General features: G+C 54.5%; 41 protein-coding genes across 41 annotated transcripts; 27 read left to right on the forward strand and 14 right to left on the reverse strand.

Annotated features, from left to right (window-relative positions):
* Positions 1–472: 472 nt before the first annotated feature.
* On the forward strand, positions 473–3,996 carry EsH8_I_000895 (uncharacterized protein; the record flags this gene model as incomplete). The annotated part of the gene is made up of 4 exons (XM_083268308.1): positions 473–960; positions 1,019–2,677; positions 2,731–2,873; positions 2,927–3,996. 4 exons carry the CDS (start codon positions 473–475, stop codon positions 3,994–3,996), a joined length of 3,360 nt encoding a protein of 1,119 aa, XP_083118746.1.
* A 1,605-nt stretch (positions 3,997–5,601) lies between these two features.
* On the reverse strand, positions 5,602–7,001 carry EsH8_I_000896 (Alpha/Beta hydrolase protein; the record flags this gene model as incomplete). The annotated part of the gene is made up of 4 exons (XM_083268309.1): positions 5,602–5,779; positions 5,972–6,610; positions 6,689–6,732; positions 6,891–7,001. 4 exons carry the CDS (start codon positions 6,999–7,001, stop codon positions 5,602–5,604), a joined length of 972 nt encoding a protein of 323 aa, XP_083118747.1.
* A 4,932-nt stretch (positions 7,002–11,933) lies between these two features.
* Positions 11,934–13,726, forward strand: EsH8_I_000897 (LYAR-type C2HC zinc finger protein; the record flags this gene model as incomplete). Its single annotated transcript, XM_083268310.1, has 3 exons — positions 11,934–11,954; positions 12,375–12,497; positions 12,581–13,726. 3 exons carry the CDS (start codon positions 11,934–11,936, stop codon positions 13,724–13,726), a joined length of 1,290 nt encoding a protein of 429 aa, XP_083118748.1.
* Positions 13,727–14,591: 865 nt separating this feature from the next.
* Positions 14,592–15,791, reverse strand: EsH8_I_000898 (ubiquitin-protein ligase peroxin 10; the record flags this gene model as incomplete). The annotated part of the gene is made up of 1 exon (XM_083268311.1): positions 14,592–15,791. The coding sequence occupies one exon, from the start codon at positions 15,789–15,791 to the stop codon at positions 14,592–14,594; it is 1,200 nt and encodes a 399-aa protein (XP_083118749.1).
* Positions 15,792–16,760: 969 nt separating this feature from the next.
* Positions 16,761–19,833, forward strand: EsH8_I_000899 (glutamine-dependent NAD(+) synthetase; the record flags this gene model as incomplete). Its single annotated transcript, XM_083268312.1, has 12 exons — positions 16,761–16,814; positions 16,912–16,989; positions 17,140–17,532; positions 17,598–18,107; positions 18,163–18,235; positions 18,298–18,773; positions 18,841–18,863; positions 18,918–18,931; positions 19,089–19,216; positions 19,302–19,545; positions 19,599–19,646; positions 19,706–19,833. The coding sequence occupies 12 exons, from the start codon at positions 16,761–16,763 to the stop codon at positions 19,831–19,833; spliced, it is 2,169 nt and encodes a 722-aa protein (XP_083118750.1).
* Positions 19,834–20,737: 904 nt separating this feature from the next.
* On the forward strand, positions 20,738–21,956 carry EsH8_I_000900 (intradiol ring-cleavage dioxygenase; the record flags this gene model as incomplete). The annotated part of the gene is made up of 2 exons (XM_083268313.1): positions 20,738–21,433; positions 21,501–21,956. 2 exons carry the CDS (start codon positions 20,738–20,740, stop codon positions 21,954–21,956), a joined length of 1,152 nt encoding a protein of 383 aa, XP_083118751.1.
* A 2,677-nt stretch (positions 21,957–24,633) lies between these two features.
* Positions 24,634–25,741, forward strand: EsH8_I_000901 (uncharacterized protein; the record flags this gene model as incomplete). Its single annotated transcript, XM_083268314.1, has 2 exons — positions 24,634–24,947; positions 25,018–25,741. 2 exons carry the CDS (start codon positions 24,634–24,636, stop codon positions 25,739–25,741), a joined length of 1,038 nt encoding a protein of 345 aa, XP_083118752.1.
* Positions 25,742–28,125: 2,384 nt separating this feature from the next.
* On the forward strand, positions 28,126–28,959 carry EsH8_I_000902 (alpha/beta hydrolase; the record flags this gene model as incomplete). Its single annotated transcript, XM_083268315.1, has 2 exons — positions 28,126–28,536; positions 28,615–28,959. 2 exons carry the CDS (start codon positions 28,126–28,128, stop codon positions 28,957–28,959), a joined length of 756 nt encoding a protein of 251 aa, XP_083118753.1.
* Positions 28,960–29,410: 451 nt separating this feature from the next.
* Positions 29,411–30,429, forward strand: EsH8_I_000903 (rRNA-processing protein NSA2; the record flags this gene model as incomplete). Its single annotated transcript, XM_083268316.1, has 5 exons — positions 29,411–29,460; positions 29,526–29,990; positions 30,051–30,271; positions 30,326–30,356; positions 30,414–30,429. The coding sequence occupies 5 exons, from the start codon at positions 29,411–29,413 to the stop codon at positions 30,427–30,429; spliced, it is 783 nt and encodes a 260-aa protein (XP_083118754.1).
* Positions 30,430–33,435: 3,006 nt separating this feature from the next.
* On the forward strand, positions 33,436–33,902 carry EsH8_I_000904 (tubulin binding cofactor A; the record flags this gene model as incomplete). The annotated part of the gene is made up of 2 exons (XM_083268317.1): positions 33,436–33,615; positions 33,705–33,902. The coding sequence occupies 2 exons, from the start codon at positions 33,436–33,438 to the stop codon at positions 33,900–33,902; spliced, it is 378 nt and encodes a 125-aa protein (XP_083118755.1).
* A 162-nt stretch (positions 33,903–34,064) lies between these two features.
* On the reverse strand, positions 34,065–35,120 carry EsH8_I_000905 (Tho complex subunit 7-domain-containing protein; the record flags this gene model as incomplete). Its single annotated transcript, XM_083268318.1, has 1 exon — positions 34,065–35,120. The coding sequence occupies one exon, from the start codon at positions 35,118–35,120 to the stop codon at positions 34,065–34,067; it is 1,056 nt and encodes a 351-aa protein (XP_083118756.1).
* A 589-nt stretch (positions 35,121–35,709) lies between these two features.
* EsH8_I_000906 (uncharacterized protein) lies at positions 35,710–37,338 on the forward strand (the record flags this gene model as incomplete). Its single annotated transcript, XM_083268319.1, has 6 exons — positions 35,710–35,761; positions 35,822–35,896; positions 35,945–36,412; positions 36,467–36,578; positions 36,631–36,760; positions 36,970–37,338. 6 exons carry the CDS (start codon positions 35,710–35,712, stop codon positions 37,336–37,338), a joined length of 1,206 nt encoding a protein of 401 aa, XP_083118757.1.
* Positions 37,339–38,357: 1,019 nt separating this feature from the next.
* EsH8_I_000907 (tetratricopeptide repeat protein) lies at positions 38,358–40,549 on the forward strand (the record flags this gene model as incomplete). The annotated part of the gene is made up of 6 exons (XM_083268320.1): positions 38,358–39,028; positions 39,233–39,446; positions 39,540–39,573; positions 39,660–39,718; positions 40,028–40,092; positions 40,498–40,549. The coding sequence occupies 6 exons, from the start codon at positions 38,358–38,360 to the stop codon at positions 40,547–40,549; spliced, it is 1,095 nt and encodes a 364-aa protein (XP_083118758.1).
* Positions 40,550–45,810: 5,261 nt separating this feature from the next.
* Positions 45,811–47,693, reverse strand: EsH8_I_000908 (bZIP transcription factor; the record flags this gene model as incomplete). The annotated part of the gene is made up of 2 exons (XM_083268321.1): positions 45,811–46,855; positions 46,909–47,693. 2 exons carry the CDS (start codon positions 47,691–47,693, stop codon positions 45,811–45,813), a joined length of 1,830 nt encoding a protein of 609 aa, XP_083118759.1.
* A 10,530-nt stretch (positions 47,694–58,223) lies between these two features.
* On the forward strand, positions 58,224–59,036 carry EsH8_I_000909 (DUF3237 domain-containing protein; the record flags this gene model as incomplete). The annotated part of the gene is made up of 3 exons (XM_083268322.1): positions 58,224–58,268; positions 58,446–58,773; positions 58,897–59,036. The coding sequence occupies 3 exons, from the start codon at positions 58,224–58,226 to the stop codon at positions 59,034–59,036; spliced, it is 513 nt and encodes a 170-aa protein (XP_083118760.1).
* A 471-nt stretch (positions 59,037–59,507) lies between these two features.
* Positions 59,508–62,084, reverse strand: EsH8_I_000910 (Mob1/phocein; the record flags this gene model as incomplete). The annotated part of the gene is made up of 4 exons (XM_083268323.1): positions 59,508–60,051; positions 60,105–60,216; positions 60,271–60,626; positions 62,062–62,084. The coding sequence occupies 4 exons, from the start codon at positions 62,082–62,084 to the stop codon at positions 59,508–59,510; spliced, it is 1,035 nt and encodes a 344-aa protein (XP_083118761.1).
* A 757-nt stretch (positions 62,085–62,841) lies between these two features.
* Positions 62,842–64,114, forward strand: EsH8_I_000911 (Paf1-complex subunit LEO1; the record flags this gene model as incomplete). Its single annotated transcript, XM_083268324.1, has 2 exons — positions 62,842–63,093; positions 63,149–64,114. 2 exons carry the CDS (start codon positions 62,842–62,844, stop codon positions 64,112–64,114), a joined length of 1,218 nt encoding a protein of 405 aa, XP_083118762.1.
* A 1,374-nt stretch (positions 64,115–65,488) lies between these two features.
* On the forward strand, positions 65,489–67,453 carry EsH8_I_000912 (triacylglycerol lipase family protein; the record flags this gene model as incomplete). Its single annotated transcript, XM_083268325.1, has 4 exons — positions 65,489–65,548; positions 65,667–65,797; positions 65,863–66,679; positions 66,734–67,453. 4 exons carry the CDS (start codon positions 65,489–65,491, stop codon positions 67,451–67,453), a joined length of 1,728 nt encoding a protein of 575 aa, XP_083118763.1.
* A 4,675-nt stretch (positions 67,454–72,128) lies between these two features.
* On the forward strand, positions 72,129–72,761 carry EsH8_I_000913 (uncharacterized protein; the record flags this gene model as incomplete). The annotated part of the gene is made up of 1 exon (XM_083268326.1): positions 72,129–72,761. The coding sequence occupies one exon, from the start codon at positions 72,129–72,131 to the stop codon at positions 72,759–72,761; it is 633 nt and encodes a 210-aa protein (XP_083118764.1).
* A 1,043-nt stretch (positions 72,762–73,804) lies between these two features.
* Positions 73,805–74,962, forward strand: EsH8_I_000914 (SGNH/GDSL hydrolase family protein; the record flags this gene model as incomplete). Its single annotated transcript, XM_083268327.1, has 1 exon — positions 73,805–74,962. The coding sequence occupies one exon, from the start codon at positions 73,805–73,807 to the stop codon at positions 74,960–74,962; it is 1,158 nt and encodes a 385-aa protein (XP_083118765.1).
* Positions 74,963–75,593: 631 nt separating this feature from the next.
* Positions 75,594–78,235, reverse strand: EsH8_I_000915 (Indigoidine synthase A like protein-domain-containing protein; the record flags this gene model as incomplete). The annotated part of the gene is made up of 4 exons (XM_083268328.1): positions 75,594–76,569; positions 76,629–76,922; positions 76,979–77,652; positions 77,795–78,235. The coding sequence occupies 4 exons, from the start codon at positions 78,233–78,235 to the stop codon at positions 75,594–75,596; spliced, it is 2,385 nt and encodes a 794-aa protein (XP_083118766.1).
* Positions 78,236–79,301: 1,066 nt separating this feature from the next.
* EsH8_I_000916 (WD40 repeat domain-containing protein) lies at positions 79,302–81,080 on the forward strand (the record flags this gene model as incomplete). Its single annotated transcript, XM_083268329.1, has 1 exon — positions 79,302–81,080. The coding sequence occupies one exon, from the start codon at positions 79,302–79,304 to the stop codon at positions 81,078–81,080; it is 1,779 nt and encodes a 592-aa protein (XP_083118767.1).
* Positions 81,081–81,166: 86 nt separating this feature from the next.
* Positions 81,167–81,652, reverse strand: EsH8_I_000917 (uncharacterized protein; the record flags this gene model as incomplete). The annotated part of the gene is made up of 2 exons (XM_083268330.1): positions 81,167–81,414; positions 81,541–81,652. The coding sequence occupies 2 exons, from the start codon at positions 81,650–81,652 to the stop codon at positions 81,167–81,169; spliced, it is 360 nt and encodes a 119-aa protein (XP_083118768.1).
* Positions 81,653–86,563: 4,911 nt separating this feature from the next.
* Positions 86,564–90,202, forward strand: EsH8_I_000918 (uncharacterized protein; the record flags this gene model as incomplete). Its single annotated transcript, XM_083268331.1, has 1 exon — positions 86,564–90,202. One exon carries the CDS (start codon positions 86,564–86,566, stop codon positions 90,200–90,202), a length of 3,639 nt encoding a protein of 1,212 aa, XP_083118769.1.
* A 936-nt stretch (positions 90,203–91,138) lies between these two features.
* On the reverse strand, positions 91,139–91,960 carry EsH8_I_000919 (DNA replication protein SLD5; the record flags this gene model as incomplete). Its single annotated transcript, XM_083268332.1, has 3 exons — positions 91,139–91,498; positions 91,580–91,760; positions 91,836–91,960. The coding sequence occupies 3 exons, from the start codon at positions 91,958–91,960 to the stop codon at positions 91,139–91,141; spliced, it is 666 nt and encodes a 221-aa protein (XP_083118770.1).
* Positions 91,961–92,700: 740 nt separating this feature from the next.
* Positions 92,701–93,995, forward strand: EsH8_I_000920 (lactate 2-monooxygenase; the record flags this gene model as incomplete). The annotated part of the gene is made up of 2 exons (XM_083268333.1): positions 92,701–93,001; positions 93,058–93,995. The coding sequence occupies 2 exons, from the start codon at positions 92,701–92,703 to the stop codon at positions 93,993–93,995; spliced, it is 1,239 nt and encodes a 412-aa protein (XP_083118771.1).
* A 1,048-nt stretch (positions 93,996–95,043) lies between these two features.
* EsH8_I_000921 (ferritin-like domain-containing protein) lies at positions 95,044–96,152 on the forward strand (the record flags this gene model as incomplete). The annotated part of the gene is made up of 3 exons (XM_083268334.1): positions 95,044–95,304; positions 95,399–95,926; positions 96,021–96,152. The coding sequence occupies 3 exons, from the start codon at positions 95,044–95,046 to the stop codon at positions 96,150–96,152; spliced, it is 921 nt and encodes a 306-aa protein (XP_083118772.1).
* A 648-nt stretch (positions 96,153–96,800) lies between these two features.
* Positions 96,801–99,870, reverse strand: EsH8_I_000922 (Zn(II)2Cys6 transcription factor; the record flags this gene model as incomplete). Its single annotated transcript, XM_083268335.1, has 9 exons — positions 96,801–96,887; positions 96,953–97,884; positions 97,942–98,046; positions 98,099–98,132; positions 98,240–98,267; positions 98,315–98,381; positions 98,439–99,349; positions 99,671–99,724; positions 99,809–99,870. 9 exons carry the CDS (start codon positions 99,868–99,870, stop codon positions 96,801–96,803), a joined length of 2,280 nt encoding a protein of 759 aa, XP_083118773.1.
* Positions 99,871–100,479: 609 nt separating this feature from the next.
* On the reverse strand, positions 100,480–102,735 carry EsH8_I_000923 (WD40 repeat domain-containing peptidylprolyl isomerase; the record flags this gene model as incomplete). The annotated part of the gene is made up of 3 exons (XM_083268336.1): positions 100,480–100,617; positions 100,953–102,613; positions 102,672–102,735. The coding sequence occupies 3 exons, from the start codon at positions 102,733–102,735 to the stop codon at positions 100,480–100,482; spliced, it is 1,863 nt and encodes a 620-aa protein (XP_083118774.1).
* Positions 102,736–103,431: 696 nt separating this feature from the next.
* On the forward strand, positions 103,432–104,183 carry EsH8_I_000924 (FAR-17a/AIG1-like protein; the record flags this gene model as incomplete). Its single annotated transcript, XM_083268337.1, has 2 exons — positions 103,432–103,961; positions 104,009–104,183. The coding sequence occupies 2 exons, from the start codon at positions 103,432–103,434 to the stop codon at positions 104,181–104,183; spliced, it is 705 nt and encodes a 234-aa protein (XP_083118775.1).
* A 680-nt stretch (positions 104,184–104,863) lies between these two features.
* Positions 104,864–106,158, forward strand: EsH8_I_000925 (3-deoxy-7-phosphoheptulonate synthase; the record flags this gene model as incomplete). The annotated part of the gene is made up of 4 exons (XM_083268338.1): positions 104,864–104,869; positions 104,929–104,986; positions 105,042–105,944; positions 105,998–106,158. The coding sequence occupies 4 exons, from the start codon at positions 104,864–104,866 to the stop codon at positions 106,156–106,158; spliced, it is 1,128 nt and encodes a 375-aa protein (XP_083118776.1).
* A 687-nt stretch (positions 106,159–106,845) lies between these two features.
* Positions 106,846–108,145, forward strand: EsH8_I_000926 (ubiquinol--cytochrome-c reductase catalytic subunit CYT1; the record flags this gene model as incomplete). The annotated part of the gene is made up of 4 exons (XM_083268339.1): positions 106,846–106,911; positions 107,050–107,207; positions 107,353–107,415; positions 107,473–108,145. The coding sequence occupies 4 exons, from the start codon at positions 106,846–106,848 to the stop codon at positions 108,143–108,145; spliced, it is 960 nt and encodes a 319-aa protein (XP_083118777.1).
* Positions 108,146–109,410: 1,265 nt separating this feature from the next.
* EsH8_I_000927 (uncharacterized protein) lies at positions 109,411–110,361 on the forward strand (the record flags this gene model as incomplete). Its single annotated transcript, XM_083268340.1, has 1 exon — positions 109,411–110,361. One exon carries the CDS (start codon positions 109,411–109,413, stop codon positions 110,359–110,361), a length of 951 nt encoding a protein of 316 aa, XP_083118778.1.
* A 557-nt stretch (positions 110,362–110,918) lies between these two features.
* EsH8_I_000928 (proteasome regulatory particle base subunit RPT1) lies at positions 110,919–112,401 on the reverse strand (the record flags this gene model as incomplete). The annotated part of the gene is made up of 4 exons (XM_083268341.1): positions 110,919–112,028; positions 112,078–112,192; positions 112,248–112,339; positions 112,399–112,401. 4 exons carry the CDS (start codon positions 112,399–112,401, stop codon positions 110,919–110,921), a joined length of 1,320 nt encoding a protein of 439 aa, XP_083118779.1.
* A 473-nt stretch (positions 112,402–112,874) lies between these two features.
* Positions 112,875–114,642, forward strand: EsH8_I_000929 (chaperonin-containing T-complex subunit CCT4; the record flags this gene model as incomplete). The annotated part of the gene is made up of 4 exons (XM_083268342.1): positions 112,875–112,931; positions 112,989–113,040; positions 113,094–113,749; positions 113,800–114,642. 4 exons carry the CDS (start codon positions 112,875–112,877, stop codon positions 114,640–114,642), a joined length of 1,608 nt encoding a protein of 535 aa, XP_083118780.1.
* Positions 114,643–116,033: 1,391 nt separating this feature from the next.
* On the reverse strand, positions 116,034–117,707 carry EsH8_I_000930 (MARVEL domain-containing protein; the record flags this gene model as incomplete). Its single annotated transcript, XM_083268343.1, has 4 exons — positions 116,034–116,929; positions 116,985–117,177; positions 117,229–117,635; positions 117,695–117,707. The coding sequence occupies 4 exons, from the start codon at positions 117,705–117,707 to the stop codon at positions 116,034–116,036; spliced, it is 1,509 nt and encodes a 502-aa protein (XP_083118781.1).
* A 3,153-nt stretch (positions 117,708–120,860) lies between these two features.
* On the forward strand, positions 120,861–122,511 carry EsH8_I_000931 (translation initiation factor eIF2 subunit gamma; the record flags this gene model as incomplete). Its single annotated transcript, XM_083268344.1, has 3 exons — positions 120,861–121,378; positions 121,439–122,425; positions 122,481–122,511. 3 exons carry the CDS (start codon positions 120,861–120,863, stop codon positions 122,509–122,511), a joined length of 1,536 nt encoding a protein of 511 aa, XP_083118782.1.
* A 315-nt stretch (positions 122,512–122,826) lies between these two features.
* On the reverse strand, positions 122,827–124,444 carry EsH8_I_000932 (DUF5102 domain-containing protein; the record flags this gene model as incomplete). Its single annotated transcript, XM_083268345.1, has 4 exons — positions 122,827–123,522; positions 123,577–123,872; positions 123,935–124,312; positions 124,375–124,444. 4 exons carry the CDS (start codon positions 124,442–124,444, stop codon positions 122,827–122,829), a joined length of 1,440 nt encoding a protein of 479 aa, XP_083118783.1.
* Positions 124,445–125,165: 721 nt separating this feature from the next.
* On the forward strand, positions 125,166–127,520 carry EsH8_I_000933 (Nsp1-like C-terminal region-domain-containing protein; the record flags this gene model as incomplete). Its single annotated transcript, XM_083268346.1, has 2 exons — positions 125,166–127,280; positions 127,332–127,520. The coding sequence occupies 2 exons, from the start codon at positions 125,166–125,168 to the stop codon at positions 127,518–127,520; spliced, it is 2,304 nt and encodes a 767-aa protein (XP_083118784.1).
* Positions 127,521–127,847: 327 nt separating this feature from the next.
* On the reverse strand, positions 127,848–128,349 carry EsH8_I_000934 (mitochondrial ATPase inhibitor, IATP-domain-containing protein; the record flags this gene model as incomplete). The annotated part of the gene is made up of 3 exons (XM_083268347.1): positions 127,848–127,887; positions 127,960–128,091; positions 128,222–128,349. 3 exons carry the CDS (start codon positions 128,347–128,349, stop codon positions 127,848–127,850), a joined length of 300 nt encoding a protein of 99 aa, XP_083118785.1.
* A 2,520-nt stretch (positions 128,350–130,869) lies between these two features.
* Positions 130,870–131,901, forward strand: EsH8_I_000935 (14-3-3 domain-containing protein; the record flags this gene model as incomplete). The annotated part of the gene is made up of 5 exons (XM_083268348.1): positions 130,870–130,930; positions 130,987–131,293; positions 131,352–131,593; positions 131,648–131,718; positions 131,770–131,901. 5 exons carry the CDS (start codon positions 130,870–130,872, stop codon positions 131,899–131,901), a joined length of 813 nt encoding a protein of 270 aa, XP_083118786.1.
* Between the last annotated feature and the right edge of the window lie 596 nt (positions 131,902–132,497).

Here is a 132,497-nt window from a genome sequence, read left to right on the forward strand (position 1 = left end):
GGGACGACTGAGCCTCCGCCCCTGCTGGTGACTCATAGTGAGTGGCCTAGGCGCTCCCGGGGTCCCCTCCTGCTTGTTTTGTCAGCCTTACAGCGGGCACTTGCCACAGCTGCCCATGCCCCTGGGGAAAGTTGTACCTCTTTTTTTTTTCTTCCAAATTTTGGTGGGTCCGCCCCCGTCCGAACAATTAAGTCCGGGCCGCCATCAACCGCCCCCAAAAGGAACTTCACCTCAGTCGCCGTCTCCTTAAAGTCGCCTCTTTAGCCCCGGGATCTCAGTGAATGGGAAGCCTTAGGTCTCTGTTCATTTTATTCCTTTCACGTTCGCCTTGTTTTGCGAGAGCGCGAGACCATTAGTACCTTCTTGCCGCCCCATTCTGGCAGCACCAGTACGAAGACGCTGTATTTCAAAAAGCGCAATCACGATTTCATCAACTCACCAGCACACCACCGCATTGGCGACATATTCGGTCATGTCTGAAGCGGGAGTGGCGCAAGCTCAAACCCAGACGGAGACTCAAGCGAGTTCGTCAAACAGAGGGGCCTCTCTGTCAGGCCGGAGAGGCAGGTCAGGAAGGGGAAGGGGGGACAGAGGCAACGGCCATAGTGGTCGCCGCGGCGGTGGCAGGAATGCTGCCGCTCAACCTCAGTCCCAAAGCCAAGGGCAGCCGGCAATTGCCCAGGAGAACGCCTCAGAAAACCCCCCGCCAGAGTCGGCACCGCCCAACTCGGGAAGACGGGGAAGAGGCCGTGGTGGTAATGGCGGCGGCGGCGGCGGTAGCAGCGGTAGCAGAGGCGGCCGACGAGGAGGTGCCGCGACCCGCGGTGGCCCCGTATCTGGAACCCAGCGGACATTCGGCGGCCGCTTGACGACCAACGCAAACACGGACGAGGCAGATGCGCTTAGTTTGAGTGCGGATGCCCCGGATTTCGTTCCCGGACAACCTGTTGTTCAAAGAGGGTATGTTTATATGGTAACCGCCACGCCGTTAGTTTCGCTGTAGCTGACCAAACTTTAGCAAATCCGCCGCCCCTAAGCAAAAGAAGCCCCAATATCCCTTGGGGCCAAAGTCCGCAGCTGCGGATTTGCCCACGCGGATTCATGAGGACATCAACAATGGCCAGTATGAGTGCGTCATCTGCTCGAGTGAGGTGCTGCGGCCATCCCGAGTTTGGTCGTGTGGATTATGCTGGACGGTGCTGCACTTGTCTTGCGTCAAGAAATGGTTTACGAGCCAGCTCAAGAAGGACGACGACACTCGCTCCTGGCGCTGTCCGGGCTGCAACTCTAGTCTGACGGAGGAGCCGACATCGTACCATTGCTGGTGTGGCAAGGACATCAACCCACGGAATGTTCCCGGTCTACCCCCTCACTCTTGCGGACAGTCCTGTTCGAAGCCCAGAGCGACATGTCCGCACCCCTGCTCTCTCGAATGTCACGCAGGCCCGTGTCCTCCTTGTACTCTGATGGGGCCAACGCAATCCTGCTTCTGCGGCAAGCACGAAGTCACGAAGCGTTGTACCGAGACGGACTACGGTAACGGGTGGAGTTGCAAAGAGATCTGCGGAGACTTACTGCCTTGTGGTGAGCATTTCTGCTCTAGCCCATGCCACCCTGGTTTGTGCGGTAGTTGCGAGATCCCCATGCAGTCAAGGTGTTACTGCGGAAAAGAGCACAAGGAGATTCCATGCGACCGACGAGATGATCTCCAGATGTCATTCAACTACGGACAAGTATCCGATTCGGATCTTGAGGACATTACCGACGACAGCTGGTTCGACGGGTCTTTCGACTGCGGTGCCACCTGTGGAAGGAAATACGACTGCGGTCTCCACGACTGCGAGAAGACTTGCCATCCCCAGGATGAGATGTCGGCGCACTGCCCTTTCTCCCCCGACGTTGTTCTGAACTGCCCCTGCGGCAAGACTCCTTTGGACGAACTTCTCGACCAGCCGAGACAGTCATGTGAGGACAAAATCCCACATTGCAAGAAAATGTGCGGGAAAACGCTGCCATGCGGCCACCAGTGCAGCGACACATGCCATATTGGACCCTGCAACCCTTGCTTCCAGAAGATGGATGTTCCGTGCCGTTGTGGTCGTACAGTGAGCTCTTCCCTATGCCACCAGGGCGACATTGCAACACCGATGTGCATGAGGGTCTGCCAGGCCCAGCTCAACTGCGGTCGTCACAAGTGCGGCGATCATTGCTGTCCTGGAGAGAAGAAGGCCATCGAGCGACAGGCCGCGAAGAGGAAGCACAGGCAGCAGCAGGCCGCGGACGAGGTGGAGGCGGAACACATCTGTCTCCGCGTGTGCGGAAGGACGCTGAGGTGTGGGACTCACCAGTGCTCCCAAATCTGCCACTCCGGACAATGCCCAAGCTGCCTTGAGGCCGTTTTCGAAGAAATCAGCTGCGCATGTGGCAGAACTGTGCTCCAGCCGCCTCAGCCCTGCGGGACTAGACCTCCCGAATGCCGTTTCGACTGTACGAGAGCGCCGCCCTGTGGCCATCCTTCGGTCAAGCACAACTGCCATCCCGACGATGTACCCTGCCCGAAGTGCCCGTTCCTCGTGGAGAAGGCCTGTATCTGCGGCAAGCAGAGAATGAAGAACCGACCGTGTTGGTTGGAAGAGGCCCGCTGCGGTCTTCCATGCGGCAAGAAGCTCAAGTGCGGGTGAGTAAACCTGAGAGGACATGTGGAAGGGACACGCACTGACCAAACAATAGCACACACACTTGCAGAAAGGAGTGCCATCGCCTAGGAGAGTGCGAAGATGCCGATATCCCCGGTTCTCATTGCGCCCAGCCCTGCGGCAAGACGCGCAAGTCCTGCGAGCACTCGTGCCAGGACAACTGCCATGCCCCCTATCGTAAGTCACCTTCCATTTAAAATGGAGCCTGCAGTCCTCTGACTCTCTCATAGCATGCAAGGAAGACCGACCGTGCCAGAGCAAGACTTTCATCACCTGCGACTGCCAACACCGCAAGAAGGAAGTCAAGTGCCTCGCCACAAAGGCCAACCCGACGCCGGAACGAGACACGCTCAAGTGCGACGACGAGTGCCTCCGCCTCCAGCGCAACCAGCGCCTCGCCGCCGCCCTCAACGTCGACCCGGACCACGCCGACGACCACATACCCTACTCTGACACAACCCTCAAGCTCTTCCGCGAACTCTCCACGACCTGGGCCCAGAACCAGGAGCGTGAGTTCCGCGTCTTCGCGTCAGAGCCCTCAGAGAAGCGTCTCCGCTTCAAGCCGATGCCTTCGTTCCAGCGTGCCTTCCTGCACGCCCTCGCCGAAGACTTTGGCTTCGACTCGGAGAGCCAGGACCCGGAGCCGCACCGCCACGTCTCAGTCTTCAAGACGCCGCGCTTCGTGTCGGCGCCGAAGAAGACGCTGGCCCAGTGCGTCAAGATCCGGACTGATGCGGCCAAGTCGGCCGCTACGGCAGCGGCAGCATCCGCAGCCACCGCATCGGCGCCGGAGCCCTTCAACTCCCTCCTCCTCTCCGCCCCGCGCTTCGGCCTGATGATAGACGAAGTAGAGTCCGCCCTCGCCAGCCACCTGAAAACCCACAACGCCCTCTCCTTCACAACCTCCTTCCTCCCCTCGGAGGAGATACTCATCCGCGCCGTCCCCGTGACGTCCTGGGGCACCACCCCCTCCGCCATCGAGTCCTCCCTCGCATCCCTGAAACCCCTTGTCACGCGAACAGTCACCAAGGAAGGCATTGCTGCGTCCGTGATAATGGTGCATGCGGACGCAAACCTTAACGTCCTCCGCCGCGAGGGCGCATCAGCCAGCGGCAGCAGCGGCGGGTGGAACGCCGTCGTCGGACGCGCGGCCGCGCAGCGTAGGACGCTCGCATCCAAGCCCGCTGCCGACTCACGCCCCGCCAGCGGCTTCGTCAGCTTCTCCAAGCTGGCGAGGAAGAAGGTCGTCGAGGACTCTGTCGCCGACGATTGGGAGGCCGCCGCCGACAGCGATGAGTGAGGCGGGTATCTGGAGCTATGGCGACATCAGCGCCTCGGCCAAGGAAGGCGATGTCCCTCGTGCTCACAACAAGGAGAAGCCTGGCCCGCATCGCCCTACTTCTCCACCCCCAATTCTCGTGGCGATTAGGAGGAGGGTGGGGGGCGGAAGTGGATGATAAGAAGTGTATCCCGTGGGAGACGAGGCGCATAGATGGAAACGCCCACGCAACAAACAACAAGCCAGCAGTTTTACGATAAGTTCTACATCAAGGGGACCTGGCAGCCGCGGCTAGTTTCTGAGGCTATCACAAGATCAAGAACCAAATTACATAAAATAAAAAAAGTTAGTTTAAAAATTGAGCAAAAGTAAAATAAAAACAGTCTATACATGCATATGAGCCCAAGCCTTCAAGCCCTGGGGGTTTCAAAAAGCCCAATGGCTTTTAGTGCAGAGAAGCTGAGCAGCGCCATCTCGGGACCCCCCCCCTCTTGACGACGACTCGCTCGCAAGGCCGCCTAACACCACCCCTTCCCCCTCCCCCCACGAATGGCGCCGTGTTCTTGCATGCCCAGTATCATGCAGAAAAAGAAGATTTTTTTCCCATTCTCTCTCTCTGGGGTGTGAAGAAGAAGAAACGGAATTTTTTTCTGTGTAAAAGCAACGACGGCAGCATGCCACGTCAGAAGGCCATCACGGGATTGAATCGAAATGCTGGAGACCCTGTCCTGTCCTGTCCCGTCTTGCCCAACACATTGGTCCTTCTTCCCCCCCCCCCAATTCTTTCCTTTCCGTCCTTTCGAGTCTCCTCCCACCCTCGGAGCCGGCGTCGGTTACCCGGGGGGGCAAGGCAATCCCTGGCATCGAAAAAAAAGATACGCCGTCGTGTCGTGGGCAAAAGTCCACCCGCGACCTCCTTCCCCCCCTCGGGCCCCTCTGTTCGTCTTCTGCACACTTTCGAGTCAGGCGGACGCCCCCCCTCCAGAAGGAAAGGGAAAAAAAAAAGGGTTCACTCGAGCTGAATGGCATTGCTCTTTTCGCGTTTACTTACGGCTCCGCCGTGGGGGAAAGCTGAACCGCGTCTCTGGTAGAGTGTCCGCGCGGCATGGTTACCCCCCTGCTCTGCCAGGACCCTGTCTCTTCCTCCGTCGTAGTTCTCACCCCAGCGCCGTCAACGTACGAATACGGTCCCGCCTGCTTCATAGACATCACGACAAGGTAAGCTCCGGTCGTCGTACTCATTGCTTCATTATTTTAAGTATACTGCGTCTAAGATATGCTGTCGTATGTATCCCGGTCCGTCATGGGGAGCAGGGGAGGGGGTATCATTCTTCCGGGGGCCAAAAAAAGGTAGTAATAGGTAGGTGTAGGTAAGGAAAGAGTGCCCCCCGCCATGTACTGTTTTCCGTCCCGTGCTTCTCTTCCTCAACACGCCGCGATGTCTGTCGGGTCCCTCTCGTTTTTTTGGACCTCAACGGGTCCCGGGCTTCAGTCGTCGCCTAGGGCCGGGCTCCGGCAGTGGAACGGCCTCGAGGCGACCAAAAAGACGGAATTCCGGTCCGCCTCTTCTTCCAGTATCTGGGCCACGTGTTTCTCGAATTGCATTTCGGCCAGCAGATGCTCTTCCTATAGGCGCTGCTTTTCTTCCTTGCTTGTCGCGCCAGTGACATTGGCCAGGAAGTCCGAAATCGCCTCGAAATATCCTTCTTCCAGTACGCTCGAATTGTGGTCGCCTGCGGGCAGAGGTTTCCATATTTTTGTGGGCGCGGTAGACAGCTCGTATAGTTGGCGCATGTGACGTGGTCTGAGACTAGTGTTAGTCTCAAAGGGGCAACTTCTAAGACACGGGGAACCAGGCGGTAAAAAAGCATATCAGACTCTTTTGTCGATAATTCAAATCAAGCACCCCGAAGGGCTCATATTTTGTGGGTGGTGACCTTAGATCATCATATGCGTGGGGGGGACAAGCAGATAAGAAAGGGTGCGCGGCACTTACGGGACAATCTCATCCTGCAGACCAGAAAGGAAGAGGATTGGCACTGAGGTGATGTTTGGGATGACCGCTTCGCTCGGCCATACTTGGTGGCATAGAAGAGTCAAATATTTCGCCGGCGGCAGGACGGAGGGGATGAGCTTGCGCATGGAGAGGAAGGTGTTCTCCAGGATGAGGCCCGCGATATCGCCGTCCTTTTGGTTTTTGGCGACCAATTTGACGCTGACGGCCCCGCCCAGGCTTTGTCCGTAGACAATCAGCTTATGATTGCTCGTCTCTGCGCGAGAGCGGAGGTAGTCTAGGGCGGTCTGCGCGTCTAGGAACAGGCCGGACTCGTCCGGCTCCCCCGTCGATAAGCCGTAGCCGCGATACTCGAGCATGAAAACATTGCAGCCGATAAAGTTTATGAGCATGCGGGCGATTGGCAACCGGTGGCCAATGTTGCCGGCATTGCCGTGGAACATCAAGATGGTGACATTGGAGTTGTTTCCGCCACGTGGGCCGCGGATGTAGAAGGCCGACAGCTTCTCGCCGTCGTTTGTAGGTATGACCAGCTCCTCGAAATCCTTGATGCCAAACTGCGAAGGTCTTGGGACGTCGGTTCGTGAGTTTGGGGGCATATGCGAAGGGTAGATCAGGGCCCTGTGGTGGCGCGAGAGCGTGTTAGCTTGCGGGGGTGGGAAAATTGGCGCGTCACATGGACCTTGGGGGCGAACCTACTTTTGCTTGAAGTAGAGGAGGGTGGTCAAGACAGCTGCGATGCCCTAAGCACGAGAGGACGAGTTAGCCTGGGACACTAGCAAGGCGATTGAGCCACGACCTCGGGCGAAGGCCCAAGAGGAGGGGTAGCAGACAGGAAAGTTGAAATATCGGTGAGAGAAGATGGGCAGTCCGTAGGACGAGGAGGCGGGAATGGCCATACCGTCGAGGCTATGGCTGGTAGCCGCATGTACGCGCCAACAGTACTGAGCATAGAGACGGACTGCTCGAGGTAACTGTTGGATGGCGGCGATGCTGGATTGGGAGAAGACATCGTGGAAGGCTGGCAGGCGGAGGGAAAAGGCGGAGGAAAGATTATATTTCGGACTGCTGCTGGACCGTTCGGCAAGCCCTTGACAGGAATGGGCGTTTGATGGGGAAGGTAAGGCCCGAAGCGAGGAGGCAGAGTCCAGGAGAGAGCGGAGCCTCGCGGAGGCGGTGGAGGTCGACGCTAGCTGGATGCAGGTACCTCGGCGCGCACATTGGACGGGGGCCGGTACCGCGGCGGTGTTAGGGAAGCCAGCATGATGCGATTACGGACCTGGACCTAGACATGGCACGCCTGGCTCTAGCCGACTGAGGCGGACTGCAAACGCACCCGAGCAGGGTCGCGCACGGAGCGGAGTGTCCTGGCCGCCAGGCCCTGGATGTAGGTAGGAAACGGTGGCAGTGGTCCCTGATCGGAACGAACCCGAGGGTATCGGGGAGGATTTCACTCGTTGAGGTGTGCGTTGAGTCCACCGACGTCTTTTGTGGGGTATCATGTTTCGGACCGAGACCACTTCGAGTTGCTGGTGACCTCTGGTGCCAAGTATTTGGGAAGCTGGCTGGGTTGTCAATTGACGGTGGCAGAAGGCGGTTTGTCTTCAACAAGGCCGCATGATGCAGGTCACTGAGGTCAGGAGGGAACGGTGCTGGGACGGGATCTAGCCACCGTGCGGCCGGGAGGGATGGCGGACGGCGGTCCATGGCCCATGGGGGAGGGGGGGGAAGATGGTTGCGATGTTCAGTTTTACACTACATTGGGGGCAGTACAGCAGGTTCCGTATCAAATCGTGTGGGACGATGCCGGGGGGGTCAGGACGTTGAGCGGGGCCTCCTGAGGCTTGTCGATGCAGCAGGTGACCTGATTTGGTGGTTGCCGACAGGACAAGCAAGGGGGTTGAAGGGTTCGCCAGATGGGGTCTGCGGGCGAGGGTAATCAAATGGGAGAGCGAGAAGAACCAAGAGATGCGGTGCGATCGGTAATGATTGTCGGCGATGGGGTCGATGGGGGGGGGCGATGGGGGCGAGCAAACGAAACGAGGCATCGGGCCTGAGGTTGCTCAGATTCCCCGAGCTACCTATGATGTGCCCAAGCATTGCGCTAGCACTGGAAAGTTGGAGAGGAACAACAAAAGCAATGTCACCAAAGCTTATGAGACAGAAGGGAGACGGTTGGTTGGCTGACACGGCCTCGCTGCGACGCGTTGGTGGTCAGCAGTGTGTGGTTAATTACATTTTGTTGACAAAACGCGACGAGCACGAAGCAATAAACGGTCAGTTATTCCGAGATGATCTATGATTCATTGACGGGCATAAGCCTTGGCGGGCGAATGCCCGCTGAGCTCATACGTGAGACATCGAGTGTCGATGAAGGAAGCAAGAGCTCGGAAAAGCCCAGGGGAATCAAATGAGGGCGAATGTCACTGGTGCCGAATGAAGGGCTGCCGTGTGACAGGGAAGGGAACAGTAGAGGCATGGCCGGGTGGGGGAAAACCTGCCTCCCAGAACTGCTAATCTCGGGCCCGTATGTGCGCCGTGGGCTGACCTAGCGGGTACCGGTGATTGGGTCAAGTCAAGCCCGGGACAATATAGGGGAACTTGAAGATGACAATATAGCTTCATGAGACGATGCTGGAGTTGGCGGAAACCATCATCCACCACCATCCACACCGGCGGGGTCGCTCATTCCAGTCGTTACCGGAGCTCCCAGCTACCCGACAGGTACCAAGCAAGACAGGACAAGACACCTTGAGCCATCTACGACATGGGGATGGGGGGGCTAATGGTATTGTCTTGGCTCGGTATGAGCTGCGAATGGTGCTACGCTTGGCTTGGCGTCTATCCAGGTAGTAGCTCGCACAGTTGCACTCGCCCGACGGCACGAAGTCAGGGGCGCGGTGCTGTAAATTCTGTTGCCACCAACTGTCCTAACGAAAAGGATATGCCAAGCCCGGCTGCATTGTGCGACTCGACTTTGGCTTTTCTGGCCCCAGCATACCTATTGTTCCCTGCACAGCAATAGATAGCAAGACTGGGCCCGCAAATCAAGACAACTTAGTGTCGGGCCCCCTTCTCTGCCCATTCGCAATCGCATTTCCTCCTGCATCTGTTTGTCGGCCAGGGACGTCGGGGGGCCAAGGCAGAGGAAGGGAGGGTGTGTGCAGGAAGGAGAACAACGCGAGAGGAATAACGAAGGATTTCAAGCAAGATGCACCCGTTCCGGCAAAGACAAGCAAAGCCACCGGCCCAAGCGACGGGATCAGGAACGCCTTGTCTATTCTGGTTGTTCCCCACGCGGCCGTCAGCTCAGCTCGTCACCAACAAGACCGACTGGCCGCTTGTTCGTCAACTTAGACGCGCGCCTTGCTTGGGGGGGAGGGAGGGGGGACGCTGAAGAGTTGGTCTGCAAATTGGCGAAGCACTGCAACTGGGGGCCGTCATGCAGCCCGCTAATCAGCGTTCCAGAAGACGATGTGACGGCCCCCGATAAATAGCAAAACGAAAGGTTGAGTCCAACACGGGCGGCAGCAGCCGTTCCATCCCTCTGGGACGTCGTCGTCATCCCTTTGATTCGCAGCGGCGTCCAAACGTATAGGGGCAGGGACGGCGTTTGGCCTCTGGCCTGGTCCTGCATGATGCCTGCCCCTCCCCTCCCCGTTTTCCCAGAACAGGAAGCGCGCAAAGGAAGACGAATCCGTACCAAGCCCCCGATCATGGAAGAAGAAGCGGAATTTCGCCCCCAGAATAGAAGCAGAAGCAGTCGTCTTTGATTCTTCTACCCCTGAATTCCCGTTTTCCAGCAAGGGGGGGTCATCCCTCTTCCCGTGAAACCGCGGCAAGGACGGGAATGGGGAAGACAGCCCATCTCCGTCAACGTACCGCCCGAGATCAGCCCCGTCAGGTCGGGTCTAATGCTCCCATGTTGGCAATGTCTTCCTTGTCCGTGCGAAGCCGCGCACTCTCTGGCTAAGGATATCGGCCGAACGGTGATGCATGCCGCAGCCGTACCTAGCCCAAGTGTCTGGGTCAGGGCAGCAGCCAAAGCAGCTAGACGTCCGTCTAGCGAAAATGCGGCGGCTGGATGAGTTTGGGAGCCCACAACTCTAGTGTGGCTCTCTGTCTGCATCTTGCCGTTCCCATGTCCGCTTGGCTTCGCCTTGTGAAGAAACGAGCGAAGCGCCGGGGGGGCAGAGAGGGGCGGTCTGCAGCAGCTGCAAAAAATTGCCCTCCGCGGGTCCATAGCAGCGTGGAATCGGGACCTTACGTACATAGTGTATCCTCCGTACACTGCGCTGGAGAGTTTTGAAGGTAGCTGGCTGGGTAGGTACGTTGTGGTAAGGTAAGGGACTGCGCGAGCGTCTCCACATCGCCCACCGTCCGTCTTCCCGCCGGAGTGAGGCGGACCGATGGGTCCACCCCCACCGTCGCACTTTTTCCGGCAATGATTGGGTAGTTGCATATCATCTGCCGTTGTGCAATCTACCAATCAGGCGGGCGTATCAGCCGGGTTTTGGATTCATTGGGCCACTCGAGACCATTGATTGCTGGTTGATGGCCTTCGTTCCCCTAGGATACCGCCTGTCAACGAAAAAGCAACGGCGTGTGTCTATGAACAACATGTCGAGCTGCCCAACTGAGATGCACTCCAGTCCCCCCCAGTCTGTCTCCATGTCCCCACGCGTGGAAAAAGCAGAGGGGAGCGCGAGGCACGACAGAAGGAGAAAAAAAAAAAATCGTTGCGAAAAGTTTCGGCCGATTCCACTTTGTTTGCATAGAATTTGCAGTGCAGCTTCTTCACCACCTTTGCCTCACTCACCTCTGGTTTTTCTTCCTCGAGGATCAGATCAAGCAGCTCGGCACGCAATCCCTCTCGGACAAGAGCAATCTCATCAAAGTCCAATAATTCTCAGCACGGCCGGCCTTTGGTGTACCTTTGGTTCAAGTCTACACGCCATTGCCCCTCGATTAGACACGCCACCAGCTTCTTTCCCAGGTCACCCGCCTCAACACGCTCACGCTGAACACAGCCCAGCTCAGCCCAGCTCAGCTCAAATCCAGCAGCCAGACGCCTCTTCTGCTCAACTGCTGCTTTTTTGGAACGGCCGCTTCCTCCTCGTCCTTCTGGGGCAGACAAAATTGCGCCGCGTTCCTGCCGCCCTCAGCAGCTTCTCTTTTTTTCCAACACAAACCTGAAGCGCGAAACGCAGCTTCGCACCCCTCCATTCCCCTCCCCCCTGCGAACCACCGCGCCCCCCCTAGGACCCCTCCAAATAAGGGATTCCAACATTGGAGATCTACCGCACACCTGCGTTTTTGAGACGCGAAACCAACACGGAGAGAAGCCCCTGACATCTCGAGCTGAACTTTGGGTTTTGCTTTGCTTTCCCCGAGAGAGTTCACCATCTCATCTCCCTCCCCCCTTCTCATCACCAACCCCCGTTCGTCTGGTCGCCGAGAATCCTCCCTCCCTCACTCGCCCGCCCACTCACTCACTCATACACACTCATACACACACCCACACCCTCCCTTTACCTTTGGGCTGTGTCCATCAACCCGCTAAGGTCGTTCTCACACACCCGCTACCGACTGACAACGTCTCAACTCCGCTTCCAGAGCCCCCGAGACTCTCTTGAGTCGTTTCCCCAATTCTGCCCTGGTCCCTCTCCTACAAGGCACGTCCCGGCTTGCATTGAAGTCCACTTCTCGACGATCCCCCGAGCCCGCCAGCCCGGCCAGTTAGGCGTCGCCCTGAATCTGCATTCTGCAAATCCGCAAACCGACATATACTCCAACGGGGCACTCATCGCCTCCCATATCGCCCTCCCCTTCCCTTCCGTTAAATACCGCGACCCAGTCAAAGCCGTTCTCTGCCCAACGCCCGCGCCCAATAGGATCCTATCGTAAGGACAACACATCATCATACAGCGTCGCTCCCTTCGCCATGGTTTCCTTCTCGTGTGAGGTAAGCAGTCGCCCTCTTTCTTCCTTTTCCACCCCCATCTCCCAGTCTCCCCGTCACCCAGGGTCCCTTTACTTCTCCGTGCCTCCCCCCGTCGGCAGCCGCCCCCCCTCGACGATCCCCATGTCGTCTTATTATAAACTCAGAGGGCCTGACATCACATCACATCCTCACACCACATACCACACACCCACCACACCTTAAGCAAGACACCACATACACACACACACCCCCCTCCGGCACCAGAAACAAACCCCCCTCCACTTCCCCTTGGATGCTGTCTTTAATAGCCACTGTCTCGTCCCGTCCCTCCCTTGCCCTCGCAGACCATACAACACCCCTCTTCATACACTGAGAACCCAATTATCTTCCTCGACTACCTCCTGCGTAACATAACTGACCCGTCCCTTCGCTCGCCCACAGTCGTGTGGTGATGTCTTGACCAAGAAGAAGCTCGATCCCCACAGGAACCGTTGTCGAGGTGCTACCTTTACCTGCATCGATTGTATGGTATACTTCCCTGGCACTGAATATCGATTCCATACCGTGAGTCGCACCAATCCTAATCGACTTGCCGTCTGGTCAACTTGATCATTCTTCGAGCCAGTCTTGTGCTAACTTGAGGGCAGAGTTGTATGAGCGAGGCCCAGAAATACCAAGGAGCGCTTTACAAGGAAAAGAACAACAACAAGAAGAACAAGCCAAACAACAACCAGCATCAGCCGGTTCCCAACCACCAACACGACGCCATGACTCAGCACGCATACGTCGAGGACGTCCCCGACGTCGAGTTCGAGACCTACGCCTACGAGGGCAGCGACAACGGAAACTCGCCCGCCGAACCCCTTCCCGAAGCCCCAACACCACCCTCGGCGGAAGACGGCCATGTCAACGTCTTTGACTTCCTCGATGCGTCTGCGACGCCCAATGCGTCCGCCCTAGGGGCCAAGGAGGCGACCGAGGAGACACAGCTGGTGCGCTACGAGTACGATGCCGGCGCCTACCTGGACGACGATGGTGCGATGGTCGACGAGGACCCCCGCGCTCTCGTGCAGTACGGCACCGGGGCGATCCCCTTGGGCTTCGAGACACCCGCCCCGAAGCACGAGCGGAGAAGAAAGGACGGCAGCGAGAAGAAGGACAAGAAGCGCAAGCGCCTCCACGTCGACACCGATCAGATGATGGTCGACGCCCCTCCCACCTTGGCGCACTCCGGCCTCACGGGCGGTCTGAACCGCATGATGCGACCCGTCTTCCCTCCTTCGCCCGACTACTCGGGAGGTGACGTCGCCACCCCCGCCAGCCCGCTCAAGAAGAGCAAGCACTCGAAGAAGAAGGAGAGCAGCATCGGCAACAACCTCCTCGGTCTGCTGAGCATGAACGGCACCAAGACCAAGACCAAGAAGCGCAAGGTTTCTTCGTCCACCAAGAAGCACGCCACCACCTCCCACCGTCACCGGTCCGACGGCGAGAAGGCCACCAAGCTGATCGAGTACCGCCCCGGCTCCCGCGACAGCAAAAAGGGCGAGGATGGCGACGACGAGGGCAACCAGATGGTCGTGTTCCGCCCGCGCGCCGACCTCTTCCTGTCCTTCATCAACAAGGGCCCGGAGAGCGAGCGCGGCTGCAGCATGAACAAGGCCCTCAAGCGCTTCCACCGCGAGCGCAGCTCCTCCGATGACAGTCTCGGCAAGCTCTCCGAGGAGAAGGAGCTCTGGCGCTCGCTGCGCATGAGACGCAACGAGCAAGGCGAAATTGTACTCTTCACCGCCTGATTATGTTGTAAACAAGCCGCTGTTTTCACTAGCGAGGCGAAGAGGCAGTCTTCGTCATGATCCGACGGGGGCAACCGGGGTAAACTCATAAAGGACATGGAGTTTGAGCGTTTCGTGCTGTTTTGTTGTTTTTTTCCCATGCTAGTGTTTGAACGCACTCTGGCACATGATACCTACATGATGGATTAGAGCCATCGAGCCCGGGGGTTGGGAACGGGCCACGGGAGACATCGGAGGACGGGGTCGTCGCGTTCGGATCTTGGGGTTTTCGTCGACACAATATCCTTTTTTATTTTTTCTGCCATTCCGATTCCGAAGCAACCGCCTCTATCCACGTCCACATGCTCCTAGCTGGTCTTCGAGCTTCCCCGAGCCATATGGCGTGGTGCGAGGTGGTGGGAATCGTCTCCTTTTCTTCGCTGTGCTGTGGATTGGGTAGGAAGGTTGAACGGCACTCATCTCTCGTTGCATTTCTTGCTACATGTCCGGAGGGCTCTGGTCAACAGAGTGGTAATTAGGGGGGGAGGAAAGAGAGGATCACTTTTCTTTATGTGTGCCTCTGTTCCATGGTATATATCTTTTGTTTCATACAAATTCGATCGACATCTTTTTTTCCCCCATCGTTCGTTCAGAAACTCCAGCCCTGTGCCGCCCTCCCCCAAACTTTCATAGACTCCCTCGGTATACAAATGCTACCACAACCCCCCTCCCCACTCTACCTGTTCGATAGTAGACGAATGATTATCATAAACATGCATGTATTATGTACAACTCTCAGAGAAGATGAAAAAGAAAGAAAACAAGAAACCCTCAAGTTTGCTACGCCATGTGAAATGCTCGCCCAAACAAACCAAAATCAACCCCCCTATGCGACCCGCAGCGGCAGGATGTGCTGCACCAGGGCCTCGCGCCTGCAGAGCGGACACTCGGGCTTCTCCCGCACCCAGTCCCCGATGCAGGTCCAGCAGAAGACGTGGCCGCACTGCGTCGCCGAGGGGTCCTTGAGCTCCTCGAGGCAGAGCGTGCACTTGCGCTGCGCGGCGCCCGAGATGTAGGCCATGACCTTGTCGTCGCTGAGGTCGAACCTCGCGTCGGCGCCGCCCGAGCCGTCCGCGAGGACGGGCGTGTGCGTGACGGCGGCGATGTCGACGCGGCTCGCGCCCCCCGCGCCGGGGCCGCCGCCGCCGGGCGTACCCGTCTCGGACAGGAGGACGGCCGTGTTGGCGGCGTAGGCGTTGGCGTCGAGGGACACGTCGAGGTGGCCGGCGGCCGAGCTCGCGCGGTCCCGGGCGGTCCTCGCGGCGGATGCCTGCGTGGACAGGTCGGAGATGGTGGAGCGGATGTGCAGGTAGGACTGCACGGCCAGCTGGGCGACCAGCAGGACGCCGAGGACCTCGTAGCCCGCGCGGTCGGGGGTGTCGGGGACGCGGCGGGTGAAGACGTAGCGCAGGCCCAGGGCGCGCTTGGCCAGCTCGTAGTAGGTGCCGGTGAAGTAGAAGACGGCGAGGGTGGCGGCGTGGAGGGGCGCGGCGGAGGTTATGGAGGGGAGGTTCGCGAGGAGGTAGGCGGAGAGGGCGTTGCGGGTGGTGCCGGTTTTGGGACTCGAGAGAGAGGATTCGAGGAGGGCGCGGAGGCGGGCGCGGACCGAGGGGAGGAGGCGGCCGAGGAGGTAGGGGAGGAGGACCGAGGTCGCGATGTAGGATGCGCGGCGGGGGAGGGTCGGCAGGGCGCCGGCGGGGTCGTCGCCGTCGGGGGAGGAGCCGACGTGGAGCTGGACGAGGTCGCAGTACTCCTCGCCGAGCGTGCGGTTCCCGGGGAGGGTCGTGAGGCCGAGGTACAGGGTGTCGGCGAGGAGGCGGTGGAGGGGCGTCGAAGAGTGGGCGGAGCGGGCGCCGAAGAGGAGGCGGTGGAGGGAGTTTAGGGTGTTTGAGAGGTGGCCCTTGTAGTAGGCGTCCTTCTGGTGGGCGCGGATTATGTCGGGGGCGGAGGCGAAGGGATAGGGCGAGGAGGGGAGCGTCGAGGATGAGGGCCGTGGTGACGGCGGCGGTGCTGATTCGGATGCCATTTTGGCGGGTTGCGCATCGCGCGCGGGACGTATGGCGGCGGTGTCGGGTCGAGTCGGCTCCAGGGGGGAGTAGCGACCTCGATTGGTGTATTGCGCGCGAGTTTGCAGATGATGCGGACCGGTGGAATTGTGTTGGATTCGGGTTGGAGAAAGGTCGCACGTCGAGAAGTTGGGGTATTGAAAGTTGAGATGTTTGGTTGTTGGCGGCTGGAGCTTTGGGCCGAGGCGCTTTGGAGTGTCCAGTGCCGGGGGTCACTTAGGAGCTTGGCCGGCAAATGTCAGCAGCATGTGTGGTGGCCCGGCGCCGAAGGGCCGGGGGGGTGTAGCGGGGGTTGTGCAGGGGGGGCTGCGAGGGTGATTGAGTACGTACCGCGCACTTAAATCTGTTCAAGACATTACGATGTTGCCTAGATGTTGTTCAAAGTTGATCAATTGCATCTAACGCTCTTGTTTTCTCTATTTATGATAAATATTTTGGGCTGCTCAATTGTGTACTTTAGTCGTGCCTCAATACGTGACGATAAAGATGACAATCTGGACCAGTTGATAGGCAGTGTTAGACCATGTTAGAGCCGTCTCTTATCATGGCTTGGGGCACTAACATCCGATAGCGCACGAGGGGTACAACAACGCCTACTGTTTTTCGCACTTGTAGCTCCTCTACCTTGCCCGAGACTTCTCCGAGTTGACGGGAGGTTCTCAAAGTCTTTGCGTTTCTCTTCCGCACGTTGGTAGCGGTAGATAGACACCAACGCCCAACAGAGTGGTTCACATCCTCGGGAGTTTTTGACAACCCCGATGTCTGGATGACTCATCTGCCCGTCACCCGCAACGCAAGCTTATCGTCACTCTACGGAAGAGTATCCGAGCCGGCGGTTTCAAAGGTGCGTTGCCGCAGAAAGTCCCTCGTCAACTTTTCCCTCAGTTGTTCTAACTCGGCACTGAAATCAAGACTAGCCAGCCTTCAACATGGGTCATCTCATCACGGTCGCGACTTGTTCGCTGAACCAGTGGGCCTTGGACGTGAGTTTGCAACTCTAGTGCGATTGCGCTTTGCGCCGAGATCCCTCTCAACCCCTCTTGTGTCCGCAAGTAACAACTGCTGACCTGCACGGCTAAGTGGGAAGGAAACGCTGCCCGCATCATTGAGAGTATCCAAAAGGCTAAAGAAGCAGGAGCACGATTGCGTGTTGGCCCTGTGAGTATTCCAAACATCCTCAAGCTCGGGTTTGCAACTGCACTCATTGCAGCCTGAGGGCAACCTTCGCTGGAAGACCCAGCATCCCCCAGACTCACAGACAGGGAATGATTCTGGGTCGAGGTTGAGTTCCGCTGACTCCAAGGCTAGGAATTGGAGATTTGCGGCTATGGATGTCTCGACCATCTCCTCGAGCAGGATCTGTACCTGCACTGCTTCGAGATGCTTCGCCGTATCCTGCTCGATGAGAGCTGCCACGACATTCTCCTCGACATTGGCATGCCGGTGCAGCACCGCAACCAGCGCTTCAACTGCCGTGTTCTTTGCCTCAACGGCAAGATCCTCATGATCAGGCCCAAGATGTGGCTCGCCAACGACGGCAACTACCGCGAGATGCGCCACTTCACCCCCTGGATGCACCCGAGACAGACGGAGCAGTACCACCTCCCGCGGATTCTGCAGGAAATTCAGGGCTCGACCCACGTCATATTCGGAGATGCTGTCGTCTCGACGCCTGACACCTGCTTCGGCGCGGAGACTTGTGTGAGTTGCCAGAGAATGCGGTGCCCTTCTGTGCGAACCTTGGGCCGAAGCTAAACCATTGGCAGGAAGAGCTCTTCACTCCCAATGCTCCCCATATCGCAATGAGTCTCGACGGCGTAGAAATCATCACCAACTCCAGCGGCTCGCACTTTACCCTGCAGAAGCTTGACACCCGTCTCAAGCTCATCACGGAGGCCACCCGCAAGTGCGGAGGCGTCTACTTGTACGCCAACCAACAAGGCTGCGACGGCGACAGACTGTACTACGACGGCTCCGCCATGATTTTGGTCAACGGAGAAGTTGTTGCGCAGGGGTCCCAGTTCAGCCTGAACGACGTCGAGGTCATCACCGCTACTGTGGACCTGGAAGAAGTGAGGGCCTACCGCTCCGCCATTTCCCGCGGGTTCCAGGCTGCGCGGTCCGACGCCAAGTACGAGAGGATTCAGACGCCGTTTGAGCTCAGCCCCGAGGACGAAGATGCCGATATTGAGAAGATACCCTCGCCCCCCATTAAGCCAAAGTTCTACTCTGTCGAGGAGGAGATTGCTCTATGTGCCGGCTGCTACCTCTGGGATGTAAGTGCGATGAGATGTTGATTTCTCCTTCTGAGCTGATGTTCCCCGCCCCTAGTACCTTCGACGGTCTGGAACTGCTGGCTACTTGGTGCCCCTAAGTGGAGGAATCGACTCTTGTGCAACCGCAAGTATGTCCTTGTTCCCCGCCATGCTCCCTGGATTCTTCTCGTCGTCGCTAACGCAGCAAAAGCAATCGTCTTCTCCATGTGCCGCATTGTCATTAAAGCCATCGAGGAGGGCAACGCCCAGGTAATCGAGGACGTGAAGCGCCTCGCCAAGTACGACGGCGAGGGCGTCCTCCCCAAAACGGCCCAGGCCCTCTGCAACCAGATCTTTTCGACAATCTACATGGGCATGAAAACGCAGAGCTCTCGTGAGACGCGCCAGCGCGCCAAGGACCTCGCCGAGGCTATTGGAAGCTACCACATCAACCTCGACATCGACGACGTTTACAACGCCCAGAAGAGCCTGGCCGTCAGTGCCCTCAACTTCGAGCCTAGGTTCAAGGTCGAGGGCGGCACGCAGCAGGAGAACCTGACGCTGCAGTGCATCCAGGCCAGAATCCGCATGGTTACGGCGTACGAGTTCGGGCAGCTTCTTCCTACCGCTCGCGGCAGACCTGGCGGCGGAGGCTTGCTCGTCTTGGGCAGTGCCAATGTTGGAGAGGTTAGTTGACCACACTCGGCCTTGGGCAAATGCCTCTATACTGTTTCCGCAATACTGACTTTGACAGTCCCTGAGAGGCTACTTTACCAAGTAAGTGATGCTAATTGGACGAGACTGAAATGCCCCATGCTGACCCAAGTGCAGATATGATTGTTCCAGTAAGTCTCAGGCTCCATGTTTGGTCACATCCCGCTGCCCGCCTCCTTATGATTTCCGAGGACCACATATAACCACCGGGATCATGATAACATGACGAATGCATCTGCCCTAGGCGATTTATTTTCGAGTGCAATGTAGATCTGACCGAGTCACTAGGCGCGGATATCAACCCCATTGGCTCCATCGACAAGGCCGACCTCAAGCGCTTCATCGCCTGGGCCGAGAAAGACTTCAACATCCCCTGCCTCCACGACTTCCTCACCGCAGTCCCAACCGCCGAACTTGTGCGTTACTCCCCCTGGGCCCCACTTACACGCAAGCCTCCGGACTTTGAAAAGCAAAGCAGCCCACTGACGTGACGGTGTATAGGAACCCATTTCGGAGACCTACGTGCAGAGCGACGAGGTGGACATGGGAATGACCTACCAGGAGCTGACAATCATGGGCCGCCTCCGCAAGGTCAACAAGCTGGGCCCGTACGGAATGTTCCAGCGTCTCGTCCATGAATGGAGTGCGGACCGCAAGCGTGGACCCGAGGACGACGCTCCTGCGTATGAGCCAAGCCAGACGGCGGACAAGGTCAAGAAGTTCTTCCACTTCTACGCCATCAACAGTGAGTCCCTTGGTATCCACACAACTGCCGCGAAGGTCTAACTAGGAGACAAGGGCACAAGATGACGACGCTTACGCCTGCACTTCACTGCAACGACTACTGTACAACTGCAACCCTCCCCTCTTTGGACTACTGACATCCCGGCTGACTGTTATACTAGCACCCGACGACAATAGATTTGACCTGCGCCCCTTCCTGTACCCTCCGTTCTGGAAGAGCTGGAGCTTCAAGAAGATTGACGCGGAGCTTGAGAAGATCGAGAAGCGAAGGACGAAGACCAAGGCGTAGAGTGCTAGAGGCCTCGCGCTCCACAGAGCTAGATAGAAGGAAATTCCAACAAAGAAGGACGTCGGTCTATAAGAATTGTCCGAGCTCCGTGCTGCGGAATTTCTGAATGTTACTAGTACGGCTAGTACGCGCGTATGTGTAAAGCTTCCTCTCATTCGCTCTGTGATACTCTCTAAAGGCTCCCACATCCCGCTTCCGCAGTCTAGCCTACCCACTTCCCCACCGTGCCCGTAAGCAAGGACCAGCATGTATGATTTCAAAGCTTGCTTTCTTTCAGATCCAATCGCGATTTTTGAGTGAGTCTGCTCCCGTGGCCAATCAGTGATTCTTTGATGGTAATACCACGGTGTGGGGGTGGTCCCGGTATACAGTTGCTGAATCCACGGGATGGCACCCTTGTGAAGCCTGCACTCCAAAGGAGGATCCCCGTTTCGTTTATGCTAACCCAACTAATAATGTTGGGTGATTGGTTTCATGCCGTCAAACAGGCAAGGTCTGTGGCAGATCTGGCAGAGAGAGCATTGGCGTAAGCTGCCGAACGCATGGCCAGCTGCGCAGCCGAAAGTCTCTCTTGATGTGGCGGCGTTCATCCAGACCATGAACAATCCCCACCCTTGTGTGGGTGAACACCAAGAGGGTAAAGGGGGGACGATCTTGGTGACGACGACAGATGACGATTATTTTGACAATTGTGAGGCGCAGAGAACGCCTTCAGAGCGAAGTGATGAGAAAGGGGGAGAGGCCCTCGATCATGAGATACACATATAAAGATGCTGAATCGGCCTCGGGAAGACACGACAAACTCATAACCAAGCCCAAGAAGAAGAAGCAAACGAACACTCACTTAAACCATACTTTCTCCTATTATATCAACCTCACTTACAAACACCGCTCTTTTGAATAGATGAAAAGCATCATGCACCCTTCCGTGCTCCTCGCCCTGACCTCCGCCCTCCTGGGCAGCGCCCACCCGGGCCACCACGAGGAAACTCACCCGAACGTCCTGGCAGCCCGCCACGCGCACCACGGTCTCGCCCGCCGAGGCCTCGAGGCCTGCAAGAACACAAAGGTCTACCGCGACCTCCAAGCCCGAGCCATGGTCCGCCGCGCAGACGCCATCGACTACCACCGCGCCCTCCGGAAGCACAAGCGCGCCGTCGACAGCGCCGGCACGGGGCACAACCAGACATCCTCGCGCGTCGGCATCGACGTCTCCACGCCGTCCGCCGACATCTTTGGCTCCAACCACACCTGCATTCTCAACCCGGAGGGCGAGATCGGCCCCTTCTGGGTCAAGGGCGAGTACGTCCGCTCCGACCTCCGCGACGACGAGGTCGGCGTCGACGTCGTTCTCGACGGCCAGTTCATTGACGTCGAGACCTGCGAGCCCATCACGGACCTGTACTGGGACCTGTGGAACTGCAACTCCACGGGCGTCTACTCTGGCGTCCAGGAGTCTTCCAACGGCAACGGGGACGACGCATCCAACCTGAACAGGACGGCCCTGCGCGGCGTCCAGAAGACCGACGCCGACGGCGTCGTGCAATTCCAGACCATCTTCCCTGGCCACTACGGCGGCAGGACCAACCACCACCACATGGTAAGCATAACCCCCTTTTCCGTAGTCCCACCATCTGGCGCACAATACTAAGCCCAGACTCCTCCAGGTTGCCTTCCTTGACGCCACCGTCCTGCCCAATAACACCCTCTCGTCCTCCCACGCCGCGCACGTCGGCCAGCTCTTCTGGGACCAGGACCTCGTCGAGGCCGTCGAGGCCACCTACCCGTACAACACCAACACGATCGAGCAGACGCTCAACGCTGACGACCACGTCGTCTCGGACGAGCTGGGCAGCAACGCCGACTCGGACCCCTTCTTCCAGTACGCGTACCTCGGCGACTCGGTCGAGGACGGCCTGTTCGGCTGGATTACCATCGCCATCAACCGCACCGCGTCGTACGACACCAGCTACAGCTTCGAGCTTACCGAGAGCGGCGGCGTTGCGGTTGAGAACTCGGCGGGTGGCGGCGTCGACGGCGCCCCTAGCGGCGGCATTCCCAGCGGTGTTGCTCCCAGCGGTGCGCCGACTGGTTCGGCCGCTCCGTCATCTGCCGCCGCCTGAAGGACAAAATCGGCCTCTGCGATGGATATTGGCAAATGATTGTGCTTCTTTGGGCTATGTATGACCAAGGATATGTTGTCAACTACCGCCATTCACTTTTGTGTCTTTCTTTTTGTAGAGATGCGTCCGTCCGGGACGAAAATATCACACTCTGCAAGTTTAAAACAACAGCATCTAAATTCAATATGAATTTCGATATATGTCGCTGCATGAAGTATGGAAACGAATGTCAAAGTGAATAAAAATAGTCCTTCTTAGATGTGCATTGGGGAGTCGATGGTACGGTAATAGTGATTACTATCAGAACGTAAGAGTCGACATCGTCCAAAGGAGCGATAACACAGTAAAAAGCTCAACCTTACATCGTCCTTTTATTTCATTCGACCAAGTTATCATGTTGAGTGACCCATACCACTGTCGAGACGGCGAATCCACAGTCCAACCAACTAACAACACCCGGAGAACCAACACACTCCTGCTCGGTCACAACCGCCCACAAAATAGCCATGGCCGAGGCCACCAAAAAAGTTTTGATAGTTTCTGAATGAAAGGTATTAGTGAAGGGCTTATCCCAAGATCCCTCCATGGGAAACCCTGACATCTCGACTAGTGGTCCATGAACAAGTGGCCTAAGGAAGAGAAGTACAATTCCAGGTTCCTTTTCCTCTATGTAACGCTCTTCAACAGATGATCTACTTCTTTATTGCACATATTCTCACATGAAGAGGATGATGGGTACAAGACGCTTGGCCTTTGGTGCCTGCGAACTTTAGCGGCGCCCTTGAGGCTGTGTGCATGGCACTCACACGCGCGTCCTCTATTAGTCCTGCGAGGAGGTCAACATTTTTCTCGTCAATGTCTTTACGGATCTACAAAACAAGAAATACCATGGTTGTTCTAGCGTATGAGTGTTAGTCTGCTCCTTTAACAAATTGGTATTGCTTGTGCTGGCATGGGTACGTAAGCTACTGTGTCGTTGGCCGCAAGCCCGATATTCCAGCCCGCGCTTAGCTGGGCGACATTACCCATTCATTGAGTAGATCAAGCGCCACAAAACACATGTACATGGTTTCCGGATACGATGAAAGCTAGGTGCTGGGTAAGACCTAGCAGTTAGTTGAATCAAGTTACAAGAAAACCGACCATCTTACGAATTGTAAATTGAAGCTAAGAAAGACTTGCGTCGACCATCTACCAGCGATAGCAATGATTTCTCATCGCGAGTCCTAGCCATGTCTGTATGCTTCGTGCGTGGAATGCAACCGCCGATGGCACTCAATTGAGTCCGATTCTTCGACTTGCTAGAATTTTTTTCTTTTTGAATTCCCCCCGATGTAATATCACAAAGTCTCGACTTCAAGGACCTTATGTGGACGCTGCAGTATCCTGGTAATGGAGTCTCAACTGCACTCGTACCCTGCCAGGAGTAATGCACTACGCATATGGTGAGCAAACAGCCGTAGGTGATGCTATGTAGATCTCACTCATGGCCTGTCGTCTTTGGCATGAATATCATACAGCCAGTGGAACTAAGATGAGCGGTGAACGGAACGTCCCAGCCAGTGTCTCAAATTTTTCCCGGCTCAAGAGGGGGAATGGGTTCACCTCATCACTTGGCATCTTCCCATGGTGGAGATCTAAGGTGAAATCCTTATTTCAACTGCCAAAAAATAAGCAGGCAGGCGGCACGGCTTTCTTTTTCTGGGAGAAAAGTGCGTGGCAGTAAGGTGGAACAAGGCCAATGGCTACCATCCTTGGCGAGGCCAGGCAGATAAATTGAGTGCATGCAGTTGGATCAGCGGGGGGGGCTGAGGCGGCACGATGTTGGACGAGAAGCGCGCCAAGGTCTGCCGCGCCGCATAACTTTTGGACTTTGTACAACAAGCAAGCGCAGTCTCCACGGAGGTAGGCAGCCACCCGCCGATTTTTACCCTAGAAGGACGGAGGACGGGGATGAGGTCAATTGCCTCGGTAGCAAAATCCCCCGGAAACACTGCTGACTTGGCAACAAGGGAAAGCTTAAAGGGGGGAGGTCATTTCAAGCATTCGTAAAAGAGGAGAAGATGAGTGAGCCTAGAACAAATATTGGATTGGGAGATGAGAAACAACAGGACCCCGGCTTACCTAACCCAATCTGCCAGGTGCAGTTGCCTAAACCAGGCCCCCGGGGCTCAATCTGCCCTGGAGTCGGACGGTCCAGCGTGGGTGCTGCCCCGGTATGTGCCCACTTTTCGGTGCGGTGCAAGGCCGTCGGAGTTCACTGCCACTTCCTTTCCCCACAGGAATCTGCCAACATCACCTACCGCCGTTTCTAACAATAGACTGTTCCAACCGGACGGGATGCTAGCACGGCCACCACAGTGATGCCAATCCCCGTGGCTCTGGGAAAGGGTAGTTCCAGCCCAACAGGCAAGAAACTCACGATGCTCGGTGGAACATATAAGCGCCGCGGCCAGGACGTCCTGCGAGATGCAGCGAGTTCTGCAGTGTCACCTCGCCTCCGTCTCTCAATGTCTTAGGATCCCGCCGACTAATACAACCCGTCACCCACACCAACACTCATCTTTGCCGCCCTTCATTGAGTGTATTGCAGCTTGACATTTAAGAAAAAACTTGCAACTATTTTGTCACCGGAAGAAGAAGATTTACACGAGAACTCTCGTGTATCACCTTCATCATGGGTTCATCGCCTTGCACGCTCGCGACATGCGACGTATCCGAAAGCCCATACGGGTTCCGTCCTACCGTAACCGCCGCCGCCATCTTCACTGCCGTCTCCTCAATTTGCCTCGTCATTAATGGCGCCGTCGCCGCCCGATCGACACAACGGAATACAACGACGCCCTTTTCTGTCATCATCACGTTGGCCTGCCTACTCGAGATGCTTGGCTGGGTTGATCGCATGGCCGGCTGGAGCGATCCGTGGGCCGTGTACCCTTTCATGCAGAGCAAGGCATTGCTCACCATTGCTCCCGTGTTCATCACCTCAAGGTACGTCTCGTGCATCACGAGCCTCTTGGCTCGGATCTCAAACTCGCCGTGATACTAAGACGTCTTATAGTATCTACGTCTGTCTCGCCCCGATGGTCCGGACACTGGGAACAGAACACTCCTTCATCAAGCCCGAGCTTTACACCATCATCTTACTCCCATTGGACGGCCTCGCCCTTCTCCTCCAAATCGTCGGCCTTGCTATCGGCTTCCAAGACGTCCCCTACACCCTCACCTCGCAAACCCCTTACACTCCGAACCCCGTCGGCGCGAAAATCGTATTAGCCGGCCTAGCAATCCAGCTTGTGACTTTGGTCGCGGCGGGCCTGCTCCTGGCTTCAATACTCCTCCGCGCCGCCAGCTCGTACCGGCAGTACGGCTACACGACCTTCCACCGGGACTTTGGCTACGTGCCCCTGACGGGCCGGTTCAGAGTCTTTGCCGGGGCGGTGCCCTCCGCCATGATCGTTCTCTTCGGCAGGATGTGCTTCAGGATCGCCGAGTACGCCGAGGGTTTCCGCGGCCCCCTGGCGACGGGTGGCGAGGGTCTGTTTGTCGGGTTGGAAGGTTTTCTCGTCGGGTATGCGTTGTTGGCCATCGTGGGTTGCCACCCCGCGCTGTTCTTGAAGGATGGGAAGATGGTTTCGAGGATCGAGTCGGAGCCGTTTGTCGGCGTTGACAATGTTGGAAGCGTCGGTAACGGGGAGCACGAGAGGAATCTGGAGGAGGTCAGCAAGGTGTATAAAAGGCACCACGAGGAGGAGGAGAGGCTGTCGAGGTTTGAGCGTGTTTGAAAAGATGATACCCCTAACTAGCGAGTGCTTCGTTTTTTATTATTACTTTTTGACAAGATATCCATACATTTCAATCTTTAATATAGTTACAACTGCTGATTTTATTATCTTCTCCCCTTGAGCATGATGATATATAAGATTTTGATTATGGTGACTCCTTTGTTATGAGGTTCCCTGCCGGCTCTTTAACAACATCATTTGATGTTCCACAACCTCTTTTTCATATGTCTCACAGGGACGAACAGATTGTACCTCCCTACCCCCATCTTCCCTTCATTGGCGAGAGCTTACGGGGATATCAAGACTCTGCTTCCTCATCTCGTCTTCGATGTATCGTATCAAGCACGTCATTCCCCTTTGGCGCGCTATCTCAATGGTCTTTTCACCTTCATGGCTCTTCTATGTGAAGTCGGCACCGCTTTCAATCAACTTCTTTGCCAATTTGACCAAGAATTGTTCATCCCAATCGGGGAAACGAAACGCTTCATGCAAGGCTCGATGGAGTCCCACCTCTGCGTCCCTGTCCGGGCCAACGACTCTGATCGTGGATCCAAGTTCCAGACTGCGATAGAGGATCTTCTCAAGCCGCTCAAATCTTTTGCTGCCTTGGTCTTGGTAGCGCATCTGCAAGACGACTTTGGACAGATCTGGTGAGCATACGCTGCATCGTCTATAGGCAATCTAACGCTCAAGATGCCCTAGTACGCTATTATAAACTTGGATTGTTCGATTAACATCAAGAACCGAGTCCTTTTTGTGGTGAAGTTGTATAGTTACGGTTCGGCGCCGGTGATACTGTGATCAACTAGACATATAATACATTTTCAACGGAGTTATCCCTCTTATCTCTGATTCTCACGCGGATAGCCACCAGTTACTTAGAGGGGACCGGTGCATAGTAGACATGCATGACTTCTCTGTGATTGGGCGTCGATCAGTGTGCAAGGAGACACAGCGTCGGTGGAGCTGGAGGGGAAGGAATTCGTTCAACGCTTATGGACAATTGGTGGGATAATGGAATGACCATATCAAACATTGCACATATTACAATAATATGAATATAACACTGTCCAGGCCAAATATGGCCATCTTCCACCTAACACTTCGGGCGAGGTTACCCAATGAGGACAGAAAACTGATGGTGCGGAATCCTCACTATAGAGATACACTTGAAGACATCCGGAACATTTTCCTGTCTTAACCACAGGCTCGTTGAAGTTCTCAATGGCATGTGCAACACCTTGGTATGGGAGAATGCAGATTATTGGCTTGCCGATGCACTATCAGTAAGGGGCATCTTGGACTAACTAAAACAGAGCCGTCTGACTGCCAATATGCACTGCAACTCTTACGTCAGACTCCTTTCATGACTTGGCGGTGCCTTCATGAGCTTTCGAAAGATGTCAGTGCCCGTGGTTGGTTCTTGGGCATTCAACAAATGCTATGCAAGGGCGTGGAAGTTGCCCGAATGGTTCGAATAACAGTAACGCACCCTATACCAAGCCTGGCTGTATGATCGCACTTGAGAAGTAAGACCACGTTGTCAGTCGCATGATCTAAACTGCGTTTGACTTTGACTGAAGGGAGACGGGGGCTGCGAAGCTGAAAACCCCCCACCTATCTGATTTTAATCCGACGATCGTCGAGGGCGTGTGTGTGGCTCCTTCTGGGGACCATGAGATATATCTTTCATTGGACTCTTGTGTTTTTGAAGTCAAATCTTACAGTTTCTGTAACGAAATCTAAAGGAGGAAATAATCATGAGGGAGCGTTTTATCTAGATATCTAGTATCTAATGCCTTTGCCTCTGAGATGTGCGGTGAAGCTGCGACGTGAACAATTGAGGTATGACAAGCGCCACCACTACTATAGTGGCCGCCACGATCCCTAGATAAAAGCAAATTCCTGGAAACTACGGCTGAGGTAGAACAGACCACTTAATGGTGAAATTCAAACCTCCTGCAGCCGCCATGGTGGTTTCACCATGGCCGCATCACTGACTTTATCAAATCGCCGGTCAAGTCGTGAGACATTCTCAGATGCCACCTGCTGAGGAGCTTCAGCTCTGATGGTCCAGAACTTTGCCAACCCCAGTGCTTCTAGATCAAAAGTGTTTTTCAAAAGCTTAATGCGGAATGTTTCTTCGAGGGGCCTTCCCAATGCCACTTTATGCCCAAGTTTGGTCAAGCGCTTACAGTTGATGATGGCCAAGTTCCCATTTCTAGGACATCCCCACTTGGTGGCCATACTTGAAGAACTCGTATTTAAATACCAGGTTAGTCGTGCCTTATAGTTTCTCTACCCGGTCCCAGGTCATCTTTGCTTCCTTCGATAATCACTTCCATCCAGGATAGGACAACGGTTAGCACCAACCCAATCCCACAATGACGACTAAGCCTGTTATCGTCTTTGCTGGCGGAGCCTGGCACTTGCCAGAGCACTTCCAAGAGATCCGTGATGAACTACACATGAGAGGATACGAAACCCAGGGCGTGGCGTATCAGTCCGTCGGGGCCGAGCCTCCTACCAAGGGCATGTTCGATGATGCCGCTGCTGTTCGAACCGTGCTCGAAGAGCTTGCCGACCAAGGCAGAGAGATCGTTCTCGTTGTCCACTCCTATGGCGGCCTTGTAGGTGCTGAGGCCGTCAAGGGTTTGGGATATAAACAGAGAGCCAAGGAGAACAAGGTCGGCGGAGTCGCCTTGTTGTTGTACATGGCTGCCTTCGTTGCACCAAAGGGGCAATGCATCTTGAGCTTGACTGGTGATGTGTTTCCCTCTTGGACCAAAGTCGAGGTTAGTTGCTCACGCTTACCACGCTATGTCTGAGACCAATGCGGCATTATCGAGATACTGATGATATGTTACTGATAGGATGGCCGCATATTTGTATTGGACCCTGATGAGGCTTTCTATGAGGACGTATCTGCTGTGGCAAAGGAGAGGGCCATAGGCCTCTTGAAGCACCAGACAGTCGTATCTTTCGAGGAGCGCGTAACGTACGAACCTTGGCACGACATCGACTGCATGTATTTCGGCTGTGAGGACGACAAAGCGATTCCCTTCTTTGCGCAGGAGCAGATGCAAGCGCTGCTGGGACCCACAGCGATCAAGTTGAACAAGAAGACCTCTCACTCGCCATTCCTGTCCGCAGTGTCGGAGACAGCTGATGTGATCGAAACCGCTGCAAACACGGGACATGTAGCCATTGGAGCTTGAAAGCGCCGAGGGTCGGGGGAGGAGGACAATGGTTTTATATATTTATTTACTGAGAATCGACACTTGTGAATGCCCACAAAATTGTTGACAGTAAGAACCCCCCCGGTGAAATCAATTGAGACGTTTGTTGAACCTTGCCGGCTGTCTGCTGTGTACTCGAGACCGTGGTAATTTTCATGGACGAGACACTGTTTCGATGTACAACCGGAGTACCCTGGGGCGCACTAAGGACGTTGAACTGTGGCTGGTGAATGGAGCCAGAGCGGGCCTATGAGAGACGTAACGCACCGGCCCCTCTCGAGTAGCCGGGGTGAGCCCACCCACCCACCTTATCTTATCTGAAATATTATCTAAAGTAGGTGGCGTAGGAAAAAAAAGTACGTGAACACCACACTCGGCAATCGACAACATCCAACGACATCCCAGCGAACCAGCATAACGACTAGCCAAGATGCCTCAGAACGAGTATATGGAAAGATGGCGGAAGCTGCATGGTCGGCGGTATGTTTGCTTTGCTCAGTCCCCGCATCAAATTTTGACCTGACGCTGATTCTATCGACTCACAGGCTGGACACCGAGGAGAGGGCCAGGAAGCGCGCGGCCCGTGAAGGCCATAAGCGATCCGACGATGCGCAGAACCTGAGAGGTCTCAGGGCGAAGTTAATGCAGGAGAAGCGCCGTGTCGAGAAGATCCAGATGAAGAAGCAGATCAGGGCCCTCGAGGAGCGCAACGTCAAGACGAAGGACGACTCTCTGCCCTCCGACCCCGTCCCCGCCTACCTCTTGGACCGTAACGACCCGAACATGGCCAAGGCCCTGTCCTCGTCCATCAAGCAGAGGAGAACCGAGAAGGCGGCGCGTTTTGCGGTGCCGCTGCCCAAGGTCCGCGGTATCTCTGAGGAGGAGATGTTCAACGTCGTCAACACGGGAAAGAAGACACATAAGAAGTCCTGGAAGAGAATGATCACGAAGCCTACCTTCGTGGGTGAGGGCTTCACGAGACAGAACCCCAAGCACGAGCGATTCATCAGGTTAGTTTGACATCAACACCGTCGCGTGAGACCATAACTAATGGTTCCGATCTATTTTAGACCTATGGGACTTCGTCAGAAGACTGCCCACGTTAGCCACCCGACGCTGGGCCTCACCGTCAAGGTGCCGATTCTGGGTGTCAAGAAGAACCCCCAAGAGCCGCTGTATACCCGACTTGGAGTCTTGACGAAGGGCACGATCATCGAAGTCAATGTCAGCGAGTTGGGAATGACGACAGCCTCCGGAAAGGTTGTCTGGGGCAGATTTGCTCAGATCACAAGTTCGTAAAGAGGAGATCTCATTTCAGAGACAGTCTTGCTAACCCTGAACTTAGATAACCCCGAGAACGACGGTTGCGTCAACGCGTAAGATTTCCTTCCCCCGATTTAGAGATTATGCAAGGCAATCTAACATGTGTGCAGGCTTCTCCTCACTTAAAACGGCAGCGAGTAGCTTTCTTCGTGCAAATTACCATACGCCTGAAGGCTTTCTTGCACCACCAATTTTTTTATGTACTGGTAGGGTTGTTGTCAAGGTCAAAAATATGCGATGCTAGGTTCGGAAAACGAAAAGGGAGGAACATAGATTTCTTCAATCAACCCTTTCGGTTGTAATTGACATGAACTCAATAATTCAGTGCATCCGCATCAACCAAGTGTCCCACATGTGCAGCCTGTAAGATGTCCCACCCAGGGAGCAATGCGATCTTCGGGGGTTTGGGTCCATGAACACCGCCCTGGCTCTTCGCCAAATGACCTGTCGGCAAGGTTGTCATATCAGGAACCCTGCCGGCCGTGCCAAGTCAACGCCAGGACTTATAGCCTAGGCTTTTTAAGTGAATCTTTACGGATGGCCTGTGCCTGTAGCCACATCTCACTACGCATCTAGCCGCTTCATCCCCAACCTTTATGGCACTATGAACCCTAACGACACACAAGCTTGCTAAACCATAGACGTGAACAGCAACTCACCAGCCCCATCAAGGTGCTAAAAGACAAGTTTTACACCAACGCCATATCTATTCCTATAAGCAGCCTGATCATCCACAGGGGACCTCTCCCACCACTTCCATCTTCCTTCCAACCATTCCCCGTCGCATCATGACCCAATCTCAACAGTACAGCAACCAACGGGGTTAGTGAAGGACCGCCAGTTCTATCACATCTGCAGCCTCTTGACCAACATGCGGCACACAGCCTGTTGCGTAAGTAGGTGAAGAAGATGGATACAGGAGAACAACCCGACAGCACCAGGGCCCATCGCCACCACAGCTATTCCTCCAGATGTCAATGTCACAAGAGATCTCTTCTTCATCCTACTGGAAACGCCAATAAAGACAATAAAAAGAGGGATAGGTCCGACTTGGAGGGAGTGCAATACCAGGTCAAACAGCAAACCAAAGATTGTAGCCGCCTTACCTTCAAAGCCTGAAGGGGTTAGTGAAGAATCGCCAGGTCCGTTATGCCCAATGCTCTCTCGACCAGCTTGCAGCACGCGGTCAGCTGCTGCGATAGCAGGTGAAGAAGATGGATGAAGAAGAAAAGAAGAGGAGGAAAAGGAGATGCCGGGGGGATGGGCAGACATTTATGTCCTTCCTGGGTAGCCCCCAATCAGCCAGAACATGGAGAGCGAGGCAAAGGCAAGAAGCAGAGCGATGTTTCCACGATGAACCGAACAAGGCAGCACTGACGTCCTGTTAGGAAGCCGCAACCAACTACGGGAGACGGTGGCAGGGTCAAAGGCATGGCGGAGCAAGAATGGCGCACATCGTCAGTTCCCCGACGGCAGGATGGATAACGGACAGAGCAGTGACCAGTTATACGGCTCGCAGAAGGTGATCTGGAATCTGCCTATTCGTAATGGTGTAGGCAGGAAGCGGGCAAGAAACCAACGCTTAGTCCGTCAGGCGTAAGGCCCCCCTTCCCAACATATCCTATATTGATCATGTCTCTAACAAGATATCCAAAGTGGCTGGCATCACGCCCGTCAAACGGCAATACCAATGCTGTAGGATGATGGATTGAGCAACGTCTCAGAGGTGGGAAGGCGTAGGGAGGGGGTAATTAAGCATGATTGATGGCACCAGTGATAGGGAGCAGACACAGAGACACAGGCAAGGCGTAGGTTTCTTTAAGCCATCTCGGCTCTCTACGGGCTCAGAAGGGCATGGGAGAATGAGAGACACCGTATGCTGCTGCTAAGGGGAAAGCAAGCATCTGTTTTCAGCTAGGCCGGTCTAGCAGTCAGGTAACAGCGGTATGTTTATTCTCTCGAAATTTTATTAGCTCCATCCCAACAAAATGATAAAAAGACATACAACACCAGGTATGGTCGTATGTGGTGGAAAAGAGTGTTGGAATTTGCCATGTGCTTATTGAGATCGTGGGTCGGCGGAATGCAGTTGCTTCAACCCCCCCCCCCCTTCTTTTTCTCGACTGAACACACTTCATATACGAACTGTCCGATTCTAATTGGATTAGAAACTGAACTCCCTAGAACTGTTTTCTTACCCAGATAGTCGTATCTTCGTAATTGACCTACAACTCAACAAACTTCTCCCCCGTCTTCTTTCTTGACACTTAGCTCCGATTCGGACAACCTCACGCAGTGCAAGTTAGTGTCATCGATAGGGATTTTTGGGAGCAATGTTTTCTCGTGGCCTGGTTCGTTGTGCTTGAAAAATGGTGTTGGGTCCTCGAATCCTATGCCGTTGGGGTCCACTGCACCCGTGGAACCGAAGTTGTCTTATTTCATTCCGCCAGCTTTGTCATCCGTGCTGCCAATTAGTTCGTCTACGAAAAGGTTCAAGAAGAACCGTTGTTGTCGTATGTGTTTGATGCTCAAGATCTGCGCTTAATGTGGGTGTGGAGAAAAATGTCTTGGGCAGACGAGCTCTCAAGACGTCGACCCCGTGAGGCATGTTTGTTGTTTTTTTCTGTAGTTGTCGGCTATGCTGCGTTATTCAACGCCTATGGGTATCTTCTTTTGGCCTCATTTCTAGGATTGCCATGGTTGTGTCGAAGGTTATTGTTATCGGCATATTGCGATAGTTGTGCTGTGATTCAGTAATTATGCAAACATGTCAAATTCAAGATGTTGAATTTCAATATGAGTGGATGTAGTTCTGAGCTGAGGTAAGATTGCTGGGGTGCACCCCGCCACGAAACCCCCACCAAATAATCGAACTTTCAAGGCACCAGTCTGCGCACCTGACGTAGCCAGCCAAGCAGCTTGAACAGCCGGGATCCCATGTAAACAAAAGCAGGAAACAAACAGGCAAGCGAACCGCAAGGCAGAACTCTGAAATACTTCACGGGCTACTCTCAATCGATACCCGAACGATCCATCTAACCTTCTTTCACTTCAGACGACACCACCACCGTCACCACTTGAATCCCCGCCATCAGAATTAACCCCACCGCAGCCTAGAAAACCCAGGACACCATGGCGCCCCCTTCCCAGCTCACCGTCGCAACCCTTTCTGTCACCCGACTTCTGAAAGAGGAGATCTCCTATGAAAAGGAGCTCATCCAGCAGAGGGGAAAGGTTGCCACGCTCGAGGCCGAGATCAAAGAGGGCAAGCCCGATGAGGACGGAAACCGGGAGTACATGCTCAGACAGCTGGTGAGTTATACACGACCCCGCTAGCTCGGGTATCAATCGTGACGGCTTGGTCCTCTGATTGATGAAGCATCCGACTGACTGTCTGCCAGAAACTCGCAGTGGAGGAGACACAGAAGGTCTTCCCCGCCCTGAGGACTCGCGTCGAGGACGCGACTGCCAAGCTGGAGGAGCAGATTGCCCTCGCCGAGAGCAGCGGTGCGTCACCCGACGAGGTGGCCACGGCGAAGCTCGCGCTCGAAAAGGGAAAGGAGGAGAAGGTCTATGTGACGGACACCGGCTCGTCCTGAAGGACTCGTGTTTCTGTTCTTGTGTGTCAGCAGAATGGGTTAGGGATTGCTTTGTGTTCAACGGAAGGCAAGCGTCATGATCAAGTTGACGGTCTGCTTTAATGGGTATCTCAATTGAGGAATCGTTCCTATGAGCTTTGAAACAGTGTACTATGCTCGATTCTAATTATCAACCTCCATCCTCTCTGGCCCGTCGACCGTGATATGAGGCGTATCTCCTCCAAAAGTACGCTGAGAGTCTTGGTGATCATCCATCTCAACATCCTCCCCTTCCTCAATCTCGTCGTCGTCGTGTTGGGGATGAGGCGTGCCACTCTGGCTCGGCACAGCACTGCCAGACCGCGAGAAGCTTCCCAAGCCACCAGGACGTGGCTTCAGACCCTCTGGCTGATCCTCTGATTGGCCATCCTGAGCTGATGTTGCTCTTGGTACGGCGCCGCTCTCTGGGTGCGGCGTGACATTGCCACTAGAAACATGCCGAGGCGTCTGTCCACCCCTCGAAGCTTCACCATCCTCTTCTCCGTCCTCATTCATGCCCTCGCGTCTCTCCACTTCCTCCTTTTCGTCGCGGATCTGCCTCCGCAACAGCATGCCTTCATCCATAATCTTGCTGAACTGATCGCGACGCTCCCGCCATGTAACGGCATATGTCTCGCTTTCCCGCTCCAGATCACGAATCTCCTCCTCCAGCTTCTTCAAATTCGACACCTGCTCTCCACGCGGTCGCAGACCTTTAGCCATGAGCGCGTTGGCAAGCTTGTCATATTCCTTGCGCTGGGTCAGGGTGGCCTTGGCACCCTCTAGCTGCTCGCGCAGCCGCGCGTTGTTATCCCGGACGCTTTGGCATTCCTCGAGAATGCGCTGCTGATCAGCCTTATAGCGCTCGCGCTCACGTACGTTGGCGTCGAGGAGAAATTGCAGGCGGGCGATGCTGCTGTCGAAGGCAGCAAAATCAAGGGTAAGATCGTCCTTGATCTGGTCGATCTCTCGCAACGTCTTGGCGGCAGCTTCTTCTTTCGTTTCGGCGTCGGCCTCTTTCTCGCCATTTGCACTATCGGGTGGCGGCGTAGGTTGCTGCTTCGACTGAGCGTTTGCAATCGATGATATGGACGCGAGCCTCTTGGTAATTCGCTTGAAGGGTTTCTCCTCGATGTTGACCAAGCGCGATTTATGCAGCTCCTGCTCCTCCCGATCGTCTAAAAGATCCCAAGAAGCCATATTCTTTGTGATGGTGTTTGAAGAGACACCTCAAAAGTCGCAAAGATCGTCAGGGGGGGGGGGGGGGGGGGGGGGGGGGGGAAGGTGGCAGAAGGGCGCGGAAGTGTCGACAAAAGGCGTTTGCTGTTCAAGGTCAAACCGCTGGCAGATGGTCGAATCGGAAGAGTTTTGGTGATCGATAAGATGGTATGCAAGAGCTGCTCCAATATGAAATTGGCAAGCCTGGGTCCAATGGGCAATTCTTTCGACGAACAATGTCGGCGCGAAAATAGCTTCAGACGGATTTCACCAAAGTCAAGGAGGGAAGTGCGGACGAAGAGAAGCTCATACTTTCTCTCTCAGCCTTGCAGCAGCTACCATTCTCAGTTGGGATTGGTTGGCGGGTCCTCAGCGTTACAAAGTGGGTCTTTATCTGTTTGTCTCCACTAGCCCCCCGATCGAGGGCAAAGCCAAAGCGTTTGCTCGCACTGCAGTGATCTCATCTTCTACCCCCCGACAACATAATCATCGCAGTCGCAACAGCATCAACATCGTCGCAAAACCCAGCGCTCACCCCGGAGATACTGCGCGGCTTCTCTAAATACCAGAAATGCCTTCTCAGGAGGAACAGGAGTTGTTGGCAAGGATCGGCCAACTTGCTGGTATGTCCCACAGCAAACAAATGTCGAAAAGCGCACCCATTCTAACCTGGTGGCAAACAGGCAAGATCAATCTTCACAAGGCCCAACAAGCTGGCGTCCAGTCCGTACCAAGCACACAAGCTTCCTACACTCGGAGTATGTCATGATCCCTCTCGGGAAGGTTCTGGCGCTTACACGATATAGATACTACACACCGGCAAGGCGGTTTCCCCTACAAGCATCGTGTCCAGCCGTACCCCTCCAACCGTGGAAGCCCCTCGGGGTTTCGCCATCGATCCTTGGTGGTGAACGGTGGAACGCAAACACCGCCCTCTGACTCGCCTACTCCCGAGGCTTCTGGCCCGACCAGTTCCTCGGGTTCTTGGATCTCCAAGAATACTCGCGGTCAGAGGTCGTTGATCAATTCGGCCGTTTACGAGAAGAATAACGAGGCGCATGTCAAGGCCATCGAGGCTTCCAGAAAACAAAATATTCGTCATCAAGATGCGCGCGAGCAATCGCAACTCGCCAACCACTTCCATCGTTATGGCGGGCACGCAAGCGCGCCAGCCACGTCTACTAATGTCACAGCTACAGGCACACACGAGGTTGAGATTCAAGGAATCCGGTTCCGCGTCGCTCACAATGGTAGCAAGCTTATCAAGGTGTCGGGTGCGTCGTCACGATTTTCCGCCACCACGAAGGAACACACTCACAACCGCTTAGGAGATCTTCATCCCGTCAATGCCACCCCAAAAGTCGCTTTCGTCGGAGGCGTCAAATTCCACCGAAGCAAGACGGGCAATTTGTACCGTGCTGGTGTACTTCAAGCTCAACGGTATGTCCGCCTTCCCGTGAATGTACAAACGCTGACTTCAATCACTTCCTAGCCAAAATGGCGTCAAGAAGGTCGACATGCCTTGCAGCATGTTCTCGCTGACTGGTATTTTATTCACATTCTCATCCGACTACCCATCCGTTATCCGCTCAGACAAGCTTGACGAATCATTGCTCAAGTGGGTATGTTAGTACTGGACACCACTAACCACAGCCATTGTTATCTAGGTTCATGCGCGAAAGGGCCAGTTTGTCGATATATACACGACGCTTCGAGAGTTGCCGTCTGCCGAGAGTTGCTACACAAGGGGAACTGCGCTAATGGGGAGTCATGTGATCTTTCCCATGACTTGACGCCCCAACGCACCCCAACATGTGTTCACTTCATCAAGGGCAACTGTGCCAATCCCAACTGCCCCTATGCTCACTCTAGTGTATCTCCAGGTGCCTTGGTTTGCCGTTCGTTCGGACTGTACGGCTACTGCGACAAGGGAGACCAGTGCGATGAGCGACACGTCTTCGAATGCCCCGATTTCAGCAACACGGGCAAGTGTAAAAGCAAGGGCTGTAAGCTGCTTCATCGCGAGAGGGCAAGCGTCCTTCGGAAGCGCACGAATGGCGACGAGATGGAAGATCTGTCGAGCGATGACGAATCTGCCGACAGCGACGATGTGGACTCTGACGAGGTTGAAGAGTTTATCACCGACGGCGTCGGTGATGATACTGACTTCAAGGTCCAGAAGGACTTCATCTCTTTCTGATCGTGATCTCGTGCTACTTGTTGAGAAGGCCGCTACGGCCACTCTTCTTTACTGACATGTTTGCTATCCACTCCGTGAGGGAGTCTATACTTGGGAGACTTTGAGTCTCCTCGTGGCGGGCGTATTTCAGGTTACGGAAGCAATCGGGAAAAGAACAACAAACGATGCCCACGATGGAACGACTAGAACATTGATACCACACACGAAGAAGTAGTAGAAGAAGAAGAAGAAGAAGAAGCAACATCCATAGAAAAGGATAGAGAGAAAAGAATTGTGGAACATAATACAATAGTACTTTGGACTGGAACAAAGATGCCCGCCGATCGCTCCTTTAATCATGTGTGGAAAATGAAAAAGCATCCAGTCGGAAATACATGGTTGCAGTGCCAAAGTCTACACAAGCCCAAGTTAACAATCAATGCCTTGACAAGCATCATTTCCGGCTGCGGGCCGTCCCCAACTGCTCTCGGTTGTCTCAATTAAATCAATTAAAATTTACATTAAAATTTACCCCGCCATGCCTCGATCCCTGCGGGCTCCTGAAGACAAAGCCCCATTCGATGACATTTCCTGCGCTGACACACAAGGTCCTCCAAGACCCCTCTTGCAGCCCCCGTTCAATCAGGCCAGCGCCACACGCTGCGTTCAGTGATGCCTGAGCCTATGTTTGTCGAGCTAAACGCTGACTAGGCGCTAACGGAGACCCATCATTTGGTGGCCATCGTGGTTGCTTTGAGAGTGCCTCGGGGGATTCGCGTCCTTGAAGTGCACCGCCATCAGCTCAGCCCCTAGATTGACCGTACACACTCGTTCTTCCCGAAGCTGAGAATAGCACCAAATGTGACGGCATTGCACCAACATAAGCAGCTGCTTCCTCATGGATGCTTGATCATTCTTTCCGATATATCTCTTATTTCTGTTTTACACATTTGCGCGCGCGCGCCCTCCCCCCCCCATCTTTCATTCCTTCTCTTTCACTCCCGCGGTCATCCGAAGCGCACTAATCAACAGACGTCATCATGGGCTTACGCGATATCCTCAAAAAAAAGGACCACCTCGACAACGGCGAGACCAGCAGCCAAGATGCAGTGGACAGGCTAGCAGCCCCCGAATTCAAGTTCATCCGATCAGACACACACTCCCAAGAGATCATCCACCCTCCGAGCCATCCCGTATTCGAGAACCCGGACCAGCTTCTGAACCCCAAGGAGGACCAGAAGCCCCGGCGCAGTCTCGATGTCTTCTTCGGCAGCCGTTCGCGCAGCGTGTCTGCATCGTCGCAAACGAGCTCGATGTCCAGCCGGAAAGACGGAAGGCGTCTATCGGAACGACTGCATCTCAGCCGCTCGCCAGTCTCGTCCGACAACGTACCGCAAAACCTGCCCGACATCATAACCACCTCCGAGGCTGAGCAGGACGAGTTGCAGTGGGAGAAGCGCGCGACGATCCTGGCGTCAGCAAACAAGAGCAGGCCGGAAACGCCGTGCGATAATGGGCCAGGGGATACGGCAAGGGGTCGATCGCCGAGCACAGCCGTGTCGTCGCCGGCCATAGACGAGGATATCCAAGAGGCCATCCGGCTGCACGAGGCGGAGGACTATGAGAAGTCGACTGCCATATTCGCGCGTCTGGCCGATCCGAAAGGGGCGAATAACACCCTCAGCCAGTTCCTATATGGCCTTGCTCTGAGGTAAGTGCATTGCCTAGACCGGTCTCGACCCTAAGCGGCAACGTCGACCTTGCATCCCCGTGCCTATGAGAAGGTCTCATGCGCCGACCTGACAGTTTGCCGGGCAATCATATTGCATTGGGGATCTTGGGGAGCTCTGATGGGTGCCGCGATGTTTGGGTGCCTGGGCCAATAACGAAAATACTGATCAGGGGCTGTTGACAGGCACGGTTGGGGATGCGAGCCCGATCCAGAAGGGGCTATCAAATACCTCTCAGCGGCGGCATCGAACGCGGCAGCGGTCGAGCAAATGGCGTTGAAGGCTGGGCTCAAGAAGGGTGGTGCTGCCAAGGGCGAGCTCGTTCTGGCCATCTTTGAGCTGGCGAATTCATTCCGACATGGTTGGGGCACGACGAAAGACCCAATCGCGGCCAAACAGGTAGGTTGTTCCATCCCAAGGGCTTCAAGAGGATGAAGACGCCCCCGAAGTCGTAGTTTCGCCCGAGTGACTAAAACTAACGTCCAATGGCAGTACTATGAGACTGCGGCGAACCTTGGAGATACTGGTGAGTGTGCCCTCATGATGCGATTTCCGGCAATTGAGGCCCAATGCATGCGTTTTTGGTACGCTAATCAGCCTCGCTTGTCTCAGACGCCATGAATGAAGTTGCCTGGTGCTATTTAGAGGGTTTCGGGTGCAAGAAGGACAAGGTACGTTGGATCACATATCACTTCTTGCCGTCAGTGTTGCGTATCGCGGGTTTTGCCAAACTATAGCCAAACTCGGCCCCTGAGGAAACCCAGTATCAGCCTCAACAGCCCCGTATAATATGTGGCTTGCATCGGCAACCGCATATGTCATGGGATGGCACAGATTCAGGTTGAAGTTTGGTTTGGGCTGTCAGCAAAGTTGCTTGGTTGGGTTGGGCATCAACATAACAACCGTGAAAGGCGGCCGCAATAAAGACCCGCGCAAGACGCATGTTCAATTCCGTCACATGAGGCTGACAGCATGTCCAGTTCGCAGCAGCCCGTTACTACCGGTTGGCTGAGACGAATGGCAACAAAACACTAGGTAACTCCTGGTAAGTCGAGCCTGTCCTTTCCACACTGGCTTGTTCGGTTTCCCCAGAGTCGGCATGCATCATCTAGGGAGCTGCAGCCCCTGTTGCGGATGACTTGCACGCTGCGGCATTGATAGGCTCCTGAGTCTTGCTGCCCCCAAATGCGGCAGCTCGCCCTGCTTTCGTCCTCTTGGATGTCAGCCAGCTTCCATAGCTGCACACAATTACCTGTTGCTGCACGCTTGCTGCGCCGCGCCGCGCCCGCCAGGATACATCAAGCCCCGATGCATGCTGGCTTCCGGGATCTGCGTCGCGATCTCTGCCTATTTCCCCTTACCTGTCGTTCCTGGCGCCGTTGTTCATAACCTAACACCATTATGACCCAATACATTCATGACACCGAGACTGACGACCGCAACCCAACAGGATCTGGAAGGATAAGTACAGCCCGGATGCCGGCAAAGGGAAGAAGAAGTAGGAAATCGGGGAGTTAGAGAGGGGATTTGCGTATGTGACACGGCCGAACGATCGGTGGCACGGCGTCACATACTCGAAACGGGTGTACGGACGGCAGCCCCGTGCAGCCCGCCCGCGGTTCCTCTTCCTGCCGTGGTGCCACCGACGCGCAAGATGGTCACACGGCGCTGGTGGGGTGTCCTCTGGTCCTGCTCGCACTAAAGCGCTGCGGTAAGGGAGGGCACACAAGAGGCAAGTCGTTCTCGCCCTCTTAGAATACGTTTCCCCTCTCCCGGGCACCCTCGAGTAATGGAGTAGAGAGGCGCTGAGATCGCCTCGGGTGGCGCAAGCGTACAGCGGCGAATAGATACCCATACGGGAGTGGGTTCGTCGGCCTATGATGTGCGCCGTTGGACGACGGCCTGCAGGCCTCGTGAGTGCGGGGAGCTAGAGCTGTGCAGGAAAATGGAGGGCAGCAGCTGTCACGAATCGGTTCTGAGCGTTGCCCGGCCGCGCTGAGCTGACTTGCAGACTGAGCCACGGCCACTTTCTAGTACAAGCAGCGTGGAACTCACTGCTTACCCCATGCAGGGGAGTTGTCTTTTTTCTTCCTGTTCTAAATACCCAGAGTATCATTATACCTGATTTGGCAGTATGGAAATGCGAACCAAGATCTACTTATTGTTACCAACCCAGCGAGGGCGTTCGGCAGAGGTAGAATGGCGAATACCAAGCCAGACAACAGCCTGCGTCACTCGTCCGTTCCGCGGCAGCTCCTCCCGATGGCGCTCAAGGGATATCCGCCCTCCTCCATAGTCTCACTGATCGTGTCATCCCCGAAAGTGCGAGAGAGGGTTGGGAACACTGAGAGTCTGACACCTCCTGAAAGCAATGTGCGGCACTTTGTGTAAACACACGCTACTCCTACGAACCTGCGTCGCGTTGTGCGGTCGAGAGCCTCGCCATCCCCCACTTCTTCTCTTTCCTGCAAGCTCCCGCAAACTCAGGGGCTACCAAGAGACTTTTTTTTACGACGGACGGGCTTCTGTGCGAAGGGATCGCGAACAACCTACCTTTTAACGGGTTGCAGATTGGGGATGCACCGAAGGTTCCTCGGGAAGACACAGGGTTGATGAGACATACATGGTCTCTGCGTCACCTTGACTTCATGGCTACAGAGCCCACCTGGCAACAACGTGAAAGTCATGCATGTTGTTTTTAGTCCCAAGGTACAGATGAGACGGGTTTGCCTCACCTCTGACGAAATTTGTCGACCGTACCGTCCGCTCAGCCTTCCGTTTCCCATTTCCCGATACGGAACCTTGTGACTTTTGTTCTTCTTTCGATGCGTTCCGAAACGGTAACATCATCGAGCTAAGGTGCCGAATACGCTGCGTGCTCGTCATAGTCCCCTCAGCTCCCCGCCGTCCTCCAAGATGGGCTGCAATAAATCTCTGCGAGTTCACCCGGGCAGTCTGAACTGCAGTAGAACGTGCTCTAGCTTGGGGAGAGATGGGCCCTGCGTTCCTTCGTCTCGGGAAACAGCTTTCTCACGGACTCGCGAAGCCGCGAGCTCGTGCGCGCGCGCGCGTGCATAGCAAGCTTGGATCTCCGCATCATGGATCACTCGCGAGGGCGGCAGCAGCAGTTCGTCTCTTCAGCAAAGAGTTGAACCACGCCCCGATTACAAGACTTTTGAGAGAGCTAGAGTGCCGATGACGGCTGAGAGGCCGTGTCGGCCCAATGGACGAGTGCAACGTCACCGGCCTAAGGCCCTCGCTCTGCCTTAGGACTCACCTTGGCCTCACCTTAGACTGCACGGATTTCCCCCCGGAACAGATGAACCCGTCCGAACTTGCATCGCCTCTACTCACCTGGCCACCTTGCGGCCGGCGCGGTTGGCAAAAGATAAACGAGGGGAGACGGAGAGAGAAAGAGGCGGGGAGGTGAAAGGTTTCGCCACCAGACGGTTCCTCCGCCGACGGGCCTAAGTGCGTTTGGCTAACCAGGGATCGATCGCATTGTGGAAGTTGGGAAAGGCCGAGACGAGCGAGCATTCAATCGCGATCTTCGCCGTAAAACCAAAGGTTTTGATCTAGGCTTAGTAACAATTCGTTACTAAGAGGGAGGAGTGTGAGAGGGGAGAAAAGTCCTGCAGCGGATTTTAAAAATTTGTCGTAAACTACCTAAAGGCGAGCTAACATGGCTTTTCCTTATGGTACCTAACTAATGACACATGTATATGCAAAAACCTTGATACTACGACATGCAGACAAGACGACGGACGACCAGATGACGGCAACAGAGGAATCACGAACGGGGAAACAGATACAACGTCACCACGCAACGCCCAAACAAAGCAAAATGACTCCTCCTAAAAAAAAACCTCGAACCACGCTCTCTCGCTCCCGTGAGCGTGAACCCAGGCATGCGGCCTGTCAAATGTCTAAGACACACAGGAAGCAGCACGGGGATTTTTGTTGACGACGCAGCTGTCCCCCCAATGGACCACGCGAGAACTCCCCACCCCCTTGTCCGCTCGTCTGCCTGCCGTCTTACACCCCTTCCTCTCCTCGTCTTGATCTTATCAGTCAAAAAGGCACCTCAGTCAGTGCCTGTTCCCCCTCCTAGCTTGCCAAGTTCCGTCGTTTCTAGAGGGGGGACATGTACAAAACATGGGATATCTAGGGCGAGTTGACTGACCACCACGCCACGCACACACTCACTCACACACACACACGCACACACTGTCTCTCTCTCTCACCTTGCTTGACCTTGCCTCACCTTCCCCATCCAGGGTTTGCGATCCTGCGATAGCTGCGCAGCCCGGCCAGATCCAGCTGTGTGTGTGAGTGAATGGGACTTATTTTAGCAGAAAAGGGCAACGCTTAGCGCAAGATCCCACTCCGGCACACCATCATCGCCAATCCTCCTCTGTGCCTCCGGTCTTGTTGCTGCACCCACCTTAGCGTTGGGTGTGCCAAGTGTGGCTCAACTCTCCCTTCACCCTTCACACATTGTTCCGCGCGAGGACACACTAAGGGCGACCGATGGCGCAAGAAAAGAGAACCGCCACCCAAAGGAAAGAAGGAAACAATGCCATTCATTCGGGCTCCATTGTTCTTCCCCCCCCCCCCCCCAAAAAAAAAGACAACCGCCAGATATGTCCGCGCGTCTTGGCCCTTTTTTATTTATTTATTTTACTCACCACGACTTACACCACCCCCCACCCCTCTTCACCAAGCCCAGGGCCATATTCCGCGTTCCCTCTTACCTGCATGCTCCCCCAATAGAGGGAGATGGGCTCAGCCTAACTCGCACCATCGCACGCGCCGTCGAACGCAATGGACATTATCGACCAATCACCCCGGCGTAAAATAGCACACCAGGCAACTACTCATCGACCAGGCCCCAGGACGCTAATGCCCGCGCTCCTCCCCTTCGCTCCCTCAGCTGGTCTCCTTCTTCTTCCTCCTCCTCCTCCTCCCCCCCTCGCCGAGATGCTCCCATGCATCTGCCTATTCCCGGTACGATGGGGGAGGTGATGTTCTGAAATCGGGCTAGGACGTGGGAAGCGCGGCGTGAATGACCATTTCTCTCGCACCCCACTGGTCAAAAACCCGCTAGAATATCCTACTTTCTGGCTGAACCTTGAATCCATTTGCCAAGAAGGTATACGGGTGAGGGGAGGGAGGAGGGTGCTGGGCACACCCGCCTCGGAAACCGGGAACGGCCAGCCATGACCGTATAAACCCTCCAAAAAATGCCGTGCCATCTTATCACGTAGGGCCGAGCAGGCCAATAGACGTGTTACTGTCAGACTCCCTACTGCTTTATTTTTGCCCGCCGTCGTTCGTTGCCTGCGTTAAGACGGCCCTTTTGCCGTGACACATTTCGTACGGGACCAGCTTTCCAGGTTTTGTATGGTGGTTGCAGAACCCCCCCCCCCCCCCCCCCCCCACTCCCCTCTTCCATCCACCCCTCCGCCCTTCCCCAATAGTGCACCGCTCTTGACGAAAATGACCACATCCCGATCGTCTTAGTATAGCCGTAGTCATGTCCCCAGCGATATCTGATATCGCCGCGCGTGCTCCCTCGCGGATCGGATCAACGACCAGCGACGGGGGGAGGGTCAGGATGACCCGTTTTTAGACTTTCGATATGCGCTCGCGGGCAAAAGCAAGGGGAGGTTCCATGTCATCTGCTCAAGTGCTATGGTCAAAGAGTCACACCAGGAGGGGAATGGAAGTCGTATCGGTCAGAGTTGACGGCGATGAATCCTTGGTATCTTTCGAGTTGTTGCAAGTAGCTACACGAAATACAAGGCCCTCCCTCTAATAGGGGTTGGTAATAATAATAATAATAAAAGGAGAACCACGAAAATAAGAAGCGAGGGGACAGTCTGTATACCTGTCCACGACCGAATATCCGGATGCTGTCCTCGCTTGCTGGCTATTTGTTTGCGTGTGTAAAGTATGTGAAGGGTAAATAAGAAATGTGATTTCGAAGAGCAGTGATATTTCTTTTCGTTTGATTGTCATGATCATGGAGATTCGTTTCGACTCATTTCCGTTTCCACGTGACGTCGCGAGACGTTTTCGTTTCTCGTCAACAATCTGCAACTGTGTGCGCTGTCCTTCTTTCCAAAGCAGAAAAACAAAAGGAAAAGTCCCTTCCCAAACACCTTCCCCCCCACCCTCCCTCCACCCCCTCCTTTGTGAGATGATGTCCCTCAATGTTTGAGACCTGCTCTCCTCCATAATCCAAAGATCCAATGTGACCTCCCCCATTCCCGTCCCACCCAGTAAAGCCCACCCCGTTTCCCATTGTACACACGTCGGAAAAGCCTGGCCGTCCCGTGTTCCCATGCCCTTCCTCCTATTCCATTCACCCCGCCTCGCCTGGAAAGAGCAGTAGATACCAAAATCGATATGTGAAACACAGTGACATCAGACTAAATCCAAAATGCTCGCTCGCTTGCTTGCTAGATACTGGGGAAAAGTGGCGTCCCAAGGAAGTTGACGCAAAAACACAAAAAAGAAAAACCAAATAAAAAAGGGGGGGTTTGAAAGTAAAATATGTCCGAATAGCTCCGATCATGGCGATGGAAAAGAGGTTTGTTTGGTGCGTGAGCAGCAATGTCTGGCGTTCCGCGGGAGCGGTAGAATTGTATGACGAGCTTCGGCTTCAAGGATGAATAATTCCTAAAGAAAAATAAAGATTTGTGCTAAAGTTGAGTGTCGGTGATGCGATCATTGGATCGGGGGTTTTTTTTTGTGATCATTATTCGTCAGCGCCGATTTTGGCGCTGTTGCTGTCGGACACCATTTTGGCAAAGTTCCTGACTACTTCGCTAGGGATCTGATCCCAAAGTAGTGATCTAGTATAGACATCGGCGGCGGACTGTTTGTTGTTCCGCATTGCGGCGAGGGCTTCGGCGAGGTTCTTCCGGCCCTGGCTGGTCGAACGTTCGGGGGCGTTGTTGAGGAAATCCTGAGAGTTGACGCCGTTGTATTGGGCAGCAGAGAGACCAAAGAGTTGTTCGTTGGTCTGCTCGTCGGTAGGCTGTGTGAGCGAGTCACCGAGTTGGCCAAGCATTGAGGAGGCCATGCCGCCCATCGAAGCATCACCCAGAGACACGGCAGAGTTGCCCACCCACGATCCGCCAGAGGGCTGAGGGGCGAGGGCTTGGAGGGTGTTGGATGCCTCGTTGATGCCGGCATCCTTGAAAACGTTCTCGAGGAGGGTGGCAGCTTCGGCGCGAACGTCTTCGGATACTCGAGGAATGGCAGGGGTGGAGCGGCTCGACAGCACAAAGGCGCCGACGAGGAAGAGCATGAAGAGAATACCACCCTGAGACGACGACTTCTCGGGCTCGGCAGGGAACGGAACCTCGGCCTTCTTGGCCGGGACGACCTGGAGCTCCTGCTTGACTTCCTGCTCCATGGGGTACTCGCCGAGGAAGTTGACGTTGTCCCAAGTGCCAGGCATGGTCATGCCGTCCATGTCGTCGTAACCGGAGACGAAGGCGTTGTTGGAGGGGGCAGTCATGGCCGCACTCTCCAGGCGCTGGACGTGCTCGGTGAGGACGCTGACCTTCTTGCGGAGTTCGCCCGACTCGATGGTGTGCGTCCGGATCATCTCCTCCTTCTCCATGGTGAGTGACTCGATGTACTCTTGGTTAAACTGCTTCTCCCTCAACAGCTGCTCCATCTGTTTCCTCATCTCGGCCATCTCCTCCTCCATGTCGGTGAGGACGGCAGCGAATTGCTTCTTCTCGTCTTCAAGTCGCTCAGTGTGTTGCTTCTTTCTCTGGCGAGAGTCAAGGCTGCAACATGTGTCAGTGAAAGGGGGGTGCAATAAAGGGGGGTATGCACTCACGCTGCTTGTCGGTTCCTCAACAGTCGCTTCTGCTGCTTCAGCTCCTTGATCTCCTGCTCATCGGTGGACTGAGCGATTAGGTGATCGATGTTGCTAAGATTGCGCTCGGCGGGGATATCGAAGCGGGCGTTCTTCTTCCGGATACCATCACCTCTTCTCAGGTCGTTGTGTGAGCGGATGGTGGGGCTCCCAGGACGCATCTTCTTGGCCATAGACTCCGACTGGCCGATCCAACCCTTCTGCGGCGAGGTTGGGATGGACTGGTTGCCTGATCCGATGGAGGCGAACATGTTGATTTGACCGGTCGGGTTGGTGAATGGCGTCTGGCCTTGGACAGGCCTTGGGAACATGGGCGCGCTGCTGTCATATTCGGCTGGCATGCCATCGAACTGCTGCAGAGGCGTACATGAGCCGGAGGTGTTGCTCAAGGACCAGGCGTTGCCTTGGGGGCCGAAAGGAGAGGGTTGGGCATGGTCGAGACGCATGAAAGGGTTGTTGCTGTGCTGCTCGATGAAAGGGTTGTTGGACGGCACGGATTGCATGTCGACTGATTGCCAGTCTTCCGTCTTGGGCGAGAAGAGAGACGAGCCAACGGCGAAGGATTCCCTTCGGCTATCGGCCATGGGAGGCGACATTTCCAGGCCCGAATCGAGTGCGCTGTGGTCCAAGATGCTTTCGTCCAGGATGCTGTGGTCCTCCTCTTCGTAGTACTTTTGCGCTTGTGTGGTGTCTACTGTCAAAGGTGTCGGTCTGTAGTAGGACGGCATCTGGTATGTTGAGACCATTTCTGGTTATGTGTGATCAACAGTCTGGCGATGACTGTGATATTTTGCTCTGCTGGCAATGGTGCCCAATTTTCTAATATTTCGAGTCGTGTTAGTCGAGGGCGACGGCGGTGAGGATGATCATCCAGGGTTTATTTTTGGGTTGAGTGAGATGTGGGGACAATGCTGCGCCCTCAAAAAGAGATTCGCAGGCGAGGCAAATGTGCGTAGACTGCTGTGTATGATGTGACGGAGGTTGTAACCCAAAAGTATATGAAAAAAAAATTGCAGACTATTGCAGAGGGAGGCGAGAAGCAAGCTTTTGAGGAAATACCAGAATAAATGCGCGGGCTGAGTTGAGGGCAAGGAGGCAGAGGAGGAAAAAAGCAGAGAGGCGGAGACGGTGCAGTGGGATGAGCGATAAGAGAGGTTGGTGGAGATGGGATGAGATGGGGGATGTGCGTGCGGAGGGTGGTCGGAAAGCTTTAAGGCAGTGCGCGCAGAACGAGGGTAGAACGAGGGGCTTGAACGTGAAAACACACTTACAGGCTTGAGGGATCGGTTCTTCTTTCGTGTCGTACGGTGTTGCGATGCACTCCAGGTATTGTGTCGAGTTGAAGAGCTGGTCGGTCAGACACAGGGCGGGGAAAGCCTGAGTATGTATGTACGTGAGTCGATGAAGACTGGAGGTGTGTGAGGTATGTGGAAGAGGGATGATGGAACAATAATAAACAATTGTGTGTTGCAACGATGGGGGGGGAATCGTCGAAAGATGGGGTGCCGGAAGTATGTATATGTATGTACGGTGGACGCAGGACGTATGAGTGAGTGGTTGTGTGTGGGTGTGTGATCTCGTTTTCTTGGTGGGCAGGCCAGGTAGAGCTGGTGGACGAGGGATGGTTATGTACTTTGGACAGGAAAGGCGGCACTTCTGCGCGAGCCCCAGGACGAGGTACTTGGTCAAAAACGGTGGCCAGGTGCAGGTACCTACTTTTCTTGGCTTCGAGGAGAATACGGTGGGCATGGGATGGAGGAGGGGGAGCAATAAGGTAAGGAAGCACAGGAAGGTAGTGTGGAAGGTCAGGCTGGCCCGGGTCCCATTCCCGGTCAAGGGTAAAGATCAGTGGGGAAAGACAAGAGGGACGAACGTGCAACCGAGTCGGGATGGGTATCGAGAATATGGGCGCGCGAGAGAGAGAGAGAGAGAGGGGTGGGGGGGCTTACGGATGTGAGTACGGTACGGAGAGACAGACGGAGAGCTGAGCGGAGTGAGAGAGGTGGGATGTGTATCTGGTGGTGTGGGTGGTCACTCGATTGTGGAGGGTGGCCGACAGATGATGGGGTGGGTGTGTAGTGAGCGAGCCCAGTCAGCGACAGAGATGAAGAGACGAGTGAGAGTGCGCGCTATCGTGTGCGTAGTGACCGGTCCGCAAGTGAGAGACAGAGAGAGATCATGATGCCAAGGCGATTGAACTCCTCTTTTTCCTGCTTCCCTGGATTTCGGACCCTTGACGATGCGTATCTTACATGATGCCCTCTTGTCTGTGGTCTTCATTATACCATCTATGGTAGACCATGGGATGCACCGTGGAAATCTTGTCAGTATGTTATCATCATTGTTTGATTACAGCATGGGCAAGGAGGACGAGAGAGTGAGAGTGGCAGGCAGACAGGCGGGCGGCGCCATAGAATGATTCCTTGGAACAAAACACGGACAAGACAAGGGGAGCGGGCAGAGTGAATGGGGATCGAGCAGGGGTCGTGTTTGGCTTTAGACCGCCTCGAACTCTCACGGACTCTGTCAACTCGACATACTTTCGCTGCCCCGGGTACCCAAGAGAAACCGAGCAGAATGAACTAAGGTACTGTTCGGCGTGCTAAACTAGGGCATGGTACCTGAAGGCCGAGGAGGCTTGCAGGACGAGCATTGGCGCTGGTAGGATGGGAGGGGGCCATGAGGATGGAAGCGCGGCCAGGGCAGGCAAGCAAAACGAGAAGGCAAGGCACAGTGAGCCCAGGTACTTGGTGAGTGACGGGATGGGATGGGAGACTGTTCTCGGAGCCAAAGCGAAACCCAACCCCACGCCCAGCCGACGCGCTCCGATCGGATTCTCTGTGCGCTCTCTCGACCCTGTCTCTCTCTGTGTCGGGAGAAGCGTGGCCGGGTATGCGTGTGTCAGTCAAGGGCCGCTGGAGACGACAGAACTCGGCCGACGAATGAGGTCAGAGGCGAGGAGGATGACTAGAGATTCTGGGCCTTTGGGTCCTGGCCTTGATGCGCCGGGTCTGGATGGACGGGGATATTGCCGGAAGACAGAGGCGAGCGGCGGGCGGGTCACTTGGGAGAGAGGAGACGGCTCGGCCGTCAGCCGGAAGCGCCAATAAAGGCAAGGGAATAAAAAAAAAAGTTTTTTTTTTTCGATGGAATTAGAAGAGAAAAAAACGAAGACGGAGGGGTGACAGGCTGCTGGGCGAAAATGGAATGGCGGTCACGGTCACAGACGGTGGGGGTTGGGCTCGCTGCAGCTGCTCGGGCCATGGTCTGTTCGGCGTATAGTTGAGCTGAACAGAGGCTGGAGCAGGGAAGATGGCGTGAGATGAGCGAGTTTGACGGAAAGATACGGACACGGCCAGAGACGGTATTTGGAAACGGAGATCACGTTGGGGCTAGCAGCCGTTGGGGAAACCACGGAATCAAAGAATGGAGCAATACGGAAGAGGTAGGTGGGCCAAATGTCTTTGAGGAACTCGAAGAGACACACTGAACTCTTCCTGCCCGACTGGCCGAGTGGATGACGTACGTACCTTCGTACCCTGATGGGCGAAGCCGTTGCGATGACCAAAAACGGAAGGAAAGATACAGAATGAAGAGGTGAACCCTGAGTGGTGAGCACCAAGTGCCCCCCCGGTGAATAACATGACTGCCCTGGCGCCCTATCCTCCTTGCCTCCGCATCCACTGGACGAGACTGGACGGACAAGAGGCAGCTCCAACAGGTTGGGCATCGACGGCCGCTCCCCCTTCCGCGATAGGCTCGCCCGTCTTGTTGATACCCGAAAACCCAAGAATCCCCCCCCCAAGACGTGACCTGCGAAGCCCGGGAGTGCAGCCCTCCCGCATCCACCAAACAAGCCACTGTTTCTCGTCTCTGGGCTCTTATTGCTCGGCCCTCGGTGGGGTGATCACACGCTTCCGGCCAGTGCCCTCGCTCCAGGGCGAAGCCGGTACCTGAAGATGACGGCTTACTTCAGCCGGCGCCGGTGACAGTAAACCTCCCGTATCAGGTAGCATCTTGAAGCAGGTGAGGCTCTCGAGTGCCATTGTAACCAAATCAGATAACGAGGCAAGGCGGAGCAAGGCAAAGCAAGCGGTCACACCTGCCAGGGTAAACAGTACGCGTTCCGTCTTCCTATCGTCAACAAGCATAGCCGGTGGCCCAAATTTCTCGGGCTTACAGATGAGAGCATAACGAGTCCCCGTTCAGAGTTCGTATCTTCAATTATTCCCCGGATCGTCTGGTCAACCTGCCACCCAGCATTGAAAGATCCTGCAGGACGACAATGCCCCGATCCGATCGATCCCCTTCAGGAGCCTTGGCTGACTTGCTGGTACCCGTGTTTTATTTTTATTTTTATTTTTCCTGCCGTCAAGCCCTGTTTGTTCTCCCAATCCCTCAAGGCGCAATGCGCAACCGGCCAACCTCGTCCTCCCGGGAAGTTGGGATGATGCCCGTACTCTCAAGCCGAATTTTCAGCCACATCCCTGGGGAAGAAATACCACCCATCGCCTATGTCGCGGGCGCCTTGACCGACAGTCAAAGTCAATTCCAACATCCAGAGAAACCCATACGGGGTGAGGGGCCGTAAACAAGAAGGAGGCAAAAAAAAAAAAAAAATTCGGTGGCTGGGAAAACAACATTCGGAAACCTCTCCAACGCCGCCGGTGATGCCCAAGCAGGAATGTCAACACCGGCCAGCCACTCAGCCTGGAGAGACGCGTGAGCCCCAGCCCCACTGTGCTTCATGGCCGCATACAAGGCGGCCCATCACCAGATTGAAGACCCTCTCTCTGCTTTGTCGGTGTGCCACTGCCACGGTGCTTGTTTCGGGCCTCGTCCCCAGAGCAAGTATGGGCGAGAGTACCTCGAGGGCAACCTCGTCCATTACTAGGGGGGCGTACATGGGCTCCCCTCACTTAACCGTCGAGGTGAGCGTTTGAGAGGCCATCGTGCGTTTGCCTCCGCCGTCTTTGATTTCATCACACGCGTTTCGCGTCTCGAGGCGCGCCAGACGACCGGACCAAGCCCAACGACGGCTGCAGGGCTCGCGACGTCACGGAGATGCATCGGCGACGTGAATCATGCGCGACTCCACCGATGTACCCGGGCCACACAACTGGCGATGTCGAAAAGGTGAGATGCTGCACGCTCTCGCTCACCTTCCCTAGTGTAGCTGCGTTTCTGGCGCCAACCCGGACATGTGGGGTCATCCCCTCATCTTCTGGAAAAACTCGGCCACCGCGAAAGCCGGATGCAATGGTGGGAAGCTGGAAAGCCAGGGCAGGACGGGGAGCTCCATGGCGCCGTTTGAAAAGCGGAGACGTGCTTAAAACGACCCGTTAATGGACCGACGCCGTCCCCGTCGCTAACCAATCGTCCAAGTGAGGCGAGCGAACTTGGCCACTACAGGAACGGAACTTGCAACACCCACTGTCGATTGCTGTGAAGCCATGTCCACTCGCCCAGTCGAACCGCCCTTAGCCGGATCACTCCCTTTTCTCAGCCCTTACCATAAGCCCTGCAAGAACATCACCCACCCACCACGGAGCCCTGGCCTCACCTACATAGTACGTCGTGCCGTGAAGCACCTTGGCTCCAGCTGGCGCGAGTCCAGGCCGAGGCCAGAGGCCATAGGCCATGCGGAAGCTAGAGCCGAGCTCCAAGTCCAATACGTCTTCTCGTCTGGTTCCCTCCCGCGCGTTCCTGACAACTGAGCCCAATCTGTGGCCTAGACCTGGCCAACTTCGGCCTACGACCCCTAATCCGAATGACTTGATCCCGCAGTTACGTTACAGCTTCAGACCGCCAAATCCGCTATCGGGTGCGCCATTGGATGCGCCGTGTGCGACACACCTCTCTTCGACGAAATCTCACCCCAATGCGCCCAATGTCCGCATCGCGCTTGTCACGCTGACCCGGATTATCCACACGGAAGTCTCCCGTTCCTCTTCAACAATGATTTCGTTGCCTCATCGTACTTTTCAAGCCTCTCGCATGAGCCGAGGAAAACTCGACGTGACAGCCCTGCGCCTTCATCGCGGCCGTTGATTTACCGCCGCTTGCCAAGTCTCTGTTCTCGCAAGGAGCGCGGCTGACCTCAATATCGTACCCAAACACACGTTGTTGCCCAACCTGACGCCCGAGATCGAGATCGGTTGTTAATCAACTGCCGCGAGAACTTGCTCAGTCTTTTCCAACTTTCCGTGCCCATATAGGTACTTCTGGAGACGGAGAAACGATATATCGACTGACTCACAGCCACATTCATGCCTTTTCCTCTATCGGCAGTTGGAATAGCCTTCGTATTGCCGCGCATAGCTCTTTAGTCAACCCAAGTCGATCAGCCTCTCAAGATGCACATGTGCCCCGGGACCCCGGGCGGTTGCAAACAACTCGTACTGTCCAGTCCTTCGACATTCACTGTTCTTTGCCTGTTCTAACGAGATAACTACTCAATTTCCAACAAGGTCCATGGCTGACGGCGAGAAGAAATATCTCGTTCAGCCACTCTTGGGACTGTCCCCCGACAGGGCTGACCCCAGCGGGGCATCTGAACTTCCGAGTATCCCTGTTCCCTGAAATTTTGATTTAGATCCAAGACTGTCTCTTCTGAATTAGCATCCCGGTGAGGATCCCCGGTCTCACATCACTTCGCCAGAGAAGGGTTCCCAGTTCATGTTCGCGGCCGGTGTTGCGGGCCACCAAGACGATGACAGGAAGGAGGGCACAAAAACAAAAACAAAATTGCGCGTCCTCTCAATGATCGAGGTGGTTGGAGCGACTCGTCGCCATCGCAAGTTTCCTTCTTGACTCACAAATATGACTATGGTTACCACCAGTTTTGTCGGTGAGACCCCACCGGCAGCTTAAGGTTCTCATCCCCGGGCTCCACTCCCGGAGCTGCCTTCAGAGTTTCTCCCTTGTTCTCCCAACTTTGAAGTCGGAGATTGAACTTCAAGCGATGGATCCGAATCCCCGCCGCTTGCCCATGATGCGATGCCGCGATCCACAGCTTCCGTTTCGCCTTTCCGACGTCACCCAGAGCCTTGGGTCCGTCTGGGTCTCACCCACTGTACTCCCCTCCCTGCGCAAAGGTACCAACACCAGCGTGCACGGTGCCGCCTTTGTCAATGGAGCTTCAACAGAGCTGTATCCCGACATTGGATCGATGAAGCTTGGATCGCTCAGTTCCAGATTCCATTCATGCACACGCCCAGGGTTCCCGCTCTGTTGCAAACAAGTGACTGAGACTGGTGGGTTCCAAGAGGTGCCGGAACCTTTCCCCGTCCACAAAACCGACCGACGCCTCGATGGCGGTGAAGTGAACAGAGGCCGTGCAGGCCACCAACCCACGTACGGCCATCAGTCCGATAGAATGGAATTCTTCAGAAGGAAGCAAAAACTTCGGTCTCCAGAGCAATGACTCTTGGAAATGAAAACTCTGCGCTCCGGGCGCCCGAGGCAGTCAATGCATCCTATCAATTGACGAGATGTCACAAAGAGAGGGAGCGCGGTCCCGCAAAAGGGTCTTGTCACTCTTCCACTCGTCACTTTTCAGAACCTCCACACGCGGGCGGAAAGTTTATGGCGCATCGCAGAAACCCGCTGCCCATGCGTTATCGCGGCCCCCAAACGGACCCAGGACGTCAACATCCCGTATAGCGACTGTCCGACGTTCACCTGTCACCTCGGTCCACCTGCAAGCCCAGAGCGGGCAGTTGCAGGGCGCCGCTTGCGCGTTGCAGAGCCGTTGAAAGTGCCCATCGCCGGACAGTTCGATATTCCTCAATATCTGGCCCGGCCAGAGCCAAGCTTCTGGTCGTTCTTTCGCGGCTGCTTGTGGGCGGTATCTGTACAGGGAACTGGGATCTGGATTTAGGGTTTCTGTCCGGTTGTCGACAAATTTGGCTGGCAAACAAACACGACCAGCCACTTCCATCGTCTTCCTGCCCATGCCCCGACTGACTGGTGGCTCGGGATGTTGGAGAGTTGACTCATCGTACCCTGCCCGAAGGGTTGGGCATTGTTGCTTCTTCCGTCCCACTTATTCGTCCAGTCGTGCCTGGCAGGCGCCTCAGTCCAGGTTGGCGGTGAAGCTGTTCAGGGATTCTTTCATCCCTCTCGCTCCTTTGCCTCCCCCCCAACCTGCATTTCCGGATTCGGACCCCTTGCTTGCCAGCCTGGTACCTGGCGTCCTGGTGCTAAGTTGAAAACAGATTTGTCTTGGTTTGTCAGTTCTGGGCCAGTCGTCTAGACGTTTGACGGATATTCTGAAACGGAGCTTGTGCTTTCGCATACGCAAGCCGCCCCGCGGGTACTAGTTTCCGAAATACCCTTGATCATCTCTACTCTGTACAGGCTGCAGAGACGCCCCAAATTCTCCACTCGTCATACCACTGATACTATACGACGTCACGGGCTGGAGTAATCCTCGTCGGGTAGGGCGGTCGAAGATTCTAAAATTAAAAGTATACGGAAGAGCTCGGTGCTTGGCGCCGGTCGTGACCGGATGCTTGCCTGTCTTCGCATTGTGATGAGAGCTGCAATATTGGGGGATGGAGGCGTCGGCCGTGTTTTGGGATGGCATCCGCCTGTCAGACCCATGTGCCATCTCGACATGAGGAAGTCGACGTCGGAAAGATGACATTTCTAGTGAAAGCCGTTGACAGGAATAGCTGAGGCGGGCGATCCTGATTGACCAATATATTCCCGACCGCCTCATCCTCGTCCTAAAATTATATCAAATTACATCAAATTGTGACGGGCTTTCAAGGAGTAGTCCCTGACCAACGGGAGGAGAAAAGCTTAGGAGCACGTGGAAGCTCTGCCCGGGAGGAGGCAAGTGCCAGCATCGGACCGGCGCGTTACCTGTGCGTCAGCTTCTCCGTCGTTTTGTGATGATTGAGTTCCGTTTAATCGGAAGTGCAGGCCTGGCTCGGGATCTTGGAGCACATGGCTAGGTTATGTCAGTGTATCAGATTCCCAGGGGACGCTTGTCGAGGCGGAGACGACAGTTTACCTTCGCCAGGAGCCTTCCTTTCTTTAAGTGAAGGCTCCTATTTTTGAGGAAGGGATTTTGGTTTTTGCATTGCTGCTAGGGATTCGTGTGTTGTTGATGAGGGGCAAGAAGCTGCTTGACACCAGGTTTTTGGTTGTATCTCGCTTTGATGAGGCGAAAGTTGTCTTGGGAGCAGCGGCGGGCCAGGCGGAGGTTCGCATTAGCCACGACTATCTTGTTATTAGGAAGAGCTAGGTAGCTGAACTCAAATACGGGTATCAAGTGGTAGTATTGTTGTGACGGCAGCTCTCGAGGGCTGTCCCGAGTATACCGTCCGCCCGGGGAACACATTGACGTCGTTCTCATAAATTTGGTCATTTCAGGGTTCGATAAACTTCCGACGCCCGAACTTTATGTCTTTGGGTGAGGAGAGTCTCCTGGGGAGTCCGTCCATTCATCCGATTATCATGTTTGTCTTGGTAACGTTGCGTAGGGAATCTAGATAGAAGTATCAGTCCGGCAGGAAGTAACACTTGGATATGTTTATATTTGTTCACGGACAGTGTCTTTGCGCAAATTCATTGGCGATTTAGTTGGTTGATTCTGTCTTCCTGTGCCCTTTTGACCGTCTTGGCGAGCCGATGGATTGTGACTCATTTGCTGGCGTAGACAATTTTTTGTGTAGTTGCCCTCTACTCGCATAACGCACGCAAAGGCTTTGTATAATCAGATGGCTTTCATTCTGCACTACAGGGGCTTGGCTTCCGTTCTCTTCGGAATTGTCTGCGTCTGCAACGGTTCAACCTGCTGAAATACAAAGTCCGCACCACAAACTTCCAGAACCACAAAAGAAGCCGCCACGAGGAGGGCGGAGCGTAGCTCAACTCCTATCCCAAGCGTCAGCAAGGGCGGTTTTTTTGGTGTCGCCTCCTCACCAACAACGGGGCTTCACTGCTTGTTTCCCTTTCTATAAGTAGTCTTCGAGAGAGCTAGGTCGCTTTATTAGTTTAGCTCTTAATGCACGGTCCGTTGGTGAAGCCAAGTGTTTGATGGTTAGAGGGAACGGCGTGAGCTCTACGCGGCTCGGTTGACAGAACAACTGCACTTGTAATATAGCTCCGAAACATCATAACGGACCATGGAGAACTGTGTGTTTTGGTCAGCAATCGGTTCGTTAATTTGGGTTGGAAACAGGGGCGGCTGGTGCTTGATAGTAACTCATTCTCGGCGTGCTCTTTCGAAACTCTCACTCCTTGGCAGTGGTAGCATCAGTGATACGCCCGGTTTCTTGTTACACACACATCTCTAGGTTTTTAAACATCGGACATGTTGAACTGTAAACATTTATACCTCTCCGAACACTTAATGAATTAGGGAGTCATGTAATTTCGCCTCTCGGTCTCCCAGGACTAACCTCTTTCTACTCCCCACGGGCAATTGAAACCCTATGTTGAACCCGAGGAGATGAGCCATTGGTACCTACGGCAGAGCTACTCGAAGCTTTGAGTTCAGACGACGAAGTGTATTTATGTAGACCCAACCACGCCCTTCCCATCATTTGCCGCCTGTCTAAGCCCCGAGCCGACGAAGTTTCCGAAAGTTTATACCACGCAGCATGAGGCAATCACCAAGAATTGTTGGGTTTAAGTCAGCACCCAGGCCTGTTATGGCATTCGGAAGCGTCCAGATCGGAGCTCGATAACAGGAGAGGCAACGCCAAAAGGTGAGAGGCGCGCAGGAGCCTCATACGCGCCCGGTGTAGGTGAGCGACATGCATACACACTGCAGCTGCAGCTGCGACTGCTGCAGCTCAGCTCAGATCAAGTCAGCTCGGCTCAAATCAACCACCTCCCCTTCCCCCCCTCGGCCTCGCATTTATAGACCTCCAAGACATTTCCGAAGCTTTCCCGCGCCCGGTGTTGCTGTCATGCAAGCAAGCTGCAGCTCGAGCTCTAGCGAGGGGGGCAGCGGTAAAAGCTGTGCGAACCCCTCACCTATTTTGCAGATCATGTCGCCAGTCAGAAGGGAAGGAGCGCGGTCGGTCAAATAAGGGCCCCATTGCCGAACCCCGACGTGAACGAGCTTTCGTGATAACATCATTGCTTCTCTCCCTAACCCCGCACATCCCGCTCTCCCCTCTCAAACCAGGAAGTTCTTGGCCCAGCGCCCCGTGATTGAAAGCTCTCAAAAAGTGTGCGCGTAATTGAGTCTTGAACCTTCCAGCATCACCGTATCTTGCCTCGGAAGCCATTGGAAACGGAAACGATATCGCTTCATGATGGCCAACTTCCCCAAGCTCATCCCGGCCTTCACGGTCCAAGTACGTCGTTCCCCCCTCTCCTCAAAACTCAATTCATTGCCCCTTCTCTTCCCTGAGGAGTCATCATCATCGACATAGAAAAAGAGAAACCAACCCCCCAGCCCCCAGAAGACCACAAAATTGGGAGGAGCCCGAAACCCAACCACAAGCTAACATATCTCGCCCGCCGCTTCCCAGATCCACCTCGACATCATCAGCGATATCGGCGCCCTCGCCGTAGGAAGCTCCCAAATCCACGTCGCGTTCGTCCCCAACTCGGGCCTCATCGTCTCCGAACCCTCCTATCCCCTCAAGGTCGATGCTGTCTTCGCCCACGGCGCCGATTATATCCGCGCCGACCCGGATGGGCACTACGTCCGCCTCGACGTCGCGAGTGTCGTCAAAGATAAGGCCACGGGCGCCGCGATCCGATTCGACTACACGGGCACCATTGACGTCTCGGGACCCGCCGGCGCCGTGTTGAAGGGGTTGCCCGGGGCCAAGACGACGGAGTTTGGGGATGCCTGTTAGTCACAGTCACTTCCTCCCTTTCAGCCAGCCCGCCTTTCACTTGCCAGTCTCCTATTCCCCAGCCTCATCGGGATCCTTACCCTAACCAGATCATGCGGTAAAGACTAACGTGATGTAGTCACGCAGGCCAAGTTCGAGACGGGCCACGAAGCGCTAAAGGATATCCAGAACAAGGTCTACGTCGGATCCGGGCGATTCATCGTCCAGGAGGGCAAACCGGTTATAGTCGAGTACAAGATCAGCGAGGTGGCCGCCTGAACGTCACATATGGTCAAGGAACGAGGGCACACAACTATTTCCTGTCAACTGTGATTTGCCTATGGGATCATCTACCATCAACTGCTCTCTCCCCCCTAAAAGCATTTCATGCGGGACGATGTTCGTCTCTGTGCGTGTGTCAAAAGTCTTGAGACTCTGTAACGACGTTGCCTGCCTGGCCGTGTAGCAAATCCGAAACTCCAACATGCAGCTCTCTCAGCTGCTGCAAATGCAATGTGTGTGTTTTTTCCTTCGTCGTATTGATTCTGAATCCCGCGATCACTTCCCTGTCTAGTGTCTTTGAACATCAGTGGCGAGGACTGGAGCCGAATAATTTGCTGACCCAACAGTCGACAAGGCCCTGTAGGAGCGTTCTCCAGAGACGATGTACTGAAGAGCATGCCAAACTGGCCGCATCTTGTTCCTTCCCCAAGTCCTGTCTGCCATGCCCATGAATGTGTTTGCAAGGATTTAGGAGACGCCCGCCAGCTGCATCAGGCGCTCACCAGCTCTAAGGTTGGCATACTCGTACGCCTTCGACTCGGGAGGGAAGGTGCCGTTGGCGGCCCAAAGGTCGATCAGGGGCTGCATGGGCTCAAGTTCGTGAGGCTTAAGCATGTCAAGAGCCGTAGCGGTCAGGATGAAGTGGCTGAAGCAACTGTTGAGGGACTTCTCGAGGTTCAGGTGATAGAAGGGCTCGACAAAGTGAGCCCAGTAGAGGTGGGAGTAGACGCGGAACATCTGGCGGAAGATGGTCTGGCAGACGTCGATGAAGTTCTGGGGGAAACCAGATCGCTTGCCCATCCAGTCAGGCTCGCCAGGGTTCGTGAGTTGAGAGAGGGGTGTCGTAGTGATGGACGGGTTGTGCGCATAGGAAACGCCCGAGGGGTCGGTCGGGAAGATGTTGGTGTCGTCAATCTTGCCCGAGATCCATCTCTGCATAAGAGTCATGTATTCGGAGGCAGGAAGCTCGACCGGCTCCCGACGGCTGTTCAGCCACGTGAACGAGTGGTTCCTGCGAAGGGGTGTTAGATGTCGACAGGCGACAATCGGGCTCTTCCGACTTACACTCCAGCAGACATTCTGGGGCAGGTGGTTGCGTTGCAAATGGTTGAGCCATCTTCTTCCTTCTCGTGGAGAACGCGAACAAAGTTCCACAGGTTTCTGTAGTGCTCAACGACTGCGACCTGGTCAGCAGGAATAGACCGGGCAGCCGAGGCAAATCATCACATACCTTGGTGGGCGATCCATTCGCCCTGCTCGACCGTCTTGGGTCTCGCGCTCAAGGTCATAAAGTTGCCCTTGACAATGTGCTTGCCATAGTTGGAGTTCAGCCAGATGGGCATGGGCCGAGGAAGGTGATACGAGTTGAGGAACGCATCACCGTCGGTCAAGCCACCCTGGTCGTCCATGCCAATAGAATGGGCGAGAGAAGGAGAGTTGGGCAAAGGTGGAACTTTGGGGGCGAGGTTGGTGGATGACTGGCTTCCCTGGGAAACGGTCGGTGACGTAGGTTGGCCGGCGGTAGAAGACGTTGGGGACTTGTTTGAGCCAGGTGGTTTGGCGGCGGCACCCCGGAAGCGCGCGTTACTGTTTATCGATGCCTGATTAGCTGACGAAACCTTGCGGCCATAACGAGTACTCCAAGGAATAGAAACGAGTCGAGTATGATGGTAACGGCGACCACTAGGCCAGCTACTGGAAGGTACCAAGACCCCAGGGTTTGCTCCAGCCATGTCGAGAGAATTTGACTCAGACAAGGCATGGCTTATGGGTCCCAAGGCTTGCGGTGACAATCTAGGGGTGTCTGAGACCACTCTCGACTGGACCACAGGGCAAAGCTGGTGTCTGAGAGGAATTGCACCAGCCTGCAGTGGTTAAAGTGCTGAGGGAAGGGGAGAGCGAAGGCTTTGCAGAATTTTTGTGAAGGCGCATTTTCGAAGGAAGATCAAAGGCAGTCCCCGCTTTGCCAAAGACAATGGTGTCGTGATGCGTTGCAGTTGCAGGTTTTGAATAGGCCGTCATGAGGAAAGAGCCTGTTCGGGTTGTCGGGGTGTCGACGCTGCGCTCAGGTCAAGCCTGGTATTCTCGGGCTAACTAACCAAGCAGGTTGCCCCATCTTGCTCGCTGTGTGGTTGTACCGAGTATGGAAGCCTTGCAAGACTGCCCCGAACACAGGGAACAAGAGTGAAGAGTTGTGCCATAGCTTCAATATAGAAGTTGTCGTTCTCTTCATTGATGTACAGCTAAGGCTGAAACAACTGAGCAGAGCGGCGAGACAAGCTTTCATGCTCTCGTTTTCTTGGATTCTCAGTTCGTAGCTTCGTTTTCTGGGGCAGCATATAAATGCCTTTTGAGTCTTTTGGCGATTTTTCTCATTCATTGTTCGCGCCTAGTCGATATCTTGAAGCGTTTTGGTGTTGTATCTTCAGTTCGTTGTGATGGTGGGTAGTGACAGTCTTGATTCCAATTTCGGTTCTTGTTGCCACCTATCCCTTCCCCCTCTCCAACAAGATTCACCACAAATCCGACGTGGCAAGCAGATAGGGTGCTGAGGAACAAGGAATGTTGCAATGAAAAGCAGGCAAAACACCGCGGTTTCGCTCAAGACCACACTCATTACTGAGTCTGCTGCTTTAAGGCAATGTCCAATACCGAAGCTATCCCAGGGATGCGAGTCCCTTCCGATTTGACCCCGGCATGGGTGGGCAGCGAATTGACGAGACCAAGAAGATGGCTCCTATCCCAAGTTTGCAACACCTCTCATGGACCATGCTTTAGGCGATGCCTTGAAGTGAATGAATATGCACCCCATGTCTTGGTAGTCGGACCGGGTTGCATGCACCGATTACGGCCGCGGCACTAGCCGAGAAACCAACCTCACAGCTGTCGCTGTACAACCCCCCATGGCACCCTGCCTTCTTGATCTTTCCATCATGCGGATAACAGTGGGGGCGAGAAGGAAGAAGAAGAAGAAGAAACGAGGACAATGAAAAGCAATGGATAAAACATGAAAGCAACTCACATTCCTGAGAAGAGGTTCGACATGGTAGACGAAGGAACGCGGTGAGGGGGAATCAGAGGGCGTTATAAGGTTGGTTCGACCGGCTCTCCTCCTGAGAGGACTTAGCAGGCGGGACTATTGGGTTTCAGCTCTGCTGGTTCGAGATCAGTCCGTTTGACAATCGAAAATGGTCGGATATCAAGCAAGGAGAGAGGGTTAAGCTGAAAAGGGGCGATTGAAGGTGAGCTTCTTTGGACTACGTTCGCTCCCGCATCCCACAGGAGTAGCAGCATGAGAAACGCTAGACCCGAAGTGTTGCATTAAGCGAGCGCACGGATCCCATCTCCACAGCCTTGGATCCGAATGGCCCCTCGCTCCTTCGCCATTGGGCTTACATTAGACGCAAAGAAAGGACTTTATCAGCCTCGTGTGGCGCTTGAAGCGGTAGTGACACAGCCGGCGCAGTTGATCAATCTTGTCAAAATAATAAAGAGCACTAGACCGATCTACTAGGCTTCAGACTTTTACCTATGCTAGCCAACCATTTTAATCTAAAGCTTCTGCTGATTTCCCTTCGGTAGTTCTTCTTCGATCAAATTGGGCGATGTGTGGCGGTGCCTCAGCCTCATTCCAAGTCAATTCGTTGCAAGGCAAGTGGGTCAAATTTTGAGCAGGGATTATTCGAGCCTCGCTCTTCATCTTTCTCATCTTGAGAAGCTTAGCTACCAGCCACGTCCCACTGCCCACCAACTATTACATACACGACACGTTCCAGCAATACTTTGGTTACACATTGTCAATATGTCTGATTCGGAAGATTTGGTTGAGCTCCCCGAGGATGATGCCGAGGATCTCTTCGGCGACGAGCCGGCGGACGAGGTCGAGGAGGACCGCAGTCGCGCTGGCAGCGAACGCGACGCAGCGTCCGACCAAGATGCAGGCGAGGGCTATGGTAGAGACGACGAGATTCCGACGTCGACAGACTACGAGACAAAAGTTATTGAGGCCGTCGAGATGCAACGTCATCGCATCCCCAAGGCGAAGGATCAGCGAGTGAGTTGACGCGACTTGACGGACCAGTTACGACGTGCGCTGACTTGATCCCTAGCTACGATCTCTTCGCATCCCCAAGTTCATGAGAATTGTTCCCACGTTGTACGATCCCGAAAACTTTGAGCCTACCGAGCAAGACATCGAGAACGCAAAGGCCGACGTGCCCAAGGCCGACATCCGTGTCCGGAGGCAGGGACACAAATTGCAGAGCAACACAATGATTCACAGGTGGAGCGACGGCTCCGTGACGATGACCGTTGGGGACGAGCATTTCGAGGTGACAACCAAGGCATTGGCGCCAGGCCCAGATCAACCGTATTCCGAACTCCAAGACGGACATTACTACGCCGCAGCGGCCGAGTATTCCAGCAACTTTCTCATGTTCGTAGGACACGTCACCGATCAATACGTCGTCCGACCTGGACAGGACGTGCAGGATGACGCTCTTATCGCTCTTGCGGAACGCATGGCGACAGTATCCCAGAAGCCGCAGGAAAAGGACATGATCATCAATACCATCCAAGACCCCGAGTTGCGGAAGCGACAAGCAGAACAAGCGGAGAAGGAGCGCATGAAAATGCAACGACGCCGGGAAACCGCAGCTGCCCGTATGGATGCCACCAGCCGGGGATACGGTCGCAGTGGGGGTCTCTCCATTGGCGAACTCGAAGGTGGACGGCGCGCCGGTGGATCGCGCAAGAGAGGCATGCCGGGTGCAGCCAAGCAGAAGAGAAGACGCCCCGAATACGACTCCGACGACGACCTGCCATCTGGTGCGCGCAGACAAGACGACTACGACATGGAAGACGACTTCATTGTCGCGAGTGACGAGGAGGTCAGCGAAGGAGCTGAGGACGACGAGGAGGAAATTCTTGATGACGATGATGAGGCACCTCGGCACAAGAAGCGGCAAAGGAAGACGTCGGACGACGAGGACGCCGACGGGGATGAAGACGACATGATGGAGTCAAGCGGTAGAGGAAGACGTCGTCAGGTTGTCGATGACGACGACTCGGAGTGAGGATATCGTCGGGGCAGCAACATGCGCTAGACCATGTATGAGGGGCTTAGCTACCACCAACCATTGTAATATACTACTAGGCTGTCACCCTTTTTTTTTCTCTTTTGTCTCTTGCGTAAGCTGCGCAAGAACACCAACTGCCGTGTGTACAAACCCAGAATCGTGATGCACGAAATACAAGATTTTATGATTTTCTTCCCCGATTCCCGAATATGTCGATCATGTAAGCAGGTGCGCTGTACCAATCATGTTGCGAGACTTTGCCGTACTTGGTTGGATTGACGCCAATAATGGACGGCCGGAACACGTGCAGCCTGTTTTATGTTTCTTTGCCACGGAAATGGCCGTTGAAAGGTTGGTTTGACTTTGTTGGGAACAACCAGTTGGCAAATTGCCTCGTTGTAGTTCATTGATTCAGCGGACTCCGCAATCCGACTCAGCAAGGTACCTCTGAGTGCCCCGTGAGCTGCACAGTGCCTTGCCGAGTTACCGCATCAATATCGAGAGCGTGGAGACCGGGGGCTCCAGACTGGAGACTTTGGGTCAGAATGGCGGCAAGACATTGTCACATGTCGAGCTGGTGTCAAGGATGATGGGACGGCGCAGCCAAGCAGCTGAGGGGAGCTGCCCCCAACTTCAGAGCTTAGGAAGCAACACAAGTGTGTGGGGTGGGGTCTCGTGGGCAATGCAAGTGCTGCAGCAGGTGCACTGGGGCCTGCAGCCTGCCCCAGACCACCCGACGGCCATTGGCAAGAACAGCAGGGATGGACGATGACGGCAAACCCGAACGCTGCTGCTATTCCATACACGATTGAGCTGCTGCACCTCCCTCCAATTGCTGGTCTGAGGTGCGCTTTTGTCTTGGGCCGAGCCAAACCACGCGCTGCTGCAGGTGGTCGAGTCAACAAGTACCTTTCTTCCTTTTGGCCTGGAAGAGCATACGGGTTTCGACTCGTACAGCAGACATCTGTCTCTATCTCTCCCTCTCTCTCTCCTCTCTCTACCTGTCTGGCCTGACCTTAGCGTTCATTGTCCATCGTCCATCCATCTGCCCGCTCGTTTGTTACCCGCGCGTCTTATTGTCGACTGATCTTGTCTGGCCTGCTAGACTCGCTGCAGTACCGGTCTTGCAACTCCTCCCTCTCCGTCTCTACCCGTCTCGCTTTGCCTGTCTTTCCCGCCCAAACCTACTTTGGACCTGGAATGCAGACGCTCTCCTAGACAGACACGACGCTCGCCACGCCCCACCCGCACATAATGCCATAATACCATGACCACCTCATATCAGTCGTCACTATCCTCATCAGTATTGTTAATTCCCTCTAGCTTGGGATCCTCCATGGTCTTCATCGCAAGAGTCGCCGTCGCGCAACCATGGGAGTAGTCGTTGCGCTCTGGCAAGTGGCCGTAGATGTGACGCACTTCTGGCAACAGGTACGTGTATTCGAAGGTTTCCTCCAAGGCGCACGTCACCTGCAGATTGGCATTCGCTCATTGATGGGAGGCAGCCCTGCCTGCACGACCCGTGGCTGACGTTGATGCGTATGCACAGAAACTCCGCGATTGGTACACACGCAAACCTCCCGTCGAACTCTGGCTGGAACTCCTCCGCCACGCCGAAGCCTTCGAAGATTGGGAAGAGGCCGCCCTGCATCTAGATAACCTGCTTGGATTGGACCTGTGGTGAGGAGCAGTTCATTCGTGACATTGTCTCAGGATCACATGCTGAAGTCTTCGTGCTGCAACAGGAGAAATAACCCAACATCCAAGTACTACGACTACGGCCTGATCAACGAGCGTCTCAACTCTCTGATCACTGCGAGAGATGATGGCAACCTTAACCAGTTGGTCAACCTCCTTCGCTCCGGTCTCATTCGGAACCTAGGCAACATCACCGCGCCGACCCTTTACAATCGATCCTTTGCAGGCACCAAGTACCTGATTGAAGAGTATATCACCCAAATTGCCGAAGCAGTCGAGGACATTACCCATTTGCCAACGACTCCGACCTCTGACGGCCATGGGGCACCTGTCGGTTTGACAAACCAAATGAAGTTGGATTTTATCCATGATACCAGACAAGCCTTTGGAAGGAGTACCCTTGTCCTGCAGGGCGGCGCCATTTTCGGAGTGTGCCATCTTGGTGTTGTAAAAGCGCTGTTCCTCCGAGGTCTGTTGCCACGGATTATTACTGGAACTGCAACTGGCGCTCTCATCGCCGCCTTGGTTGCTATCCACACCGAGGAAGAGCTCCCCAATGTGCTCAAAGGGGAGGGGATCGATCTGTCTGCGTTTTCCAGCAAGTCGAAAGCTGAAAAGGGGCCACAAAAAGAGCAGTCATATGCGACGAGGTGGAACACGCTCTTGAGAAGACTGAAGAGATTCACTCGCGAAGGCTATTTTCTCGACGTGAAAGTCTTGGAGGAGTGTGTGCGAGCCAACGTGGGCGACTTGACATTCGAAGAAGCGTACAACCGAAGCAAGAGGGTGTTAAATATCACTGTTGCAACAGCCGACCAGGGGGGCGTTCCGACGCTACTCAACTACCTAACTGCCCCGAACGTGGTGAGTCGACGTGACCTTACTTTTTGGTCGTGAATTCGACTGACACTGTTGCAGCTTATATGGACGGCCGCAGTGGCCTCGAATGCCTCCACAACCAGCCTCTACGGTCACCGAGAGACCACTATGCTCTGCAAAGATGCACATGGGAAGATTGTGCCATGGGCACCGGCGAATACGATCGATTTCCATCATTGGACTCACGTGTCGTATTCAGATCGCGAGTCACCGCTCCTCAGGATTGCCGAGCTTTTCAACGTGAACCACTTCATTGTCAGCCAGGCTCGGCCTTATCTCATTCCATTTTTGCAGAGCGACATGCACGGCCCATCGCTCATGGAAACGCGGAACAGCACGATGTCGATTACAGCCTTCATGGCTCGTATGGTGGGCCTGGAGCTCAGGCACCGCTTACGCCAGCTCGATACGTTGCGCCTCCTCCCAGCAGGTATCCGGCGCTTCCTCGTCGACGAACAGGTGCCAGGCGCGTCCATGACTCTGGTCCCCGAAGTGACTGCCAGTGACTTTGTGCGGCTGCTTGAGACTCCGACGAGGGAGACACTAGACTACTGGATCTCGAGGGGCGAACGGAGCGTTTGGCCCGCCGTTGCTGCGCTTCGGATACGTTGCGCCGTCGAAAACGAGTTAGACAGGTCGTACCAGACCGTCCGGAGACTAAAGGCGGGCGGTCTCAGGAGGAAAGGTTCAACAGCGGCAGCATCATCAATGGGCGGCAACAAAGAACGGCGAGCCAGCAGCTTGGGGGCCGCATATTGATGGCGTCAACTAGAAGCAGGCTGCGCGTAGCGGACGTTGAATTATATGCTACCGCGGGGGGGTCACGCCTCAAGGTCTTGGCTTTTGTCTCGATACATGCAAAGTCTACCTTGATGTCCGATGTGCCACTCTCTTGCACGAGACGCATTGCAGTTGGGGGCGGCTTATGTACAGATGCAACTCGGCGTGGTTGGCTGAGACAAGCCAACCATGCATGGTCAACAAATGGGGGCCGGCTGGGGGTCTTGAGATCATGTGGGAGAATGGGGAAGACGTCGGCAGTAATGAGAATCAAGATGTTCTCGAAAAATGCCTCTTTCGGACCACCGATCTTACTTCTGGTGACGGACTTGGGCAACGTGCAGGGAATTCAGCTAGGCCGGGATGCAGCGCTGTGTTCCAAGTGATGCATGGAAGCAGTGGGGTCGCTGGGAGATGCGGGTGTTCATAGTTTGAGTGGCGCAGGAATGCGTCCAGTAACAAATCGGATGACCTAGAGTATCATGAGTGTCTCTCTGCTTGATCCCAAATCTGGAGACCGACGAGGTGGGCGCTCGGTGAGCGTATGTCGAGCGTCGAGCATTGCCGTGGGCGGAACGCCTTATGCGCGCGCTCTCTTGCAGACACTTGCATGATCGATTTATTCCCTCATAGTTGTTTCTTCGCGGGCGCGAGTAAACACTGGCTGCCAATGGTCCGGATCGCCGGGGGAGGCTTCCCCGGGTGCCTCTATGTCGAATGAACGGTGCACCTTTCGCGAGAGGCTCAGGCACGACAGAGCGTGCGAGTGGAACAGGGGTGCGGCAATGGAAGTCGAGGAGAAGGAGGAAGAACATGCAGGTCTTTGGGCAAGGGGGGACTGGCGCAAGGGGGGGCTGGCCGGCGCAAGGGGATCGGCGCGCGCTAGAATGTTTCTCGAAGCCTGAAATGGTAGGGGGGTGCACGAGGCCCAAACCTTTGCAGCAGACGGACGGACAGGGCTGGAGCGAGGAGAGCCAGTAAGGCGGAATGGAGGAGATCTTTCGTCCTTGGCTTGCTGGCTGAGCCGGTACAACGGCTTCTCAGGCAAGGTATGTTGGCCGGAAGTATTTCGCGCAGTGGTCACAAGGGACGAGAGGACCTTGGCTTGGCAACCGGGTCTCCTAAATAGCTACGGGCTGCGACTCGCTATCTTGTTTCTCTCGCTGCGTCTCAAGGGAGTCGGGGAAGGATTCCGGGGCTGGTCGGAGTCGGCCTCTGCGATTCGAGCTCAAGGGTCGGGGAATTGACCCCCCCCCCGTCGCCTAGTCCTTCTTTGCTGGCTCTTGGTAGCATTACATTGCGTTGGGACCAAGTCCCAAGTCCTAAAAGTCCTAACATGGGAATTTTAGAAATTAGCCGGAGTCTAGGACTTGCGCCCGAGAAATGTGGTTCCCAGATTGAATCCACCGTCCGGTGCAGGCCGGGCCTGTGCCGTCAGGTGATGAGGCATGCGTCGAAGATCTTTCCTACAGCAGTGACCACTTGGGCACGCGGTGGCCCCAAGGTCTCTCATCTTGCACGGGCCGAACTAGCAATGTCCGAAAGCTTGCGTCCATATGATTGACATGTACGGTATGGGAGACGCTGGGTGGTTCGTCAGCCTGCATACGTCTCTGCACTGAAATGGGGCCGCCGGTGTGGCCGGTAGCGCGTATGGAGTAACGCAGCATTGGGGAATTTTATGTACGCTAGAGATGAAGAGACAACCGGTCTGCCTGCCACCGAGCTGGATAGCCCAGGTGAAAGCCGATTGGATCCGAAAGGATACGGATCAGAGCAAGACGCAACGCCAGTAGCGTCCTGTGCTTGGAGTTGCATCCCGATGTCGTGACGTCAAACCACTGGGATATACAAAATCCCCATGTTGTCTCAGTACCTCGATGATCGGTGTCCATCCCCGACACCTGGCCTGGCTGGGCGGTTAAGGTAAAGCGACAGGCATGAGCAAGACATGACATGGCCTCGCCAAGGACTCCACGTCAAAAGTGACTCACAAGGAAAGCTCCGGTTAAGAGAGCGAGCCTTACGCAAGTGGTGGTGGTAGTAGTAGTGACAGCAACTTGGTCGTCTTGCTGGTGGACGGTGCGTTTCAGATCGACCGACAACGGATGCGGATTCGGTGAACAAGAAGAGGCAACGGCTCTTTCTGATGGCTGTTCGGGATTGGGCCAATGATAAGCTCAAGCATTCGTTTTTTGGCGTGCGTTCAGGCCGAATGTAACCGTAAACCAACTGGAATCGAACCCCTTCCATCGGCAATCTCGTATACCATCAAGCGTGAGAGGACGGATCCGGGGGAGCCTTATCGACCTCCAAAGGGTGGTGAGAGGCCAGGATTCGTGCGATGTGAAGATGAATTGAATAATCAACACAGCCGGTACCGTATAAGAGCGCGCCATAGGGAAGTGTTGTCTCATGCCACTGGCGGTATGTGTCGCACAACGTCGGGAGACTCAGGGCCTAGCATGGTTCATTCATGCCCCCTTGGTCAACGATTTCTCGGGGTGCAGCCCCATTGCCAGACGGTGTGCAATCATCAGCCAAGATGTCATGACGATGGCCGATTTGCATCCGGTGGGGAGGAATCGCTCACCTCTTCGGTGAGAAGACTCTCCAAGGTGACGGTTTCCTTGACGATCTATAGGACACGTGCGTTGCATTTGCGGAGACAAATCGGACAGCGATTGACCACTCCAGAGTCAACACGCCCATCAAGGGTCGGCGATGGACTGCGAGACACCTCAAGGGTGTGGGGGGCGGCATGTGTGGTTGCTTGCGACATCGCCCAGGATCTCCTGGGGTATTATGGCGTTCGTACTTTTTAGCGTGTCTCTGGGAAAGGGTACGGCGCAGGAGAGCAGCATCAGGGATGATGCGATGGGTGTCGTCGTCGTCGTCAAGACACACACCAAAAAAGCCAAGGTCTAGGTTTGATTCGGAGACAGGGCTGACGGGTTGCCAGTAACTAAAACCTTGGGCGTTCTAGTACGCGGTCTTGGAGTCACTGAACATTTGCTACATAGCATGGTAGTCATCGAACATGGCGTGCCATTACAACGTCGTCCAAAGTAGGCATAGTCGAGATTCGAGTCGTTGCCGAAAGGAAGACTTATGGTTGGCTGCCAAGTGTATTGTCTCACCCGCGCGAACCTCACGCTTCGCAGCACAACGAGCGACGGGTGACGGGTGACGCGGACGGATTGGCTCATTGTGGGACACAAAGACAAGGGGAACAGGCACGAAATAGTTCGAAAAAATGACGCTGCCAAAGCGCAAAGACGACAAATGGCTCCGGGCCTGCCATTTCATTCCCAGCGCAAATTACTGCTGAGAAGGAAAACAGGGCGAGCAGCGAGCGGCAAAAGGCATTTTTCGAGGGTGGAGGAAGGAAGCCACGGTCATGGCATGGCGGGAGCCTAGGCTCTGAGGCCAAATTCCTCTGCAAAGCAAGGTACCTACTTGAGATGCATGCCGTGCCCAACCCAATGCGCCTTTACCTTGGCGGTTGTGGCTAACACTGACATATTGGGAGTGTGTCTGGTAAGAACAACGCGGGACTGTCGCATACGGAGGGTTTGCATCGCTGGTGCAGGTGCAGGTGCAGGTCCCTGGCAATGGCCTGTCGTAGTACGGATGGATAATGTGCATGGCTTGGGAGCATTTGATCGAGGTCGGAGGAAAGAGACAGGCCGACAGAAACACTCTGCATTTCCCAAAAGGGTAACTCAAAGTGCTGGCTGGGTCAGTACCTTGAGTAATTAAAAGAAAGTACTGTACAGCAGAGCCACACCCCCCGGCCGTTCCTTGTCACCAGCTCCAACTCCGGCCGCAAATCGGACCCCACTTGCGCGCCTTCGGCCAACCTGGGCAAGACACCACTCACTCACCTCACCCTGCCCTGCCTTCACCTGCCCTGCCGTTACCTGCAGACATCTGCCGCTAGACACAGCCAAGTTGCTGCGGAGAACAACGGCAATGAAGAGTGTGCCTGGACAGCGTGGGATGGCATGGGATGGCATGGGAGAAGGGGGAAGAGGGGAGAATAGTTGTCCATCTCCCTTTCAGCTTTCCCACCCATCCATCCATCCATCCATCCATCCATCCATCCATCATGGCCGATCCCACCCCAGCTAAACGCAACATGGCCTGCCCAAACGTCAGCCGCATACGGAGTAGATAAAGTCCCTTCCTGCCCCGTCACCTTGCTCTCGCCCTCTCCCTTTTCTTCAGTATAACACCCATGTATCACAATTCATTGCATCACATCACCCTCATAATTCCCGTTCTCTTGCACTCATAAGAGACACTTGCACCGGCGCTGTTCTGGAACGAATAGCTCCTCGCTCTTCTCTGGAACGAGAACGACGAGGCAGTCCTCCCCAGCTGGTCATCATCGTGAACCGGCCTGTCACCAATATTTATTTTATCTTGACCCTTTCTACGCAAGCCCTGTTAGCTTTCGACGCCTTTCCGTCAGAGTGTTACTGCACAACGTCTGTTCTTCTTTCGACCTTCATCCACTCTAGGCGAGGACCGACGTTGCTTCCGCATCAGTGCCATCCATCACCAGCCAGCAGCTTCACTTGACAGCCGGCGGTACACATACCAAAGATACCCTCCACCTCTCTCGACAACCAACCCCCATAATACCACCATGTCTCATCAAAAGAGCTGCCCCAAGCCAGCCCCCAGCCCCGCCACCGCGGAGGAGTACCTGAACATCGACAACTATTCGCAGGACCGCAGTCCCCAGTACAAACCCTCCAACGAATCCCCATCCTCCATGGCCAAAGGCAGAGTCGCCCGACGCCCTTCAGGCCCGGGTCAAGCCTGTTCCTTGGGCGTCGACCATGATGGCTTCGAGCTGGTCTCTTACAGCGAGGCCACTGCCTCGGGACCTCCCTCTGAGTCAACTGGATCTGACGACACTATCGTCAATGGAACAGTGGTGGATAGGGCAGCTGGGACTCCAACGATTCCCGGATCTGCTCTGACCCAGAATAACATGACCCTCCACGACAGGGTGTCCCCGCTCGGTACCATGAGCACATACCAATGGCTCTGGGGACAGCCCTGCCCTGGCGGCTTCGATATCAAGGACACTTCGTCCAAGGATAGCCTCAAGGTCCGCGTCTGCCGCTCGCGCGTCAGCCAGACCACAGAGGCTCTCGAGAACGAGTTTAGCATGGTCAACCATCCTTCTGAGGCCTTCATTGCGTGTGCTGGGGACTGGGCTGCGGACGTCGCCGCCTTTCCCGCCACCTTCGAGGAGAGCCTGCCCATTTAAGGTAGCATGGTTTTTCTTTTTCTTTTTCTTTTTCTTATTCCTCCTATTATGTCTTCGGGGTGGCATGGTTCCCTTCTCCCATCAGCTCTCAAGGCGCATATTGTCAAACTTTTGGCCATTCATTTTCACCAAACCTTTTGGTCCTTGGCTTTATTGGAAACCGTCGCAGTCTGTGTGTTGGGTTCGGGTTGCCCGTCGCCCGTCAATTCGCTGTTGGATTACCGCTGGTGGGTGTTGTTTAAAAGGATGAAGCACAGTCGTTTCTGGAAGAAAATAAGCATCTTGCCCCTCTTCTTGTACACCGATGTGCACATTGGTGTACCATTGGAATGCCAATCATTGATCCCCGTTTCGACCGTCGTCATCGTTCCATTTCCTTCCGTGACCAAGTCCAATTAACCCAGACCCCTCCCTCTCCAGATCTTCCCCCACCGGTGCTCCAATGAATTGTCTTCATGCGGGGCAAACCGACCCCAAAGCGGGATGGACGTGGGGACGGCGTTGCATCGCATAGGATGAACTCATCTCCCGCTGTAACCATGCAACTCTGATCTCCATGTTTCTCCACGAGGAATCGAATTTAGCCTGAACTTCGACCGGGTTGAACCTATTACCCATTGTGCATCAATCCCGTATGATCGGTTGACCTCGTCCGTCCACATGGACAGCGTCACAACAACGCCAATAAAAAAGCATGTTATATTGAGGGGAGCAGACACAATGAAGCAATGGAGCCCGTACCTGCATGTCGTTATAACGTGCTCGAGGCCCCTTTCTTTTCCTAGGAAACTGGAGCTCATGTCGTGACCAGCTCCCTAGCGTTCGTTTCTCTGTGACCGCTGCCATGGTTCTTCTCTCCATCAAGACGGCCCTCACGGCCATGCTTTTCCTCTCGCCCATGGCACAGGCACGACCGCGTTGCCCCACGCGGGACGAAAGGGATTGGGTTACAGTCTGGGGGACGATGCCCCAGCTCACGGAGCCGGCCAACCTACCCCCAGCGCCCTTTGTGAGTTTCCCCTCTCAGGCCTCAGGAGCCTTGGATGGCGGCTGACGTCCACCAGAACGAGACGGGGCGCGTGTTCCGCGACGCAACCCTCCGCCAAACCGTCAAGGTCTCCCTCGCTGCTTCCACGCTCCGCCTCCAAATCAGCAACGCCTTTGGCGGTTCCGATCTCCCCATCACCTCCGTCACCATCGCCCGGACGGCGAACAACACGGCCGGCACGAGCGGCGTCGACGTCGACTCTCTTCAGGTCGTCACCTTCTCCGGCAGCGGCGGCTTCGTCGTGCCCAACGGGGCCATCGTCTTCTCCGACCCGATTGAGCTGTCCGTCGAGGCGCAGTCCATTGTCTCCGTGACGATATACCTCGCCGATGGCCAGACGACCAACAGCATCACTTCGCACCCGGGCAGCCGGACGACGTCGTTCCTCGTCAACGGCAACCACGTCGCGGACCAGGACCTCGGCGCGGACGCCACGAAGACGGACCACTGGTACCTCATCAGCGCCATCGAGGCGTGGGTTCCCAAGGGCGCTTCGGCCGTGGCCATCGTGGGCGATTCGATCAGCGACGGCAGGGGCTCGACGACGAATGCGAACAACCGCTGGCCCGACCAGCTCCTCGCGCGCATGCAGAAGAAGCCCTCGACGCAGGATATCGCCATCGTCAACGAGGCCGCGGGCGGGAACCGGGTGCTGGCGGACGGCCTTGGGCCGAACGGCCTGGGGCGTATTGACCGGGACGTCATCGCGCAGTCGGGCGTGAAGTACGCCGTCGTCTTCATCGGCGTCAACGACATCGGCACCACGGCGAACACCACGGCGGCGCAGGAGGCCATAGGCGACAGGCTCGTGGCGGCGTACGACCAGATCGTCACGCGGCTGCACCGGTTCGGCATCGCCGTGTTCGGGGCGACCATCACGCCGCTGACGGGCGACGGACAGCCCTACTCTGACCCGGAGAGGGAGAAGACGAGGCAGAAGGTGAATGAATGGATCCGGAGCAGCGGGAGATACGACGCCGTCATCGACTTTGACGAGATTGTGAGGGACCCTGCCGCGCCGGAGAAGCTGAAGGCGGAGTATGACACGGGGGATCATTTGCATCTCAACCCGGCCGGGTACGAGGCCATGGCTGCGGGTGTTGATCTGGCGTTGTTCGAGAAGTTCAAGGACGGGGTTTCGGGCATGGCATAGAGGTTCATCGTCAGGAGGAAGGCCTTCTTTGTGGTTTTTTTGGAAAAGAGATGATGAAGGAGACGTTGAGTCAGAGTGCATGTAAGCGAGTCAAAGATGGGGCGGGGATTCGTCAGACGGGCCATAGGCCATAGGCAGCATAACGAATGGATCACATATGTCATTGGCTGTCTATCGACCGACTGGCCGCTCGCACAGGAAGCCGACTGGAGCGGCTCTCGGTTTGCATATAAGAGGCGGCGAGACACAGTGGCGTCTTCTGTCTCGCCTGCATTCCCTCTGCTCTCGATATTCGCCTCGCCTCTGCTTGTCGACATGCCCAAATATGTCAAAGGCCTAGCGGAAGAGCCGGTCAGCATCGATACTTTGGGGGAAAGATGACATTCATAAGCCCAGAAGTGAGTGAGTGCTCGTAACCGTGCTCTGGACAGATCAGAAAGTCATTCAATGCAGCTCGTTTGCTGCCAGTATAAATACAGATTTAAGATATACACTGGGTTTCGAATCCACCTGAGAGACCTGCCACTTTTTGTCCAATTGGCCACTGACCCAGGAGGATGGGGATGAGAATGATTCATTAAGCTTTCTTTGCTGTACAGCTATTTCTTATACATGGCACACCCGGCGCCCCTCAACTCCTCACGGAGGCCTTCAGCAGACCATCAAGCCTTTCCAGGTCGGGGCTCACACTCTCGTGGCTCTTCAGCGTCAACACCGCCGCCTTCTGCGCAACATCGATCAGGTCCTCAACCTTGCCCCCCTTGGACAAGCCCGCGATCAGGACGCCCAAGAAGGTATCCCCGACGCCGTTGACAGACACAATGTCTTCGACCGCCACCGTCTCCGCCGGCGGGAAGAGACGCATGTACACGCCGCCAACGGTGGGGTGGTCCACGTAGCCTCTCGTAAGCAACCACTTCTCCTCGTTCCTGTCCTTGAGGCGGGGGTCGTTCTTGCCCAGGATCGTGGTCAGCAGAACACCCTTGGAACCCAGCTTCGTGACGAGCGTGGGGATGTACGGCAGCAGGTGGACCATCTGCACGGGGATGCCCGCGTCCGTCAACTCGGTCGACGTGAGTCTCACGAACCGGTCCCTGGCCCCGCGCATGCCAAAGGCATCAATCACCTCGAACCATTCGGGCGTGTCAAAGAAGCCGTTCTCCTTGGCGGCGTTGTACATGGCCGTGAGCTCGTAGTTGTTCGGCGACGCAATGTCGATGCCCGGGTTCGGGAACACGTCGAGGTGCGGGTGCTCCTTCGGGAACAGGCCGATGGACTTGGCCGTCGAGACGGGCTCGAAAGCGACCTTGCAGCCTTGCTCGCGGCCGGCCTGGATCCACGCCCGGATGTCCTTGGGGCTCCAGTTGCCGTCCACGACCAGCCACTGCGGCTTGGTGCCCGCGACGGCGGATTTCCAGTACTCCGGGAAGGAGTGGTTGGCGAAGATGCCCATGTCGGCCATGGCGATCACAAGATTCTTCTCGGCGTCATTGACGGCCACGTACTGGGCGGTGCGGTTCGAGACGTGGTACTCGGATGTCAGTTGGCGAATGTATGTCGTTTCGAGGCCGGAGGCCTTGAGAGACGATAGGACCGTTGCTCCGGCCCTTTTGGTTTCCTTAGCACGGCACGCGAAGGGATCAAGGGTCCAAGGTTACTAGCTTACACATCATCTCCAATCATGCTGCAGAGGCGCACGCTTACGTCCTTGCTGACTCTGTGGGCCGCAAGAGCGACGTTGTGGCCGACGCCGCCGATAGACTGGTTGATACAGGCAGGGTTCGAGGTGTGCATGTGTGGGGCGACCTCCTTGTTGCTTCCAAGGGGGCGGTAGTCACAGCTTAGATCGATCGCCACAGAGCCCGCCACAAGAACGTCTGCTTTGCTAGATTTGGGCACTTCCACTTTAGCTGCGGGCTTCGCAGCGGCGTCATAACCAGAAACAAACGTGTTTGGCGAGCTATCTACGCAGTCAGGGTCTTACTTCTGACTGGGCTACATGCAAAGCTTACTTACGCGGAATCCGAGCCAGCATCCTCAGCCAGTAGCTTCGAGAGCTCCACCGCAATCTTCGTGGCCCGCGCCACGTTGGCCCTCACCAAGACCTTGTTGGCGAGCGTGCTTCGCTCTTGCGTCAGCTCCCTGATCCTGGTGAGCACGTAAGGCGTGTTGGTCGAGCCCGTAAACCCATTCTCAATAGCCTCCGTGACCGCCTTCTCGATGACGGCGTCCATCTCCGCGCGAGGGATGCCGTACTCTTCGGGGATGGGGTTGGCGAAGAGCATGCCAGACTCGATGCCTAGCCTCTCCTGCGCAAAGATCATGGCAGCGGCATCCCGCTCGGTTTGGACTACCAGGGGGCTCCGCGTACCGCTGTCCCGGGCCCAGAAGGCAGGGAAGTCAACCTTGCCGGTGCGGCCGTCGGCGAAAGTCGCAACGAAGGCGCCGTGCGTCTCGAGGAACTCGAGCGTGCGCGGGATGTCGAGGAAGCCCTTGCAGCCAGCGCTCACGACTGCCACACGGGTCCGGCCGAGCTCCGTGAGATCGGCGGAAACGTCCAAGGAGGTCTCGCCGCCACGGTGTACGCCGCCCAAGCCACCGGTGCCGAAGACACGGATGCCTGCAAGTCTCGCAAGGAGCATGGTGCCGGCAATAGTTGTGCCGCCGTGAACCTTCTTGCCTGTGATGCCCTGTGCTGTGTGTGAGCATCTCGGCAGATACCATGAGAATAATAGGAAAGGAGAGGAAAAGGTGTTAAATGAGAAGGTTGTACGAGCCAACTCTTGTCGTGGAACAAAGTCAGCGACAGAGTGGTCCTTAAACGGAACTTACCAAGCCCACCAAATGAGCAACATCTCTCCTTGACACCTTGCTAGCAGTTCCAGAGTCAACCATCTGGGCCACTTCTGCTTCGGTCAAACCAACAACGGCCTCGCCGTTTAGGATACCGCAGACGGCCGGCACGCCGCCACCCAGGCGGACGATTTCCTCTAAGCCGAGGTCATTGCCCAGCGCACCGTGAGTGTAGATGGTCGACTCCAGGGCAACAACAGGCTTGTTGGTAGCAACAGCATCGGCAACCTCCGGGGAGACGCGTAAAAGATTCTTCAGACCGGCCGGGGTCTGGTAGGCAGCTGCACTCATATAACGACGATCCGCCTGGGGTCGACTGAGGACTGCGCCCGCGGGAGCGACTCGGTTTGAGCTCCTGCAAAGCTGTAGTTGAGAAAGTGCATGCCTCGCCAGCCGGCAAGACGAGCGTGGGACAATCATGTCGGCGGACCGCGGCAGGTCAGCAGTGCCTCGAGACCTAATGTGATTGCTGTGATACGAGTGACCTGATATGACAGATAGAGACTCCCGCTATCGATAAGAAGACTGCGAATGAACCCGGTGTTCACTTGGAATATAGTCAAGAACTCACTGGCCCAGTCGCAATTCAATTGAGCCTGTCGTGTGTTTCCCGGGTAAGTTGTTGCTTGTTTTAAATGTTTAATGTGTGAGATTGGAGAGGCCGAGGTTCACGCCCTGTCGAGTACATGGTATGGTGATCCACAAATAAAGTACAGTTCAAGATCCACTACGCCACACTGTCTATGGCTTAGCTTTAGCATAGTTTCGCAACACCGCGATACTGCGATACTGACTATCTCAACTTAGTCACCATGCTTGCACAACTATCCAAGATTCGATTATGTAGCTTAAGTCTTACGAGGATTGTTGATGAGAGCAAATAACAAAAGGAGAACACCTCTGTGAATCTCGATGTTTCTATGGCAAGAAAATACCCTCACCCCTAGGCCATCGGCGATTGGTGCATGTGAACATTCATTGATAGTTGCTGAAGAGTCTAATTATGAGTGACCCATGCCAAGGGGCGCAAAAGCCAGAGATAGTGGGTATTGGCTGATACTTTATACAGATACGGATACTCAAATTCGATACAAGACGTTGCTAGTTTTCCAATAAATGATTTGAAGATACCCAATCGGCCAATGCTGTTGAATGACGGAGAATATTAACAACGTCTTTTTTAATCACCAAGTGTCGACATTGAAGAACACTGCAACCAGGGAGACCTAAAAGGTGCCAGTCAGCTATCGGCTTGAGGGGTTCAAATGCCCCGCAGTGCAGCCTTGTAGCTATGCGAGCTTTGATTGGGACTGTTCCCTTCGTGGCTATCTAGCTAGTCCAATCAATTCTTTGACGTCCATGCAAGGCTGAAGGGCCCAGTAAAAAAATTCTGGACGTCCTGGATCAACCGCCCGCATACTCCCACCTCGCTCCGCCGGTGCGCTCACGACCGAAATTCTGTCGAAAAATTCCCCAACCCGCGACAATGGCAAAGGAGCAACCGTTCGAGGAGTTTTCAGATGAGGAGGAGGTGACCTCCTCGGAGGAGTCTGAGCTCGAGGAGGAGACCCCCCGCCAGCGCAAACCGAAGCCCGTTTTCGACGAGAAGGATTCCGACGAGGAGGAGCTCGAGAAGTTGGTCCTGGGAGGAAAGGCGGACTTTCGCGAACAGCTTTTCCGGAACGATGTGCTTGGCGATATCGAACGGTTGGAGAAGGAGCAGAACCTCCAGCTCGTCAAGCCTGACGAGCCCACACTCGAGGATGTTGCCGACCACGATCTCTTCTTCCTCGACACTGGGGTCCCCTCAGCAAAGGGCTCAAAGGCCGGGAAGGCGGCCCAGCAAGAACCCTCCGCGGCCGCAGGAGATGCGCCCGCATGGGAAGACAGCGACGACGAGCGATTGACCATCTCCCTGGCGAACGCGACGAGGTTACGGAAGCTGCGACTTACCGAGAGCGAGGATGTCGTGAGCGGGGCCGAGTACAGCAGAAGATTGAGACAACAATTCCTCCGTCTGAACCCCCTGCCGAAGTGGGCTCAAGAACCCGAGGGACGACCCGCAAAGAGGAGAAGACGCTCGTCGGCCGCCGCCTCCGACTCCTCGGTCAGCTCCGACGAAGAGGGCAGCGACACAGAGCTCTCCGCTGCCCCTCTGGAAAAGTTCCTCCGCGATGTCCACCGTCTCGCCGGCAGAGACTCCACGGGCAAGGCCCGCCTCAGACCAGAGGTCATCGACATCCAGCGCACACGCGAGATCCCCGACACCCACAAGGCTGCCGTCAACAACCTGTCCTTCCACCCGAAATACCCCGTCCTCCTCTCCTCCAGCGTCTCCTCCGTGCTCTACCTTCACCACCTCAACCCGACGGCCCACCCGACTCCGAACCCGATGCTCACCTCGGTGCAGGCCAAGGGCGTCGATGTCCGCCGCGCCGAGTTCCTCTACCCGTCTGGCGAACAGATCTTCTTCGCTGGCCGCCGCAAGTTCTTCCACAGCTGGGACCTCGAGACCGGCCACGTGCAGAAGACGTCCCAGATCCAGGGCCACAAGCTCGAGCACAAGACCATGGAGCACTTCAAGCTCAGCCCCTGCGGGCGGTACATGGGCCTTGTGGCGTCGACGAGAAAGGGTGGCGGTATCATCAACATCATCAGCACCGAGTCGAGGCAGTGGGTCGCCGCCGCGCGGCTGGACAGCCGGCACGGTATTGCCGATTTCGCGTGGTGGAGCACCGGCGACGGTCTCTCCATCCTCGGCAGGGACGGCTCCGTCGGCGAGTACAGCATGGTCGAGAGGAAGTTCGTCGCAGTATGGCATGATGAGGGATGCGTCGGCGGCATCGTCATCGCGCTGGGCGGCCACCAAGGCCCGGAGCTCCTGGGCGACGACCGCTGGGTCGCGGTTGGATCCAACAGTGGTATCACCAACATCTACGACCGCGAGGCTTTGGTCAAGACGTCCAAGACAGGCGAGGTCACCATTGAGGAGCGTCCCGAGCCGACGCGCCGCTTCGAGCAGCTGGTCACCCCCATCACGGTGCTGACTTTCTCGCCCGACGGCCAGCTGCTGGCTTTCGGCAGCAAGGAGGAGAAGGACGCACTGCGTCTTGTTCACCTGCCTAGCTGCACCGTCTACAGGAACTGGCCTACGGCGCAGACGCCGTTGGGCAGGATTACGACTGTGGCGTTTGGGCGGAGCAGTGAGCTTCTCGCGGTTGGTAATGATACGGGCAAGATTAGAATGTGGGAAATACGGAGTTAGAGTACGAAAAAAGGACGTGTGTGTGTGTTTATCTGGTATTTGGCGAGAGGCCTGCCTAATTCCATCATCTTGCATTCAACCAAGCATCAAACTTGTCCTTCCTTCTTCAGCCGTGATCCTTGTTCCTGTGAGTCGTGGAATTTGTCGGACCAGTGATGGTGCTTGTTGATTTGTCGTAGTAACACGCGGAGTGGGCTTCCCTTGGGGACACCGTCGTTGCGGACTTTTCTGCCCTTCTTCTGGCAGTACTTTGCGAGTTGCTGTTCGTTCTCGAAGAACAAGACTTCATCAGGCCGGCGCTGGGTCTTGAGGAATTGCTTGATGTTGACAAATACTGACTTTAGAGCCTATATGCGAGATGGGAAAATACCCGTCAGTCCCAACTTATGTGAGGGTTCCGAGGATCGAGAGTCGGGAACCTTTCGACACTGATTCTTGCTGGGCAAGTCAGTTGGCAGACCCAAGTCTCCGCAGAGACGGCGCCAGTCGTCCAAGTCGCCCTGCCCGAAGTATTCGTTCCACTGGTCGAAGAGGTCGGCCTTGGGGTCGTCGTGTCGCTTCTTGCGAGCCATGGCTGGTTGTAATGATTACGAGGGATTTCAAGGACCTGGCCGAAATTCCCTCTCGAAGTGAGGGCCAAGGAGAATCGTTCATGGGACGGACGAAGGCAAGCTGGCAGTATCTCGTGGGGCTGGTGTGATATGTTGGGTCGTTGTGTGTTTGTGTCTTCGCTCATATTTGCTAGCGGCAAACGGGAGACGGTGCATGGGTGAGTTTTGGAAGACCTTCCAGTTGCCGCTTGGTAGTTTCTGCATGCTGAATTCGGCCCTGTGTATGGGCGAAGGGGGGCAAACGGACGCTTTTCGATAAACATGAAAATATACATTGCCTGATATGTCGTTTGCAAGGGGGGTTCTGGGGCTGCCACCGCCACGGTAGCTGTGTTTGACGGCAACAGAATTCAAGAGCCTCAATTTTGGATCATCCTATAACTTCGGTATAGTCCCACCAATAATTAGAAACCGAACAGACAGAGGCGGTGGTGTTGTGCATTCTGTCGCGGTGATGAAGTAACGACTCTGATAAACAATTCCGGTCACAGGTCATGGTCTTGGGGGCATTAAAAAGAAAACAAATGATGGGTCTAATATTGACGAGGTGAACTTGATTTAATGATGTGATATAAAACAATGCACACAGGATCACTGATTGTAATATGGAGATATATTTTGCATACATGGTCTGGTCTCTCTCTATTATTTTCATGCCAACTTCACCGGTAGGTCAGCCCTCAACGCAGCATACTCAAAGATGGATGGCCTGTTCGGTAGGATCTTGAATAATCTTCAGACGCCTAGCTGCTGAAAGATTTCTTGCGGTCTCAAATGAACTGGCCACTTCCCGCGATTTGTTTTCTTTCTATTACTATTTCCTTTGCGGGTTACATGAAGCAGAGAGCAAGAAGCCATTTAAACCCATTTATCTGCCGTGTTTGGCCAATTTGTTTGCCTATTAGTACTAAAGTAGCCAATAAATCAAGGTGCAGAGTCAACAATGTCGATCGTACCTAGTCTTCTCTCAGAACTACAGGGGTTTTCGGATCAGCCCAATACCCGTCTCTTACAAGTCTTCAAAGATCTTATCCAAGACGCTGTGCGGCAATAAACACACAGACAGCATCGACTCTACCCCTAAAACAATGCATGTATTGTAATTTAGAACAACTGTAGGCATTAGCAGGACTGCAAACTCCTCAATGGTCCAAGGTGGAATATCACATGTGGACAATTATGCAATGTTGAGATTTTCGTTTGGTCAACAACATAAACAGTGAAAATATACAACTTTACATTGGATGGTAAAACAACAAAGAAGGATAACTCAGCAATAACACGCGGGTGTAATAAGAATATGACTTGAATGATGGACGAGTTTAGACTCCGTGCCTTATAAAGAGCTCTCCATCGTCAATCCAAGGCACTTAATATTGGCCAGCTCGCATATGGACGTACTGGCGTCATGTTAAATGGACATCTTTCCTGCAAGTTGTCGAGTTGCCTAATTGGCCCAGTCTTTTATTCATTGTCCACTTCAACCTTCCGCGATGTAAGAAATATGAATACAAACGGCGCGGCATGCTACAAGGAATGCCAGGCACCTGAAAAGAGCAACATCAATCCAGGCTTCTATCATTTCTGCCAGATCCCCCTCGCCACCTTCTTCGGAGCGAGTCTTACTTTTCTCATTCCTGTATTTTGCAAGGGACATTCATGGACGAGAAGAGGCAGACTGATGAGAGCCGGGTTCCGGCTTCATTTCTCAGCTGCAAGCCCGTCATCCATCTTGCCGTAGAGTTAGCGGGCCGAAAGCAACATACAGCTGGCATTGATTGGCATCCTCAGCCCCAAGCCCCGGCTATAAAGTTCCCCGCGTCCAAGGAAGAAGCTGCGTCGTACTTCATCGGGATCCCAGCCGGGGCGCAATAGACCAATCAAACCCACAACCTCAAGACAGTAATGAGTTAGGATGTCGATAGAGTCATCCGGTATGATTACTACCAGTACCAAATGAGCGACGATAGGCAACTACCCCCAAGGGACGCTCTCTTGGTCTAAGGTCAGAATCAATTTCACTACCCGTTGCTGTTCATGTCTTGCAAATAACAGCTTGATGGCATCATACGATCGCCGATTGTATTTTCAGCCAGCCGCTTTGCTTATGGACGAACACGGACAACGCAGCTATTACAATACGAGCTAGTCTCGCATCCTAGACAAGTTGTACCTTTGTGCGCTTGACAATGAAAGAGGTGGTTTGTTGGCGGCAATATGTAAGCAGACAGCCGTTGTTAGTGATCAAGCATATCCCAAGCCCGAATCAAAACTTAAGAATGAATATGGAGAAGCATTATCGACAGATGTAGTCGATTTGGGGTAGTACAGGCACCTGGGATGCCAAGGATCGCTAACACACAGAGATTGGCCGAGGTGGTTGTCGATGACGACCGCGGCTCACTCACCTGAAGAGGAAGAGACTTCGGCAGCGTGGGAGCCGTTTGCGGGCCGTGACTACGCTACTTGATTATTGGCGGCGCGCCAACGACAACCGCGGGGCCGGCTACCCCAGAATTACATCAAGATCCCCAAGCACCTGGAGCTCGGGCCTCTGCTTCGATGCGTTATTTGCAACTAGATCGAAGCGAACTGTTCCGTGCGTCGGCAAGGCCTTGACAATCTGTGCAGTTGACTTGCCGACTTCAGATGGACTTCTCTACGGTACTGGGCTTGGTGTTTCCAGTCGAATACACAACCCAATGTTCAGCGACGCCGAAGGGCCCAATGTTCCAGATGTGAGACCCTGGCGACTGAGACACTGGCTGTCTTGATCCACACCCACTCCCAGCTGGTCAATAACCAAAGACATGGCGCAACGACATTCCGTCGAGAACAAAGACCGCTAGGTCTCGGAGGGCGGTACGGAACCAATGGCGGCAGAGGCGGACGGAAAGCGGAAGAGGCGTGTGCGTGGCTGGCGCGGGTGCCATGACGCCAAATTTGCGCGCAGAGGTTTCGGGCAGTCCTGGTTTTTTCGATCTTTTGAGTGGTTGCAGCACGAGGTTCCACGGTTTCCACCTCAGTGGATTGTCCCATCGGGGTGGACAGGACTACGGCATCGGCAAGGTGCTGGAGTGGTTTGACATGGGTGGTGGTAGTCCCTGGGCCTACTGGGGTCCTACTATGTGGAGAGCTGCCACTTATGTAATACACGTGGTGTACGGAACGTCGATTGGCGTGGAGAGCGGAGCGCGTTGACAGTCATGCAAAGGCCGCCATTGGCCGTACCAAGATTACTACTGGGGTTGTTCCAAGCGTTGCTGTTCCGTGAAAAGAATTTTGGCCCGTTTTGTCTCCTTGCACATCCGAACTCGTCTTGGACGGCTGGGCCTAGCAGCGGGCAAGGACGGGCGCTGGGCCCGACTTTCGTCATGCAGCAGGCCAACTCGACTATCTGGGGCCTTTTGGAGACTACCAGCCCCGAATGTGAACCGGGGGGACAACTTCGCCAGAACCGACTCCCGCAAGCCTGCCCCTCTTCCGATCTGTGCCGTACAGGGTGAATGTCTCCTCATCCTTGGCCCGGCATCTGGCAACTGGTTTGGACGGAGATCATGCCAGGATCTGATGACGGATCCGGGTTTTTTCACGCGCTTAGCGAGAGTTCCCGACGCCCAGGTTCAGCCCAGCCCATCCAGCCATCTGTGTTACCAATGTTACCCATCCGTTTGCCCAATGCCTGCCCGGCCATACGCAGTATCCTTGGTAATACACAATGCTGAGTCGCTGACGCCGACGACCGCCTGCAAAAAACCTGTCCCAAAGGGTACAGAAACCGCGCATCCCTCCCCCCCCATCTGCACTACCCTTGTCCCTCAGCAGAATCCATTTCAATGCGTTGGATGAGGCAGGAGGCCATGCGAGTGCCAGCTGCAGACACAGGGCAGGGCAGCTCGATCCAAGGCATGACATGCAGCGAAGAGGAGCAGCCGTGACTCCTCACGGCCAAGCGGCATATTGGGTGAGTTCAGCAGCAGTTCCATTTTGCTCCTCTACATGCCTTCGCCTCGAGAGGACGACGTTGGGTTTCATTCGGCGTTCTCAATCTGGCATCTGAGGCAACGCACACAGCGGGCGGGTGGGTTTCGAGACCTGTTGTCTTGTTGTGTTGTCTCGCCGTCATTCGCTACAACGCTATGGTGCAGCCGCCCGTGAAAATCACCATGGCAATCGGCCATTGGGGTGAGTTGCTTTCTTCTTTCAGACAGACAGGCATGCGGGTACGGACGGATAGGTGGCTAGCACCGCATTCTTGCGTCCCTTCGCTCCCTTCCTTTCCCATTGTCAAATCAGCCTCATCTCCAGAGACGAGACGACCCTTTTCGACCCGATGCTCGATCCAAACATTAATCTGAGGTTGTCCTGCAAAGGAAACCTTCCTGCGCAGAGGCTCCTCTGGTTGGCCGGGCTTCCCCTGTAATAAGATGTACTGGGCGAAATCATGCCATGGGTTGCCCAACCTCTTGCGTCGGCGCGTCACGACCACACCACAATCGTAGCCATAACATCTCATACATATCCCTCGCGTGACCCGCCCGCGCGGATGGTGCTTCTACTCTGTACCACTCTGCAGCGCCTGCGCTTCCTTCTCCTACCCGTTTTCGTCACTTCTTTAGTCCATCACTCTTGGCCCCTTTCCTCTCTGGTGCTACTGCACTTTTATGGATGATTTGATGGAGCCCGCTTGCATTAGGGCAACCAACGCTACTTAGTCTTTCCCCGTCAAAACCGCTTTTAAACCCCCGTTGTCCCCCCCTCCCCCGGACGTTATCTGACGGGCTTGGTTTGAGTCTGGTGGAACTGGGATTCAACCTCAACTACCAACCGAGAGCCACCGGCGCTACTCCTACTTTCCAACTCTAGACGGACATGGCCGAGCCTGATCTCGTCCGTCCTTCAACGTCGCATTCCGGCGCCTCGGGCTTCCAGAGAAGGTTTCTTCTCTCAAGCCCGGGGCGGCCTCGCACTGCAACCGGTCACAGTGAACCGAAATCCACCCCGACGCCGGCCGCTGGCCTGGCCGTCCGAGTCTGCATCAAGTTTCAGCCATCCTTGGATCTCACCTACGAGAGACAATACCAGTCCTCGTACGGATTCGAGCCAACGGAACAAATATGTCAAGCCCTTCTCCGCCGTTTGACGCACTGTTCGAATGAGTTGCTCACTCGCAGGGACTCTGCCGCCCTCGAGCGCACTATCCCCCAGATCGGCGAAGGGAAGCCGCTGCGGTTCGAGCTGAATTACCACATCTACCGAGGCGGCCCAGAACCGTGGGCCACAAAGACGTTCAAGTCGTATCAAAAATACACCATGGACAAGTCGTCCGCCATGGAGATCGCTCGCTCCACTGACCGCATCATCGGCTCCTTCCTGAAGCTTCATAACAAAACCTTCAGGTGGGTGCACGGCAGGACGCGCGAGAGGTCCTCAAGCGAGCTGGAACTCCTTAAGCCTCTAAGCAATCCGGTTTCCCTCCTTCACATTCCACAATCCCGCTTCGTCGATGCTACCCAAGATTGGGAGTTCGTCCCGGGATACGAGATTACCTTGTGTTTCCGGAGTCGGTGCAAGTCACGCAGACAGAGGGAATGGTCACGCACCATTGCGCTCAAGAGCAAGCAGAGCTCCCCACTGACTCTGTCGCATGGAGAGGACATGGCGTGGGTCTTGTCAACGGCAATGCAACGTGCTCTGGATGCGAGGAAGATGGCCTTCGACAGACAGCACCGCTCCTGCAACAAATTCGACTTCCTAGAGGAGTGTCGCCATTCCGAGCAGAACGCCGTTCATGTTGGCTTCCAGATTCGAAACCAACTTGGACTCGACCACAGACACCTCCGTCGCGAGCTCGACAGCAACTTGCTCCTCTTCCAGCACCCCGATGGTCTCGACTGCGAGCAGTTTGTCAGTCAGCTCGAACACGCATTCGAAGCGGTCCGGGATGACACCGACAAGGAACTAAGCGAAATGGACGACCTCAGACTCACAGTCTACGAGTTGTCTGGGCGAGGCTGGAAGGTAGAGAAACCGTTCGCCGTGTGTCTCGATTCGACAGCCTGCTACTCGCGAAGGACCGTCAAAGCCCTTTTGGACAGAGTGCAGACTGGTGTTGCAGATATACTTGGCGGCCATGACATGAGCATTACACTCATGGTTCACAAGCGTGGCCACCTAGTTTTGGACAAGACTCTCGTGGCCCGTTCCCCGTACTATGCGACAGGACACCGCCAAGATGAAGATCCTGAGACTGCGAAGGAGCTCTTCGTGACGAAACTCAAGAGCCGAATCCAATCCGACATTGCCATGGTGGTAAAAGACACGTGCTCCGCGTCTGACTCTGAGCCACAGAACATCCGCGTTGTCGAGCGGCCCGTCCCAGCAGCGAATGACCCTGCTGAAATGGAAGCTTTGCCATCCAGCAGCCCGCTCCCAATACCGACACCCAATGGGGCCGTGCCGGAGTCATTCGATGGCAGCTTTAATAAACCGTCCGAACCTTTCGGTCGAGAAGATGAAACGCCTCGGAGTGGTAGTGGGGTTGAAACGACTACCGGCAGCGTCAATGACACCGTGGGGCTGCCGCGACAACCTGAAACTCCAGCCAAAGCAATTGCTTTCAAAGACCACTTGGACTCTGCCCGAAGCAGTTTATCCTTTTCCATGACAGAGGACGGCGAGACTACATATCCTTCTTCGTCGTCTACCCCAAGCCTCATTGACGGTGACATTGGTACGCCCCACGAGAGTCTGCTGGTCACGCCTACCTTTATGCGAACGATTTCGGGAACTCCCCAGAAATTTGATGCGAACCCGAACATTGCCGATTCTGAGACCTCCGACAGCGAGCTAATCGAGGATTCACTTGCAGGGCCACCGACACCCACTATGCAGCGTTTTAACGGACCGCGACAGTTCAGCCTAACAGGCAAAGGAATTCGTTCGGTCTCTCGCCAATCTCTGGCGTCGACGGACTCTGGATATGAACAGCGATCGCTAGCCGAGTCTTCGCCCGAGCCTGAGTCTGAAGATGTTTTCATTCATGTTCAAGAAGTCGTTTCGGAGTCGGAACCCGAGCTTGAGTTGGCGCCCGCGCACTCGCCGATTCTGCCAGACGCAAAGTTTGAAGCCACTGTTAAAGAGCCTGTCCTTGAGGGCTGGCTGGGGTACTGCTGCGAGCCAGTCGATGCTGAAGTACTAACGGCCGAGCCAGAGCCAGTGGTAGCGACCGAGCCAGCGGCCTGCGAAAGCAAGGAACCGACTAAAGACAAGCCGCCAGCCATTATCGTCACCCCCAATGAATACCAGGCAAGACCAACTACACCCCCCCGGGCCTTTGAGGGTTTCTTGGAATACACCATTGAAACCATTGTGGAAGAGGACGAAGAAGACTCCGATACGGAATTCCATGACGCAGATTCTACAGATGCCATGGCTGCTATGTATAGCCCTTCAAGCTTCGCCACCGCCTTGGAAACTGGCCTCAACTCTCCAATCAACCTAGAGCATGCAGCTCCCTCGCCTCTAACCATCGACTCTGCGACACCCTCGCCTACTGTCCTTGACTCCGCCTTGCCTTCTTTCGACCTGGAAACCAACTCATCGCCACACGCTATTGAGACGACTGGGCATGGTTCCATGGTCGAGGACGCTGCATTGACTCCTGGTTCGACATCCAAGGCCGATTCTTGTACGTCTTCCACTGACACGATCGAACCTACCTCAGCACCTCCCGTTCCCGCCACAACCGAGCCTGCTTCCGTCCCCGAACTCCTTGAGGCATCCCCCACCCCTGGCGTTGAGCCGTCTCCGGTTCCATTGGAACTTTCCGAGCCGAGACTTGACCCCCCCGGGCAGACTCACAGAAACTCACCATACCTCATCCTTACCAATGTCCAGTCCGATTCGTCGGAAGCTCCTCACACACCGACGTCGGACTCGGCGCCCTCGTTCAGCGACAAGGGCGAGACTTGTGACCCATCCACCCCACCGTTTATGACAGAGACTGAGGATTCGGACTACTCAGAGCTCCCTGAGCCTACAGTATCGTTCCCCGAATTATCCGTCGATGCCGTTGTCCACGATGATACGATGTCTCTCTCGCACTGGTCGCCATCGAGAGCGTCCTTCTTCCCCGATGACTCGAGCGACAGCTACTTCGGCCATATACGCAAGCTCTCTATCCCACGACCCCTGTTCACCCGCCCAAACTCGAGTGTGACATCCTTCAGCCGTCCGTTTGCGCATAAGCGTCAATTATCCTCGCCGACTGCAGGATTCTTCGGCCTCCACGAGCCACGACGTCTCGATATTGGACTCCGAGGTGCACTTCTTGGTTTTATGACGTTGCATAAGCAAGGGAAACTTGAGCGGAGACCTTCACAGGTGCTGCTTAAACTCGAAAATGACAGAGGCATGGTTGTTGTGCCTGGCAACAGTCGACGTAACAGCGAGACGAGAGGCATTGGTGGTGCTGGTTTCTTGGGACTGGGCAATGCGTATGCGTTTTAGGTGGCTATTGACTTGGGAGACTTGAAGCCGACCTGGTCAGGTATAAGGAACTGGGTGGTATGGCGGTATTGGGGCATGAGGGGATTCGGCTTGGGTGGTATTGGGAACAGGGCAACCCGGACAGAGATCCAGTGCCCTGCATGAAATGGCGTTTTGGGGGACATTGTGTTTTTTTGAAAAGATTCGTTTCATCTTGCAAGCGATGCATGGCGGGCACAATTTGATTAAAAAAGCAAGCAAATCAAGACTGCGATCTCGACGAGAGTCTCGCTGCCAGAAAAGTGTAGATGGACAAGTACGATCCTTGAAAATATGCATCAGAATTTCCTGCAGTCATATTCCATTCATTCGTGATCTAGACTAATTAAGGGTTAGCCATTCCCTCATGACACCCTGGATTCTATCTTGCGTTTCGACGTGTCGGTAGTGTGCTCCTTCCTGCCCAATATGTAGCCTGAACCAAGAGGGTAGCCGGCAATGTAGTATGGTAAGACCGAGTCCCGGGAAGAACAGGCAAAAACCGGCAGGCCCCAAACGTTGGAGAAGCCCAACAACTGTGAAGCGTTTCCGATGATGACCAGACCAGCCCTGGCCCGTGTTTTCTCGCCGATATCAAGGTCGGACGGTCGAGTCCTTGCTGAACTCGGAGCTCGGCGAGGGGTACCTGCAATGTGGCACCATCTACTCTGAAAAGTCCGCGCCATGCAGCATAATCAATACACCGGCCTCGCGGCTCTTCCAAAATGGTGCATCGCGCCGGTTCCACTGCCGATATCCGCCCTTGGGCCTCGGAGGTGCGAGACGGGGCCGGCCGGCTCACACGGCGCTTCCCTTGTTCCACGTCCCTCTCTGCATCACCTCCGGGACCTGACGAATCTCTCTATATAAAAGTCTTTACTTCTTTATATTTCTGCGCATGCCCACGGGAGGGGGGCATCACACGAGCTCGGCGTTGCCCGCATCGACGACGGGCTTCGCGCTGGACCACCTCAGGATCAAGATATCTCCCGCCTTGCCCAGGACGGAGCCATCAGAGTCCGTTCCTTTGCCCTCGACCAAAACATCCCTGAGGAGGCGGATGAAGACGGCGGTGTCGAGGTCCGGCCCGTCGATCATGCTAATGTTCCCGGCCGTGTCGTTGAGGTTCTGGAGCTGCGGCGGGAATGAGGAGAGGAAGGAGGAGAGGTAGTGGTTGTGGAGTAGGGCCTGGTGCCTCGTCGCGTACGCGAGTTCTGTGTCGGAGAGGCGGGAACGAAGGTTTGGGGAGGAGAGGTAGTAGAGTGCGTGTTTGTCAATCTGATCACGGCATAGTGGGTTAGCCCATCGATGTTGCTGGTAGGCAGATAGGCCATGGGGTAGGGGGGAACGGGAACGCACCTTTGCTATGCGGGCGCGGAGGTAGCTCCGGACGAGGAACTTGAAGCGCTCGAGCTCGGTCTGAATGACGATGAGGGCGAAGTTGGTCTTGGGGTCCATGTCGCCCGTCATGTCCTCGACCTTTTCAATTTGCCGCTTGATGCGGTCGTTGACGCGCTCGAAGAGGCCGTCGGGGGGCCATCTACGCGTCGCAGGTTAGTTTTTTCCGTGGCCAAAAAACATTTTTCTGGGAGGTCACCGGGGGGCAAGCACACACTCTAGAAGCTCTGGTGCGGAGCGCTCTGCCACCCAAGCACGCGTCAGGGCCTGTAAGTCGCGTGTCTCGGAGGGGATGGAGTAGAAGACCGGGTCGACCTCGCGGAGGATGTCGTCAATGTCCATTGTTTCCCCCTTAGTTCGTGTGTATAGAGACTTGGACAGTGGGGGTGCTATGACATGGTGCGCTTGTTGCCGGCGGTGGGAGAGGGCGAGGCTGTCGTCAGTTTTGAGGATCGACTTGGGACCGCGGGCCGGTTGCGAAAGTGAGAATCGCGGGGTGTAAATTGAGTTGCGTGGTGGGGTCCTGATCGGATGGAGTGGGGTTACGGAGCGCGCTGCAGTGGGGTATGGAGCTACGTGCCATCGCCGAGAACAAGTTGGTGAGCTGGAAGTAGCTCCCTATCTTCCGCCGACACTTCAACCTTCCAAGTTTTCTTCCCCAGACATTCAACAATGAGTGTTTTTGTCTGGTAATTTGAAACAATTGCATAATGTTCAAGCCTCTTCCCAACGGGCTTCGCATGAGCCAGGGTCATGTCTAGTGCCGGGTACAAGTATTCGTAGCTTGGACAATGCACTCGTTTACTGCTAACCTTACTATAACGAGTTGCACGGGAACTTTGTACCGAGGCACTCGCTTGAGAAGCCGACGGATCTGGCGGCCTACGTTGCTTCCAAGTATTTCAAGACATCAATGCCTCCCGCAGTTTTTTAACCCTGGCTCTCTGTGCTCTCTAATCATTGGCAACTTCTAGCTCATTAGCAAGTGAATAAGTCTCATCACATATACGGCGAAACAACCGTCCACTTCTAAACAATTTTCTCATTAAATAAAGTTCTCTCAAAGCTCTCTTTTTCTTACAATGGCAGACTCCAACGATGGCGACGACCGCCCCGTTTACTCATCTTACGCTATTAGCATCTACCAGAATGGCATCATGGCTGGCCAATTGCCGATCGTGACGACAGACCCCAACGGCTTGCAGGCGCAGGCTAAGAATGCCATGGGCCCAGAATCATTCAATTACGTCTTTGGAGGAGCCGGAGAGCTGTCAACAATGGACGCCAACCGCCTGGCCTTTCGTCAGTGGAAGATCGTGCCTCGCTTCTTGAGACCGAGCAATCCTCGTGACTTAAGAACCGAGCTATTTGGAGTGACTTATGGTATGTTCGAATGCTAGCAAACTGAAGCGTGACACCTTGCTAAGACCCATTCTCAGAGTCTCCCGTCTTGATGGCCCCAATTGGGGTCCAGGGTATCTTTCACGAAGACAAGGAGACGGGACTGGCGGCGGCCTGCGCGGAGCTGAAAGTTCCGTACACGCTTAGCACGGCAGCAACTTCGACAATCGAAGAGGTTGCAGACGCCTGCGGTGACCAGCACCGCTGGTTCCAGCTGTACTGGCCCATGGACGACGACATCACTGGCTCCATCCTCCGACGCGCCAAGGCCAGCGGCTACAAGGTTCTCGTCGTGACTCTTGACACTGTCACTCTTGCCTGGCGACCCGCGGATCTTGATCAAGCTTACTTGCCCTTCGTCACCGGCACTGGAAACTCGGTCGGCTTCAGCGATCCCGTGTTCCGCAAAAAGTTTTCCGAGCAAAACGATGGAGACGAAGTGGAGGACAACATCATCAGCGCCTCCCGGTACTGGATCAGCCAGGCTTTCCCGGGCGATCATCACTCCTGGAAGGATTTGGCACTTCTGAAGAAGCACTGGGACGGGCCCATCGTTCTAAAAGGCGTATTGAGCGTCGAGGACGCCAAGCTCGCCGTGGAGCACGGCATGTCGGGCATCATTGTCAGCAACCATGGCGGCCGGCAGCTCGACGGCGGCGTTGCGTCGTTGGAGATGCTCCCGGAAATTGTAGAAGCCGTGGGTGATAAGCTCACGGTTATGCTCGACTCCGGGATCCGAACGGGGGCTGATATTCTAAAGGCGCTTGCTCTGGGAGCTAAAGCTGTGTTCGTTGGCAGGCCCGCCATTTACGGCCTAGGTATCGCGGGCAAGGAGGGCGCAAAGGCTGTTCTTGCTGGGCTTCTCGCCGATCTCGATTTAACCATGGGGTTATCAGGCTTCAAGAGCATTTCCGAGCTGAGCCCTTCTATACTTCGGCGGGTTCAGTACGGCGGGGATATCAAGGCCAATTTGTGATGGCGGACCATCGCTACAACTAGCCTAGGGGCAGATCGGCAAGTCGTTGTGCCGGGGTATCGTGTTGTCAAAAGAGAACCCCAAAAGGAATCCCTGCTATAATACAAGCTTGAATTTAGAAATGATGTCGATGACAGCTACATTCCCTAAACCTGATCGCCCTGCAAAGTCTTGTCGAAATTTGACAACGTGCGCATTGGCATGAGGACCATCCCTCACCCGTGGAGCACCGGTGCCCGGAATGCTTGACATCCGACAAGCTTGGCGCGGGAACGAGGAAAGCCACCAGTCGACTGTTTGGCTCCTCTCGTTCGTCCTGGAGGCGAGACAACCAAGGTTGCAGAGCCAATCTCATTCGTGATAAGCATACTGCTCGGTTCAGTCGCTCATTCTTGGAGGGTTTGGAATACATTCCAGTCATTTTCGACCAACCTAGGCTCGCTGGTCTTTGCTTCCCTTAGCGATGCTTATTCCCCACGCGCTAGTCCTATTTGCAATTGCAAGCTCCAACTGTAGTGACCACTTCCCCCCTTTTTCTTTTCGTCCTTGTGTTGTCTTCGTGTGCTGAACCTCCTGGCTTCATTGCTGCCCCTGCTAGGTCCCGAACGGCTGAGCGATCTCGTCACCGTTTTGCTCCGTGATGAGATCGCAATTTCCCTCTAGGAATTTTCATGATCCTCACGTGCGAATGGATCAAAAATACTAGTATACATCCATCCCAGTCGTCTTGCAGTAGCTTCATGGAATAGACCATATCCGAAGGAGCGGGTTTGTCCAGGTTGCGGTAGGCAAAAGTAAGTATGTGTAGGTTGTCTTTGAATAATCTCACCGCAAAATCTGTCCAAAGGCGTCATATTGTTGATGCTTAGGGTCCCGAGTATATAACAACAGCTTTGGAAGGAAGTTGAGAAAGGCAAATCAGGGGTCTTAACATCAGCTCGTCTCACCCACAGTCCTTCCTTACCCAACGATCTGCAACTATTCTCGTGATCTTTCCTCCGAGTCAAATCGTAGTTTTAACACTTACCCTTAATATCTGTCCGTCATAATGCGTGCCTCATCTATCATCCTCGCGGCTGCCTCCGCCACAGCCGTCTTGGGTGCTCCCCTGGAGAAGAGGGCCAACTACGATGTCCTCCCCGGCGGCGACGTGTCTATCCTCAACTACGCCCTGACCCTCGAATACCTTGAACGCAAATTCTACGAGCAGGGATTGAAGAGCTTTACCGAGGCAGACTTCTGCCAGTTCGCTGGCGAGGACGGTGCCAGGTTCTACAATAACCTCCGGACCATCTACGAGGATGAGAAGGTCGGTCTCGCCCCCAATCCTCACACCGGCTTGGTTTCCTTCGTCGAGGCTTGAATTCATACGTAATTGATAAGAACTGACACCCAAGCCACAGACCCACGTGGAGTTCCTCAAGACGGCCCTTGGAGCCAGCGCCATCCCTGAGCCATCCTTCTCTTTCCCTGTGACTGATGCCGAGTCCTTCCTCGGCCTCGCTGCAGTCCTCGAGGGAGTTGGTGTGTCGGCCTACCTCGGCGCCGCGGCCGTCATCGCAGACAAGGCCTACGTCACGCCGGCGGGCTCCATCCTCGCCGTCGAGGCCCGGCACGCTTCCTGGATCCGCAGCATCCTCCACTGGAAGCCTTTCCCCGCGCCTTTCGACACCCCCCTCAACTTCAACCAAGTCTTCTCGCTTGCCGCACAGTTTGTGACGGCTTTTGCCCCCGGAACCCCGGCGCTGCCGTTCAAGGCCTTCCCCAAGTTGTCCGTTGTTACTGCGTCTAACTTCAAGGGAGCCATCTTTGAGGGCGCATACAAGGCTGCTATTGAGGCGAAGACGGTCGCTGTGGGAACCGATGTTTACGCCGTATTCTTCTCTGGCTTGGACATCTACTACTCCAAGGTTTTCGTCAGCGGCACAGACGTGAGTTGCACGCCCCCTTTTCGACTCTCTTCTTCCTTCCGGGCGATACCAATAGCTGTCTGTGGAATTCAAAATGCTAATAACTCCATTCCAGTACGTCGTCGAGAAGCTTCCAGAGGGCGCCGCAGGACAGGTCTACGCCGTCCTCAGCACCGCCAACGGCGTGAACGCCAAGGTCTCGGACGAGAACACCGTCGCTGGTGTCGCTGTTATCGAGATCCAGTAGGAAGCCTGGTAGAAACAGCAGTTGACCTTGGGCAGGACAAAACAATAAGCTGCGGAAAACAGCTCCGGGTGCCAAATAAACAGCAGAGCTTTTATACTTATCACACTTTATATTCTCTGTAATTATTAACACCATATCATTAGTTTATGTATAAGACCTGGATGTCAATGCAAATCCAACGCATCTCGTTCGCCTAGCGTAGTAGCCACTGATGCGTAATGAATGGTCTTCGGTCGAAATGCATATATGATCCCTTGAATGATACATAATGCTGGGGTTTGAAAATAAACCCTAGTCTCGAAAACGAGTGAGCTTGGCTGCTCGTATCCTATTTGGGCTGCATTTCCGGGGTAAGGCGGCGTCCTGGAAACGACATATTTGACACGCCAGAGATCTAGTATGTCCACCTCGATTATGCATAAGTAATCAGTTACTGCGCAAATATAAGCTCAACTAGAATTCGACATGTTATGAACCCCATGGAACCCCATGTCTGTGTATGCCGGTGCCATCATAACTCATACACCATTGGAATGCCTCTGTATGCCCTTCCCCACCCGGTCTTCGTAAACAGAAACGGAATCTCGTTCAGAAAGATGAGATCATGTTGTCGATACAGCCTGACATGTGTGAACCATAAAACCATCCTCAACCAATGAATTCTGTGCAGAGAAGGGGCTCCCACGCCTGGCCGGTCTCCCATACATTTTCCATCAGCCGTCTTGCCTTGTGCACCTGTATTGATGTATTAGTCACCCGTAAACAATTTTCTGACCAAGTGAAAGGGGTCTTAGGTGTACCTGCGTCATCCCGTTGCTCTCCGCACTCTTGAATCTTGTAAGGATCATTTTACGCTGGCCTTCATCCAGGGTATTGCACCCGGATGTGAACATGGGGAACAGGAACCCGGTTTCTGCGGTTCCCCCTGGCCTGATGGAGTCCATGCACGACAAGATCCTCTGCACCGGGACTTGTATGTCCGCGTGCCACAGCTGTTTGCCAAGAACACGCCTGTGCAGGTGGATGAGTCCTGCCCAGTGAAAGGCTTCGTTTGTGAGCGCCATTTCCTGCTTGTCCCTTCCTTCGATGCTCCGGATGTGTTTGCAAGGATGTGATGGCTGCGCCATGCTATCCATCAACTCCCGCTCAAGTTGCTCAGCGCGACGGACGCAAGCAGGGCTGGGAAACCAGGCAGACTGCAGGTCATTGTTAGGTCGAAGGCGTTGTTCGTCGCAGCGACGTGCCAGCTCAGCAACTTGAGCTAGTATCTGAACGCATCGATTCGTGAACCCCATGATGCAGTCAATCTCATGCTGGTCTCCAGCCGTGCTGTGCATTGTGTACTCGAGTAGCCAAAACCTTGACGAATTATCATCCGGGGTTCCGCCGCTTAGACTACCCAGAATGTCCAGATATGCGAACCAGCTCCACAAGAAAGCACAAACCCGGTCCTCTTCCAAGCCATGCTTAGTTCTGCGGAGGTCGGCCAGCCGCCTCCACATGAGGTCTCGGGCGAGGTTCAGATGTCTCTGCCAGGGTATGTCGTAGCCGAAGGCTGTAGGGGAGATGATTTCAAGTGAGGCGAGCATGATGGCGGTTGCTAGGCTGGTGTTGGAGATGATCTGCTCCCTGTCGCTTAAGGCTTGTCGCAGAGCAGGAAAAATATCTTGGACCCAAAGGGCTATCCTCATCTGAGGCTCTTTTTGGCCAAGGAGCCTTGATCGGTGTGCCGCTGAAATGACTGACTGTTAGGGTAAATCAAGACAGATCGTGCTTTTGCTCTACCTACCTGAGTATGCCAGGAGCAAGCTGAGCAGGTGGTCGTTTCTGGCAGCCATCTGTGGCAGAACTGTACGAAATGGATTGGATTTCGGATCATCGTACGGGACAAGGACTGCCATGTATTAACAGGCTTGATATGTGTTGATATTATAAACGGTCCCTACCCTTTGCAGTATGATTAAGAAAGTGATGCTGTCGCTCAAAGTTACTTCATGATGCAAGAATATCTCCAGGCTGCTTACGAAGTACTGTTGCAAATGATGTTAGCTTCAATGTGTCTAATGATTCAAAGGAATTTGGCTTACCAGAAGATTCATGGGGTTATCTCGGAGTCTTCAAATAGTCAGCTTATCGTTTGAAACTTCTTTAAAGGCTCTTACTTAGGAGGCAGGGGCTCGATGTTCCGTGGTATCCATATCGGGACTGGCTGATTATAATACCCGCCTCCTGAGGTAGTGTTATGCCCTGTATCAAACACTTGCGAAAAGGCATCACCATACGTACCACCGGTAACACTAGCTACATAGGTTGCAGATGTAGTGGTCTGTAAAATTGCCCCAGGATCATCATTCTGATTAATGTCAGCGTCTCGGATGCCATGATCATAACCATAAAACAATGCTTCTTCGGATTCCTCAATCCCTAGTCTCAAGTCAATAAGGGGTGAGCTAAACAAGGATGGTGCAGCTTGCTTGCTACGATGGGGAATTCGAGGAGATCCCGATAACAGGTAATTTACGGAAATTCGACTATTCCCAGGCGATACTGGCGAAGGTAGGCTTAACATAGGCGACCTCGCATCATCCTCAGGTTTGTATCCCAACGAGGTGGGTGTCAACGGGGAGCTGACAGATGTTGAGCCGGTTCTTGAGCGTAATTGAGCTACCGGAGGACTCGCCGCGGCCATGGAGGCGGGCGAAGAAACAAGGCTATACTGGCGGTACCCCTCAGAGTCGCTTGGCTCGGCCAGTGACTTTGACCTTTTATGTGGTCTCTGCGACATGTTGATGGGTTCTGAAATAATTCGACAGGAGTTCGGCATAGAAGGGAAGCTATCGATGACATGTTTGGGAATGGTAGAAGACGGAACAGGCGCCTGTGTCGGTGATGTCGCGTGGGCAGAGCCGACCACGGGCCGACTATCTTGAGCTTCTAGCCGTTCTAACTTTCTTTTGCCAGGCTCAAAGCCTTCTGGGGCGGTTTGCACACGCCTCACCGTGGGTTTGAATTGGATCGGTGGAGTCAATGTATTGATGGAAAACGTATTGGTAAACGAGGGTTGTTGTACTTGTGATGAAGCCTCTTGGGGGTTGCGTACCTCCGTCGGTGTTCCGAAAGAAAAGGACCTTTTACTTCGACGGCCTTCCCAGTTTAGACGTACACTATAATCACAAGTTTCTCCTGTTCTCTGGCAACTGTTGTTAAGGGATCGTCAGTTTCTGTCTTACTTGAGATATGGTGTGAATAGTGTATGTCTGCGTACGGATATACATGAAAAGAAATGGGCAACGAGAGCCTGATTAGGTGTGAAGTGTTTGGGAATCATATCTTTTAAGCAACAGCTCGGCACGCCCGGTAATGAATTTACCAGATGCTGCCCAAAACCTGTGATATTAAATCATGAAAAAAATCGGCAGGAAGACAAAGATATACTGGTCATCACCAAGGGTCATCTGCCCAAGCCTCGAAATCCATGAAAGCTGTAGCCTTGGATGGTGAATGATATGCTGACTTACTTGATACAGGCTGGGTGCTCCTCGCCACACTTCACCTTTCGTCCTTTACACGGCCTAGGAGCACATTAGCAAACGCTATCTGCGATGAGAATCAAAATGTAGAGTAAATGCCATGCCTCTGGCGCAAATGCGACTTACCAGCAACCATTCCGACTTCGTCGTTTCGGCTCCGGTGCCCCTGGCTTCTTGGGACGTGGCATGCCGAGGCCCAAACTTCATCCCCAGCAACGGAGATGATAGTCTGGACGAGCCGAACCGAAAGGGGCGGGGTCGAAGGTGAATGATTGGCTGGTTCATGCTATGGGAACATGCAGCAGAGGTATGCACCTGTGTTTATGCAATCTCCATCTACGAAGAGTCGCAAGCCGTCTTTCCTTTTCACGATGTCCGCAGGCTGGATATTAACGGATGCTCTCAAGGGAAACAGTCCCTCTTGGGCAGCTCGTGGATTGCATCAAAGGGACCAGATTGCGTCCCGATCTCGTCCTTAAGTAAGAGAGTTATTGGCCGGCAAAATCAGGCCTGAATTGGGTTGCGTTGATGCAGCGCCGATTGCGGGATTGTAAGCGGCCCAATGCTGGCCTCTTTCGTCCACGTGAGCAGCAGCCTCACTCAGTTGAGTGGGCATCAATCGCTGCACGGCTGCATCACGAAGCTCATTTGACCTGGTGCAATCTCTTGAGGCTTGCGGGGATGGTGCATCGTCGCATTGCTTTTTTCACTCCTTGTGTGGGGGTGTTTAAAACTAGTAAACCAATTTGCTTTCAATTCATTCGTTGCCTTCTGGCGAGCATTCGCTGCTCTGCCGGCTAAACAATGTCAATGTTGAGAATTTTGATATCTTCCTCGGGTTTCTCCTTGTATGTCCGTACGTTCTCGATTTTATGAATGACATCCAATCCCTGGGTAGCACGCCCGAAGATGGTATGCTTCCCATCCAGCCAAGGCTTATATACACGTTAGTATTTTCTCCGAGCAGACACAAGGGGGGTAATGCGGGTGACACAAGAGCCGGACACCAGCCCTCGTTCTTCGCTCCAACCATCTTTAGGTGGCCTCGTTCCTGTATCCTCGAGTCCTTCGTTGTCTTGTCTCAAGAGCACTCTTACTCATCATCAGAGAAAAGAAGAAGAGACCGGTAAGATAGAAGACAACGAAACGGAGGAAAGAAACGGAAGAGAGATTAGCAACAGAGGTGGGAAGGCGGAGAGTGATGCTCTTCTGTTCGGGTGTCCGCGTTTTCTGGTCACCCGCATAAGGGGGTATGTATGCCTGCACTCACCGTCTTTTCTGTGGTAATAAAGAACTGACTGCCATTGGTGTTTGGGCCTGCATTAGCCATGCTGACTGTGTACGGCTTGTCGTGCTTCAAGCTGCTGAATTCATCCTCGAACTCTTTGCCCCATATACTCTCGCCACCAGTGCCATCGCCAAGAGGATCTCCGCCCTGGATCATGAACTTGCGAATCACACGGTGGAAGATTGTGTTGTTGTAATATCCCCTCTTTGCGTGAGTGACAAAATTCTCGACAGCCTTTGGCGCCGCATCGGGGAACAGGCGTATGTGAATATCGCCGTAGGTTGTATGAATTACTGCCGCGGTTCCAGTCTCGGCTTTCTTGGCCTCTGCAGCCTTCTTCTGGCCAAGCATAGTGGGCTTCTCGTTTTGCACGTCTCTGACTGACTTGGAAATCTCCTCGTCATTGGTGAACATGTAGAATCGTACCTTGTTGACTCCAGTGGCAATCAGAATAGGATCCCTAGATTCAGACTCCTGAAGCAATGGATTACTTGAGGCACCCATCTCCACTGTTGTGATGCCTTTTTTCTGTGGTTGGCCTTGGTATATCGCCAGGTTGACAGCTCTGAAATTTTCGTCTTTGCCGTAAACCTTGACAACCTGGTTGGTATAAGTGTTGAGCACCTTGACACCGACAATCGAACCATAGAGAATGAAGTTGCCAGACTCGTCGAATATGACATTCGCCTTGTTCTTGTACGCTGCTGAGTCAATCTCCCGCTCGACCGCGAACCGACGACCAAATTCCACGGGTTCCAGTTTTTGAAGTGTAGACCCAGCTTGTTGCATTTCTTCAATTACTTGCAGAGATTCATCATAAGTTCGATGCAGCTTGCCCGATGCAAAGTCAAAAATTCGGATTTTCCTGTCCGGCTGGGAAAAGGTGGCAAACTGTTTGCCGGTCGGTGAAATGCTGATTGATGTAGGCACTGACTTCGCTTTCTTGAATTCAAAAAGATTCGTTGATGCCTTGAACTCAAAGACGTTGTCCGGTTTCTCATAATCCCCATTTGGACGCCAGTACTCCAACATACCCTTGTCGTCAGCGGATATAACGCAGTCGTAGGCGCTGTTAAAGGCCATGATAGAAACAGGGCTTCTGTGAAGGGACTTGATTGTGTGAATTGGGTCTTGTCTCTCTCCCCGCCCATCGAATATGTGGATTTTGGAGTTGGCGTCCTCAGACACTGCAAGGAGAGGAAGCGACGCCCCCCGGTTGTGAACCCAGCAAATGCATCGAGGCGCGAAGTTCAACTTGAGCATAGCCAAAAGGTCGAAGGTGATGACATCGAAAATCTTGATCGTCTCGTCCGCTCCAGCAGTCGCAAAGCTTCTTCCGTCTTGGCTGACGGAGACCGACTTAATTTCGTCCGTGTGCGCCTTGAATTCCTTGACAAACTCAATACCCTGAGCAACCTTCTTCCAGAATTTGACAACACCATCGGTCGAGGAGGTGATGATAAAGTCGGTCAAGGGGGTAACAGTTACGAACGACAGCTGCTCTTTGTGCATCAGGGATTTCGAATACCGGGCCGACTTGGGAAGAGCGGCAATGTAGAGTTTCTCGTAGGGAAGCACTCGTCGCTTCTTCTTCGGGGCCTCGGAGGGTAGCTGAGGGCCCATATCATCGTCGGAAGAGCTGTCTGTACATGGTTGCCAGTCAGCCAGGTGCATCAACGTCGCACAATTGTGTTTACTTACCGTCATCCTGACCTGCAAAGTCTCTATGGCTCCTCTTGTTTGTCTTGACGTCCTCGTCAGCCATTGTTTCGGTGGGTATGATTTGAAGAAACCAAACAAGGCACAAGGTGTGGTGAAAGAATGGGGCAGCCTTGCTTCAGAGCTCTGATGTGCTTCAAGCAGTGTAAGGCTGAAAATTGAGCGCAGGAAGCTCAGTTGGTGTTTACGGCAAGCTTCTCCTTGGGCCAATCAGAACCAGCATTAGTGGAAGCTATCAGCCTTGTCGTGAGATACCCCTGCCATTAGCGACTGAGGTTTAGCTTCCCGACCCACTGGAAGCTTGGCAACCCTGCCAGCACATGCCGCTGCAATGGGGGCTTTTTTGGGGGGCCTGCGTGGATCTCATCTGGTCTGGGACTCCGGCCGGCGGGATCCATCTGTGACCTCATGACGAGGCTCTCCAAGGCACCGGACAATTGTACCATGCCGCGGCCCCGTCAGCTTGACGATGCATTATATTGTTTGTGCCTTGATTAGTCGTCATCTCCCTCAGAATGCCAGGAAAAGTTTTACATATTACTTCTTCTCCTCAAAACGCCTGTCTCAAATCACAAACCACAAGGCAATCAGTTGCTCGGACTTTTTATCCTCCCTGCGCCATCCCTTCACAGCTTATTTCTTTCGAGGGTCCGCTTCGTCGCGGAACTACAATCCCTTCTCACAACAACTTACGTCAAAGTAACACCGGGCCGCACGAGATAACCGCTCAGTGATATCAAAGATGACCAGGCATCGCTTGCAACGGCTGGAATCGCCATCTCGAAATTTATCTCTGGTGCTGCACATCGCCGGCATACTCTCATTTCTTGCTTCCTTCAACTTTTTGAGCGGTCTCACTCATGACATCTCCATGGGCTTTGGAGGGAACTACCAGCACCTTACCAATATTGGGTTGATCCTGTCATTTGTGACCTTTATAACGGGTTTGCTGGCCGATATTACGCTGAGCCCGACTTTATTCACCGTCAAGAACGCCCTTTCAACCACGGCAGCTCCGCTTGAGGTCCTCATTAGCCTTCTGTACTGGGGCATTCGCTCCATCGACAAACGTCTTTTGATTCCGGAGGGCTTCGAACTTCACTGGCTGCCAGACGTTGGATTCCATTTGATCCCAGCCGTGGTGCTGTCGCTCGATCTCGTCTTGTTCAGCCCGCCATGGACAATTCGTGCGTACTCTGCCATGGCTATCAGCATGATTTTTGCCTTCGCGTACTGGGGTTGGGTTGAGTTGTGCTTCAGCAGGAATGGATGGTAAGTGCAGTTCCTCCAAAGAACTTCGGTCCGCTAACACGCCGCAGGTACCCCTACCCCATCTTCGATGTCCTCAACACCGTGCAGCGAGTGGGACTGTTCACTTTCTCTGCTGCTTTGATGACTGCGAGCACCAGTCTTTTGAAATGGGTTTATGGACGAGTCAATGGCTACGAGAAATTGGAAAAGGAGGCTTACAAGCCCCTGAAAAAGACGCTGTAGATTATGGTGTCCAATGCTTGGCGTTTGGATAATGATGCATGGTCGGCGAGGTCGGTGATGATAGATGCAGGAGTTTACTAGACTGGGTGCCACTAGGGGTTTTAGACCGAAGCGTTTTGAAAATAAAAGCCCATGTGCTTGAAGTATTCATCCCCGATAGGCTGGATACAAGAGGTGTGCAGACATCCCAAGTTAACAAGGCACAGCAATCAAGTTGCTCCTGCCGCCCACCGCCTGCAAATGCCCGGTCTTCGGGGCTCTTTGGGGCACTTTCCAGGCGGTGAGGCCAAGTTTGTGGCGCCATTCCAGGCGCCTGGACGGTTCCACAGGGGAACGTCACAGCTAGAGTCAGGAAGCACTGCGGCAAGGATGCCCCTCACTGGTGGCAAGTTGCGTGTCATCCAACTTTTTTTTGGGGCCGTCTTCGGTGGGGTACTGCCGGCCGGGGTGGCACTGGACAGGGGACGAATGAGTCTTCGCCCATTGCTGATAGTCCTCGAAGCTGTTCGTTCCTCCCCGACGCTACAAACCTCTAGAAGACAAGAAAAAAGTCTAATTCGGACAATCCCAGTGTTCTCCTTTCCATTGCTCTTTTTTCACTTCAAAAATCCAGCCTCACCCTGCCATTATCACTTCTAATTGTGTGCTTCGGTTGTTACTTTTAGTTCTCAACCACCGCCATGTCTGTAAGTCGTCCCTCGCTCCCCTCCAAAGCGTCCCTGTCTGACTCACCTCCCCACCTTAGAGCTTCTTCATCGAGAACAAAAATGTCGGCAACAAGGCCGACAGCGAAGATTGGAGAAGTAAGAGCTGAATTGATCTTTCCTATAAGTTGCTCCCGGCTAATTGATCCGCTAGTTCGGGGATACAACCCTCTGACTCCTCCCGATTTACTCCAACACGAAATCGCCCAAACAGCCAAGTCAAAGCAAACTGTGATTGAAGGTCGCGAGGAAGCTGTCGCTGTCGTCAAGGGAACCGACGAGAAGCAGAGACTCCTAGTCATCATTGGCCCTTGCTCGATCCACGATCCCAAAGCCGCGCTCGAGTACTGCGACCTGTTGCTGCAAGCCAAGGAGAAGCACAAAGATGAACTCCTCATTGTCATGCGATCCTACCTGGAGAAGCCGCGCACTACAGTGGGATGGAAGGGATTGATCAATGATCCGGATATCGACAACAGCTTCAAGATCAATAAGGGTCTCCGCCTCTCGAGACAACTTTTCGTCGACCTTACCGACAAGGGGATGCCGATTGCCAGCGAGATGCTTGATACCATCTCACCCCAGTTCCTCGCCGATTTGCTCTCTGTCGGCGCTGTTGGCGCGAGAACGACCGAGAGCCAGTTGCACCGAGAGCTGGCCAGCGGCCTCAGTTTCCCCGTTGGCTTCAAGAACGGCACGGATGGCTCGCTCGGAGTCGCCATTGACGCGATCGGCGCAGTCCGACACCCTCACCACTTCCTTTCCGTTACCAAGCCTGGTGTTGTCGCTATTGTCGGTACCGTGGGTAACGAAGACTGCTTCGTTATCTTGAGAGGCGGCACTCGGGGCACCAATTACGACGCCAAGAGCATTGGAGAGGCAAAGGCTGCGTTGGAGAAGGCCGGTCTCCCTCAGAAACTCATGGTTGACTGCAGCCATGGCAACTCCTTGAAGAACCACAAGAACCAGCCCAAGGTCGCTGCCGACCTTGCTGACCAGATTGCCAACGGCGAGACTGCTATCATGGGTGTCATGATTGAGAGCAATATCAACGAGGGTGAGTACTGTACGCGAAACTTGATTTTCATTGCAGACACTAAAGCATCGCAGGTAACCAGAAGGTACCCAAGGAGGGTAAAGAGGGTTTGAAGTACGGCGTTAGCATCACGGACGCATGCATCCACTGGGACGACACCGTGACCGTCCTTGACCAGCTTGCCGACGCAGTGAAGCAGCGTCGCGAGATTCTCGGCAGAAACGGGCATGCCTGAGAAATTCGACGGCAAGTGTTGCCGCAGAGGTAGTGGACGCCGGTTCGAAGGCGCGCGAGAAGTGTCGATATATCGAGATTGTTCGAAAAGGGGGATACGAGAAGTGTGCATATACCAATAGCTTGCCTGCCATTGAGTGCAGGCGCTGCATAAAGCTTTAGTGTGGAAGGTCAAAAGTTCTGTCCTTTGCCGAAATAAAATCCATTTGATACCCAACTTTTCTGCCCCAACCGCCGTGCATCTGCAATCAAGTGACCAAAATCGTGTGAAAATGAAATGATCGTTCGTCCAATGTGTTGCGATGCAGCTAGGTAGTAGATCACTGCAGTTGCATGCAATTCAGACCAATCATACGGAGCATATTTCTCATACTACTCATGACGAAAGACAACTGTTGGGTGAGACGGGCGATCGGAAATACTTTGGTGAATTGAGCGCGACCGGGCAACTACGGGTAACAGGAAGCAAGCGAAAAGTGGCCGGAACCGGAAGATGTCATGGACCGTCCCCATCAGCCAATCAGAGACGTCCCATACCTAAGGCATTCGAAAACTGCCTCACGGCGATTTTCTCCTGCCTCGACTACTGTACCTTAGAAACGACCTCCGCCACGAGAGGACCAACCACCAATTGCCCCATCATTTTGTTCGCAGCTGTCTCTGTAGCTGCGGATACGGCTCGCCCATCATGTTGGCAAGGTCCTGCTTGCGCTCGGCGCGCACATTCACAAATGGCGCTGTCACGATTTCCAAGGTACGCAAATGAGCTGATCACAATTCCCATTTCCCGAGGCAATCCGGCCTACTTCCATTGGACCTTCCGGAACCGACCCAATTGCCATCGACGGACATCAATGATATTGGGACGAAAGACTGACAATGAGTGACGCAGCGTGCGGCCTCTTCTTCCAGCGGCGCTGGTGCCGAAGCTTCTCCTTCACGATTGAACCTCGCCGGCATCACGTCGACGTCCCTCGCCCTGGGCTCCATGGCCTGGTACTATCACCTCTACGGACCTTCCGTGAACGCCGCGGCCCCTGCTGAGGAGGGGTGAGTTATACACATCTAGGCACACGGTTGCTACCGAATCATTGTTCGATTGCCGGAATCCCTAGGGTTGAGGCATAATCTACAACAACCCGGAGCAACCCAACCGACAGCAAATGGACATTGAGAGCTAAAACATATCCTCCAGATTGCACTCTACCAACTACCCTTGGGTCCACGAGCAGTGGTTCAAGACCTTCGACCACCAGGCGTAAGCAATTATCGATTTGGCCACCTAGAATGTATGACGCTCACATAGAAAATGCAGTCTTCGCCGTGGTTTCCAGGTCTACCGTGAGGTCTGCGCTTCCTGCCACTCCCTCAGCCGTATTCCCTACCGTACCCTTGTCGGCACCATCTTGACTGTCGACGAGGCCAAGGCCTTGGCTGAAGAGAACGAGTACCCCGGCGAGCCCAACGATCAGGGCGATATCGAGATGCGCCCCGGCAAGCTTTCCGACTACATCCCCGACCCCTACAAGAACGAGGAGGCCGCCCGCTTTGCCAACAACGGTGCCCTCCCTCCCGATTTGAGCTTGATCATCAAGGCCCGCCACGGTGGCTGCAACTACATCTTCAGTCTGTTGACCGGTTACCCCGAGGAGCCCCCTGCTGGCGCCGTCGTCGCCCCCGGCATGAACTTCAACCCTTACTTCCCCGGTACTGGTATTGCCATGGCCCGTGTTCTCTACGACGGTCTTGTCGAGTACGAAGACGAGACCCCGGCCTCGACCTCGCAAATGGCAAAGGATGTTGTCGAGTTCCTCAACTGGGCCGCGGAGCCTGAGATGGACGACCGCAAGCGCATGGGTATGAAGGTTCTCGTCGTCTCGGCCTCGCTCTGGGCTATCAGCGTCTGGGTCAAGAAGTACAAGTGGGCTTGGGTCAAGTCGAGAAAGCTTGCCTACGACCCCCCCAAGGAGACCAAGGTTCGCCACTAAATTATGGCAACATTTCGGTTGTCTCTGTGTATGTTATACTAGGCTCTCTCAAACAGCTCCTTTGTTGGTGGAGGCGGCAGAGACGAGATTCATCGTTGGGAGCAAATCGGGGAGCGATAGAGTGTAAATCAGATGGTCCTTTTTCAATACCTGACTCCTTGATAATGACAAGTCATCTTTGCTATTTCATGTGTCTTTACGAATCGCAAGTGAACAAATGAGCACCGCACCAATTTACCATGGTTGGACAAGGAAACAGCCTGTTGTCTCTAGCTCGACGATGCAAGTCAATTCCATCCTTAGATGTGACTACGCAATTATTGGTGTGGAGTCATATAGAGCAAGGCCTCGGTACAATCAGAAGGAGTGACGAGAAATGGTGCCTTTTAACAGGATCTCGGCGAATCCATGGCCGAGATGGAGCCGCCTGCCAAAGAACACAATGCAACGTCAAGCTCAACTCGTGATACGTCCTTCACCAAAGAAAGTTTCATCCGAATTGCTTTCAGTACCCCTAATGATACGTAGAAAGTCACCAAGGCTTTTCAGGCACCTCAAATCATGAGTGGCCAACCTGGTTTCCGGGCCACTGTATGAGGGGAGGTTGGGGAAAGGTGTCAATTGGTGGGAGGATGAGGTCCAGTGGGTCACTATGCCTTAGCAGCCTGGAGGCACACAGGTGAGGTGGACGAGTGCAGCGGATTTTCCAGCGGCGGGCGCGGCTCCCGACCAGTTGGACAAAGCGCTGAGTCCGCTGAGGTGAGTAAGTACCTATGCTGACAGGAGATGAACCTACGCCAGCGCCAGCGGTGCCCACCACATACCGGGTGGGCAAACCAGGATCGAAAGCTCCGCGCCGTGCCTGGCCACCTCATTAACACACGGCGAGCCTGCCCACCTGAATGGAACTGCCTGCAGGGAGCAAGTAACACCACCCCAAAAGCCGAGCTGCCTAGTCAAGAAGAGAGAGAGAGGGTGCGCGAGGAGGCCTTTCGCTCATCACCACCACCCGCTTCTAGCAAGCTCTTCTTTCTCCTCTTTAACTGTGACCCCTCAGGGTTTTCATTTGCCATTCCCTTCCTCCCGGTTCTCTTATCGATAAAAGAAACCTGAAGGCCTTATCTAGGAGCCTCGTCGACCACGAATTTAACCTAGGCTGCCTCACTCTTGGCCTTCTTCTACCCGCCAGATACTTTCTACCACGACAACGGCACCCAGCGTCCGCTCACAACATACACACACACACACACACACGCACACACCAAATGCCATCCGTCGCCGTGACGTACCCCTGGCAGATGGTGCCTGGCAGAAAGCGCAGACGAGACGTCAACGACGCCAACGACCTGCAGATACAGAGCCCCCTGTACGAGAAGCTCGCCCAGTACCACTCGACCGCGGCGACGAACAACTGGAGCGCTGACAGCGTTTTTGGTGGCAGGCCCGTTCAGCAGCAGATACAGCAGCAACAGCAGCAACAGCAACAGAACTTCTTCTCTCGCTTTCCTGGCAGCAACAATGACCGCATGATCTTCCAACACGGCTTTGTCGGCGCCGATGACCATCACCATAGCCTCGATGCCGTCCCGAGAAGGATAGCTCCGCTCCCCGTATCCAAGAGGCAACGCATGTTCGACGACGAGGATGCGGACTTGGATAGCTTGGACGGAACACTTTCGCCACATGATCGCCAGACACAACGGCGACACAGCAAGTCGCCCCCGGCATCTACACAGCAACAACGACAGCATTCTCGTGCTCTGCAAGATCAGAGCGATGCGGCGGGTAACAGACCAAAGACCCCCTCCTCCCTCAGTCCCTGCCACATCTGCCACCGTAGACCCACCAAGAAATCAGATCTCGACTCCTTTGCGGACTGCCAGGGCTGCGGGCAACGGTCATGCTTCGTGTGCATAAGAGAGTGCCAGGGTTGGCAGAAGGACGGGCGCCCAAGCAGTGGTGGTACCTGCAACGATGCAGATCAGGGCCAGGAGCAAGAGGGCGGTATCTCACGGTCGTTCCACATGGATGACGTCGATGACGACCGGCAACGACAGTCAAAAGAAGAGGGGAAAGGAAGTGGACAGGCCAAGATACAAGCAGGTTGGACGGGCGGCGCACATGGACAAATGGTCTGTAGTCGGTGTTGCATTGAGAAGGGTGCCGAGGGCGACGTTGTCTGTCTGGGCTGTCTATCACGAATGGAGTCGATTTGAAGACGGAGAGGCGGCGGTTTCGTTTACAGTACAGCGATTTTAGGAGGTTTCCAGTCAACACCCATGAAGACTGATGAGCGCACGGCGCTGCTAATGAAGGCATGCATATATCATTTGGTACCGGGGACTCTGGGCACTGCTGAGGCAGCATGGGTATTTCGTTTGGGCGAAGGGATTATCATAGGGAACAACGCATAAGAAGCCAGGCCAAGCTTCTCACATAGACTGGGGATGGGATATCAAGTCTCATCCAGGTAAATGTAATACTACGGCCAACAATATTAAGCAAGTCAAACAAGTTAAAAGCCAAACGGACCAAAATCAGATCCAAAGGTTCTGTTATATCCATATTTAGAGGCCTGCCAGTAAAATCTTGATAATGGTCACTAAAAGGTCACATTTTAAAGATAATGGTTGACACATGAAAGGCATGATCTATTTCTCTTTCTCTTGAGCCAAGTTATCAAGCCCCCCCTCTAAGACCTTCCCCGAACCGAAGCCTATTCTTACAGCCTAAAAGACATGACGAAACTCCGTGTCCCACCTAATTTGGTTCCTTAATTGTATTGCATGTAGCTGGCAGTCGAGTTGAACTTGAGGTTGGCCTTGATGACCTTGTCCACGGCGCTGAGGAAGTCCTTCTCTGTGGCCACCTTTCTCCTGGCACGGATGGCGAACATACCCGCCTCCGTGCAGACACTGCGAAGTTCGGCACCCGTGGCGTTGGGGCAGAGACGCGAGATGAGCTCCCACCGAATGTCCCGCTCGACTGACATGCTCTTTGCGTGGATACGCAGGATGTTGGCACGGCCCTCAAGATCGGGCAGGGAGAACTCGATTTTACGATCGATACGACCCGGTCTCATCAGGGCAGGGTCAAGAGTGGAAGGTCTGTTGGTGGCGAACATGACCTTGATGTTGCCTCGAGCGTCGAAACCGTCGAGCTGCGTAATCAGCTCAAGCATAGTTCTCTGGACCTCGTTGTCTCCGCCGGCACCGTCGTCGAAACGTGCTCCACCGATGGCGTCGATTTCGTCGAAGAAGATGATGCATGCCTTCTTCGTCCGCGCCATCTCGAAAAGCTCTCGCACCATTCTCGCACCCTCACCAACATACTTCTGAACCAGTTCACTGCCGATGACTCGAATAAAGGTGGCGTCCGTTCTGTTGGCGACAGCTCGAGCGCAGAGGGTCTTACCGGTACCGGGGGGTCCGTACAGCAAGGCTCCCTTCGGGGGATCGATACCGAGGTTGACGAACCGCTCCGGCGACAGGAGAGGCATCTCGACAACTTCTCGCAGCTTCTCAACCTGCTCCTTTGATCCACCAACATCTCCGTATGTAACATCGGGCTTCTCCTCAACCGTCATCATCGTAACACTGGCGTCGATCTTGGGTGGAAGCGGCAGGAGAATCTGGTACTTGTTCCGGTCGACACCAACTCGCATTCCCTCCTCGATATCCGTCGGGCTCACTCTCTCGCCCAGTTGAACAACGAACTTGGCGATCTGCTTGACGTTGATGACATATTTGCTCTTGGAGTCGTCCTTCTCGTCTGGGATGATCTTCGTACACCGCGCAACCTGGAGAGGCTGTTCTTCCGACATGCGTTGCCGGTCTGCTGCTACGTCCCAGAGGTGAGGGGGCGCAAGACCGGTATCCGATTCCTTGTCAAGTCAGCCCGGGTTTCATCCCGCTAGAAAGGGCCGACAATACCTTGACACCGATCTTCTCATCTACACTTGTTTGCTTCTCTTTGATCTGTTGCTCGAGCTTCTTGATAGCAGCACCGTATGGCGCAGCGCCGTAGGTCTTCAGCACTTGGATATCTCTGGGTTTCGTTAGTCGACGATCAAACGCTGTCGAAAGCTGGCAGGGCAACGAACTCATCGGTCAATGGCGTAATTTTCTTCTCCTCGACCTCGTCGTCTGCGTAGGTCTTCTGGTACTTCTCCCAGTTCTGGCCGGTGGCGGAAGGCTAAAGCTCGAGTTAGCACCTGCCTTCAGGCTATGCGTGGGCAAGCGTGCAGTCCATACCATGATGTAGGATGAGGACTAAACGTCCTACTGCCAGTTATTTGTGAGGGATAGGGTGGTGGGGTTTTGTTGATTAGAAGGGTGTATCGACGTAAATTCGCGGGGTCTTGAGGAAGTGGTCGCGTCGGTCGTCAGTGAGTATGCTGCTAGGGTGGATATGTGGTGATGGAAGACGGTTCCGTAATCCAGGTTGCCTTGAGCTCCAGTGCACGGGCCATAGATGCGAGGCTGCTGTGGAGCTATGCCGGTTGGGGCACAATGCAAACACGGTGCCGGGGCAGGAACAACCTGGCGGCCGCTAAAAAATATCCCACCGCTGGGGGGGTTGCTACCTGAGAGAAAGTGGGCGATCGCAAAAGAAGGCGACAGCGGGACAGGACCAAGACGATATCGATACCTTTCCAACCCGGGTCCAGCTTGCTCTTCCGACCTCGAAATTCCCGACAACAAGCACAATATAATCCAGAACCGTCAAAATGGCCACAACTGCACCAGCCCTGACCCCGGGGACCTCTGGAAATGCTACTTTCAAGGTACGAGCTGCACCCCGGATGACGAAGCTTTGGGAGCTCTTGCTAACAAGCACCTAGGACAAGGAGAAGCCCGTCGCGGTTCGCTCTTCCAACATTGTTGCTGCCAGAGGTGAGCCATCTAGCTTCTCGAGTTTCAGAAACCAGAATCTGACTTCCTACCAGCCGTCGCCGATGCCATCAGAACGTCGTTGGGCCCTCGCGGCATGGACAAGATGATTCGAAGCGGAAAGGGCGAGACGATCATTACCAACGACGGAAACACTATGCTCAAGAGCATGTCCGTCATGCACCCGACAGCGAAGATGTTGGTCAACCTCTCGGCGGCACAAGATGTGGAGGCAGGAGACGGCACAACATCCGTGGTTGTCATTTGCGGTAGCTTGTTGGGCGCTGCGGACCGTCTTTTGTCAAAAGGAATCCACCCTTCCGTGATCTCAGAAGCCTTCCAGAGAGCTGCTGCCGCAGCTGTCGAGGTTCTTCACGACATGTCACAACCCATCTCCCTCACCGACACGGCATCCCTGCTCCAGGCAGCCAACACATCCCTCTCCTCGAAGATTGTGTCGCAATACTCGAACATCCTTGGCCCCATGGCTGTCAACTCTGTTGTCAAGACTATCGACCTCAAGACTGCAGACAACGTTGACTTGAAGAACATCAGGATTGTCAAGAAGGTTGGCGGAACGATTGAGGACAGTGAGCTTTCCGACGGCTTGATCTTGACCCAGCCTGTCCTCAAGAGTGCGGGAGGTCCTGCGAGAATCGAGAAGGCGAAGATTGGTCTTATCCAGTTCCAGCTCAGCCCTCCTAAGCCTGATGTATGGTTTCCCCCCTGAGCACCCCTTTACGCTGTTGCTGACCAATCAAGATGGAAAACACTATTCAAGTCAACGACTATAGACAGATGGACAAGATCGTGAAGGAGGAGCGTCTCTACCTTCTCAACATGGTTAAGAAGATCAAGAAGGCCAAGTGCAACGTTCTTCTGATCCAGAAGTCCATCCTCCGGGATGCTGTCAACGACCTGTCTCTGCACTTCCTGGCCAAGCTGGGCATCCTTGCAGTCAAGGATGTCGAGCGTGATGAGATTGAGTTCATCTGCAAGTCCACTGGCTGCAAGCCGATTGCCGACATCGACTCTTTCACGGAGGACAAGCTCGGCTCGGCCGACCTCGTCGAGGAGGTTCAGTCTAACGGGGCTCGTATGGTGAAGGTGACGGGCGCCAAGGCAACTGGCAAGACCGTGTCCGTCGTCGTTCGTGGCGCCAACTCCCTCATTCTTGATGAGGCCGAGCGCAGTTTGCACGATGCCCACTGCGTCGTACGCTGCTTGGTGAAGAAGAAGGCTCTGATTGCTGGTGGTGGTGCCGCCGAGATCGAGATTGCGTCTCAACTTTCCAAGCGGGCTCGCGAGCTGACCGGCACGGAGGCCATCTGCTGGAAGGCCTTCGCAGACGCCTTGGAGGTTGTTCCCACCACTCTGGCTGAGAACGCTGGTCTCAACAGCATCAAGGTTGTGACCGAGCTTCGTCACAGACACGAGCTTGGTGAGAAGAACGCGGGCGTCAGTATCAAGTCTGGCGGCGTCAACACCAACATTTCTAAGGAGAACGTCCTGCAACCTCTGTTGGTGAGCACCAGCGCCATCGAGTTGGCCGCTGAGACGGTGAAGATGATCCTCAGAATAGACGACATCGCCCTCACCAGATAAGAGGGGAAAATGAGTCACGAAATGAAAAAACAAAAGTAAAAGGGGAATTTAGGCTTGATGATCATGTACATTACGGCTACCCTGGCTTGATCATGGTGTAGACGTGGGCCTGGAATTGAGGCGTCAAAACTCATAGAAGCTGAGAGAGCAATTGATCACCAACAGATACCTTGATGACACCTTAGGTTTAGCCCAGCATCGGTATTGACTTCCTGTACCTGACATTGACGAGTTTTGCTCCTAGCTGCCAAGCTATGCACATTTCCAGCCAATATGCCTGCCCAACCTGACAACAATCTAGCTCGTATTTCACAAAACTAAGGCGCAGTACTTTAAGATAGCTAACTTTTAAGGTAAAGGCGATGCGCAAAAGAGCGCAGCTGAAAGAGAGGCAGGCCATGTAATCCCACGGGCCCAGCAAGCCAGTCTTCGTCCACGCTCAACCCATTACTCCCAAGACACTGGCCAAAGGTTTCAGTCTTTGTACTGAGAGATCAAATGTATATTAATCTGCTATCGTTGTCTGTGGTACATGAAATACGAGGTAACGAGAGAGCAAGAGAGCATATTGCCAGCTCCGACTATCGACATGATACAATTGCACATCTAGTCTGGAAAGCATCACGAAGTCGAATGCTGCTCGAGGAAGACAAAACTCGGGGGTTAACTCAAAATAATACATTGAACGTGGCTAATATAAGCAAACAACATGAAATGAAATAAAAACTGGAGCCTGAAGGCAGGGACGCGGGGAAAAAAATAATGATAGTCAATCGCTGACGGGAATTGAGCCCGACGTGGCTGGTGATTGTTAGTTGAAGTGTTCGTGATGCATCAAGAGTCGGAACAGCGCTTACGGGTCGAACCCACAACCTTGAGATTAAGAGTCTCACGCTCTACCGATTGAGCTAGCCGGGCAAGGCTATTTGATGTTGATGACCAGACAGACGATGGAGCAGGTCAAAGTGGGAATACTTGGAGACCAATGGCACGGAAACCCGCAAACTGGGGCTATCCCTTCGCAGATTCGCCGAGGGCAAGACGTCCTTCCACCATGACTCGAGGAGTAATATTAGAATCTCCTCAAGACTTGACATAGGGTACGTTGTTGCCAGAGGAGATTTTGTAGGCAAATGATACAAGGGTTGATAAATTACTGCTATGAACTACCCTATGTCCTAGCCATCATGACCTGTTAAAGAATTGAGGTCGAGTCTTTCCCGTCTTGCCTTTCCCAACGCCAGAATGGTATATATATCGACTTGTCGATAAAGAAAAATTGGTGGGTTAAATACCAGCTCAGCTGAATACAAAGAAAATAGTTATTTTTGAAGCATACATCGGACACGTTCACATTCATCCGCTCGCCTCGTAATCATCATGTCATTCCCTTATCTCGCCTGGCCAAAGGAGAATTGGTGTGGGGGCGGGCTCTTCACTGGCGCGTCAGCGTAGGCGCCAGGGATTGGTACTGCGTCGTAGACGGGCTCATCAGCAGCCATTGGTGCATGCTGGGGTTGCTCTTGCGGTTGTTGCTGCTGAGTCTGAGGTTCTGACTGGAAGGGGAACGTCGGGACAGGGGCTTCCGTCGAAGTAGGCGTGAACTGGCCCTGGCTTGTTTTGGGCGTCGCCGACGGAGCCTTGACTGGAGGAGCCTGGAGCTTGAAGGCGGGCTTGGGCTTGTTGAAGCTGGATTCAGGTTCGACGAAACGGGTTCCGGGAGTGAAGGGGGAGGCCTCCTCGATGCGAGACAGATTGTCGAAGGTCTTATCGGGATGGCGGGGAGACAGAGCGTATTGGGAGTAGAGACCAGGAGACTTGAGGCCGGGAGTATTGGGCGCTGACTGGGTTCGGAGCTGGGCAAGGTATAGATCAGAGCGGGCGCGGTCGCGCATGTCCATGGACTTGTGGAGGCGGCGCTTGGTGTAGTAGCGGTAGAAGACGATGCTGTAGAGAAGAACACAGATGACGTCGATGACAATTTCGATGATCATGCAGATCAAAGCCCAGTTTTGAAGTCGGCAGATCAGGGCGTAGTCGACCTTCTCGCCAAAGACCTCAGCACGCTTGTTCTCCTTGCAAGACCAACCCCACATGTCCTTGCCGCCACCGTTGCTTCGGCTTGACTGGAAGAGACCGGCGGCAACAGCCCATAGGACCATGGAAAGAATGAACCATCCGATAGCGAAGAGAGTGTAGTAGGTGGCAACTTTTTCAGCACGCTTGTGTCCGCCGCGGCAGTAAGCAAGGAAGACACCAATGCAGACAAGAAGGGAGATGGAAGACACTTTGTCATGTTAGAGAATTGAAGACCATGAGTCTTGAGTTGAAGGGGCACTCACTAGTAATAACCAGAACTTGGGGCCAGATAGCAGTGCCTTCAGCCCAGGAGGGCAGACCACTCTGAGCAGGGAGGCGCTTGGTAGCGTTGAAGATTTGGAAAGATGCCGCGAGCATGGAAATGATGATCAAACTGCAGCTGAAGTTGACGCCACGAAGAGCGAACTTCGCCATACGCACACGGGTCTTGATTTTCTGCACCGCATGTCAGCGCCGCATGTCTTCGTAGGAGAGCGAGTAACATACCAGATCACGTTCTTGTTCCTTATCGGTGGACGCTTCGCGTTTTTCCAAAATATCCTCCTCTCGGAAAGTCGGACTGAGAGGGTTCTCAATCTTACGCGCGGGAGTTCCGGGAACCCTCATCGCGCTCTTGAGCGGCGATCTCGGCGTCATGGGGACTGCGACAGATTCGCGGTTGCTGCTGTTGTTGATGTAGCCGAAGCCGATATCCCCAGGCTGAGACTGAGGGACCTCTGATCTGACAGGGTCGGCGAACGGAGACCGAGTGCCTTCAACAGGGGAGTGAACCGATGTCGCCTCCGCGAAGCGAGGAGTACGAGGAGGCTTCAATGACGACTCGGAAGAAGAGGAATCTGTGGATGCGGATCGGGTGGGAGCGAGATTGAGTGCGGCAGGCCGTCTCTTGTCTTCTGACAACGGTGTTAGCATGCTGTACCTATAATATTCTCTAACGTGAACGGAAACATACCTTGAGGAGCCATGGTTGTACGTATGTGTGCTTCAATGGATGAGGAACAACAAGAGATGTGTGTTTAGTATATAGGAAAGGCACCCTTAGACTTGGGTTGCCGAAGGGAAGACCGACTCAGGACATGCAACAGATGTAGTGACCAAAACAGGAATGAAGCACGATAGGAATCAAAATCGGAGAGACCAGCTGTCGAAAGGGGAGAAAAAGAGGTCCAACAACTCGGTCACTCGGGGGAGGCTGTAGTTTTGAATTGGCGCCGCCACTGATCAGGTCCAAGGCAAAGGCTCTCCTACTGCATGGGGCAGATCAGCAAGGTGTATGTGGGACGAAGCGGAACAGGGAGACAGACCTACATGTAGCGTGGGAGGGTAGGATGGCGCGAGTTGAGCAGAGCTCTGATAGGTGAGCGGTCGAGACCCAGGCCGGCGACTCGGTCGTGATGGAAATAGACGCCCACGAGAGTGGACGGGGTGGCGCCGAGCTTTGGTTGGCTTGATACACTTCAAGAGCTGATTTTTAGACTCTCGCCTGTTTCTAGCCGGCGGATACTGATCCGAGCGGTATTGTTCGATGTCAACTCCTTGTATGAGACAGCGGTTGCTTGAGATGCCAGAAGACTGAAGAAGATGCCGCACAAGAGAACAAGTTGTCGCAGTCAAGAGAGGAGCGGGACGAGGAGCAAACGGACCGCAGATAGCAGGTTTAGCAAGCCAAGAATTGCGCGGATTTCTTAACATTTGGACGAATATAGAATATCCAAAGCAACCACAAATAGCCTCGAGAGGGGAACCGGCCAACCTAGCTTCGGTACGGATATTCGTTGTACTGACCGTCCTCGCCTGGGACAAGCTCACTGGAGCTTGGCGGCATTTGTCGTTGCACCCGCATGGTTCGACGATGCACGTAAGGTCGGTGATTGGACATGGAAATTCAAATTGAGAGGAGGCAGGTGAGTAGCAACGGGAGGACAACGGTGTGGTTGGACGGAAGATGGAGGAGGAGGCTTGCGGAACCCTTGCTCCTGATTAACCACCGGCGCCAACTCCTCCAAATCGACAAATCGAACCCTTGCTGCCGCTCGACTCCCCTGTCGCCCAACTGCAGATATGATAGGCTCTAGTGCTGCAGGCGCGCCGAGTGCCACATGCTTGCACCTTGGGCGCAGAGCCATGCGGCCAATCAACTACCAAAAGTGCGTGACGGACGTCCAGCGACATGCAGGCTGGGCGGTAAGCAGAAGCTGGGGGAGGAATGGGCACACAAAGGTCACAATGGGAGGCATGGCGCGGCCCTTTTCTTTTTTTCCCTTCTTGTTTGCGTCTTTCGACTCTTCACTCAAATCACCCGAGTCATCCTGGCTTTCCGACCTTGAGATTGGGGGTTGGGTTTCAAGCGCGGGCGCTTGTCTTTGTGATTGATCATTACTGTTTGCATGGTCTTGGTCTTTGGTGAAGTTGGTATGCCGAGTATTGAAGTATGTATGCATGCAGGCTGAGCGGGCTGTAGATGCGCGCCTTGTGTGATATAGGTGTGCAACAATCTTCGCCTCCCCGCCATCGCCGGCCCCAAAATCTTACGTTGGCCATGACCAGGTTGAACAACCGGAATCCTCAGGTATGTACTGCATATTCGTAAGCTTGTGCAAGACAATGATGTGCAAGCAGGATTTGAGTATAACGAGCTTTTGCTGCGCATGCTAATGATGACTACCGACAATCCTGAGATGAGCCGGCAAAGAAGAGGTAATATCGGGTTAATTCTCCTGGCGAGCATTCATTTCGAGGAAGGATCCGATGCTGTCCGGCTATCAACAATCAGCCGTCAGCGATCGACCTTGTAGTCAAGTGCAGATGGATGGATGGTGTAGGGTACTTTAGAGTAAGACCTGGCCCGTGTCCCGCCGTTTTCCCACCTTATTGTTGCTCACCCGAACCAAAAGTGACAGCCAAGCCTGGTGTCTGTGCTTGTCTTTAAGCCCTCCTTTCTCTGTGCAAGTGTTTGCCCCCCTATTTTTAGGCCATATGGCCAATCAGGCGACCGACTGTAAAGAGGTGGGTTGCTTTGGCCTATTTTTACACAATATCACATCGCTGGTCGCCCAAGAATCCAAGAGACAAGCTCTTTGCTCCTTTCCCGCAACTCTCCACGGCGGAGCTTCGGTGCCGGGTGATGGGATGATTGGCATTGCCGCTCTCTGTGCATGACATGGAAGTTCTCGACAAAGATACTTCAAACCGAATACGTTGGTGTCTAAACAGGTACCTTATCTCGAAGATGCCGTATGGTACCTGAGAAATGAGGGGATACTCCGATCTTGGTTCCACGACTCATTCTCACGACCGGGAAAATATTTGAAAAAGTGCAGTGTCTTAGTTGTTTCCTTTTTACGCAGGTGCGGCTCAAAATATATGACCGAATGCTTCATGATCACCACCTGAAAGCTTGACTCCATTCTGCTGCCCAAGAGCCATAGTGCACAGAAGCTTGATGGATTACAACTTGGCATACCTCACATTTGAGTCAACCCAAACTCAAGGACATACCTTTGAACTCTGTCGTGCTAGTAATTATGTTTTCCAGAAAGGTTTAAAAGCCATTTACTCCGTCTTTGTAGGCGGAAACAAGTGTATCCACCGGGTGACTCGAGAGACCTGCTTTGAATGCAGAGTCAACGTTTTACAAGGCTTCAAGGCTGGGATTTCAAGTTGCACTTCTCCTACTCCACTGTGGCAGCTAACGGTTGCTTGCACCTCACTTGCAGCACAAGGAGCAAACCGTGAAAGTGAGTGCCATTCACGATACCTGCCTTGGGCAGTCACCGCCGCTGGAGCCCCAGGTTTAGCCGATGATGGCCCGGCGGGGCACGTATCTACTTATCAGCCCCGAACAAGTTAGCGGATTAGCGGATTAGCACACTGGACCTAAATTCGCGTTGCCTTGTGTGTGATTCATCGGAAGAATTGATCCAGCGAGGCAAAAATTATTCCCGATCAACCTCGACGTCACGAAACCCACGAACTGAGGCTCCATCCTCCTCTCCGGTACCGTCGAATACCTTCAGACAACCTTCAACCAGCAGGCGATCCAAATTTGCAAAATTTGACGCCCCAGGTCGGCCGAAATTCACAGTATACGAACTACCCCGCCATCAACTGTTGCGACAATGTCTGCCAACGGCGATCCCAAGTACGACGACATCGACTCGGAGTCTGACTCTGGCGAGTCTGTGGAGGAGCAGACCGAGCTCAACGAGGAGAAGCCTCTCAAGTCAGCGCTGAAGAAGTCGTCGAACCCCGTCACCGCCGACACCACAGTCCAGCGCCCTCCTCTGCCCCCGCAAACCGATCCCAAAGACCTCGACGTCAAGACCCTCACTCCCCTCACCCCCGAGATTATTGCTCGCCAAGCAACAATCAACATCGGCACCATCGGCCATGTCGCTCACGGAAAGTCTACGGTCGTCAAGGCCATTTCCGGAGTCCAGACCGTTCGTTTCAAGAACGAACTGATCCGCAACATTACCATCAAGCTTGGTTACGCCAATGCCAAGATCTACCAGTGCGACAACTCCGAGTGCCCTCGGCCGGGATGCTTCAGAAGTTACAAGAGTGAGAAGGAGGTCGATCCTCCCTGCGAGCGCGAGGGCTGCAGCGGCACCTACAGATTATTGCGCCACGTCTCGTGAGTAGTTGAGAGCTTCCCCGGAATCGTGAATGCAAGGTGGCTAATATCTCCACTTAGCTTCGTCGACTGCCCCGGTCACGACATTCTCATGAGTACTATGTTGTCCGGTGCCGCCGTCATGGACGCCGCCCTGCTGTTGATTGCTGGTAACGAAACCTGCCCCCAGCCCCAGACCTCTGAGCACTTGGCTGCCATTGAGATTATGAAGCTGGACAAGATCATCATCCTGCAGAACAAGGTCGATCTTATGCGTGAGGAGGCTGCTCAGCAACACTACCAGTCTATCCTGAAGTTCATTAGAGGCACCGTTGCTGGAAAGTCTCCTGTCATCCCTATCTCTGCCCAGCTGAAGTTCAACATCGATGCCGTCAACGAGGCCATCGTCAACACCATCCCCGTCCCCCCCCGTGACTTCACCCAGGACCCCCACATGATCGTCATTCGATCCTTCGACGTCAACAAGCCTGGTGCTGAGATCGACGACCTGAAGGGAGGTGTTGCTGGTGGTTCCATCCTGCACGGCGTTCTGAAGCTCGGCGACGAGATCGAGATCCGCCCCGGTATCGTGACGAGAGATGACAAGGGCGCCCTCAAGTGCACGCCTATCTTCAGCAGAATCGTTTCCCTCAACTCCGAGTTCAACGACCTCAAGTACGCCGTGCCTGGTGGTCTTATCGGTGTCGGTACCCGCATCGACCCTACCCTCTGCAGAGCCGATCGTCTCGTTGGTTTCGTCCTGGGTCTCAAGGGCCGTCTTCCCGAGATTTACAGCGAGATCGAGGTCAACTTCTACCTTCTTCGTCGTCTTCTCGGTGTCAGAACTGCCGACGGCAAGCAGGCCAAGGTCGCCAAGCTCACTAAGAACGAAGTCATCATGGTCAACATTGGTTCTACCTCTACCGGTGCCAAGGTTGCTGCCATCAAGAACGATGCCGCCAAGCTTGTCCTTACTAGCCCGGCTTGCACGAACATTGGCGAGAAGGTTGCTCTGTCTCGTCGTATCGAGAAGCATTGGCGTCTGATCGGTTGGGCCACCATCGCTGCGTAAGTTTGCCATCCAATCGCTTTTGCCTAGGCCATAAGTAACTGACTTTTATAGTGGTGTCACTCTTGAGCCCAGCTCGGCCTAAAGCGACAATCGGCAAACGATCCTAAAAAACAAGTCTCAAAAGCCCATTCTTCAGCATCACAGGAGTCTAAAAGAATCAGTCTGGTAGAGCCGATGGGGAGTAGGCGGGGATGGCATTTTTTGAGTACCAGGCGGGTAATGAATGCACATGACAGGACACCACCGCGTATATTCGATGGCCAGAGGAGAATGGGAATTCGCGAGATTCGAGGTCCATTCGGCGGAGTGTGTCACGGGTTCACAGGAAAATCGTAAAGGAAGCTAGACGGTGTATGCTGGTAGATAGGCCCGGACGATGAATGAGCCCTTCTTTCTATTATTTCCTGACCTTGCGTGCATGCTTCACCAGGTTTTCTATCACCCCTTCGAAGGCTTCTCTATCGCCTATCTTCTCGTCCGTCTTCTTAGTCCAGTACTCCAGCACCTCATTGGCCTTGCCATCCATTGCCTTCAGTTTGGCGACGTGCTCCTTGAGTTCCTCGTCTGTCATGCCATTCAGCGCCTCATCTGTTGTTGTGCAGAGCTGCTTGGCAGATACCAGATCCAGGTCTGGCACTGGCGGCGGGCCCTTCTTCCTGGACGCCGATGGCTTCCCTTGTGAGTCGATTGACACTGTTGACGTGTTGGCGCCAGACTGCCTAACCCGCGATACGGAACGGGAATCCGATGATGTTCGCGGCGAGCCAGATGAGTGGACTTGCAGTGACGGTAGGACGAGTTTTTTCTGCTTGGAGGCTGGAAGAATTTCGTCCAAATCAACGGGCACGCCCAAAGAGACTAAGAAGAGGCGCCGGATGCGGGATCGAATCCAATCGGGCGGTGCCAGCGGCGGAGGAGCTACTAATTGTGACCACAGAGATGCGCTGCGCGGTGTGAGAAAGATCGGGTTTTCTTTCGTTATCGGGGGAGGGGAAGACACGTCTAGATCTTCTGGGGGGAACAAGGTGTTGAGATATGGGTCAACAACTTGTAGCACATCTTCGCTGTCTAAGCCATCAAAATCGGGTATGGCCTTAACATATGTATTAGGTTGGTTGAACCACGTGTCGCAATAATGGGCACTTACGAATGGTAATGACGGAACCTGTGGTAAACTTGGTGCAGGATTTGGCGTAGGGGCTTCAAACTCTGGTTCTTGGAAACCGTCTTCGAAATCGTCAAAGTCACCATCAGCCTCTGCTCCCTCCTCGAAGTCGTCAAAATCGTCACCAAACTCATCGTCACCATCATCTTCGTCGCCCCCAGTAAGCGGTGGTTCAAGGCTAGCACTTGATGGAGCAGATGACAGAGCGTTCTTGGAGGGTTTCCGCCTCATGCGAGGTGAACCAGGGGCGGACAGCGCAGGAGATACAGGTTGAATATCTACGGATGACGCCAGGTCAACGACGAATGCTCTTTGAATTTCAGGGATCTCTACATCGTACCGGAACTGCCACCCTCCTCGGTCTTGCCTTCCGGCTTGACAACCAAGTCGGCTGGGGCGTCTGCCTTGCGCTTCTCCAAGAACTCCTCTGAATGCGGCCCTGACGAGCCTGGGGCTTCCTCAACGACAGTCTTGGGAATGACCGGCGACTTGGGTATACTTTCGTTGGATGATGTATCGCTCTTTTTCTCCTGAATAGCAATCTCATCTGGCTCAGCGTCCCCTTCCCTCAGGCGGTAAGCCTCTGTGCCGGGGACCTCGCCGTATGACGGTTCGTCGTCAACTTTTTCTACGCGAGTCTTGGGGATCGGTGATGTTCCGGGGCTGAGGGGGGCAGATTGCGCATCGGAGAAGTGATCATCTGAGTCGGAAGCGTTGGCTAAAGATTGTTAGACTACAGCTGGGCCATCATCTAGGGAAGACGGTGACAGGGAGAATTACCAAGATCGTGGGCGCCAGGGTCGCTAGTTCCAGACCGTCTGGGCGGCGTGAGAGTCTCGTCGTCTGCCATGATACTGGTGAGAGAAAATTGCTAGTTATAGGGCAATGTACTGGGTGTTTCGAGCAGGTGGCCAGCTTAGGAGTTATTGATGGAATAGGAGCGGGTGTGGAGGGGGGAACCTGTCGATTAGCGGATACGTAATTGTGTGGGCCGAGAAGTCAAGTGCGATATCCCCAGACTCGGTATTTGGACCACTACAACTTTTTTCAGGTCGAATTTAAGGCGAAGCTGACGGCACCTAAGAAGACCAGAAAGAGTGACTTCCAGATTCTTGCATAAGGTAGGCTCTGAGATGGCATCAGTAACCTCTGCAGCTGTAGTTACCCGCCAAGCATCACGTGGGGCGAGCCCCGGCTAATTCCGCGCTAGCACTTGATAGGCAACCAGTCCCTGGTCCTGGGCAGGTACAGCGCGCCAGTCGCGTGGAGGCGGACATGAAAGGCTGGAGCATCACAAAAAAAAGCTGCTAGCCATCAACGACTGCTTCAGTTTTCCCCGACAACCAGCAGGCATCCTCGTCGCAACAAGCCAGCACAGCTCGACATCTTACCTACGTTTGCTCATTGCTGACGAGCAGAGCTTTGGGGGTCGACGCGCATCTCAATGCGACGATACTAAACCACACGGCTCACGTTTTTCCCCGACAAAAGCACCTTGCGTCTCATAGCTTGCAAGACACCGTCAAACAACACCTAGGCAACTCCCGATCGATATACAAATCTCTAACGCAATGTCCTTCAGCTTCGGTAACCCAAGCGCTACGCCGACTTCGAATAGCGGTTCGACCCCGGCGACTTCTGCGCCTGCATCAGGAGGCCTTTTCGGAGGTGGCGGCGCTGCTGCCAGCGGCACTCCTAGCTTTTCTTTCGGCTCTCTAGGTGGCAACGCAGCCGGAGGAGCGGCTGCTGGATCGAGCAGTGGTACACCAGCCTCTGGCGGAGGCTTGTTTGGACAAAACACTGCCCAGAAGCCGGCGGGCGGGCTCTTTGGCAGCGCTGCGCCGGCCGCGTCTTCGGGAACACCTGGATCTACTGGAGGAGGTCTCTTTGGGGCTAAGCCTGCCGCTGGCGCATCTTCTACTCCTGCTACCTCTGGTGGCCTCTTTGGAAACGCTGGCTCATCTACGCCCAGCACATCAGCACCCGCCTCTGGAGGTCTATTTGGCGGCGGTGCCACAAGCGGTACCCCTGCCGCATCCTCTGGTGGCCTTTTTGGAGGAAATGCTGCGTCAAAACCGGCGTCGAACCTTTTCGGCGGCGGAAACACTGGAAGCTCCACTCCTTCTGGTGGTATGTTCGGTCAAAATGCTGCTTCGAGCTCTTCAACCCCTGCTGCTTCTGGCGGTGGCCTGTTTGGCAACATGAACAAGCCTGCATCGAGCACACCGGCTACCTCAGCTGCTCCCACAACTCAAGCTACCCCCGCAAGGCCTGCGTTCTCCCTGGGAGTATCGACCACTCCGGCTGGGGCTCCTCCGGCGGACGCAAACAAGCCTGCACTGGGCGGACTCTTCGGGGGCGCTGCAACATCGGGGTCGGCTGCCCCGTCTCCATTTGGTGCGGCAGCATCTAAGCCGGCAGAGGGCGGCGGTGGTCTGTTTGGCGGCGCAGCGCAATCCAAGCCTGCTTCCACGGCCCAGCCCGCTAGCGGAGGCTCTCTCTTCGGTGGACAGGCGCAACAGCAGCCCGCAGCTAGCGGTGGGCTGTTCGGCGGCCAGAAGCCGGCAACCACAGCGGCTCCTAGCTCTGGCGGACTCTTTGGCCAAGGTGCTGCTACCAGTTCTACCCAACCAGCTTCCACTACTTCAGCTGCTGCTGCTCCCGCTTCTGGCACTGCATCTTCGCTCTTCGGCGGCGGCGCCAAGCCTGCGACGCCTACCACTTCAACACCAGCCACATCGTCTGCCGGCGGCCTATTCGGCGGTAATGCTTCCTCAACACCAGCTGCTACGACGACACAGGCTGGCTCTAGCGCAGGCGGTCTCTTTGGAAAGCCTGCTGCAACCTCATCCTCTACTCCCACTACTACAGCGGCACCTTCCTCGCTGTTTGGCGGCCAAACATCTACAGCTCCTGCCAGCAAGCCGGCTAGTGGAGGTCTTTTTGGCGGTGCTCCGGCGGCAGGTACTTCTCAGCCTGCTTCTACTCCTGCGACGGCTGCTACGGCGACTACTTCTGCCGCAACCCCATCTACTACAGCCCCGAGCACCACTGCCAAACCTGCTGGCGGCCTCTTTGGTGCCAAGCCGTCGACACCGGCAGCTGCAGCATCAGCGCAGAACAGCACCGCGCCTGCTACAACGACGACGACGACGACGACGACTACGACGGCCGGTACCTCAAATACCCTGGGTGCCTCCACCACTGGCCCTACTTCTCAGTTGCCTCGCCTGAAAAACAAGTCTATGGACGACATCATCACTCGTTGGGCTTCAGACTTATCCAAGTACCAGAAGGACTTTAAGCATTACGCCAACCAGGTTGCTGACTGGGATTTGGGCCTGGTCGACAACGGCGAGAAGATCCAGAAGCTCTACCTCAACACTTTTGAGGCTGAAAAGGCAAGTCACGAGATTGAGCGTCAGCTCCAGGCAGTTGAGAGCCAGCAGGATGAGCTCGAGGATTGGTTGAATCGCTACGAGACCGAGGTCAAGGACATGTTCTCCCGCCAGATGGGGCAGGGTGAGACCCTAGCCGGACCCGACCAAGAGCGCGAGCGTACATACAAGCTCGCCGAAAAGTTGACGCAGAACCTCGATGAGAAGAGCAGAGACTTGTCCAAGATGGTCAAGGAGATAAACGACATCTCCGGAACCTTGAGCAAGGGCACCAAGCCCGAGGATCCTGTAAGTCATCTAGCCCCATCGACGCACCTACATTATCTGACACTTTTGCAGTTGAGCCAGATTGTTCGTGTTCTTAACAGTCATCTTGGGCAACTTCAGTGGATCGACTCGAACGCCGCGTCCCTGCAAGCCAAGGTGACCGCCGCTCAAAAGGCGAACAATAACCTGGGGAGCCAATACGGAGCGCCGGAGACAGACGCGGCAGAGAGCTTCTACCGATCTTACATGGGTCGGCGCTGAGGGAATTGGATGGAGCTTTGGGTTTGATTTGGTAGCACACGAGAGGGTTGGGAATTGACATGAAGACTCTGAAACTGAGTCATTTAATCACTCAAGCCAGAATAAATGAAGGTCGCTCGCATTGAGTGGGATGGTCAGCACGCAGGGTGCATTCCATACATACATGTACACTAGCCTAGAATGTGGTGAATACCAGGTGTTGGCAGGCTTGATTTCGACGATGTGCAGCTGCTACATCCTCCGGTTCCTTCGGGCTTCGATCTTCCTCTGTTGAGCATCCCAATTATCCTCGTGATAACACTGGCTTTTTGACGCGCGTGCAATTATTTAGTTGTGCTCTCCGCCCTGGTTCTTGGTAATCTCGTCGCTACGGTAGGAACCATAGTTAGCAAGACCAGGTTTCTATGCAAAAAAACTGACTTCATTTATCGGGACATACATGTGGTCAGACAGCTGCTGGAGGTGAGCCTGCTGCTCAGTAAGCTTCTTCTTAAGCTCAAGGAGCTTCTCCTTCTCGCGCTGGCGGATTGCCAGATTCTCGGCGGCCTGTTCGCGCTTCTGGAAGGCGTCACTGCGACAGGAAAACCAATCGTCAGCTTTAAATCATCTTAAGAAGCCAGGATAGGTAGTCAATTGCGGTAACAAATAACCTCACGACTGGTTTGGAAGGTGATGTCTGAAATGAAGGGGGAGCGACTTACCCGCCTCCGTATTTGGGGGTAGCTCCAGTGTCGCCCTCGGCCATGGCTCTGGTAGTAGTGCTGAAGGCAGCTCTGGAAGCAAAAGTCAAAGGGCGGGCAGCGGCCTTGGTGACAGCAATGCGCATCATTTTGACGGATTTCTGAATGGTGATTTTGAAGTTGAGTGTAGTGCAACTGGATGTTGTTTTGTTGTAGTCGAAGGTTGACCGATGACGATGGTCGCTGGGTTTTGATAGGTTGAACTGTGGAGAGTAGAGCAACTGCCTGGAATAGCTTAAGGGAGATTTCGGTGCTGCTTAAATGCTCATTGGCCAGAGGGGATGATCTGATCCTTGGAACGAACGGAGCTTGGAGGCAGCTTGCTGCTTCGGTCAGCTTCTTTACCCGAGTACGCGATTGTGATACGTCATACCCGGCAAGAGCGAGGTACTTTGCTAACATGGACTGCCGGCATTTCTCGGCTTGGTGGGTAGTGACTGAGGTTGCCTTGTTTATTCATCCTCAGACCACTGGTAAGCCACCTGGTTGCAGTCAGAAGTCAGATGATGCCTGGCCCAACTCACTGGGTTGGTTTGAGGAAGTTGAATTCATTGGCATTGAACATCCGTATAATCCCGTGATAAATGGCGACGCCCCAGGTGGACATCAGAATATTATTGTTGCGCCACGCTAGGGTTGACAGTCCTTATTTCGTTCATTCGGCTTTCGCGAAAGAGTCAATCATCCACTCATCTGCGTGATTCTCTGCCTACCTAGCTTATTGTTGAAGAGCATGTATTACGCACAATGTGGGGTTTTAACGTTCCCCCATTATGACTGTGCGGCGTTGGGCGGTGCCCGAGTGCTAGAAAACAGCCTCACAATCTTGTTATCTCCGGCAAGGCTGAATCTCGGCCACGACTGGGATGTTCCCCGGGTCCTCGGGATGGGAGAGATTCTGGAGATCTGTCGCTTCAACAAGTTGGTCGGCCGATGGGGTGCCAGCGGTATGTGGTGCGACGGCCTTTGTCTTGTCTCGCAGCCCGGAAGGTGATGTACCTTTAAGTGGAGTGGAGGAGGCCTTGAGTCGCTTATGTAAATGGTGCGTTACTGTCAGGTAGCCTCTGCCCTCCTTCGACGAAAGGGAAAGGTTGGGTCGTCGAGCGAAGCGGCAGCTACCGAATAATCACACAATTATAGGCTTCACGGCTGCCGCTACGATCAAGGGCGGGTAAACCTGATCAGCGAGACCGAACAAGTAGGTGCCTGAACTCAAAAGATGAATAAATGGGCACGGTGGCCGTTTGGCGATTGCATAAGAAGCCTGCACCTAACAGATGACTTTGACCAAAGGAAAGCGAGGCAACAATACGTGGTGTGACGTGATCCAGCGCAGTAACAGTAACAGGGTCGAAGCTGGAGGAGGTGAGGTCAGAAGAGTCAAGTCTATGCCGCTGGTGCCATGGATTGGTGCCTAGTGGTGTGTGTATGCACGGCAGGAGTACCTGAATTCAAGGCCTACTGCGCAAGGGACACTACACTGCCCTGGGGAAGGACCACGCTGGGGAACTGGGACTAGGCCCAGGACAAGACGGGAAGGGAACGGAAAGTACCATCGGGTATCCCCCCACTGCCGTCGCAGAGTTGGGTTGTCAAAAAAGGGGGGGAAGGCACTGGAGGATCTGGAGCATGGCACGTTTGGAAAGACTTTAGAGGCCCTTGAAGGGTACCTCTCAGCCGCAGCGCACAGCCGCGATACCTAAAGCTACCCCGGGGCGATTCACGTGAGCCGGCCATTCCAGGGCTAGCACGAACAAAAACACAAGGGGCACCTGCTACAGTGGATGCCGAATGGGGATTGGTTGAGGGCCCTCTCGCTGGTGACTGGACGGTGTCCCTACCCATCCAAGTCAACCAGTAAAGTCGGGTCCCATCCAGTCCAGTCGGCGCCCCCCCAGTCGCCTTGCCTTGTCTTGCCCGGGCCACCTCACGTATTGTGCAGTCCAGAGCCCCTTCCTCAATTTCCATCCATCACCTTTTCGTCTCATCAACTTTCCCAACTTCAAACTCTCGCACTACTTTTGCAAACGTCTCCATTCCGCCTCTGTTTACCCTTCGTCACGCTCCCTTTCCCTGTCCCGAACAACTCGAGTCTCGACACGGAAATTATCCATTGTCACCTATCCATCGTTCCACCAGAACATCCCCGCCGTCCTCAAAACATCGCACCAAGGTACGTGGTCCCTCCCCCCATCCCCCCGTGCCCCCTCTGTCGTCATCGCATCCCTCGCCGCAACCTCCTTCACCGATCCCAACAACCGCGTCCGGTCATTATCGGCCAACCGCTTTACGACGATACCGTCTATGCCTCGTCCTTCCCCCGATTGAACGCCTTGCCGAGCCTGCGCGCCCTATCTTGACCGGTCAGGCGCAAAACCCCACCAGGAGCGGGGAGCCTCGACCGAGTGATGAAGTCAGCGAGGCGCATACGCCGCGACTCGCCCTTTTCCTCCTAAATTCACCCTGCCGCTCCTCCGACACCAATTTGCGCCTTACTTCACCGCCCTCTCCAAACCTTGCCTTTATTAATCACTCGGACCATAATATCGGCATCGGAGCCTGGTACACGTGCTAATCAAACTTGGCGTTCCAGATAACCAACCGGCACCATGGGTCACGAAGATGCTGTGTACTTGGCCAAGCTTGCTGAGCAGGCTGAGCGCTACGAGGGTATGTGGTAATTGCCGCTCGGGTCCGATGGGATATGCTGATGATTGGACCTTCAGAGATGGTCGAGAACATGAAGATTGTCGCCTCTGAGGACCGTGACCTGACCGTCGAGGAGCGCAACCTTCTTTCTGTTGCCTACAAGAACGTCATCGGAGCCCGCCGTGCCTCCTGGAGAATCGTCACCTCCATCGAGCAGAAGGAGGAGTCCAAGGGCAACTCTTCCCAGGTTGGTCTGATTAAGGAGTACCGCCAGAAGATCGAGGCCGAGCTCGCCAAGATCTGCGATGACATTCTCGACGTTCTCGACAAGCACCTCATTCCTTCTGCCAAGTCTGGCGAGTCCAAGGTGTTCTACCACAAGATGTAAGAACTGATGTTGGGTCTAGCATGGTCAGGAAGCAGTGTTGACAACGTTTAACAGGAAGGGTGACTACCACCGCTACCTGGCCGAGTTCGCCGTTGGTGACCGCCGCAAGGACTCCGCCGACAAGTCCCTCGAGGCCTACAAGGCTGCCACCGAGGTTGCCCAGACTGAGCTCCCCCCTACCCACCCCATCCGCTTGGGTCTCGCTCTCAACTTCTCCGTCTTCTACTACGAGATCCTTAACGCTCCCGACCAGGCTTGCCACCTGGCCAAGCAGGCCTTCGACGATGCGATTGCCGGTTAGTGCTGAACTAATTCAAGCAAGCCCATATCACTGACAGTATCATTTCCAGAGCTTGACACCCTCAGCGAGGAGTCTTACAAGGATTCTACCCTCATCATGCAGCTTCTCCGTGACAACCTGGTAAGGACTCCTAGTAGCCAATATTGAGACACACACTGACTTCATGTACAGACTCTCTGGACCTCTTCTGAGGCCGAGCCCGCGGCGTCAGGCACTGCCGAGGCCCCTGCCACCACCAAGGAGGAGGGCGCCACCGCTGAGGCGCCGGCCGCTAGCACCTCTGAGGAGCCCAAGGCTGAGTAAGGTGTTGGTGGTCTCGTAGCATTCTGCAACCTGCGTTCTTCGCCGGAATTGGGTGGACTGGTGTCTACGGAGTGTGGACTGGAGATTTCGTTTTTGCGAATCGGCATCGTTTAGGCAATACACACAAGAATTGTGAAGGGGTTGATTTTTCCTAGCACGGGACTGGCTGAGGGCTAAAGAAGAGCATTTTGGAGGTCGACTGCACCCACGTTTGCTTTTTAGACTCTAATGCAAGACCGTCTGGACAAGAACAAAAAAAGACTAAAATTGCTTTCAAAGAAGCACATCCGGCAAACACCGTTTTTGGCAGACTCGGCGTGATTCGAATGAGTAAACAAAACCTGCTTGCTCCCACTAATACTTGGAACCAACACCAACCGAAAGGTTTGTCGCAGGTTGCTGGTGATAGATGCATCCATAAAGCAGCTTTTGGCTAGCTTCCTTTCCCTCTGACTCTCTACACTTAGGATATTAAGCAAGGGGTGACGACATCCTCGAGAAAGAAGGAAGTAATGCTTATATGCTCAATAGAGGAGCCGAAAATGGAGAAACGAAGTAGCCAGGAATGGGGCAAGATGACAGAGGCGCAGAATAGG

Source organism: Colletotrichum jinshuiense, chromosome 1 (assembly GCF_051148585.1).
Source record: "Colletotrichum jinshuiense chromosome 1, complete sequence".
NCBI classification, from domain to species: Eukaryota; Fungi; Ascomycota; class Sordariomycetes; order Glomerellales; family Glomerellaceae; genus Colletotrichum; species Colletotrichum jinshuiense.